Below are 144,179 nucleotides of genomic sequence, written 5' to 3'. Positions count from 1 at the left end.
ACACAATTTATAATTCAATAAGAGTTATACAGGTAAATCCCCTAGTAACTGTTGAACCAAATTGGTACGCACATTACTAGTTGGTATTCGTGACTTCATGTGTAAAATGACACTCACCAACTTAATCAAAACACGAGTCCAAGATCTTCACACTGAATCCAATTATTATAAAGGATCACACGAAGTACGGTTCCTTCGGTGCAGTAGGTAATATATCCCTAAGTTACTAAAAACGCAAAATAAGCGTTAGCCACTTATATCATAAGCGCGACAATACTGCAACATACGATAAATAGCATAACTTACCACACTAACTGGTTTCAAGTGTACATTGAGGACATACGCTGTAAAATGGGAAATAGTTTATGTTTTAATTTCTAATCTTCACCTCAGCTATAAATCAAAAGCCCGCCTGTCTATCTAATAATCCAAAATCTTACCCAGGATATGTATCACTCCGATATTGTCCTCAATCAATTCATCGGTTCACAAATGCGGGATATTGTTCCAAAATGATATTGTAATAAATCTGGAGGGCTATATCATCCAAAAGTCTCTGTAATAGTCAGAAACCAATAATCACTATTATAGTTCTCAAAACAAAGTCCGTAGAAGCATATTATTATCGACTAACTTACCCAATGTCTGTATCATTGAGTCATGACGCTCTTCCACCAAAACTTTCCCCTCCTGTTAAAAAGGAGACGAATATTTGTCTACAAACCATCTATATAACATCGGCAAAACAAAACGGGCCATAAGTAACAGTCGCACAAGCACACCTAAGAATCGGCAGCAAATATCCACTCTGCTCTTTGGCGTTCTGCATGGGCGCCATATTAGAAAGCCTATTTATCACAATCCATATTGGGCGCCATCTTGTAGTGGTGAAAACACAGAAGTACAATGATAAAGCTGATAAGCTAAATCTATTATTGTCTCTAAAGTTCGCAAATACTGAACCATATTACTAATTTAGTTATCGCACTCCCCTATTGTTAATACTAAAAACTAAATTTTATCGTAAAACGTATCAGTGAGTAAATGTTACACATTCCGACCCAGTCAGTAGAATTAAGGTATGCTTGCAGTTTCAAACTGGATATATAAAGACTAGTCAATGTATAATTGTAGACTAAACAAGAGTTTAGTATCTGTTATAAATTACCTATAACCATTGCGGTACTCAAAGACAACATATACCCTCATTATTAAACAATGTATACAGTCCTAATAGTAGCACGCATATCGAAAAGTCAAGTAGTTAGCTGAGGACTAAGCAAGAATTAGGTATCTGTTATAAATTACCTACAACCAATATGGTACTCAAAGACAACATAGACCCTCATTATTACAGTCCTAATAGTAGCGCACATAACAAAAGGTCGAACAGTTAGCTGAGGAGTTCTGTAATAAATTGTGCCTACTCAGTGTTAGTAAGAAGAGTTACAATGAAGTGCAGAAGAAAGAGGTGTGTCTGTGTATGCCATTATAACCTCGGTATACATACAGTACTAACAATCCTATAACAGAACATAAAGGCCTCCTGCATGTAACCGTTTCCGCTGTAATATTAATCATTCCTTACAATACATCGTTGCTTTCAAGTAATTGATATATCGTACAATCAACAATCTTTTCAGGATTAAGAGATAGCATTAAATTTCCATTAGTAACACATAATCCATATATCTTAAATTGTACTCATAAGAATAGCTACATTACGAGAAGGAAATAAAAAGAATTCATTCATCAACCATTGTCATATACATATATCCTAAATATTCCACTCTATTCTTGCTGTAGTTCAACAAGATCATATCATTTGAATAATATAAACATGACCCTTATACATCTTAGTCTTTTGTTTCTTCTTGCTGCAGTATGTTAATGGTATGGAGATGTGGTATGCTTGCAGTCTAGAGGATGGCCTTATGAATACCTCTACTACCACCAATTTGTGACGTTAACCGGTTCTCCCCCGGGTGCGTTACCCGCTCGATTGATTGTTACTGAATATCGCTCGAGGGGTTAGGCACAGTTAGAGGGTGAATAGGGCCATCTTCGCTCCTGTAGTACCTGTGTTTTCAGGTGATTGGGGTCGGAACAGAAACCCTAACCCATGATATTTTATACCACCCGAGCGAAGATGATGTGGACTTGTTCACAGGTACATTGGGGGTGGGTCCTTCGTTGCAGGAATTGGCCCTGGCTCTCACTTGTTTACAGGAGGAGGTGAGGGATTTGCGGCAGGAAAATCAAGGATTACAAGGAGAATTAAATGACTGTAAGGCTAAGGAACGGGTGGGGGTTGGGAAAACACCTGTACAACCCACCACTTTACTTTATGATTGTGCTTCTAGTAGCTCAGGGAGTGTGCTGTTGCAGTCACTGTACCAGTGCCTTTGGCAGTCCCTGAGTGCTTTTCAGGGGATAGCAATAAATATTGCATATTTATGAACCAATGCCATTTGAACTTTATGTGCAGACCAAAGGCCTTTCCTGATGATGCATCAAAGGTTTCCTTTGCGATATCTTATTTGGCTGGGGCGGCTGCATTATAGTCTGTTCCCTTGGTGGATAATGATGATCCCATTCTATATGATTTCAGGTTTTTTAAGGAGCAGATACAGCATTTGTTTGCAAAGCATACTTTTATGCAGGCTAGAGATGCAGAGCTCCTTAAATTGCGGCAGGGTAAACAAGATCTATTGGTGAATATATTACTACTTTTAATCGATTGGTATCCGAGACATATTTGCCCAATGAGCAGAGAACTTCTCTTTTTTTATCAGGGTCTATGTGAGGAGTTAAAAGACATCATATCGCAGATTGTTGATCTCCCTGATGATTGTACTGAGTTCATTGACCTAGTGGTCAAATTGGATCACAGATTATCAGAGAGGAAGGGGGAGAAATATTGTTTGCCTATTTCTAGGTATTATGCTGGTCGTGGTGACGTTAAGACAGAAGTAGGAGAAAAGAATCATCCTGAGCCTATGCAGATAGGGAGTATATAAGGTCCTCTTTCCAAAGAGGAAAAAGAGAGGCGACGAAGGCTTAATCTCTGCTTGTACTGTGGAAGGAACGGGTATTTTGCACCTGATTGTACAGTTAAACACTCTTCAGTGTCAGTACGAAAGTCCATAGCCTTTGTTGAACAGGGATAAATGATTAATGCACAAGAACATGTACATGATTTTAATCCTTATGATGTGGCAGGTATCGTATCTCGAGTACCGCGTAATTTTACCATCACAGTTACCTTAGTGATATCCTGTAACAAAAGAAACACCTTTCCGATTCTCCTTGATTCCGGTGCCACAGGGAATTTTATGGATAGACAGTTGGCTAAATCATGTGACAATCCTTGTGTTTGTGAGACCCACCTAGAACCAGTGAGGGCATTTGATGGCACAGAGTTGTCCTCCGGATTGATCGTAAAGCAGACTGAGCCAATACTTTTGATTTGTGATAACGGTCACTCAGAGTCTTTGAGCCTTGATCCGGCTTTTGGTATTATCTTGGGGTGTCCTGGTTGCAAACTCATAATCCCAAGATAGATTGGGTAAGACGTACGGTTACCCTAGACTCAGGATATTGTTTGCAACACTGCTATCAGGAGGTCTCATATTGGGTGTCCTCTTTGGTATGTGATACTGGATGTTCTATTGGTTCCTGTGGCATATTACTTATCTGCTACTATTTAAATTTAACAGGCTTAATAGCAATTCATTCTTTAGAGAAAGGGTGGCAAAAAAGAAAGAAATGTACTTCCTAACTTGAGTGGACTGGCCACTCACCTCTGCGCATTGTTGCTCTATGTGAGCTATTCACAACAGTTTAAACTGCTAAATTATATTTTTCAAAAAATATTTTGAACTGTATAATGTTAAACATAAAACATATGTTCTACTTGTCAAACATAATTTTTAATTTGATTACAGTCATCAAGAAAATAATTCAGTACATATTTCAATTTGTTTCATACAGTGTATAGACAGTTTTTCATTTCATAATAGCATAACATGATGATGAACCAAAGTGTGAGCAGCTGATGAAGCCCGATGCATTTCGAGTCTCAAGGGACTCTTCCTCAGGGGCCTAAAACTGAATGTATACATAACGTAAATGAACCATCATATTTACAAAATTCTGATAGTAGCAGGCAATACGAAGATATACTTTTGCTTAAGTAAAAAATCTAACAAGAGCGTGCAGTTTCCACCACCTCACCTCACACAGTGAGAAACAATGCAGAATGTACTCACTCTCCGGACGAGAAAATGTATACTCCACCTACAGACAATACCAACAATATCACAACTAAAGTTCTCCTATCTAATGCAAAACATATTGGTACTTAAGCCAGACCATGTCTTACCTCGGTCTTTAGTACGATTTCAGCTATATGCCAATGAATGAACCTGTGTCTTCAAAACGACAAAACTTTCCTTCCTGAAGAACGAAACACACTTAAGTTAGCTACTTATTGTCCTCCAGCCCCTAAGTTTTACCCTACGCTTGTCAATCCACGTTACCTTATGGACGCCAAATCAGTGCTCGATTCTTCTCCGCCTGACTCCCATACTATTCAACATGAAGCTCTCAGGAACGTTCCTCACTATTTCTTAACAGCCTCCATAGCGCGCAAAGTGAGATTACTTCCGCAACCAAAATAGAAAGCGGACTCCACTAGTATCATACGATCCGTAATGCCATCTTAACCAGGGCTGAGACCTGACTTTAAAATCAAACAATCTGTACCTCGGCAAGTCTCGAGTGATCGGAGCTCAAAACGCTACAATCCACATCCTACACATAGTGTGTATGTGAGTTCTATATACAAACAAACAGTGCCAAAAACAACATTGAAGCAAATAATAATAACTGAAAAATTATATAAATAAAAAATGAAAATGAGTGGATGAAAAAATGTACATACCAAAATTAACATTTCACAAAAGTACATTTTGTATACATTATGTGCATTTCAACAGTATTTCAACAGGTTTTTGACGGTCAGTCTGAAACCTACACATGCATTATACCACGGGTGCACCTATTGTTTATAGGAAACATGAATAGTCAATTTTTTCATTGAGCCCTTTTGGCTCCTGGGTCCCTAATCTCTTTATCCAAAATATTTCTCTCTGGAGGAGGGATCTGGTCAGATCCTCTCCTTTACGTGGTTTCATTTTCTCCAGAACTGAGAACTGTATCTGGGAAATGTTGTGTTTGTTTTCGAGCCAATGTTTGGCAAGGTTACTCTTGATGTTGGCATTCCTGATGGTACTCTTGTGTTCTGATATGCGGAGTTTCAATTTTTGCTCCGTCTTCCCCACGTAGAGTGGCGGAACACAAACCCTGTATCAAACAAACGATCAGAGGCAGCGATCGAGCTGGATACTGAAAGCGTACAGGTATAGAGAAGATCGCCATCATAAATAATGACTTTTTTGGCACATTTTATAATCGCATTACCCTACTAAGACAGCGTTTCATACCAAAGGTAATCCCTGAATATTCTGCGCAGTGACGGCATCGACCGCAAAATTCAAATAGGACGCGTTACCAGCTGTTATACACAGTGGTAAGTCGAGCGGTTGAACTAGTCCTAATGCGCCTTGTACAAATTCACATCTCATTGTATGTGGCTAATTTCTTGCCTCACTTTATTTGTTTATTTCTCGACAGAGCCCGGCTGGGTTCACTGTAAGTAAATTTATTTTGCTTTGTCACGCATGGGTTATATTCTGGAACACATCCCATTGCAAGGTAATTCCTCATTTTCTTCCCGTGAATACATATTATTCATGGCGACTACACATAGAATTACAATTTCACATTATTATTTTTTTGTAGACGTCCCTCACTGTCCAGTCCTGACGAGACCCTCATTCTAAGGGTCGAAATGCCGTTGACGCACTAGGAAACGAACCAGACTAATACAGTGCCTATGATTGTATAGCCGCTGTCTAACGATTGGTTTAAATAATTGCCTTGAGTCAAGTTTCCTTCTTTTGTAAATAGTCACAGCTGAAACTTGTATAGCTCACTAAACTGTACACGTTTTTTGTTTCGCTCACAATATCACTTGGGACACATTGCACTTTGTATATTACATGTATGTTGCAGCAAAATTACAGTATTTTTCATTTTTCATTTGAAATACAAAAATGTTTTTAAACTGCTAAAATTGTGTTTCTTTCTTTTTTGCCACCCTTTCTCTAAAGAATGAATTGCTATTAAGCCTGTTAAATTTAAATAGTAGCAGATAAGTAATATGCCACAGGAACCACTGTTTTCTGGATAAACGCATTACCCTGGTTCCGCTGTGAGTAGGGTTTCCCTTGTTCTCTCTTTCGCACTGGATGTTCTATGGCAGGTTCTGGTATTCTATCACAATTCATGCCATTTGCGGATGTCTTTGATACAGTCAAATCTGGTGTTTTACCACCTCACCGTTCTTTTAACTGTAGTATTGACTTGGTTCAGGGGGGAAGTTTGCCTTGCAGCAGGATTTATGCCTTGCCCGAACCGGAAACAAAACATCTCCGGTTATATTTGGACAAAATGTAAGCTGCGGGTTTTATTCGGCATTCTACATCCCCCGTATCTTTACCTCTCTTTTCCGTACCGAAGAAGGGAGGTGAATTACTACCATCCATTGATTTCAGGGCATTAAATAAAGTGACCATCAAAAACAAATACCCACTAACATTGATTTCGGTGTTGTTGGGCCAACTGCGACATGTTACCATCTTTACTACACTGGACCTATGGGGGGCTTACCATCTCATTCGTCTCTGTGAAGAGGACAAATGGAAGACCGCCTTCAGAACAAAGGGGCATATTATCAAGGGGGTTTATCTCCGCTATTTTTGCTTTAAAAGCCAAGAAAGCGGAGATAAAATTATCTCCCTATTACCTAGCTGTCGCTAACACCAGTTAGCAACAGCTAGTAGGAGATAGCGACCATCTTGGGCCCCACTTTGCATGTCAGTGATATTTATCACTAATGACATGCAAAATGGGCGTGCCAAGATGTTAGCGGCTGAAAACAGTCGATAACATCGCTATCTCCTATTACCAACTTTTGGAGATATTCGCGCTAAGCGCGAATATCTCCAAAAGCTAACACCTGCCCTGAGCAGTTCTTAGCGATGTTATCCAATGGGAGGTGGATAACATGGCTAAGAGCATTAGCTCGGTAATGCATGAATATCGCTGACTTTTCAGCGATATTCATGCATTGCGGCGATTTTTATCGCATTTGCGATAAACCTTGGTATTACCAAGGTTTATTTGCGGTAAAAATCGCCGCAGCTCAGCGGTAAATTTTTGTCTCTAACCAAGCAATAGCGATAATTATCGCTATTGCTTGGTAATATGCCCCAAAGTTCGGTCTTTTCGAGTACTGTGTTATGACCTGCGGGCTGTGTACGACGCCGCAGCATTCCGGTTTTTTATCAATGAAGTGTTGAGGCATTTGTTGGATATTTGTGTCATTATGTATATCAATGACATTTTGTTTTTTTCACAGAATTTTGGGGATCATGAGAAACATGTGTCTCAGGGTTTACAACATTTATGTGGTCTTCTATTGTTTGTGAAACTTGAGAAATGCATATTTCTAACATCACAAGTGGAATTTCTTTGGGTTTTATTATTGCCGTTGAGGGCATACCGAAGGATCTCAAAAAGACGGAAATCATTACTACCTGGCCGAGTCCTACAGGTGTTCGGGATGTTCAAGTGTTGTTAGGATTTGCCAATTTTTATTGCCGCTTTATCTCCCATTTTTCGGACATAGTTACACCAATAACATCATTGCTGAGAAAGGGAGTTGTGTTTCAATGGACACCGATGGCTCAAATGGCTTTTCAGACCTTGGTGGAGCGCTTTGCCACGGCCCCCAAGTGACAAGTCGGACGGAACTGCAGCGCCGGGGAGGGAAGCACAGCTCTATCTAATGTCTGACATGCCCAAAGAATGAAGACGGCAACAGCACATCCAGCTGGTGGAGAAGCAGCAAATAAAGAATACTGCCACTATGGAGATCAAGGTCGGGAACCACCTAGCAAAGTTTTTGCTTGACAGCGGAGCCCATGTGCGTGTCTTAATACTTGAAAATGAGAGTCAAGCCAACCTTACTACCGTCTACCGTGGATGTGATCACATGGGGATCAATGAAACCGGTTGAAAACATGGGCAAATTCACCAAGACTTTAACATACCAGGGCAAGGCACGCCAAGAAGAAATACACGTGCTGAAAGGTGACATCCCAGCACCTTGCCTGCTGAGCAATGTAACAGCACAGGTCATGGGGCTACTTGCTATGACTTATCACATGTCGGGAAAGGAGAACATAGTGCAAGAATATCCGGCAATACTAAAAGGACTGGGGAAATTATAAGGCAAGCAGATCACGCTACATATCAATGAAGCAGTCCGGCCGGTGGCCCAGCACCACAGGAGGGTACCGATACATCTGCAACCACAAGTAGAAGAGGAAATAAACAACCTACTAGCGCAAGACATAATTGAGCCCGCGGAAGGACCCACACCGTGAGTATCACCAATAGTGGCGGTTCCGAAGAAGAACACCTCCAAAATACGCATCTGTGTGGACATGAGAATACCAAATACAGCCATCTCGAGAGAACGCCATCCGGGACCACACTTGAACGACATGATCAGCCGTCTAACAGGGGCGTGCAGTTTCTTGAAGCTAGATCTGTATAAAGGGTATCACCTACTAGAACTAGACCCCCAATCAAGATACATATCAACCTTCTCCACGTACCTAGGCCTGTTCAGATACAAAAGACTAAGCTTTGGAATTTCGTTGGCTGCTGAGATATTCCAAGAGACGATCCGGCAGGTAATACAGCCAATACACAACAGTTTCAACTACAGCGACGACATTCCAGTATTTGGGAAGTCCGATGAGGAACATAACAGTGCTCTACGTCAAGTATGCAAGCAGCTAGAACAAGCAGGGTTGACATTGAATGGAGAAAAGTGCGAACTATTAAGAAAAGAACTCGTATTTTTCGAACACATATTCTCCAAAAAAGGGATGAGGCCAGATCCCAGCAAAGTGGAGACGCTGAAGAACACAAAACCCCGATAGATGCAGCAGAAATAAGGTCATTTTTAGGATTGGCCAGCTACTGCGCATGATATATACAAGACTTTGCCACGGTGAGCATCCCGCTAAGAGAACTGACCAAACAGGGCCAAAAGTTCATCTGGTCTCAGCAATGCAACAAGGCGTTCGAGGAGATCAGGAGTGCAGTGATGACTATGGAACATCTTGCCTACTTTGACCCTCTGCTCTGCACTGAGCTGACGGTTGACACAAGCCCGGTAGGACTAGGGGCGGTATTAGCGCAACACCTGCCAGGGAGAGACTCGCCAAGGAAAATTGTTGCCTACGCCAGCAAAATCCTGATGTACATTGAAAAGGCGTACTCACAGCCAGAGAAAGAAAGCTTAGCGATGGTATGGGCGTGTGAGCATTATCACATGTTCATATATGAGAAGCAGTGCACTATCATCACGGACCACCAAGCACTCGTAACAATATATGGCCACCCGTCAGCAAAGATGCCGCCGCGGATTGAGCGATGGGGCATCTGACTACTGGACTATGACTTCACGATTGTCCACAAACCAGGGAAAGAGCACAATCCAGCGGACTACATGTCGAGACACCCATTACCACATGTGGAAGAGAAGGCATCAGTAGCTGAGGACAGTGGCGGTTTTACCGTGGGGGCATTTGGGCACTGCCCCCCCTGTTTTCTCGCCGTGCGAGAAGAAGGCAGAAACAAATGGTAGTTATTTATTTATAACTACCATTTGTTTCTGCCTGCCCTTCTCGCACTGCGAGAAATCAGTCAGCAAACTTCCTTGAGCCTCAGGGCAGGGGGGAGTGGCTTGGGGGAGTGGCTTGCCCACTGTTGTGAATACGGACTGTTTGGACAGCCTGAGAGGCTGTCCAAACAGACAGTATTAGCAACAGTGGGCAAGCCGCTCCCCCAAGCCTCCTCCCACTCTCCATTCTGCAGCATGCAGACTAGGAGACATGACCTATTTAGGCAGCCGGCCGAACCAATCAGCGCCGGCTGCCATGGAGGGGAGGGAGGCTGCCTGCAGCCTTCAGTGACGACTGATGACGAGGGAGGCATTCAAAAAAATCCAGGATGGCGCGCGGGAGTCTGCAGTATCGGCCCTCGGGACAGGACTCGAGTCGAGAGCCAGAGCGGGAAGCCAAGCCAAGGTAAGTTTTTTTACATTTATTTTTATTTGTATTATTATGATGCAGTCAGTCCGATTTTACACCCCGCCTATTTCAAATGTCACCAGCCGCGACTGGCTGAGGAATACCTTAACTTCGTGCTAAACCAAAGCACTCCAGCACCAATAACACTAGCGGAGATAGAAAAAGAAACTGAGGAAGATGCCATGCTACAATTGGCCAAGGACAATGAAACAACAAAGGTGGAGACATGTCAACAACAACTCCACATGGAGAAGGAGAGTGAACAAAGAAGAGATGCTTGCACTGCAGAAGATGAGCGAAGAACTGTCAGAGACACATCAAGGATTAATAATGCGAGGCACCAGGATAGTGGTACCAAATTCACTACGGCGCCAAGTGGTCAACATTGAGCATGAATCACACAGAGGCATTGTTGCAACCAAAAAGTTGCTGAGAGAGAAAGTATAGTTCCCTGGGCTAGATCATCTAGTTGAAGACACTATCGCGACCTGTCTCCTCTGTCAAGTGACAGGACAGCCAGCAAGGCGAGAACCACTGTACATGTCGGAACTGCCAAGAGCGGTATGGACAACACTAGGAGCTGACTTCTTTGGACCGCTGGACACAGGAAACTATCTACTGGTGATCATTGATGAGTACTCCAGATTCCCTATCGTGAGGCCAGTCTCATCAACGTCAGCGACAGCCACACTACCGATTTTGGATAACATATTTGCAGCCGGGGGTTCACCAGAGACTTTGAAAACAGACAATGGTCCTCCGTTCTCGGGGGATGAATTTCACAGATTCATGGCCTAACTCGGAGTACAACACAAGAAAATAACACCGCTGTGGCCACAGGCAAATGGCATGGTTGAACGGTTCATGGGAAATATCAAGAAGGCGGTTCAGAGGGCGAAAATGTCATGGATCTCTCTGGGCCAAGCACTGTGCCTGGTGCTATGAGACTACAGGAACACACCACACGGCTCCACAGGAAAATGCCCGGCAGAGCTAGTATTGGGGAGGACAAGCAGGACAAGACTCCCACAAGGAGAAACAACAACACCGTCAGGGCATGGAAGCATAGCAGAAAAAGATAAGGAGGCCAAAGAGAGAATGAAAGAGTATGCAGACAACAGACGACATGCCACCACGTCACAACTACAAGAAGGAGACACTGTGATAGTGCGACAGCGACAGCACCGGAAGTCTGACAGCATGTTCTCACATGATCCGCTGACGATCACAAAGGTGAAGGGAACAATGATCACGGCAGAGTCAGGATGCCAAAGGATCACGCGAATTAGCTCACACTTCAAAGGACTGAAAGAGGAGGTGAAAGAAGAGCGAACACAAGGTACAGAAGGGACGGCCAAGCTGGAACGAAATGAAAAAGAAACAGAAGATGACAAAGGGCCAACAGGAGGCCAGGACATGGAGACACGACCAAGAAGAGCAACAACAAGACTGAAAATAGTAATAGAAGAAATGTGATACACCTCTCCATGTATCTATCTATTGTTTCTATCACTATATCTCACTAATAACTATACCTCACCAAACTTTCGCATCTCTGATTTCTGACTGTTTGTTTCTCGTCATGTCTTTGTGACAAAGGGGGGAGATGTAATGTCCTGGAGTAGGCACTAGGACCCCGAGCTGGACAAAGGGCAATGAGGTCACCGGACACCACATCCGGTCAGGGGTAAACAGTCAAAATATCGAGTAAATATCGAATGGACATAATATCGAGTTTAAAATATAGAATGGACAAAATATCGAGTGGACAGAATATAGACATCAAAAATATCATTTTTAAGGTAAGTAATGTAATATCGAATGTTAAAAATGTAGAAAGTTAAAATATCAAAGTATATAATATAGTTTAATAAAATTATCTAATTTTTAATAATATCGAATTTTTTATAGTGATTTTTATGTTATTATATGTGTGAAAAGTGTGTATTTATGTTATAATTTATTTAAATTAATACATTTAGTTTTTTTAATTTTTGCGTAATTTAATTCTTTAGCGGGTTGTGGGTTTATAGGGGAATAGGGTGGGAAGTAATTTATTTATAATTAATTAAATATGTAAATGTATTTATTGGTATTAATTTTTAGTTTATTGTTAACCAATTTATATTTGGTAATTAATTAAATTTTAATTGCCAATTAATTTTATTTAATTGATTAATTGCTAATTATGTTAATTTTACTAATGTATTTTCTGTAGCGGGTTGTGGCTTTATAGGGGAATTGGGTGTAGAGTGATTTATTTATAATTAATTAAATATGTAAAATTATTTATTGGTATTTATTTAGAATTAATTGTTAATTCATTTTTTATGGGTAATTAATTAAATTGTAATTGCCACTTAATTTTATTTAATTGATTAATTGCTAATTATGTTAATTTTACTAATTTATTTTCTGTAGCGGGTTGTGGTTTATAGGGGATTAGGGTGGGAAGTAATTTATTTATAATTAATTAAATAATTCAATTTATTTAATTGTATTTAATTTGAATTGATTGTTAATTAATTTTAATTGTTAATTAATTAATTGTTAATTTGCCATTAATTTGCATTAATAGGTAACTAATTGTAATAATTAATATTAATTTGTAATTTTAATTGATTAATTATTATAATATATTAAATTGGTAATTAATTTTAATTATTTTTTTATAGATATTAATTTATCTTTTTTTAAATAATATATGAAGTATTTACTTTCCCTACTGTTGCACTCTCTGGAGTGGGAATAGTAATTTCTACCCCTACGCTATCCAACGCTTTCCCTACTGTTGTACTCTTTGGAGTGGGAAGAGTAATTTTAACCCCTACGCTATCCAATGATTTCCCTACTGTTGCACTCTTTGGAGTGGGAATAGTAATTTTTACCCCTACGCTATCCAACGCTTTCCCTACTGTTGCACCCACTGGAGTGGAAATAGTAATTTTTACCCCTATTCTATCCAACGCTTTCCCTACTGTTGCACCCACTGGAGTGGGAATAGTCATTTTTACCTCTACCCTATCCAACGCTTTCCCTACTGTTGCACTCACTGGAGTGGGAATAGTAATTTTTACCCCTACGCTATCTAACGCTTTCCCTACTGTTGCACCCACTGGAGTGGGAATAGTAATTTTTACCCCTACGCTATCCAACACTTTCCCTCCTGTTGCACTCACTGGAGTGTGAATAGTAATTTTTACCCATACACTATCCAACGCTTTCCCTACTGTTGCACTCTTTTGAGTGGGAATAGTAATTTTTACCCCTACGCTATCCAACGCTTTCCCTACTGTTGCACTCACTGAAGTGGGATTAGTAATTTTTACCCCTACGCTATCCAACGCTTTCTCTACTGTTGCACTCACTGGAGTGGGAATATTAATTTTTATCCCTACGCTATCCAACGCTTTCCCTACTGTTGCACTCACTGGAGTGGGAATAGTAATTTTTACCCCTACATTATCCAACGCTTTCCCTACTGTTGCACTCTTTGGATTGGGAATAGTAATTTTTACCCCTAAGCTATCCAATGCTTTCCCTACTGTTGAACTCTTTGGAGTCGGAATAGTAATTTTTACCGCTACGCTATCCAACGCTTTCCCTACTGTTCCACTCATTGGAGTGAGAATAGTTTTTTTAACACTCTTGCTATGCTACGGTAATATTATTGTATATTTTTTAATAATATTATGTTAATATATATATCTTTTAACAAATACATTTTTTATATAACTTAAATTAATTATTTAATAATTTTATTTTAAGGTTATTTAAGTATTTTTAAGTATATTTTAGTTATTTATTTTTAATATTTTTTAATTTTACATTAACTTTAATAAATTCGATATTTTTACAAAGTACATATATATATATTTTTTTTAATTTTTAAAACCTTTATTTGAAAATGCACACAGCTATTCAGCCTAACATCCCGGAGGCAAGGCAGCATGGTGATTCAGGAGAGCAATAGTGCAAAAACATTTGTTACAGTACAGTGCAGGTTGTTTTTATATTTTATATTGGAAGAAAACGTAGAACAAAGTAGAAACGCCAGCACTCTGCCAGCCTCATCGTCAATCTCCAGGCCATCCCCCACTCACTGATCACACACTCCAAGGAGAAGGTCGGTGCGGACATTGATTAGTTTTTTATACGACAGTGAGATAGCACTATCGGGCATATGGCCATCCAGCACTCTGTCTTCCAAGGGGGAGCTCTCTGGAATCGCCCCCTCCGCCGGTTTGGCAGAGAGCAGCACGTGCCGCTGCTGGGCATAGCGGAAGGACTCCGAGCCGCCCAACTGGTATTCAGCCTGCAGTTGAAGAAAGGTCTTGATCTCACCCTTAGAGATCATGTCGTCCACCCTGGAGATACCTATGAGGTTGTCAAAGCCCTTGGTGTGCCATAACCTGCCCAAAATATCAGAGTCATACAGAGGGGTGAATCTGGTCAGTCTGCGCTGCCAGCCCTGCGCCTTTGTGATCGTCTGCCAGGTGTGGACAACTGTCCTCGTTGGACCCGACATCCGCCTGTCCAAAGACCTCGAGTATAGTGCCCGGTAATAATTGCCACCACCCAGGAGCCACCTATCCATTGCACCTATCCGGCTGTTCACCGGACCGTACAAACCATGGTTAATTGCCGCCAGTTGGGAGGCCCAATAATACCTACGCACGTCCGGCAGTGCAACGCCCCCGTCGTACCACGGAAGCGTGAGCTTCGTGATAGCGACACAGGGACGGCCATTCCTGAGCAAGGCACGTTGAAGGCTCTCAATCTCCCTAAAATAGCTGGCCGGGACTGGATCTTGGGTGTTCTGCAAAGCATAAAGGAATCTGGGAAAAGACATCATCTTGAATAATGCCGCACGGCCCAGCAGGGAGAGCGGCAGCTTGCGCCAACTCTCCACATCGCGCCGGAGACGCAGGAGAGGAGGGAGCAAGTTGTGGTCATATCGCGCTTTCGAACTCCCGGAGATGTAAATCCCCAGGTACTTAAAACCCTGACTGGCCATCTGTATGTTGCAGCCTCTGGGGAGGCGCGGCGTGTCCCCCTTTAAGACGTACAGGGAGGACTTGGCCCAGTTGATAACGAGGCCAGAGTACCGTCCAAAAAGTCTGAGCACATCGCATGCCACGATGAGTGACTTGCAGGGGGAGGTTAAATAGAGCAGAATATCATCGGCATAGAGGGAGACTCTGTCCTCGAATCCGGGGGCCCAGGTAATGCCATGCAGATCAGGGTGTGTGCGCAGCATGGCCGCAAGCGGCTCAAGAGCAAGGGCAAACAACAGAGGCGACAAAGGGCAGCCCTGTCTGGTGCCCCTGTGAAGGGCAAAAGACGCCGATAGACGGCCAATAACAGTCACGTTGGCCAGTGGACCAGCGTAGAGAAGTTTTACCCAACTCACAAACACCGGGTCAAAACCGAGCTTCGTCAACACCGCCCAGAGGTAACTCCACTCAAGAGAATCAAAGGCCATTGTGGCGTCAAGGGAAGCGAGGACTGCCGGTTCCTCAAGAGTATGGGCCCAAGCCAGGGCGCCGTGGAGTCGACGCAAGTTAAGAGCAGTGTTGCGGTGAGGAATAAAGCCCGACTGGTCCGGATGCACTAAGTCACCAATAACTCCAATCAGTCGATTGGCGAGTAGCTTGGCGAGGATCTTAGGCTCAACATTCAGGAGAGAGATGGGACGATAAGAACGACACAGGTCTCTCGGCTTCCCTTCCTTATGGATGACCACAATGGTGGCCAACCTCTGGTCCAGGGGAAGATGGCCGGCGTCTCGCGCTTCCAAAAACATAGTACGCAAGTGCGGGGAAACCACGTCCGGTCGAATCTTGTACAACTCGACCGGGATGCCGTTGGGGCCAGGTGCCTTACCCGACCGCAACGAACGGATCGCAAGAGCGATCTCGTCGGCAGATATGTCTCTGTCCAAATCGTCGCGGTCTTCATCAGAGAGACAGGGAAGGTCAACGGCCGAGAGAAGCGCTGTCGAATCAGCCTCGGAGTGGTCCGAAGTAGAGGTGTAGACACCCCGGAAATAATCAGCAAAAGACTCGGCAATGGCACTGGGGTCAGAGACAACCACACCGTCGTTGCCCATAATCTCGGGCACGACTCGGCTAGCCATCTCCCTCCTGTCCAGCCAGGCCAGCAACTTCCCAGCCTTGTCACCAACGTCATAGATACGACCCTGCAGTTCCTTAGCCAAAGCCAGGGCAGCATTAGTGGCAAGATCGCGGTATTCAGACTGTTTGAGGGAAGGGCGTGTAGGAGAGCAGGGTCGGGTTCGGTCCCCAACTGAGAGTCAAGGCCCATAATCTCTTCCTCGATGTGTACCAAGTCGGCATCTCTGATTCTACGGGCCTCCGCTATAAGAGCGAAGGCCTCGCCCCTCAAGACAGTCTTAAACCCCTCCCACAGGGTCGCGGCCGATCCAACGGAACCCTCATTTTCAGAAAAGTAAAGGTCGATGGCCCTGGCTAGGAGAGCGCGAGTTTTGGGATTGCGGAAATACCAGGGGTTAACCGCCACCGGCCAGTCCGTCAGGACGATGTCAAAGTCAAATGAGACCCATAACGGGGAATGGTCAGAAATACCCCGCGCCAAAAATCGGGCCTCAGACACGGCAGGCGCATGTGCTGCTAGGGTGAGAACATAATCTATACGAGAAAGACTACCATGCGCACCGGAATGGAAGGAGAAGTGGCAGAGCGAAGGGTGTAAAAGCCGCCAGCTATCCACTAATCCCATGGTCTTGAGGAAGGATGGCAACCGCAATTGGGAACCCCGGAGGTCCCTAGGCGGGTGGCGGTCCAAGGAGCTAGAACAAACCGAATTAAAATCACCCCCCACAACCAACAAACCAGCAGGCAAAGTTAAAATGGCGCCACCAAGGTCTTGGAAAGTACTAGATTGTAGGCCTGGGGGAACGTAAACCGAAAGTAACGTCAGGGCACGCCCTTCCCATCTCCCCGCCACTGCGGCGTACCCCCCACTCTCATCAATCAGAGTGACATCTATCTCAAGTGGAAGGGATGTACGTACAAGGACACCCGCCCCCCGAGATCCAGAAGAGAACCCTGAGTGGGCCACCATTTTGTATCCCTAACGATTGAGTGCTTTGCACGTGTTACCAACCAAATGTGTCTCCTGCAGAAGGACAACATCAGGCATGTGGCGTTTAAGCAGTTGAATGACAACCCCTCTCTTGATACGGTCACCCAGCCCATTAACATTCCAACTGAGTACTCGCAACTTCCTACCCCCCATAGTCATGCCACCCGCCCCATCCAATCCCAACAATCCCCAACAGCAAGTGAAACATAACATTGTGCACGACCCATTGCCTAAGAAAGAAAAGAAAGAAAGAGCAAACAAACGAACGAACTTGCCCAACTCCACCCCCCACCCTGCACCCCTGCAGCAGACTAAAAAGCCCCCCCAACCAGCAGTGTGCCTGTCGCCCCATAAACTAGTCTACGAGAAGCCCCCAGAGGAGTAAGGAATCTCCACAAACACCTCCCGCCACCCTCCATGTTAACGACAGGAGAATTGGCAAAGTCAACGCAACATCAGTATCAACAGTCACATACAGCCGGGCCACCAACCGCCAAAATCTGTGAAGTAGAGCCAAGTTCTATTTATCGGATCCACAAGTCGCGCCTCCATCTCGTTCGCCGTGGCCATCTCGGCGTTGTGGCAGAGTGTCCAACCAGTCGCTCACATCTTCGGGAACGTCAAAAAACAGAGCATGACCATCATGTTCAATCCGGAGCTTGGCAGGGAACAGCATCGAATACTTAAAACCCATGTCCCTCAGGCGCCGTTTCACTCCCGCATAGCTCTGGCGCTGCCTCTGTACAGTCCTGGTGAAGTCCGGGTAAAAGTGTACCTCAGAATTCTGGAACTTAAGCGGTCCATGCCTCCTGGATGCCTGTAGGATCGCATCTCGGTCCCGAAAGTTGAGGAGCCATGCAATAATGGGTCTAGGCGCCACGCCCGACTTCGGCGGGCCGCCCCGAACCCGGTGGGCGCGCTCCACTGAGAAGAAATTACTCAGGCCAGAAGGCGCTAGTTGTGTCTGCACCAGTTCCTCCACAAAAAGGTCCACTGCCGCTTTCTCCGAGCCTTCCGGAACACCAATGATACAGACATTCTGCCGCCTGGCACGTCCCTCAAAATCCTCCAGCCTCCTGGAGAAGTGATCAGTGGTCAATCGCAAGTTCCGTACCTCAGTCTGTAGGTCCGAGACATCGTTGGTTAGGCTAGAGGTCTTGATATCAAGCGACTTCACACGGTCATTTGTCTTACCCAAGTCGGCCCTGATAAGAGTGAGATCCACTGCCAAAGTGTCCACCTAGAGGGTCAAGACCTCATGCTGCTTTTGCATTTCGGACCGAATGCCCGCGATGGCCCCCATAGCGTCGCCAAGTGTAGGCTCGGACCCACCGGGCGAGCCCGCCTGAGGAAGGTCTTTAGTGGAGGCCACCGCATTGGGTGGGGTCCGTGGCTGGACATACCGCTCAATCCTATTCAGTTGTGTCTGGGTCTTGCCGCGGACGCCTTTGTTCGACGTCTTGGCGGGGTCTCCTCTGCCCGCCATGACAGGTCTGATGAGAACAAAGGGCCACACCGCCCAAGTTAGAGCCAAGTGTACCAAAAACAGGGCCAAAGTCGATATTCAGGCCAGGCCGATGACAGATGGCACCTCAATCACAAGCACTCCGCCAGATGGGACCTCGAGCAGCCACTTCGCATTCCAGTCGTGCGGAGTGACGGAGATCCAGGAGACAATGGCGCGTCCCTGGCACAAACTTCCACTCGACGTTTCTCAGCGTAGGAACCACCGATTTAGAGGCGGAAAGCGGCTCCCGCGTCAGTGACCATTCACGAAGTAGAATCCACCAACGTGGATCAGGATTTCGAACAGGATATTTGCGGAGGATCGGAGGGTCCGCGGAGCTCCGAGCTTACGCGGCCATCTTGGTTGCCCGCGAAGCTCCTCCCCCAAAGTACATATTTTTAAACGATATTTTTGATTCAATATTTTTGTACTTACCTGTTTCTAGATAGGACTTCGATATTTTGGAGTCAATATTTTAAATGCCTATATTTTTGTAGTCGATATTATGTCAGTGATCCCCGGTCAGGGTGTGGGGAGGGGGCAGAAGGAAGGAAGTGGGCAGCCGGACCAGACGTGCAGACGAATACAGCTAAGCAGAATAAATAATACTTGCACCTTACCTGTGGGGTGGCGTTATTCGTAGCAGCACGACACCAGGACACTACAATGGCAAGCTGCAATTTTCATGCTATTGTTAACAAACTCATATTGGCAATTGTGAAACTAGACTTCCAATAATGCACTGTGCTGTTGGCTAATAAAAGGCGAGGATGAATGAAAGTATCACAAATGACAACGGGCCATTTGACAGTTAGGTAAAGGGCTGATTGGACTTGGTACTTTAAATATATTTTTACCAATTGAAAATGAAGGGTCAATTTTAACCTTCCTCTGAGACAAACGCCCTCAGCAGATGAAAAGCATTAGCCCTGCCAGGACCATATTTTCAGTGCACGGTTAAGGGCAGCACATGCTCTGACCTTTTCATCTTCTGTTTACAGAAACTTTTAGCAGGCTGCAGCTGTCACACGTTTCTACAGCCAAATCTCTGCGAGGTTTAGTAGTGTTTATAAACTCAGAATATCACAAAAATGAGCGGAGTTCAAATTCAGACAAAGTAGTTCACCCGGGCATCTTAGCTTGCATGGACGTGATTTAAATATTGCCTGTGGGGTGGGCCTGCAGGGGCATATATCAGTATGGACTGAACACTCTTGCCCCACACAGAGACCAAAAAAGTCACGCAAACACAAAATGGGAGCTAGGGGCCTCATTTATGAAAAGTGACGCATCGCTGCGTGAAAACAGCTATGCGTCACTTTTCACTGCGCACTCCTTGCGACACCAATGATGCGTCATATTTAATGTATGACGCATCATGTCGCAAGGACTTACACATGCGTCAGTATTTCTGACGTATCTGTAAGCGCAAAAGTGACGCATTGCTGGAGTGTGTCACAAAAGTGACGCAACTCCAGCAATGCGTCCTTTCACATGGGGAAAGCCCCATGTGAAAGCGCTTGCGTCAGTCTTACGCCTGCTGTGAGGCAGGCGCAAGATTTTGACGTAACAGCATCCTAAAAGTGACGCAGTGAAATCTCATAGATTTCACTGCGTCACTATTACGAGGCTTTTTGCGGGGGAACGCCCCATCTGCATACATTATACCTGACGCAGGTATAATGTGGCGCAGGGGTTTAAAAAGTGACGCATCTACCTAGGTGCGTCACTTTTTAAATATGGCGCAACAAGGCGCATATTTTACGCCGCTGGTGCGTCACAAAAAGTGACGCACCGGCGGCGCAAAACTGACGCCAGGCCTCATAAATAAGGGCCTAGGAGCCTCTTCCTGGTCCACGCCTGCGGGGGCATTTTTGAGTAAGAGTCTCAGGGGAAGATTTTCAAAGAAGTCACGCAACTCAATGCAGCACAGCAGCCAAAAAGGATGCTCTGCATGATGGGGAGAGAGCAGGAGAGCGCCATATCTTCTGAGATATGGCTCTCTTCTCCCGTCTTCCTAGCGCCATTGCTTTATTTAGCTGCTGTGCGCCAGGCACACACCATAGGCCAGGGTGCGTGCCTAGTCTACCATAGGTTTTTTACAGGAAGGATACCATTCCTGTACAAAATACTATACCTACACAGTTCAAACACTCTTCCCACTTTGTATGTGTGCCGCACAGTGCAGCCTGCATGCAAAGTAGGAAAAGAAAGAAGAAATGAAAACGTGTCTCCTCTTATCGCCTCTCTTCAGATGTTGTTAACTTTTGGCGCTAAACCCTGTCTACAATTGTTTGCCGATAAGGGTTTACATCAAAAGACATGGGGGCATATTTACAGTAACTGGTGCATCCCTGCAAATCAACAGGGATACGCCAGTTATTGTGCGCCACAGCTCCGCCATCATAGATGCGCCGCATTTACAATGCGGCGCACCATGGTGCAAAAACGGCACAGATACGTGACGCATCTGTGCCGTAAAAGTGAGACATTGCTGGAGTTGCGTCGCAAGCGCGACGCAGCTCCAGCAATGTTTTGGGGGCCCTATATAGTTAATGCTGCGTCAATCCTTACGCCTGCTTCAGGCAGGCGCAGCGTTTTGACGCAGCATGGGCCTAAAAGTGACTGAGTGAAATCTTGTAGATTTCACTCAGCCACTTTTAGGAGGCGTTCCTGCGCCGGAACGCCCCCCCCCCTGCACAGGAACGCCTACATGTGGCGCAGGGCATTACAACGTGACGCATCTCCCAGATGCGTCACGTTGTAAGTACCCCCGCACCATGGAGCAGGATTTGCGCTGCCGCTGCGTCACAAAAGTGACGCAACGGCGGCGTAAATGAGGCGCAAGGGGCTTGTAAATCTGCCCCATGGGACTTTCCAACACAAAACAAGTTTTGCACTCAAAAGTAAATCGGTTAAAAAACATTTTGTGCTGATTAGCATCACTTTTGTGACACTAACCAGTGAAAAATGTTTGAAAATATACCCCTGACAGTGATCTGAAGTGATACTGAGTAGTGTTGAATGAAGGTCTCTTCTGCCACTTGATTCTATTTAGCAGAGCGTGGACGTATAAGCTGTTAGTAGATAGGGCTAAATGAGTGTGCTTTTATTTTCCACATTGGAAGGGTGATTGCTTTTTTATTTGCCAGGTTACCTGGTGTGACTCGGACGGCTATTTAATTATATGGGTTTTAAATGTTCCCTATTGAATAAAGATGTGCCCTTATAATGGTCTGTGATACAAAGAGCTATTTCAGGGACATAAGAAAGTGTGCAGCAAGTCTACTGCAGCCAGGAAATATCATGGAACGAAAATAACCCAAAGCTGATAGTTGCACATGCATGATCACATAGATAACTTCAGGGAGGAAAGTATAATATTTCTAAAATAAGTTTGAGAGCATACAATTGGCCATTTCACATATCTTGTGATGAATGGGTGCTCTGTGGAGTGACACTTACCCAATGGATAAATGGTGGCTCAACAGGCCCTTTAGCGATTAGGAAGATTGGGGCATATTATCAAGGGGGTTTATCTCTGCTTTTTTGGCTTTAAAAGCCAAGAAAGCGGAGATAAAATGATCTCCCTATTACCTAGCTGTCGCTAACACCAGTTAGCGACAGCTAATAGGAGATAGCGACCATCTTGAGCCCCGCTTTGCATGTGAGAGAAATTTATCACTAATGACATGCAAAGTGGGTGTGCCAAGATGTTAGCGAATGGAAACAGTCGCTAACATCGCTATCTCCTATTACCAACTTTTGGAGATATTCGCGCTAAGCACGAATATCTCCAAAAGCTAACGCCTGCCCACGGCAGTTCTTAGCCATGTTATCCAATGGTAGGTGGATAACATGGCTAAGAGTATTAGCTCGGTAATGCATGAATATCGCTGACTTTTCAGCGATATTCATGCATTTCGGCCGATTTTTATCGCTTAGGAGATGAACCTTGATAATAGCAAGGTTCCTAAGCGATAAAAATCGCTGCAGCTCGGCGATAAAAATATTGCCGCTAAGCCAACATAGCGATAATTATCGCTAGTTGTTGGTAATATGCCCCATTATTCTCTGACTTCAGACAAGAGTACAATTTTCACTAGACAACACGAAAATACCCTGCATCCCTTTTGTTTTCAAGAGATGTCTTTGACATTGTTTATATGAACACAGTGGTTAGAAGATTCAAGTTCAGGCCCTAAATCCAAAGTTTCATGGATGAATTCCCATAGGCAGTGTGCTGGATGATTTGGGAAAATGTTGCCAGGATCACTTGTCCATGTTTTTTGTGGTGTTTGAGCACGTTGGGTGACGTAGATGGTATTTGAATGAGCTTCCTTGGCTCAGTGGTCCACAGTCACAATCACATTTTGTTTTTTTAATTGAAAACATAAGACCTGGTGTTATACACATGTGGCAGATAGCAAGTGAGAACATGGCCATTGTTCTGAAGATACATTGGTTTTATGAAGAGGTTACCTTACAAAACAATCAGATCACACAGAAAATATTGGGGCATATTTACAAGCCCCTATCGCCTTATTCACAAGGGAGCTTTAAGCCACTTAACATGGCTTAACTTTGCCTTGTGAATAGGCCCCCTTTCACACTGTGTTTAGCGTGAAAGGGGTGTGCAGTGGGTGTTTTGGTGGGCGTTCCACCGCAACACCCATTGATATTTACACTGCCCCCTATTCACAAGGGCAACGTAAAAAGGAGCTAACACCAAACTTAAGACCAGGAAAACCCTGGTCTTAATTTGGCGATACAAAGAGAAATGCTTTATTTCTTCTTGTTTTTGCATTTTGGAAAATGCAAAAGGCCATGGTTTGTTCATGTACAGGAAGGTGTCCCTTCCTGTACATCAACAAACCTTTTTTTTAAATGCCGTTTTTGTAACTTACATGTGTGCTGCATGAAGCAACACACATGTAAGTTACAAACTGGCATTTAAGTTTGTTTATGTGCAGGAAGGTAATCAAAAGGTAGGGAGGAGGATAGAGGGTCCATTCATTACCCCAGTTACACGTATACAATCATCAAAAAGAATGGACACTAGTTACTACTTAACCTTTGGTTAAGATGGAACACTCTCATAAACGCGGTGTTGTACGTGCGGTATATATCTTTCTTCCGCCCCTCACTCGCGTTAAGGCATTTATCATTGAGTGCTCCAAAGACGTGCTATATGCCAAGCCTCACCCAGAGGCAGCCTCTGGCGCAAGTAGCAGTGTCCAGAGATAAAAAGAGGGGGCACCCAAAAAAGTTGTAAAAAACGAATACTGCACCAGTGGGAAATTTTAATGAAAAGGTGAAGTATTTGTTATTAAAAAAGGGGTTTGCGGTATCACTGGAGGTCGAGTTACTGGATCTCCTTATACCTTAGTATCTACATCGTCAACATGTTTCTGCTCCATATCGCCCAGCCGGGTCTACGGAGCATTCGTCAGGACAGTACAATACAAATAACAAATAACGAAGAAATTACTTGCACAATTTGTGTAGTAATGTTATTCCAAGTGTTGCTTTTTTGGATCATCCAGGGGCAGAGACAGCACAAGTCCTGGGATCTTCCCTCGTGCTGTCTGGGACCAGAGAGTCCTGTTGCCGCCTGTTGAAGTCTAATACGATAACTTCGAGAGAGTATTTCGAAAAAAGCAACACTTGGAATACCATTACTACACAAATTGTGCAAGTAATTTCTTCGTTATTTGTTATTTGTATTATACTGTCCTGACGAATGCTCCGTAGACCCGGCTGGGCGATATGGAGCAGAAACATGTTGACGATGTAGATACTAAGGTATAAGGAGATCCATTAACTCGACCTCCAGTGATACCGCAAACCCCTTTTTTAATAACAAATACTTCACCTTTTCATTAAAATTTCCCACTGGTGCAGTATTCGTTTTTTACAACTTTTTTTGGGTGCCCCCTCTTTTTATCTCTGGACACTGCTACTTGCGCCAGAGGTTGCCTCTGGGTGAGGCTTGGCATATAGCACGTCTTTGGAGCACTCAATGATAAATGCCTTAACGCGAGTGAGGGGCGGAAGAAAGATATCTACCGCACGTACAACACCGCGTTTATGAGAGTGTTCCATCTTAACCAAAGGTTAAGTAGTAACTAGTGTCCATTCTTTTTGATGATTGTATATGTGCAGGAAGGGACATTGGTGCTCAGTTGTGAAACGTATTGCCATTGCAGGGGGAAAAGCAAGGCTGCACCATGTCCTTGTGAATGTGGTGCAGCCTTGCTTTTCCGAAGTGGCGGAGAGAGGCGTTAAGCCAAGAAGGCTAAGCTCTCTCTCCAGCCACTTCCCTGTGAATATCCCACACAGAGTACTGAAAAGCCACAAGTTGGGATTTAGCAGGAAGTCAACATTAATTCAGGCTACATAAAGGTGTTGCTTCATAATGAATATAAAGATGGATTATGCGTGTAGTGAGCAGAAGAATGCTTGGGGGCAGATTTACGTTGCCTGACGCATCTCTGCAAATCGGCAGAGATGCGCCAGGAAAGATATGTCACGCAAATCCATCCTTGCGCCACCCATGATGCGCCGCATTTACAATGCGGTGCACCATGGTGCAAGGAAGGGCAGATGCGTGACACATCTTTTGGCTTACGGGCGGCGCATTGCTGGAGTCGCGTCGCAAGCGCGACGCAACTCCTGCAATGCACAGGGGCCACCCATACATTACATGGTGCGTCACTCCTTACGCTTGCTTCAAGCAGGCGTAAGGAATTGACGTAGCAGCTTTTGGAAAGTGACTCAGGGAAATCTTGTAGATTTCAATGAGTCACTTTCCAGGGGCGTTCCTGCGACGGAACGCCCCCCCTGCACCGGAACGCCTACATGAAACCTGACGCAGGTTTCATGTGGCACAGGGCCTTACACCGTGACGCATCTCCATAGATGCGTCACGTTGTAAATGCCTCGTAGGGATGCACCACGTTTACGCCGCCTTGCGTGAAGCACCAGCGGCGTAAACGTGGCGCAAGGGGCTCGTAAATGTGCCCCTTGGTTTGCCGGCAGAAGGCTCACAGGTTTCCAATTCAGTCCTGGTACGCGCCCAAGGTTTGATATGCTTCAGGAACAGCCAAAGTTACATAGGTAAAGTGAGCTCTGAATTAGTCAAGAGTCTTTACTTTAGCATGGTTCATGCTAACTTTGCCACTTGTGAATTCCTAGGGTAGGATTCCGAATCCAATTCTCAAGTGATAAAGAATGTATGTCTCACTTATAGAGCCTTCAATCAATCAATCAATCAATCAGGGGTTTATAAAGTGTGCTACTCACCCCTGAGGGTCTCAAGTCTTGCACTTCAGTTCCCACCAAGTAAAACACAAACTGAAAGTGTCTAAAAACAGAACCTTAAGAAGTACTAGCTCACTTCTTAAAAATTTACCATCATCAAAAGATGCTCTCTTGCAGTACTGGTTTCAGATAATTTATCTGTGGACCCTTATACCTCTGTGGCTTTATGTACTATCCAGCATCCCTTGTATAAAGCAGGACCCCCACAGATTATGTGGCATATTTTCAAGTTAAGTGGCGAAGTGTGTCATTCAGCCAAGAAGGCTAACACTGCATTCCGTCACTTCAGAAATGCAGGGGTTAACCATATTTACAAGAATTTGGTGCAGACCTGCATTTCCCCCTGCGCTGGCACTAAATGTAACTATCTAGCGCCAACGCAGGCAAACTTGAACCTTAGTGCAAGGGTGTCTGCGTTGCAGGGGAAGATTGTTTATGTGCAGAAAGGTCGCCCTTAATAACCTTTAAATGCTGTTTTGTAACTTCTATGGAAGATACTCAAAAGAACGCATGATAAACATCGCAAATTTAGCTTAACGCAACTTTGCATATCGCAGTCTATCGTGACAAAATAACACCGACTTAACGTTCTATTCCCAACCCGGCGGCACCATGCGATAGGAGCAGGATAACGCGCCAAATGACCGTATAAAAATCATTGCGATGCACAAAAAATGTGAAACACGAACGCCAAAAAAGATGCGATGCCCCAAATCGCGATACGAAAATCAGCGACAACCAGTAACAGGCCTGCAATTCCCAATCGTCATGCGGGAAAATGCACTATAAAAGCAACAAAAAAAAAACACCAACACCAAAACAGACTGCATAGCACCATGGATGCACCCACACCGAGTGCAGAGGACAACCCGAACCCCACAAGCCCCACGGAGGACCAGCCAGGAACCCCGTGTTCGGGGGAGGGCAAGGAGAATAGGAAGACGGGGTTCAGTCTGCAGGAAGACTGGATCATCATCAAGGAGGTGACAGAACACTATCAACAACTGTTTGTCACCTCCACTGCATCATTGGCAACACAAACGGAAATATAGCAGTCCATTGTCAACAACGTTAACGCTGTCGGAGTGTCGAGGAGGTCAATGGAGGAGGTCAAGAGGCACAGGCATGATGTGCAAAGCCAGACCAAACACAAACTCACCGCCAACAGGAAGGCAGCAAAGGCGACTGGAGGTGGGAGTCCTGTGCCACAGGAGGTGCTGGACGAGCTGGAGGAAATGGTGGCCACAGTCATCAGTGTGGAGATGGTGCAAGGAGTTGGGGGTCTGGACACAGTTCGATATGACCTGACCTAACAGTGACAGGGTGAGTAACGACCAGGGACTGGGGGGAATGGGGGGAGATGGGCACTATGGCACACATGCACAATCATGTGTAGCACAATGCACACACGCAATGATAGTGGAACATGTCCCTGATACCGTTGGCACACTACAGCATACATAGAAACACCAAGAAGGGCCCAATCCACAATGTACACAAATGGTCCCCCTCCATGTCACCAATGCCACAACCTACCCATGCACATGTGCAGAATCCAGAAAAGCAGCGGCTCTGTGAGCCACACTGACAATGCAAGTGACACTGCATGACCGATAGCATGGCTGCAGTTAAAATAATTGACATGGTGCACAATTCAGCATTGAGGTGGCCCAGTGTGGATCACTTCCGTAAAGGAGCAGGTTACACTCTGACACATCCATGTGCACCTACAACCCATGAGGACAATAACAGATCAGCAGACAAACAATGCACAAGACCACAAAATCTGTCCAAGAGCACAGATGACCCAAGTTGCAAACATCCCAGCCCCGAAAAACACACAAGTCAAAGGCACACTGCCTCAAAGGGATAAGGGTCCGCTAAATCAGAGCTGCAGGGGCGACTCTCCCACAATGCAGCACACACACAGATAGCAATCACAGCACATCAACATTGACGGCAATGTGGTACAAAGTGTAACACCTACACTGTAGGAAAGAGGATATACAGGCTCCGCTTGTGTGTAGTAACTGGCCACTCACATCTGGCATTGCATGACACTGGGAGATGATAATGTATGAGTACAACCACACATCCGTCATGTAGTTGAAATTTCCACTGTCTGCCATCAAATAGCCAGCTCCACCAAAACAGTTACAATGTACATTGTCATGTAGTCTGTAAGTAAATATCTACAAAGCGCAAACTTACATGGGACACTCTGTTAACCTGCATCTCCCCTTTACATTACAGAGGGACAATCAATACCTACTGCAGACCAGGCCACAAATCTCATCCGAGATGATGAAGAGGACAACCTGCACATAACGCAGACACCCTTCAACGGCTGATGGACAGCCTCCGCACCCCACCCCCAGGAGCAGGGCAGCCCAGCTGCCTCTAGGTAACCCCACCCCCTGCACAGACCACACAGCAGCAAACACACACCAACATGGCAGTCTCTCAGGACTCCCGACCAACACATGGAATTTCAACACCGTGTGTGGGGTTGCCAGGAGGAGATGGCTGATCAGCTGGGGTGGGTTTTGAGCTCGTGGCAGCCAAACTCGATCCCATATGTGGGTGTCTGAGTCCCATCAGGGACCACTTACAGTCCCTAACGGATACCCACTGTCCCCACCATGCTCTCCGACAATCCTTGGCGACATCGCTGGGGCCATTACTCGGATAAAAGAACTGTCTAGTCAGACAGGCACCAGCGATGACAGCACAGAGGTGGCAAAGATATGCAGGACAACGGAGACCATGAAGCTGATGCAGGCTGGAAGTATGGCGGCCACGGCTGAACACCAGCAAGATGTAGCTGGGATCTTCCATGCCTTGCAGTTCCTCATCTTGCATTTGCTGCCACTGAGCCTGTCCCAGATAACTGCAGCGGGAACTTCGACACACACATCTTCGACCCCTGATGTGTCAGTAGCATACAGTGATGCAGCCCTATCACCTTCGCACCCTGATGCATCAGTGGCACACTGTGATGCAGCCAAAAAAACACCACACACATCTGACACATTGGACACAGAAGATGTATCAGAGGTGTAAGATGTCGATAGAAATGACTGTGTGAAGAAGGAGGTAGTAGCATCCATCCCTGCCATATGGCCTGTCCCTGCCTGGTTCTGCCCTATGCATCATGCCCTGGGACAACACCTAACACTGTCCCCCGGAACACTCTGCGACATTCACCTGGACCCCGACATGGACTGCCATATATGCTCTGGTTACCAATGACACAGCAATCCGACTGCGGACTGAACTCTCCCTCTTCCAATTCACTTCTCATTCCCCAAAGGACTCTGGTTGGCCCACCACTTGGCTGCCATGCAATGTGGGCTTGGCATGGCCATGTACAGCTCAAGCTCCGGTATTCACCAGAATGTGAATAAAACATTCAAAATCACACAGATGTCTCATGTCTATGTTCACTCAAGTATGAAAGTATAGATGCATGTAGGGACATTGATTGCACAAGAAGGTACACCCTGGTAAATGACATCAATGCACATGTTTGACCATGAACCACATGGCCAATTAGATGACTGTGAAGGTGTGAACTAGCTGTGGCCTCATTGCACATGAACAACAATCTCGCAACCCTCCAACTTAGGCACATGTCCATGTATTAAATAGGGATGTGTGTAGAAATGACAAAATTGGTAGCAGGCTAGAAGTGGTGTCCTCCATCACATGCGACAACAGAATGTCACTTTGCATACCTACTCACACACATCTGTGTGGACACAGTCTGTTTTGATGTTAACACTGCTCTACATGGCCAGAAGTTGGACACCATACTCGCATTGCTCAAGACACGTGAGTGCACAGGTCTGCCAGCAACTAGCCCAAACACAATGTTTGGCTCACAGAGGCGGAGCTGTCAAAAGGGACCCACCCCCATTGTACCGGCGTCAGTCAGTCCCTCCCTGTGTACGTACAATGCTCATTGAGGCATACGATTTCTCATTCTAATCAACACTCATCACAGCTGAACACTAGTGAAGTTCGCAACACAGACCAATAGGGGAGCGCCTCGATGTGGTCACTGCACACGAGAAGGGGTGCAATCTCCCATGTACAACTGCCAGCACATACGCCAAAGATCAAGGCATCCCATGTACAGGTGTCCCGATGACACTCCTGTTCATGGGCCAACAGGGGGTGCACTGTCAAGTCATAATCCAATTCAGCTACCGTTGCGTTGGATAGGCAGACCTCCAGGGGCCACTCGAATGTGCATGATCGACATTGGAAACAGGGCTGGACGCAGGTGATGTAGGCAAGATGGAAACTCAGACGGAAATTGATTCACAACACTGCCATTGGCAGTGAGCCCAACAGATGCAGCATTCGTGCACAGTACAGTTCCACATGACAGGGGTTGTGCATGTGCCCAGGATTGCCTGCCATTGCGTTTGTTGGTCTCATAGCACCGGCAATCCTCAGACCGGTGGCAGTTTGGTGGACAATACTCCACAGCTCTGGGCAAGGAGTTGAATTTGTGTGCAACGTTTGGATGTATGGGTTGTTTTTAACCAATGCGTCAAGGGCATCCCTTGCAGTTGTAGCTTGAGCAGGGACAAGTGTGTGTGTGGGGTGTGGACACGTTGGTCTTTCATTAGCGCAGTTTGTGGTGTGGGAGTCGTCAGAGGCTGGTATGGTATCTCCCGCAGGGTGTGCCAGCCGCATTGAGGACCAAGGTCAGAGGTTCGGTTGTACTTAATTTTAGTCTGAATACTGCTTGCATTTCTTAAATGTGATGTGGCCTTCGCGCTGACTTTGATGCCAGGCCTTAGATTTGGGGTGCACCAATTGCAAAACACACGCAGCAGTTGGCATGTATGGATGAGCCATGGGTCCGATTGGCCTTGCGCTCCTTGTTCAGTCTCTCTCTCTCTTTCTCTCTCTTTCTTTCTCTCTCTCTCTCTCTCGCTTTGTCTCTCTATCTGTCCTTTGATGGGTGCCTGACACACCTTCTTATCTTGGATATTGTCTTGCAGGCTGTGACTCACAGATTATCCAGGGATGTCCCGCCATGACTCTTCAAAATAGTTGTTTGGAGACAAATTTGAATGTGATATTTTGTTTGGACTGTCAATAGTGAATGAATGAATCAGCATGAAAGGGTGCCCTTTTTAAAAGGCAGCATTAACCCACATTAAGTGTCTTAACGCAGCCTTGTAAATAAGGAAAAGCCCCTATCGCCACCACAACGTCCTGAAAAGTGACCCTGTGGTGGCGCTAAGGGCTTGTAATTATGCCCCTGTCTTCCTTGCTTCCAGTCAAAGTGCTATATGCCACCAAGGCAGATCAAAAAATGAGGGTTGGGGCCTTTGTGCTTCAATGCTGTTGAAAGGCAGAATAGAGCTTCGATAGGGGAGGGTAAGGGGAGTATTGATTCTTCGTCACAATAACACAATTCTCAGTGTTCGTTATGTAGGAGACCAGAGTTAGGGCTAATTATTCATCACAGCATTTAATCCTGTAGTCGTGGTAGGTTTTTTGGAAGAGTACAGGAAGTTCAGTTGGTCAAAATGTTATTTGACTCGTTCTTGGAGATTGATTGAAAACCTGTGTTTGAAGGTATTATTGGACAATCCATAGAAATGTTATGCTATAGGCTGTTTCTACTGCTTTTTATGTCAAGCATCTGATAAACAATAAAGTTGATTTACTTTAGTCTCCAGTATCTGGAGAATTTTCGGGCATTATTGGACTGAATCATCATACAATCTTGAAATGTGTTGATACTTGTTTTTGTTGCCCCTCCATGATTGAAAGTATCGTTTTAGGTCATTGGGTCTTGGGCAACTTATCCGTGTGAGCAGAAAAGGAGAAGAACTATTTGGTTAGATTGGATAAGACCTTCGGGACATATCAACAAGGCGCCGCAATAGAATTATCTCTGCTTAAGCGGCGATAATTTTGTCGCATGATCAGCAAGGTCACGCTATTGCGTGAATCCTTGCCTCAGCGCCTGTTTCCACAACGCCCAGCATCTCACCGCTAATGAGATGCATAGTAGGCGTTCGGCAGTAAAATACCCTTAAGAATGTCGCTAACTTGAGCTACTCTTATCAGCAAGCAGGGCGCAAACACGTGTGGCAACGATAATATTATCGCTAACGGCGCTTTTCGCAGCTTTGTTTACGCCTGCTACAGAAGTGACTTACCCATTACATCCAATGGGAGGTGGATTGTAGGGATGAGTCTGCACTTCACTGTCAACAAGGTCTTGATTTTCGCTGTCATGTTATCGCTGGGTTTCCGGTGATAAGCGCACATTTTTGCTGCTATCATTAGATTTCCTATCACATTGGAGATAGGCGTTGCTGATAGCGCGATATCTCTGCGATAGAATCCAGCGATAGCCGGCGTTAAGTTGTAACGCGCTAAGCGCGGTTAGCGATGTTTATCGCTTCATGTTGATGATATGCCCCTTAATGGGTTATGTAATAAAATAAACAATACCTGGAGAACTAAGGGGCATATCAGCAACATGAAGCTATAACGCCTACTATGCATCTCATTAGCGGTGAGATGCTGGGCGTTGTGGAAACAGGCGCTGAGGCAAGGATTCACACGATAGCGTGACCTTGCTGATCATGCGATAAAATTAACTCAGCTTTTCGCCTGAAAATGGATGCTAAAGTGGCGATAGTTTTATCGCGGCGCCTTGTGATATGCCCCTAAATTTGAATCCCTAACCATCTTAAATATGTTACAGTTTTTACACTCTACATATAACGTTGCTGACCTACTTATGTCTAACCACCCAATTTTGTATATAGTTCATCCTCTACTCTACTTCTGTGCAATGTTTTTTTGACATAAACAACTTTATTATACAGTGATCTGTCATTCTTATCATGTCTAGTAGCGCTAAAGACAGCAGAAACTACAAATGCATGAATAAGGGATGTGGAATTTGTGGTTCATTCTTTGCTACTGAAGTAATGCATGACTTCGGAGGTGGGTTCCCCTACCTTGGTCTATATTAGGAAATATGGTCTAAGTTCAGCTTTGATTAATGGAGAATGAGAGCTGTGAGTCAACTGGCGAAGTCTTGTCTTTGGTAATTAAGAGGTGGATGATGTAGAAGGGGGGATTCTGGTCCACTAATCTATATAAGGTTGTGTGGCTCACTTATAACTCTAAATAACGTGAGCTGTAACTAGGAAGTGGTCCAAAATGACCACTGGTAGTAGATGCTGGAGTTCTACTCTGAAACCATCCTAGTGAAAACCCACTGAAAAATGTTTTATATGGCAATGAAATGACCGGTAGAGGTATTCCCGAAGTCTGACTTGAATCCAACATGTTTTATCTGTATTGCCAAGCGGTGGTGGTACAGCTGGTTTAAGATTGAAAGCTATTCTCATTGTGATGCTTGAATTTACCATAATCTAATGTTGGTGGGAAAAGCCAATTTTGAAAGCCTCTTTGGAATACTAGGCGATCCGTTACTTTCTGATGTGTATGCACCAATGCTCCGTGCTATAATTTACAGACTGTACCAAGACGAAGGAGCATCTGCAATTGTAATTGTTTTATATTGGGTAATTTATTTGATTTATATATTAATCTGATGTTCCATTATAGTATTAAACTTGAAATATATTGTTTGTATATGTATAAAGCGCCAATGCCATTGATGGCCCAGTGAATTGAATTAGGTTCACATAGAAAATGGGAACTGGCAAATGCAATATCAGTTTTGCAGCACAGTTGTGCCTCTGTTTGAGTCTGTGCTGGAGGCAGTTAGGTGCACCAAGATAGAGACTGATGACATGGCCACATTTGGACAGCACAAGCAAAATGTTTGTTAAAACAAAGAGTGTGAACACAAGGAAAAATAAAAATTCTCACCAGAAGGCTCAGTTGTCGGAACACTGGTGTTACTATTGAATCATCATGAGTGCGCTAGTGGGACACTGGATGTGATCTCAGGTGTATTGATTATTAGGAGGTCCATCTTGTTTGCACTTTACTGGATCTTGGCAAGAGTATTGATTCTGCTTCACCCATTATAGGAAATATATATTTATTCAATTCTAAATCTAGTAGTTCCTGGCCAAATAACTGAAAGCCATAAATGTGTGTGTTCCCAAGGCGGTCACTAGTGGCCCGAAGTTGTCCAGATCATCAGCCAGGTCACTCTTAGAATGGTGGCAATCTCTCTGAGGAGTGATCCTTCTTTTTGTCAATCTTAAGTGAAGTATTTTCTGTGCGGAGGAGTCTACCACTCCGGAGAGTGGCAACATCTACTGCAATTTGGGTTATGTAATCTATGATTAGGTTGTAACCTATTGGCACTCTGGTTAGTAGATCAATGAGTGATGCATGGAACCTCGAGAGTAGACTGTTTTTTTTAAGACAAGCAAGAGTTACCTTGCTATCTCACCATCAAGATTGGTAGTCATACTTCTCTAATGTATTAGAAATGTACTTTCCAGTGCACACTCTATGGGATATTGGTTCTTACTGATACGATCACTTCTTACACTATTGCCACAGTGCACAAGGGACCCTCCGCAATGAAGTATCACACTTTGTCCATTTGCTATTTGCATTGTAGCACAGCACATCAAAAAAGAGGGGGCAGGACAACAAAAATATTATGACATATCTGAAAACAACTGATCATTACATGGGCAGCTGACAAGGCTTGCACTATTTTTTATGGTGGGATAGGCCGTACTTGCTTATTAATTGCATGGTGCCACTCGCACCATTGCTGCATCTGCATAGTGGAGCTACCTTCACCATTTCCCACAAAACCAGAAAAACATTTGGAGACTATAGGGCATATTTACAAGCCACTATCACCACATGAACGTCACTTTTAGTGACGTTCTTGTGGCAATATGGGCTTCACCTTATTTACAAGGCAGTGTAAATAAGGCCCCCTTTCATGCTGTACTTAGCGTGAAAGGGGCAGGCAATGGGTGTTGTGGTGTGCGTTTTACCGCAACACACATTGATTTTGGCGCTACCCCTTATTTACAAGGATGGCGTAAATATGGGGCAGCGCCAATATTAAGACAAGGATAAAACAGTTCTTAAACAGGCACAACGAGGAGAAATGTTTCATTTCTCCTTGTTTTTGCTGTTTCCATGTGTGCTACGTTGTGCAGCACACATAGAAACAGCAAATGGCCATTGATTGTTTATGTGCAGGAAGATGCCCTTCCGGGACATAAAAAATCTATTAAAAAAAAGGACAATTTGCAACTTCTATGTGTGCTGCGTTTATGTTCTGCGTTTATGTGCAGGATGTGGCACCTTCCTGCACATTAGCAATCCCTTACAACGCAGGCACCCTTGCACTATGTATCCTTGTAAATACGGTGCAACCTCGCGTTATGGAAGTGGGGGAGCAACCCAAGGTGCCTAACGTTGCGCTCTGCCACATCCTAGTAAATATACCCCAGAGTTTCTAGCATGGCTAGTTGAAAATATCAAATGCCTGTGCTTTGTAGCTAACATGCAAAAACTTCACACAAAGTGCAAATGTGGCAGATTTTATATTTTGAAACAATCATATACAGGCAACATTGAAAAACTCTGCTTTCTCAAAGCATTTTCAGAAATACATTGAATAACAACAAGGTTATCAGCCTGCTTCTTCACGAAAACTGCTGGAGTTCATGCCTGCCAGTTAAATATGTCCATCTGCTTTAAATATACATCATTTCATCAAATAAAATATTGTATCCGAGTGGTTCAGCTCACTGTATCTAGGACAGCTGAAATTAATCGTCTTTATTTTATCGGAATAAAATTAGCACCAAAACCGCTTATGTGCATATTCCAGAGATTCCCTGTTAGATAATGTGAGCACGAACACAGCACCAATAAGAGACGGAATTTGAAAATGATTCAGTGACGTATGTATTTACAAACATATCATGCAAAACAGCATTGCTACGTAGACAAAATTAATCCTTTTATGCTAAACAGTTGTGTAAATTCAGAATATCTACAAAGCTATGGAGAGTTGGATAGTCTTTTTCACAGGACTCCTGGATTTATGGTGACCTAATAAGAAAGCCTGGCAGTCATTTTAGTTTCTGCCTTTCTTCTATCAGCCCTTTCCTGCTGTAATCAACCCATTCAGATCTACAGGTGTTTTATGTAATTCTTAAATAATGTACTTGGTTTTACCCACTTTTATTTTTAAACAGAATGGAATGATATTTAGTCGAGAGAGGCTGGAGGTCCTTGGAGCCACCTTTGGGGCTAGTTCTGTCAGTTTTCCTTGGAGAGAACTGATAGGTTTTGATGACAAGTGAAACTGACATGTTCTTACTGATTAGGCTGTTTTCTCTTTCCATATTATGATCTATCACAACACACCAAAGTGGCAAATGCAAAGTCCATACTGGAAGATGATCCGCGGAATGTATACTATAAAGTGTTGGTCAGCTTGCATGGCTTGAAAGTTGTGCATTTTACTCACTCAGGCCCAGATTCATCAAGGGCTGGCATTGCCCTTTCGTCAATCCAAGCCTTAAGTCAGATTTACTATGCCATGCACAGAGAAACACGGGGGCAGATTTACAAGCCCCTTGCGACACTTTTACGCCGCCGCTACGTCACTTTTGTGACGTAATGGTGGTGTAAACAATGCGCCACTATGCAACATATTTACAACATGGCACATCTAGTGAGATGAGGCACGTTGTAAAGCCCTGCGCTACATTATACCTGCGTCAGGTATAATGTATGCAGGGGGGGCGTTCCGTCGCAAGGAGGCCCCATAAAAGTGACGCTTTGAAATCTACAAGATTTCACTGAGTCACTTTTACGTCCCTGCTGTGTCAAAACCTTGCGCCTGCTTGTAGCAGGCGTAAGGAGTGACTCAGAATAGCAAGTATAGGGCGCCCCGAGCAGTGCTGGAGTTGCTTCGCGCTTGCGACACAACTCCAGCACTGCGTCTCCTTTACGGCATCAGATGCGTCACGCATCTGCCTATTCTTGTACCATGGTGCGCCGCATTGTAGATGTGCGCATCCATAGTGGCTCAAGTGGTTTCTGCCGTGACGCAAAATAACTGGTGCATCCCTGCTGATATGCAGGGAATGCCCCAGTTATTGTAAATCTGCCCCACATTGCGCGGCTGTGCATGGCAAAGTATACCTGGAGTAATGCACTCTGCATGATGAAGGCTTAATTCTTAATGGAAAATGTATCAGCTAAATAGCAAAGGCAAATATTTCGATTATAGTGTATGCAGATCAATGGCACAATGCTTCACTACCGCAGTCAAGCATCAACGTTGTGACCTGGAATTTATGCCAAGGAGGAGTGGTGGATGTCTTATCTTTGGGATTCAGTAAAATCTTGGATGCTGCTCAGTACTGACAATTCTTGGACAAGTTAAATATTCTCTGGGGGATTTAGACCTCACTTAAGAAAAGTGTTGCTTCGCTGCAGTAAAACAGCGATGCAACACATTTCAGTGCACCCTCCTTGCCACAACATAGCAGTGCCGTTTTTACTTTACTGCGCTACATGTTGTAACGACTGACCGATACGCCAGGAATCCTGACATATGTCTTGGCGCAAAAATGGTGCATTCCTGTTGTGTGTCGGGAAACAGATGCAACTCCAGCAATGTGTCATTTCACATGGGCAAGCCCCATGTGAAAAGGCCTGCGTCACCCCTTACGCCTGCTTCAAGCAGGCATAAGTATTTGGAGCAGTGAGGCTGTAGAAGAGATTTCACTGCAACACTTCTACAAGCCTTTTCTGCACTGGAACACCCACCCTGCATGCATTATACCTCACTCAGGTATAATGTAGCGCATGGGTTTACAAAGTGACGCATCTGCCTAGTTGTGTCACTTTGTAAATATGGCACAGTGTCGCACATTTTTTTACACCACCGCAGGGTTACAAAAAGTGACGCTACGGTGGCATAAGGGCCTTGTAAATAAGGCCCTTAGAGTTCTCTTATGCTTGATGTATGAGAAATAACTTCACATGGTATTATTGCTGGTCTATGGCTTACAAAATTAGGATCTCATTTACAAAAAAAATGGCGTGGCGCAGCACAACAAGTCTTTTTGCTGTGCTGCCCTACGCCAATTTGAAAGTGTAGAAATGCACTGTAATGATGAGATGTGGTGCATTCCCATCCTTTCAGCCAGCCCTGGCGCACAATTTGGTGCCTAGCGCCAATGCAGGCACCAGATTGCTCGGCACCATGGTGCAAAGGTGTCTGCACTGTTGGCAGAATCATTTTTTGTGCAGGAAGGGGCACCTTCCTACACAAATACAATCCTGGGAGGTGTTTTCCTCATTCTGTTTGCTGCAGAATGCAGTACACAAGGAAAGAGAAAGAAACGAGGAGAAATTAAAACATTTCTACTGGTTACGCCTGCTCTGAGGAGAGTTAAGGTTTTGGCGTGGCCCTAGGTTTATGTTATTTTGTACATTTGGGGCAGTGTCAATAGCCATGATTGTTGTGTGGGAACACCCACTGCAACAACTATGAAATGCCTCCTTTGCGCTGCCTTGCCTTACTCCATATCTATGAAGCCAGACAAAGCCACTCAGGATGACTTTGCGTCACCTCATAGATGTGATTGAGAGGCCTCTGTCCCCGGAGCGTCAAAAACAGTGGTGCTCTGGCGGCGGAGGCCTCTTGTAAATAAGCCCCTAACTCACATTTCAATTGGTAACTTCAATTACAACCACTGTATGACAGAAATTAAAGGAGAGTTGGTGTTTAGAAGTGAACACAATATTTTCAAGAATGCATTTCGATTTCACAGCCACCTTTCAATTAGTATTGTGAGTTCAGCCAGATACTAGAGATCCTCATTTGGAAAACTGGAAAAAATACAAAAATATATGGTCCATTTAGTTTTTTTCCATTGTTATAATTTTCTGCAATCTCAAATTCCTCACTTTGAAGTACTTTAGGAGATATGCAGGATCTATAGGGAGGATCGCCTTTGTAAATGGCCCTGTATTCTCATTGGTGGTTTAGAAGCACAAACGCATGCATTCCTGTCTTTATTAATTTCAAACTCCTGAAGAGGAGCAGTGTTTGTTGCACAGAAAATGAACAGGCTTTTATGGAGAGCACGAAGCATGCAAAAGCAACACCTTCTAGGGCCTGATCTTCAGGGCTTTCTGGTTGCAACCCCAACAAACATTGTAAGCATTTAATACAAATTTCAGTTTTGAAAGACATTTGACTTGGTTTGAAAAAAATCCGACTCTTTGACATGCAAGAAACTTCGAGTGCCTTGAAAGAGACATTGCCACAGCGATATGTCAACTCTTTCACGGCTTTCCTACACGTTATCCAACTTTTCAACTGTCAACACATGCTGGTTGTCTCTTCGTTCAATAGAAAATCTGTTTTGGTACTTGAAGCACATCAAAGTCTTCCTTGGCATCCCTGTGCGGATTGCAGGCATGGACATGCATAGATGAGAAGGAAGGTCTGCTGGTTCTGTTAAAGAATATTCAGCGTTAAAGAAGAAACAGCCCTGCGACCTGAACTGCGAGGGTGGGATGAGTGAAGAGGAGTGCGGTGCAAAGGGCTTGCCCGCTCACTTGTGGCACTGCGCAGGGCACGGGCTGGTACACATCAGTGGAGTAGACGCCCTCCCATTGGAGGCTGCCATCACAGAATCCAGGCACGTGCAAATGGCGGGTCAAGTGCACTTTTTAGCTTCTCGGAGAGCTGCCTGTGGCTGGCAAGTAACACTGACTTTCCCTTCAGATTACAGGCATTACTGTGAGCTTTGCTGAGGAGATGATCAGAAAAAATGTGTATAGGAAGATCAGGCACTTAATCAAGAACTCTGGCAGAAGAGTGTGGTGCACAGACACTCAGACAGTGGGGTATGCTCCTTCTGCCCTTGGTCGTCACAGTGGAGATAGTTTCAGTTACATCTAATCCCATACCACACCATTGTTTAAAAGTTAACTACCCCATCCACGAGAGCACAACATATTTTAGATTGTTTTAATGTTTCCTTGTGAAATCCTTTTATAAAATGGACACGAAACGGTGTTTTTGTTCAATGTATTAATTACAGTGGAATTAAGTGATGCCTCCTAAAGCGGTGGTGTGGATCCTTCAGATAGCACATGTTCTTTAGCAGAATTCCCTTCCTTGTCCTCCTCTGAGAATGACCCTTCACATTTACTGGCACATGGCCTGTAACCAGTTTTACACTTGACTTTGCCATACCCTTTGGCATCTAGCCTGAGTCCACCCTTACATGCAAGGCATTCCTGCTTACACGTTAGGGTCATCGCGTAATCAGTGTGGGGAATTCATCTTTGCTCATCCCCCCTTTTGAATCCCCACTATTGTATCCTCCTTTATGCGGACTCTATGTGGACTCTACCCACCAGTGTGCCCTCCCAACACCTTCATATGCTGCCCTCTTACCCTCTTTGACCTGCCTTCCTTTGTTCTTAACTCTGTACATGTCTATCTGTCAGCTTTGTGGCTCACAGAGCCACAACTGTTTCTAAGTCAATACCCATGGCCTACTTCCTTATCCCATGTCGAAGTATATATTCCTGCCCTCCACCCATTGCTTCTTTTTCTGTCTGAGGAGTGCCCTTGTTTTCTGTGGCTGGTATGTTGTCCTATCAGTTGCGGTTCTTCTCTCCTTTCTTAAGGGTTTCACCCCTTTTTTCCCTTTTCCCTCATACTTTCTCTTTGCCTCTAGCACTAAAACCTCTGCCTTTTTATCATCTGCTTGTAGTTGGTAGAGCTGTGATTCTAGCATGGGATTCATGTGGTGTAACAAAACTTAAGGGGTCCCTTGCAAAGTACATGGAGGGGGTCCCCCATGATATGGACGCAGTTAGGAGCTCTAAGGCCAGGGGCCCACCGCCCATGCACTGGGCCGTAAGGGGCACCCTGGAGCTTGGGGCCTCCTCGCTCCGCAGGGGCTGTGCAGGGGGGTATTGTTACACTACTGTGATATTCCCCTGTGCGGAATCGCTGTGACATATTGGCCAAATATAAGATTTTAGACCACTAACATGCTGCTTCTGTTGATATGCCAGTGATGATAGGCCTAAGTGGCTGCTCTTACTGAAAAACAGATGTAGACTTCTAGCGCCATATTATCAAGAAACGGCGTTCAAATTATCGTTGCTTTAGCGACAGGAAACTGCCGCTAAAGCGGCATTAATGGGCTTGATTTTATGCCCCTGTGAATTCCCATAGAAGCCCAAATTCTGGTGTGAACCTGAGCTTCTATTGGAATTTTCAAGGGCATATATCAAGCCCATTATCGCCGCTTTAGCTGCAGTTTCCTGCCGCTAAGGCGGCGATAATTTGAACACTGTTTCTTGATAATATGCCCCCTAGAGATTCAAGGGGGGAAATAAACTGCATGCCTCACTTTTTATTTGCATGTTGTACTTTGGTTTTTTATGCGCTGCAGCCTCCCATTCTCATGTGTGCACTTTGAAAATCCCACCTGGGAGAGTCAAGAGACTCAAAGTACATTGAATTGGTTTATTCGACTCAGACTTTGGTGACAGTTGAATAGGCTTAGATAAGGCAAATAGCGTCAGGTCTCCAGAATTAACCCTTAAACTGCAGCTGCAGCATCATTGTCATGCAGACAGGAGATGCTATAAATCTTGGCCAGTGACCCTCCTGGAAAATACGTACTCTCTTGAGCAGACCGTGCGGCATTGCAGGATGTTGCGCAGTCCTTGTCCATGAACAGTTAGAGGTACCCCATCAGCACTGGCAGGGATATTACCAGCACACAAAGCAGGCCAGGTGCAGTCCGCTCTGTGTAACTGCACTTTAAGGAAGAATGCAAGCACTTCAGCGCTCCACCTGAATATTATCAGTGAGTGACCACCAGCCCACCCCACATTTCTTACATGCCCACCCATGATGACATCATCAGTGTGAGACGCTTTGTAGATTCACACTGTCCAACCTTTCTCATCCAAACAATGCAGTCCATTGCATGAATGTTAGTAAATCTAGACTTAATCTAGGCGCACAAACCTCTGTTTGTTTGACTTTGTTAACAGTTCTCACTGTACCTAGGATTAGTAAGATCTGATGGGGCAGCTATCATTAACCTACCTGGTAACCACCCACTGGACCACGTTATCTCTGAAACTCTGGCTCTCAGACAATCATGCAGTCTGTAAAAGACTTCTGAAAACCTATCTTTTTACATTTTCAATCACCAGCCTCTCTCTGAAGTCTAGTGCGAGGGTACCTATTCAGGTAACAGTGCTCCAAATAGGCTCAATATGGAAAAAGGTACACTGTAGAGATTAATTTCGGTCCACTCAGGTCTAGCAGAGGGGGACACAGACACCATAACATTGATTCTGTGAGATAAACTGGAGAGAGCTTTTAGGTTTCAGATATTATATAAGCTTTTTTTTCAGAAATATATCTTGATTTTTGGCTATTGGTTCAAAATTAAAGATGGCTCTACATACACTTAACATTGGATTCCTTCTTTTCCCTAATGGAAATAGCACCCTGGAATGTTATAAAAATGTAACAAAGTATATGTACTAGCAATTCAACACACATTTCCCAACAAAATAAAAAGGCCTTAAAACTCAACCGATTGCAAGAGGTGTCTCAAACCAGACTGCTCAGTCCAAAACAGGATAAGGCACTGTATCCAAAGATGGCCACTAAGAGTGCCGCCATCTTGCCTGCAATATGACCATTGACTCAGCGGCAGTGCTGTTTGAGAGAGCTTCCATGATTTCCTCTAGGCAACATCTGCAGAAAAGTAGGTCCTTTTGGTTAATAAATACTCAATACACTGCCTCATTAATGAAGGTGGAGAGGCACAAACTTGAGTTTGACATATGTGCCATTAGAAACAAGCTCTTGAGAAAGATCAGTGTTTATGAGACCTGAGGTATTATTTTTAAGCTGCTGCACCAAAATGTAGTCCAGAAAATGTGAACTAATTCGCTACTCACCCCCGTGACGAACACAGGGCACAATTTCTTGGCCTGACCTGTGAAGTTGGCCTTACTGGGCAATATCTTATTAACATTTTCAGGGTAATGCTATATTCCAATTTTGCAGCTGTTCAACCACCCGAAGTAAGGTATCTCATATACTTTTTTCACAGATCACAGAGAGAAAAAGCACCATCACATGTTATCTGACAGTTTACAGTGTATGATTGGTGAAATATTCTGCAGTTTCACAGCTTCATACTGCGAGGTGGAACAGACACATGGTGCATCATGCTGCAGAGCCTGAGAAACGCAGACATAGACACTAAAAGCCAAAACAAGTCTCAACGCGATTTTCAAGCAAACATGAGAAATAATGTTTCCTGAACTGAACGGTCTCTGAGTCGTATTCACTTTTGACACAGGTCGCTTTTTGGATGTCAAGTGAATCTGTTGAAAACCCATGTTTCAGGGAGCTTGCAAACAAGAGGGTGCATTTCCATTTTAAAACATCTTTGCAGTATTGCATGGCAGAGGGTCAGCATCCGTCTTAGATCCAAAACTTTGGACTTGACTCTGGATGCGACAATGTTTTGTGTTTGGCTGTAGTCAACCAATAGTGCAATCAGCGTTGTTCCCATGTATCCAGAGGCATATCTGTGCATACTTTAGTGGGGTGATCCTCACTGCCACATTGTAATCCTGCTGCACACCATTCACATCCACCCATTGGTGGCCAGAGTATATGGCCACAATCTTGCGCTTCCATTTCTTCTTGTTGATCGGATCCTTGAGGCGTATGTAGATGCCGGAGCCACTGGAGCCAGGCTCGGCATCGCAGTACTGGTAGAAAAGATCGCTGGATTCATCCGACACACTGCAGAAGCGATAGACCAACTGCCCAGGTCGATCATCATCGAAGCCAGAAAAATGAACTCTGCTCCCAGGCATCTTCTGTATTGGTATACTGATCCCCAAATCCATGTACTTCTTTTTATGAGGACGCTTGAGTTCTAAAACAGCATAGTCATAATCCAAGGCAACATCCTCTGATGTTTCTTTAAACCAGCCTTTAGGAACATGGGTGCTTTTCACCCTAGTCCACTGAAAAGAAGGCTTTCCATCACCACTGCCTTTGTTCCTCTTTGACCCTTTGTTTCTCTTTCCACCTTCTGCAGATCTCTTCTCAATGGTTCTCGCTCTCAGTTTACTGGTATCACCAATGTGTTGCTTATCATCGGATGAGACCTTTGAGTTCCTTTTCCCTCCTCTGCGTTTCTTGCCGCTACCCCCCTTGGATCTCATCTTCAATAACCCCACCCTCAGCTTTTTTCCCATTTTAACGTAATCCTTGCCATCATGAACGCAGTGGGCAGAGGTCAGGACGTGCTTAGGGGATATGAGGATCCCGCTGCAGCCTGACGAGATCTTGACGGCCGTACTGAATGGAAAGTTGGTCATGAATTGCTTGTCTGCGATGTTGAATCTGCTGTCCGAGCCATACACTTGCCTCTTCCTTCTTGATCTGCCTGTGGCTGTGCCCTCCTCAGTTCGACTGTCTGGTAACAAGCCTTGGACGTTCACTTTGGTCATGGTACGAGTGCCATTCTCAAATACAGTTTCGTATGACAAATACTCCTCTAGATCAGACAGGCTGGGTGGTGGCAGCCTCTTCTGGCACTCAATGCCACACGTTCCATTGAGCTCCAGCTTGGTTTCTGCCTCGAACCTTGGACTTTCGAGGTGGACAGTTCTCCCGTTCAAAATTACAGGTAGCTTTCTTAAATGCCAGGTGAAGTCCTGTTCCGCTCCTCTGGTGAGACTTATTGCGAGCAGAGAAACCACAAAGACATGCAGCACATGGGCCATTTTGGTACGTCACTTGTTCTAGAAAAAAAAGGAAAATCATGATTAGACTTGTTTGAAAAGCAACATTGGGTTTTATTCATACCTGATGCCCTATTTTAGGGTGTGGAACTATCACTCATTTTCCCTACAGGGACCACCATGTGAGACATGATAGAAAATTGCACAATATCCACCATGCACATGGTGAAAGCACCCTGAACATCGGGGTCGATGCAAACTTGTTCTGAAGAGCAAACTCCTACTTTAGTACACAGGGGCATATTATCAAGGACTAGTGTTAAAATTATCGCCGTCTTATCGGCAGGAAACTGCCGATAAAACGGCGATAATGGGCTTGATAATACGCCCTTGTTAATTCCCATAGAAGCCCATGTTCTGATGTTAACATGGGCTTCTATGGGAATTAACAAGGGCGTATTATCAAGCCCATTATCACCGTTTTATCGGCAGTTTCCTACCGATAATTTTAACACCGGTCCTAGACAATATGCCCCTCAGTGCCTTCAATACAGCTGCAGCAGATGTGGTTCCACTGAAGACACAGATATCCCGTCAGTTTGCCAGTGTCCCCATACTGCAAGGACCATGACTCTTTTCAAAAGAAGCTTCTTCATAGCTCTGTTAAACATACTGTAATGTCATCAGCTTCATTTATACACAATTGTATCCAAAATCATATTCTGTAAGGATGTACAAATTCAGAGGCCCTCCAGGATCATAAAGAGCATATTTCCGTTTGTTTCCACTTCGCACAAAATTAAACAGAACATGTAACATAACACAACATGCACAGCCTAATAATCACAGCTTAATGTGAAAATAGCAAAAACGAGGAGAAATTAAGCATTTCTCCTCGTTTCGCCACCTTAACACTAGGATTTTTCAAGTGTTAAATTTGGCGCTGCCACCTATTATCGCCAAGCTTGATAATAGGTGACAGCGTCAAAGTGAATGGGTGTTGCGGTGGAACGCCCACCGCAACACCAACTGCACGCCCCCTTTCACGATGAGTTTATCATGAAAGGGGCCCTATAGCCAAGGCACTGTTAAGTCAATTAACGTGGCTTTAAGCCACGTTAATTGAGTTAACACTGCCTTGATAATAGGGAGATGCAAATATCGCCACTCTATCGGCAGAAAAGTTCCTAAAGCGTGGCGATAAGGGGCTTGATATTATGCCCCTGAATTCTCTATTGTTGTATGATGATGACCTTAGAAATACAAACAGTAATAATGTCATTATTCATCTCTTAGTTCATAAATGTTTTAAAGTTATTGAATATTGTACCATAACAGTGCACTATGAGGATAATAAACATCACCGAGCCCTACTTCATGCTTTTTGTTTCTACAGAGCTCAAAGGTACTTATGAGATCCTAGTGATGTATTTGATGGGAGGACATCATTTTATATAGCACCAAAGTAAAGTAAAATGTGTATTTATCCCTGATGCCTGAAGAAATATTTAAGCTTGTCGGAGCTAATCACTTTCAGTCTGTGTAGTGGAGAGCAGGATCTCATTGCCAGTGATTTTAAAGTTATTAATCTTATCTTCTCATTAATTTGAGTTAATAATCTTCATATAAGCATTTAAAATGAATTTAGCTGATTACCAGCAATACACAATACACACATGTATTCAGTGTGCTGGCTGCCGTGATAGAGATGCTCTGGTAGCGAGCATGGTATACTTTCAAGTTTATTTGTTACATTTCAGAATGTATTCTTTGTGCAATAATGTATCTAAACTGCAGCACTGCGGAATAATGAATGGAAACTCTAACTTCTACTATATACAAATCCACTCTGAGCTTTGTAGTGCGGAAATATCAGCTCCTCACTCTTACATATGAGGATCGGTATTTGACTATTTAACGCATTTATTGGGTGTCACTACCCTGGTGGTTTTTTAGGTGTGGGCCTAACAAGAAAAAGAGGGCAGAGAGATCACAGAGTGAGAAATAGCAGATCGAATAACTATGGGGCATATTAGCAAGGGCGTTATCGCCGCTTTAGCGGCACTTTTTGCCAATAAAGCTGCGATTTTTTTATCGCCCAATTACCAAGCTGTCGCTAACAGCAGTTAGCGGCAGCTTCCAGGCAATAGCGGCCGGTTTGGGGCCCGCTTTGCATGTCAGCGATATTTATCGCTATTGACATGCAAAGTGGGCGTACCCAAACTGGTAGCGACTGAAAGCAGTCGATAACACAGCAATTGCCTATTAGCAATAACCGAGACGCGATAAAAAATTGCACGCTAACCGCGATTAGCACCAGGATTTTACACCTGGTAAAAACCTGACTTAGCCATAATAGTCAATGGGAGGTGGATTCCACGGCTAAGTCCCCACCTGCCTATTAGCGAGATTACCCTTAGTGATAGGATTTTTATCGCTGGAAATCTTGCGTTATAGATGAGATTCACCGCTATTGCTGGATTTTTTTATCGCTTTTGAGAAAAACGTTGGTATTACTGCGTTATCTCCGCAATAAAATCCAGCAATGGAAGGCGATAAAAAGCGCGGTTTGCAATAAGTATCACAAGTTGTTGCTAATATGCCCCTAAGATTGTTGTACCTTGTCGAAATATGGTCTAGAACATTCCAGATACAGAAAAAGAAGAGGTTTCACAGTGTGGAATTTAGGACAACAAAAAGTGAAACTGACTCTTCTTGATCTGTGGAGGGCCAAGATGAAGATGAGAACATCAAAGGATGAACAACATTTCCTGATTGGCTGTAGAGTTAAATGAATGGTGGCCCTTGATAATGAAAAGCTCAGTGAAGGATGTACGGGGATTATAACTGAATTTATTTGGCTAATCCTAGGCAGCAACGGTGAAAAGGCAGGTTGTGTTTTTTTGGTCATAAAAGGGATCTGGAAGCTAAAAGTTGTACTACTTGGAGGGTTCGGATCACGAAAGATGGAATTCCAAGACAAATTAATTTACCATAGTAACGTCTGGAAGAGATAAGAGCATTCCCCACAGTTGCTTTGCATGGAAGAGGAAGCAGGGTTGGAGTCATATGAGGGAGAGAAACAGATGCTAACAATGGAGCTGACATGAGGAGTCAGGTAGAGATCGGAAAGTAGACAAATGTCCACCTTTTTGATGATGAGGGGTAGAGTAGACCATGAGCCTAAAGTCAACGGGCAGCTAGAGGAAAACCAATGCTACTGCTAACATTTGTGAGGAGGAGCCACATGTTATCATTGAGTTTCCGCCAAGTACTTTGTCATCAAGAGCTTCTTAGCCTTGAGGGATTGATGAAGGTTGGTCGCAAATTTCATCCACGTAGATCAAAGTTTTCTGGAGTGAAGACAGATGATGAGAGAGATAGACAGAGGGAGAGTATTCTTGTGAGCTGGATAGAATTAGTATCAAAGAGTGGGGTAATAACATAAACTGTGTTAGACCTGGCATCCTTGGCATGGTTTCCCCCTATCTTTTTGCCTCTACCTCCTGTATTTTTGATGCTGTGCTGGATTTAGTTTTTGCTGGTTTAGATGCTTTGAGCACTTTGCCACTGCTGATCAGTGTCATAGTGCAAGTGCTCCCTGTATACATTGTTACTGTAATTGGTTATCCATGATTGTGCCACCCACATGAGTAGCCCTAAAATGGTGTCTCAGCCCTGCCACTGCAGTGCCTGTGTGCCGTCTGTGGACTGCCATGTCCTCCTGGCCAGTGTCCCCACTGACCAGCCATAATCCTTCCCTTTCTGTACACATTGGTCACCCCTATGTCAGGCCCAAGGTACCCCCTTGGGCAGGGTGCAGTGTATGTGAAATGTAGAGCAGGTACTAGTGCAGGTGACATGCTCTGGTAGTGAATTACAGCCATTTTCGTTTTTCACAATTGTAAGGCTATCTTGCCCATAGGCTATCATGGGGAATGCTGGCTACAGTGGCTACCAGCATATCTTCTCATAGGATCAAGATAGGACATAAAAGTCTGGTATCCCTGAACTCAGAATATAATAACACATTTTTTAGGAAAGGTTGTTTTAAATCATGTGTTTGAGAACAGCACTTTTAGAAAGTGGCTGTTCTCTTGTCTGAACTTTCTGTGTGCCTTGGCCTGTTTGTGAATTGGCTGTCTGGTTTGTGAGTGACAAGGGCTGGGTGGCTCCCAGAGGCTGAGTGGGCCATCCCTGGGCTGAATAGCTCCATCTGCATCTAGAGTGGTGGGAGGGGTTAGCACCTGGGCTTGAATAGGGCTGTGCCTGCCTTCCACAATGCTGGCTCCACCTCCTGCTGGGCGGATGACGACCCTGCCCCTCACGCTGAAAGGAAAGGCCAGGAAAGCAAAGTGCTCAAGGAACGCCCAGAACAGGTTCAGACCGGGCTCAGAGCCCTCCTGCACAAAGGGAACAAAGACTTTTAGGGGTATGAGTACAGGACCCCTGACAACAGAAAATTAGATCATCCTGGAATCAAGAAGGAACCTCTGCCAAGGAGAAAGCTGGAAGACTGAAGAAGGAAGACTGTCCTGCTGTTGCTTTGCTGGACTGACCTGCAGTTGCTTTGCTGACAAGGAGAGGGGAAGGTCTTTGTTGTTGCTTTGTCACCTTGCTTGAAGAGATCTCCAAGGCCTGTTGTGAGCTGACCCCCTGTTAAGAAGTCCCAGGAACAAAAGGACTTCACCCCCCAGCTTTCCCTGAACTCTGCTGAGAGAGTTCTGCCCTTCCTGAGTGCTGAATCCGACTGAGGGGCATCTGGAAGTTATGGCCTGCTGTTTGGAAAGCTGGAGAACAAGAAACTATGACTATCTGCAAATTTTCATGCATCGCTCGCTTGCGGAGCGCATCCTGTCATTGCGAGGAAATTCCCGCTGCCGCGAAGATCGAGATCGTCACAGCGCCTGTTGCCGCTGCAAGAACCGACGCATCCTTCGCTTGCGGAACGCATCACTCCGGTGCGGTAAAAGTACCATCGCTGCGAGTATCGTTGCAGAGCCTGTCATCGCTGGGTGAGATCGCTGCACCACTTGCTTGCGGACTGCATCACGTCGCTGCGAGTATCGTCGTAGAGTCAACGCATCGAGGACCCGCGAGAGGAGAAGATCGACATGCATCACCGCCGCACCTGAGATCGTCGCCGTCCCAAAGATCGTCGCATCGTGCCTTTGCGAGACGCTCCCTACGGAACCTACGCACCGGAATCCACACAATGTATCGCCTTCCTCCCCCTACAGACCGGATTAGTCGCAACACGCCCGCTGCCTTCCCAGGGTCTCAGGAGTGATGCATCGCTTATTTTCCACCTCACCAGCTTCTGTTTTGGAACTTTGTCGCATCTAAAGGTACTGTTGGCTAAACGTGACGCAACTGTGAACTATTCTAACGCAACTGTGGATTATTTTGACGCAACAGCTAAGAACTCTTTAAAAAACATATCTTGAGCTGTGTATGTTGGATTTTTGTCGTTTTGGTCTTGTTTAGTTTAGATTAAATACTTCTATTTTTCTAAACTGTTGTGGAGTCCATTTGTGGTGTTTTTACTGTGTTACTGTGAGTGTTGGTACAAATACTTAGCACATTGCCTTTGATAAGCCCGTCTGCTCATGTCAAGCTACCAAGGGGGTGAGCAGGGGTTATCTAAAGAGTGTATCCTTCTTACCCTGACTAGAAGCAAGGGTCCCTATTTGGACAGTGGTACCTACCTCTGCCAACTCGAGTACCCCAGTTCTAACAAACTGTCATTACAATCACTTGTTCATGATATTGGCTGTCTAAGTGACACTATTTTTCTTTCTTTTATGAGCTTAATTGGTGCACTTAACTTTCTGCCAGAGGATTGTTCAATATAGCACACTACGAAATCAAGCTATAAATGTGACGCAGGGAAGAATGGACCTACATAGAAATGACTCAGTTCTCTCTGCGCTGATCTATTAGATATATGAAAACAGATGAAGATCACATGACCTATCCATATTCCACCTGTATTCATAGGGACTAGATCACACCAGTCTTGTGTTTCTAAATCACAGAGGGATGTATTTATGAAAGCCCTCTGTCACATTTGCACCATGCAAATTGGCTCTCATTTCAATTTTTGAAGCCAGGCAAAGCCACTCTGTGTGGCCTCATAAATCATGAGTAAGGCGACGCTGGGCAAATCGATGCATCACCTTACTCTACGCCTGGAGGCATTCCATGGGCATTGCTGTGGGTTTTCCCACACAACATCCATGGAATTTGATGCTGCCCCAGATTTATAAAGTGGTGTAAACCTGGGGGAGTTCCAAATCTGTATACCTCCCGAGGTGAGGCGTAACAAGGAGAAATATGTTTGTCTGCTCGCTTTCTCCTCTTTCCGTGTGTGCTGCATTCAGCAGCACACATAGAAAGAGGTAAACACCTCTTAGGATTGTTTTTGTGCAGGAAGGTGCCCCTTCCTGCACAAAAACAATCCTGCCTGCAGCAAACACACCCATGCAGCATGGTGCAAGGGTGCCTACACTGGCATTAGGCTGCTGAAACTGTACCAGCGCAGGGAGAAAGGTCAGGAATGCACTGTATTGCTTAAATACGGTGCACTCCAGTTCTTTCACTTTGGCATAGCGCAGCACATCAAGGTGCTGTGTTGCTCTGCTCTATGTCAAAATCATATTAATGGGGGCCCGTGTATTTTGTAAACACCACCACCATAGGAAAGATGTTTATGGTTTTCAAATCTTCAATACCGAGGAGTATGGGGAAGGCATTTACATAAGAATACATCAGTGAGAGAGGGAGCAGGAAGCGAGAGGCTCTCCAGACTATTTATCAGTAATGAGCTAATGAGAGAGAGATCATTCAGAGGAGAAAGAGAGGTCAAACAAAGGCACAAACAGCAGGCGAGGAGATGCCTTCTTAATAGTAGCTAAGCACATGGGAACCAAGTTCACCATATTAGTGATGGGGCAGGACCCCATGTTAGATAAACATCTAGATTAGGTGTCCTTTCCTGCACATAAACAATCATTTTTTTTAAATTACGTTGTGCAACTTATATGTATGTCACATTAAGCAGCACACATAGAAGTTACAAAACGTCATAAACAATCTTCCCCTGCAACGCAAACACCCGGGTGCCTACGTTGGTGCTAGGCAGCTAAATTTAGCGCCAGGACAGGGGGAAACGCAGGGCTGCACCATATTGTTGTAAATATGGTGCTGCCCTGCGCTTTAGAAGTGGCGGAGCGCGGCATTAAGCCAAGAAAGTTACTGCTGCGCTTCATCAATTCTATTGTAAATATGCCCCGGAGTCTTTTAATGTGTTAATGGAAATTGGTCTATTTTGCGGTCATAAGTGAGGTTGAACCGTTTTCTATGTACATCTTACTTACATGCATAACTATGAGATATATAATGTGTTTTTTCAAATATACCTATACATTCATGGTTATCCACTTAGTTGCCACTTCTGCGACCTTGTGAAACTGTGACTATTTGAGGCATTATCTGGGCCTACTTTTAAAAAATGAATAGAAGCAGGTAACATATTTAGTCATATCTGCCACACAATTTTAATGCAGTAAAGAGGCCAAACATTACATGGAGAGCAAATCACTTTTATGCAGTTCTATTCATTTTAAATCAGATACATCTTTTCTCCAATTTAAGTGGTGGATAAGCCAACAGATTACTCAAAGTGGCAACAGGGCCTGGTGGGCTCAACTGTAAAGAAGGCCTATGCTGGAGAGTCATGATGTGTGCTGCTTTAATAGGTACACAAAAGTGTATTTCTTGAGTTTGCAAGTGGCGTGATGTGCACATGATCTTTCTCAATGTTGTTGTTTTAGTCAGACTCTGATTAGGGGTACTGGGATAGGCTTAAAATTCACTGCTTAATGGCCCGTTGTAAAGGGGTGTCAACAAGCATTTGGGTTGATTTTTGCGGCGAGGCAAGTATTTGCCACCTCTTTAAATTTAAAGGGGCAGATTTACAAGCCCCTTGGGCCTCTTTTGCACCGCCTTTGCGTCACTTTTGTGACGCAGCGGTGGTGCAAAAGATGCGCCATGGTTCGGGCTATTTACAACGTGACGCATCTGGGAGATGCGTCACGTTGTAAAGCCCTGCGCCTTAAGGAGGCGTTCCGGTGCAGGGGGGGGGGGGCGTTCCGGCGCAGGAACGCCTCCTAAAAGTGGCTGAGTGAAATCTACAAGATTTCACTCAGTCACTTTTAGGCTATTGCTACGTCAAAACCCTGCGCCTGCTTGGAGCAGGCGTAAGGCTTGACGTAGCATTGGTAGAATGGGCCCCCCCAGAGCAATGCTGGAGCTGTGTCGCGCATGCAACGCAACTCCAGCAATGCGACACCTTTACAGCACTGATGCGTGACGCATCTGTGCCATTTTTGCCCCATTGGTGTGCCGCATTGTAAATGCGGCGCATCATGGGTGGCGGAGGCATGGCGCACAATTACTGGCGCATCCCTGCTAATTTGCAGGGATGCGCCAGTAATTGTAAATATGCCCCAAAATGTCTCTAGAAGGAAATGGTGTAACAGGACACAAAGCCACATTCCATTACAGTGCAATTTAAAATGTGTTTCTTTCTATAGGTTTATATCCACACACTGAAACTGTGCAAAGATATCCTTGCTATATTCCTAAAAACCTTTTGCATGCCTCCTGTATATATATACTCTATTAAATTGCATGCACATATTAATTTCTCTTTCTTTCAAACTATTTCCTTGCAACCTAACAGTATCTATTCATTTCATCAACCTTCTCACATAATCCCCTCTAATGATCACACCTGAGTTATTAATGTACAACAAAGAAACTGAAGTAAATTCATGGAATATTTCCTTTGAGAGCACAAGTTTAGTTCCAATAATCAATGGATTGAATACTAACGTTGGGCTCCCCAGTAGCTTTCTACTCACTGTAAAGTGCTTCAATGCCTCATCAGGGGTTATAAGCATTACACAAATGCAAATTCATTTTCAATTCAAAACCATGAAACAAATGGGTTTGTGCTTGGTTGATATATAATAATATATGTTTTCAGTGACTAGAACTAAGTGTCCTAGGGGCATATTTTCAAGCTCCTATTGCCACCAGAGGGTCACTTTTGTTGACACTCCAATGATATAGCGCCATTTCAATATTTAAAAGGTGTCAATAAGCCACTTAGCATGTCTAAACGCCACCTTGTAAATATGCCCCTTTTTGCCGCAGTCTTCTGGGGCAAAGGGACGTGCAATGGGTGTTTCTGTGGGCATTCCAGTGCAACACCCATTGCTTTTTGATGCTGCCCCAGGTTTACAAGGATCTGTAAATCTGAGGAAGCGCCAAAAGCTAACACCATGAAAGAACAGGTGCTAGAATGGCGTAACAGGAGTAATGCTTTTATTTCTCCTCATTTTTGCTTTTTCTATGCTTTCTGCATTCTGAAGCACACATAGAAAGAGCAAAAAGCCATTAATGATTGTTTTTATGCAGGAAGGTGTCCCTTCCTGCGCATAAAAATTCATTAAATAATAACTATTTGCTATGTCTATGTGTGTGGCAGAATACAGCAGACATAGAGGTAACAGCCATTATCATTTCCAGCAACGCAGGCATCCTTGGCTCTGGTGCAAGTGTGCCTGTGTTGGCACTAGGCAGCTAATGATAGCGCCAGAGCTAGGGAAAGCACATGGGTGTGCCATATTAGTAGTAAATATGGTGAATCCCTGCATTTTAAAAATGTCGGAGTGTAGCGCTGCCAAATTTTGCACAGCTGCACGTTCCGACATTATCGAGTAAATATGACCCTAGTGTAAAGTGATATGGGCTTATTTATGAGCCCCTACATCACTTTTGCACCGCAGTTGAATCACTTTCTGTGACACAGTGGTGGCATAAAACATGCCCCCTGTTGTGCCCTATTTACAAAGTGACACATCCAGGCAGATGTGTCACTTTGTAAACCCCTGCGCTACATTATACCTGTGCCAGGTATAATGGGTGCAGGGTGGGCATTCCTCCACATCAAGTCCTCGGAGAAGTGGAGCTTTGAAATCTATAAGATTTCAGTGCATCACTTCTAGGACGTGAAAACCGTACGCCTGCCTCATTGCAGGTGTAAGACTGACACCCCATGTGAAAGGACACATTGCTGGAGTTGTGTCACGCTTCTGACACAACTCCAGCAATGCATCAGTTTTGCGCCGACAGATACGTCAGTAATACTGACATATCTGTCATTCCATGCGGCATGATGCGTCATATAATAAATATGACGCATTAATCATATCTTAAGGAGGGCACAGTTAAAACTGTTGCATCTCTGTTTTCACGTAGCGATGTGACAGTTTCCATAAATGAGGCCCACAGTATTTTGGTGCAAACACACGGGTAAGAGTGAGAGCTAGTTGGCAATTGCAGCCATATGCATGTCCTTGACTCCTCTAGCGGGCGCCAGCTATTCTCCTCGCTCTATTTAAAGATCAAGAAAGCGGTGCACAAGGAGGAAGATGAGGGGATTACTCCTTGGAAATCCCTTAATCCAAGAGAAGGAAGTGCCAAATAGCTTGCTTTAGTATTTGATGACATAGTAATGTGTTATCCAAGTGTTCGAGCTGACTACTTTGTTTGAAGGAAATTCTAGAACGAAGGAATCTTCATGAAAGGAATGAAGACAACGTTCATGCTTTAAAAAAAGAAATCTTCTTGATTTCATTAACAGAACTCTCGTAAAAAAAACTCTCTGTTTATTTTATTAAAAATAAGTGTATGCATAGGAATAGAAGGCAGCCACTAGATGGCAGTCTTTCACTGACCAGCGCACCAGCATGGCAGCAATACTTTGCCAATTGAAACCCACCTATTTTGAGAAACAATTCCACACTGTACGTTGCTGAGAGGCTACTGCCCACACACAAGCATGCTAGACCGACCATGAAATGTACAGATTGGCTTTACTTAAGGGAGAGATCCATATGTCTGTCTATGAACCTAGCAGTGTGCTCCTCATATTATTTTGTGTAAACATGTGCTTGCAGTTTTGCCGTAATTCTATTTTCGTGTCATAGGGGCATATTATCAAGGAACGGCATTAAAATTATTGCTGCTTTATCGGCAGGAAATTGCAGCTAAAACGGCGATAATGGGCTTGATAATATGCCGTAGAGAATTCCAGTAGAAGCCCATGTTAACATCAGAACATGGGCTTCTACTGGAATTCTTAAGGGCATATTATCAAGCCCATTATCGTCGCTTTAGCGGCAGTTTCCTGCCGCTAAAGTGACGATAATTCTAACGCCGTTCCTTGATAATATGCCCCATACTGTTTCTGAAGCATAAAAGGTCAGTGTTTTTTTTGTCTGCTTTTTATAACCCAGCCACCTCACCATGTGGGAAGGGGAGTAATACAGGCATCTATGGTGCAAGGGTGCCTGCATTGGCTCTAGGCACCTAAATTAGTGCCAGCACAGGGGGAAATGCAGGGCAGGACCGTATTCTTGTAAATACGCTGCAGCCCAGCATTTCAGACAGACCCTGCAGGATTTCGCAATTTCGCGGTTTGCCGCAAAATCTGCACTTTTGTAAAAATACTGCGATTTTTACAAAAGTGCCCGCGAAATTGATACATGACAATGACAAAACAAAACACCCCTTTAGTAGTGGTGAATCTTTCTCTTCATGTATGATCATCCATTTTAAATGGAGTCCCTGTTTGTTTAAAAATATAAAAATAGCATCCTGAATCTAATCCACGCAGGCATGAAACAATACAAAATTACCATCAACATTTAAAAAAAAACACAGAATAATTAAAGCAATGAATAAGCTTACCATTTCTGGGGATATGGTCTGTCAGATGCATTCCATTTCCGGAACTTGTTCACTACAAGCAGCTGTTTGAAAGCAGCATGGCCCAAGCAAGGTCTGCCTTCTGCTGGGCGCTGTGTGCACAGCTGGAGTGCTGTTTGACATGTTAGAAGGGGATCATGCCCTCTGCCCTACCACTACTGTTGTAGGCATTGGCAGATATCAGGGCAGTGTCATCTGAAGATACACCATCAGAATGCCATGTTTCACTGTGTCCTTGATGCCCTGGGAAGAAAGGTGCAGTAAGCACTGACACTACTGTTGTAGGCATAGGGTAAACACCAGCATTTCTTAGCAGAGGCCCGCCCTGAGGATACTTTTTCATATGGAATTGGGGCACCCGCAGTTGTTCACTGCTCCCAGTGTTTACTAAATTCTACAAGGGCCGCATTGGCTGCTCCCAGCCGGTCACAGGCCCTCACAACCTTACCCTTCACTCGGGCCCCAAGAGCAGACACAACCTAAGAGACAAGAGAAGGGACGCTGAGGGGCATCATGAGAATAGAGTTAAAGGTTCCAACAAAGGCCCTGGCCTGGGCTGCCTGACCTTGACTTTCCGAGTTGGCTGTAACATGGCACCCCGAATGTGGGGGAGACGGGGGGCTTGACCCGCATCATCCCACACTTTGCAGGCTACCGCGCTGTCTGGAGTGCCTGCTCCAGGCCAGTAATGTGATGGAATTAATCTGGTGCATTTTCATTCCTCTTCATCAAACCCTCCCTTGTGACATTCTCACATATTCAGAACTTTTAAAACAGTTGTACAAGCAGCTCATTTCCTGCCCACAAAAACGACCTTGTTGCGCCATGAAGGGCGGAGGTATCAAAACGGGCGCGAGCCCGTGGGGGTGCAATGATCTCCGAAGACAAACAGTAACAGATCAGCAAACCCTGCAAGCCGGAATCAAATAAAGCAGGGTTATCCCAGGTCCTCCGCAGTCTTGAGCAGCAAGACTGAGTGATTGTGATAGTAACATCGACTTGTTTGTATGTAGTGCTTCATAACACACTCCTGCCATTTCTAAGCACTACAAATAACAGCGTTGGCTAATTTCTCGCCCTGGGATGGATGGATTATATGCAGGGTCTGCCTTGCCTCGTGTGAACTCGTGACCTTCAGAAACTTTCGCTGCCAGCAATGAGAGTAAACTAACGAACACATCTTATGGTTCAAATAGGAAGGGGGATGGTGCACACTGCCTCATACTCCAGCACTCAGTTTGCCCTGATGCATCATAATACATGCAGTGCATGATAACAATTTCTTTGGTGCCAGGCTTTAGTTTTTCACCTTTGTTGGTGCAGCCAGTGCTGTGTATTTCTAGACACTTGTTTGACGATAATTGTCCTTCTTCAGTAGAGCGGTACAAAAGGGGGTGGTGATGGACGGAGCATCTGAACCAATCAATCACTCACACCCAGTCAAAAGATCTGGGTTTGATCCATCACCATTCTTTAGCCCACTCTGCCACCCCAGTTCAGACATGGCTATATGCAAATCAGTCTGACCCTGTGCCTCATGGGAACAGTCCAGCCCAAACTGCCAAGCCATGCCTTCCCTGGACCGGAAACAAGCTTCCGAGGACCGGTTTCTGGCATTCCAGCCGTCTTCAGCCTGGCTTGCTTGAATCCAGAGGCAAAGTGAGCAAGGGACTCACGTCTGAGCATAACCTGCCACACTTATGGCGGCCAAAGCGGTACAAAAGGGGGTGGTGATGGACGGAGCATCTGAACCAATCAAACACTCACACCCAGTCAAAAGATCTGGGTTTGATCCATCAACGTTCTTTAGCCCACTCTGCCACCCCAGTTCAGACATGGCTATATGCAAATCAGTCTGACCCTGTGCCTCATGGGAACAGTCCAGCCCAAACTGCCAAGCCATTCCTTCCCTGGACAGGAAACAAGCTTCGAGGACCGGTTTCTGGCATTCCAGCCGTTTTCAGCCAGGCTTGCTTGAATCCAGCGGCAAAGTGAGCAAGGGACTCACGTCTGAGCAAACTGATTTGCATATAGCCATGTCTGAACTGGGGTGGCAGAGTGGGCTAAAGATTGGTGATGGATCAAACCCAGGTCTTTTGACTGGGTGTGAGTGTTTGATTGGTTCAGATGCTCCGTCCATCACCACCCCCTTTTGTACCGCTTCTTCAGTAGAGAGAAACACTTTTTTGGGGGTGCTGGAGATGCTGCCCAAAGTCTTCTCAGGTCTCAGTGCCACTTGCGGGGCGCAGGTGCATCAACCAGAGCTCGTCAGCTCATTAGCTCAAGGGAGCCTTTTCAAATAGGAGGGGGGTGGGCACATCTTTTGGTTCCATCACAAAGGTCACACTGCAAGGGCAGTCAGGGGGCCTCTCACCACATACCAGGGCCCCTGCTCCCGTCCCTAAGGAGGCACTCACTGTCACTGCCCGGGGTCCTCTCACCGCACAACAGGCCCCTTGCCCCACCACAAAGGGGGCACTGACTCTCACTGCCCAGGGGCCTCTCACCGCACTTCAGAGTGAAACCAGAAAATCGGGGTTAAATCGTGGCTTCCATGCTGAAATTGTGTGATCTTAGGCGAATATTTAATTTCACTAAGGTAGGTTCTGGAATGCCATTTTCTTTGGGATGCTACCAGGCCATCTTTTATGGGCTTCTCAGAACCTATACCATACCAAAGCTTCCCCTGTTCCATATCCCAGGTTGCCTATTTCAAAGTGGAATACTCTGATAAAACAGTTTCCATTGATTTAAGGCTGAGAATGAATGATTATGACTAAAATAAAGTGCCACAAAAATGCTGCTAAATTTCCATATTTGTGCCGTAAAATTTCCATATTTGTGCCGTTAAATTTGCTAATCCATGCCACTATATCCTGTGGGGTCTGTTCAGAAGTGAAGGAATGAGGTGATAAGCTAAGAAGGTTAACACCATGCTCCATCACTTCCTTGTGAATATGCCCCTTAGTGCCTGCATAAGTATGCTTTGGACACAGAGGGTGCCAAAACCTGCAGTCAGACCACTGTGATAGTCACCTGCAAGCCAGAAAGAACATAACCATTCTTCTTACGCTCCATGTTTCCAGACAGTACAGAAGGTATGAACTGCTACAAGACTGATGGAAAGGTGGGTTTACTTATAGGATATGCCTGTGTGGTATTGACTATTTTGGAAATAGGCCATGAGCCGCTAGTGGGCATAATGGAAGTTCACGTGAGCCAATACTTGGCTAAAGGGATTCTGACTTTGATCTCTTGCCAGCATTATTCAACTTCGCTGTGAGATTTGCTGGTCATCCCGGAAACTGTAAATGGTCCATTAGTTGTTATATTCACGACTGCCCTTGATCCATTATTAGGCATATTAATACTGGCCATTGTGGTAGTGACATACATTTAGGTCTGCCTTCTTGTAATATTTTGTCCACTGTGTTTTCTCTGAGTCTCATCTTACAGAGTCCTATCACAACGCTTAAACCGTTTTTTTTCCTCAGCCCGATACTTATTTCCCCTCTTTGCTCCCTTGCCATGCACTGTCTTACTCTCTTTCTTCCAAAGACCTACATTGCCCCTCCACTCCCAAACCTGAACTGGCTTCCCCTTTCTTTTTCCTAGGCCTACAGTGTCTTCAGCACACATTTCCATAGCTCTACATTAGGATCCAAACTCTCTTCCTTAACCTCTGTGCTATTTGTTCTAATGTCTCCTCCAGCCTCCACTCTGACTGTACTTTTTGTGGCACCCTTTTCTTACCCAACTTTCTTCTTTATCCCCTTATACTGACCTGCAGACTTTTTTCCCTAACCCCATACTGGATTCCCGAGTGCCTTCCCTGGACTCAACTATGGATTCCCCTCTTGCTCCTCTAAAACCCTAAACTGGCTTCCTCTCTCAAATCTGACCTTGCACTGGTTTCTCCTATATTTCTATTCAATACGTGTTAATTAGTCTGCATTTTTGTGTAGGCATATCTATATGTCATATACGTGTCATGCAAACTACTTCTTCATGTACCATGTAACCAGGATGGCATTACACACTGCTGCCGTTCTTTTTTTACAGACTAGTTGCCACCACGACTTCCACTTTAGTCCTAAATCCCGAATCTATGGCACAATCATATCCTCACTTAATCCAAATCAGTGTTTTATCTTCGGGATGTGCCATCTATTTTCACTCATTGTATTCACTAGGTAACTCATCTGGTAATGTATTCATGTTAGTATCTGCATATGTAAATAGTGCTGGAAGACAGAGTTACTTTGCATTGGGTGTGAATGACAAGCATCACTTGAATTTAGTCAAAATCCACAAAGAAAATTGTACTTTACAGCAGTGTTTCCCAAACTGTGGATCTCAAGCAGATTTTTTGGTGGACCCTGAAAGTCCAAACATTAAATAAAGATGCCTTCAAATAATTCTGGATTTATGTTGCCACATTTTCTGCCCTCCAAAGACAGAGGTCAAATGTCAGGTTGTCTCTTCTGACAAATTAGTGCTTCATTTTTCAACATGAGTATTGGTGTTTACAAACTCCTCGCAATTGGCAGGCAGAGAAAGAAACGTACAGTAAATTGATACAGTGAATTATGTGTCAATCTTGCTGGGGGACAGAGAGTGTGAAAAGAAAGGATGTCGAGTTTGTTTAAAAAATGTAAATACCTGTAAGTGAACTGTACATTCAGCTCTTAGGAATGCAAAAGTGAAGCACATTTTTTTTGTAATTCTAAAGGGCGATAAAAACAAAGATTTTAATAGGATCAAAACAAATCAAAATACTTTACTTAGTGATGCACATGATAGATATTCAATGAAAACTGATATCCTCACATTATTATTTGTGTGCAATTTAGTTTTAGTATTAAAACTGTATGTCTGTGCTACCTTATTGAACGTTTCAGTGGAAAATATGGTCTGTAAATGACAGTACGCTGCCACACGATGCTTTCATTACATTAAAAAAAATCACCTGCCTCATGTCTATTAAAGCCAGGTCACTCGCGAAAGTTTGTCGTTCTAAAAAGAGGGCAATGGTTCTAAAAAGTTTGGGTAGCACTGCTCTAAAGGCAGTTAACCAAGTGACTCATTCACTTGTGGTTCTGTGACTGCATCCAATGCTTTTACCCCAAAATCCAGAAGATACAGCCTCTGTCCTAGGGTGTCACCGCCTGCAAGCCTTTCACCCTCCAACCTGGGGGCAGTTTCATAGCCCTCACTTGGCTCAAACACTTGGGGGCAGATCTACAAGAAAGTGCCGCAGTGCTACACCGCACGCCCTTTGGCTGCACCACGCTGCTGCACTTTGAGAGCACAGGAATGCGACATATTTACAATGATATGTCGCATTCCTGGGCTCTCCTCTGCACTGGCGACGGCGCCGGCGCAGGCACCCTTGCACCATGGTGCAAGGATGCCTGCGCCATGGGGAGATTGCTTTTATGAAGAAAGGGGCCCCTTCCTGCACAAAAGCAATCACTGCAGGCATTTTCCTCTTTCAATGCGTGCTCTCCTCATTTCGCTTGGCTACGCCACCCCTATGGTGACTCAGCAAAATGACGCATTTCCAGGTTTACGATTTCTCATAAATCTGGAAATACATCAGTGGACATGGGTGTTGCGTGGGAACACCCACAGCAACACCCATGTTCCGCCCCTAACGCGCAAAGTGCTGCTTGAACAGGGGCGATATTTACAAGCACAGGTTAAGTCACGCAGGGTGACTTTACCTGTGCTTGTAAATATACCTTAGCAGGCTGTGCCACCAGTGTGTCAGGCAACGTGATGCACCGGCGGCACATGGGCTTGTAAAGCTGCCCCTTGATGTCCGCCAACCCATGCGTGCCATACATTGGTACATACACTACAGTACGGGCAAAACTAATAGCTTTGACAATAAGTGATTCTTTGACTCTTGCTGAGTGGCCATCAACACAGCTGGCATTAAAATGGGCTACCACCACAGCAGAGATGTTATTGATAGCTGAAAGCTCAATATTGCGCCATCTTACTCAATCTCACACTACAGGATTGTGGTGGGCAGGTTTATGCACTAGATGCTGTGCGCCGGTGTTTTCAATCTACTAAGATTTCAAGTTGTCATGCATTCTGGTACTAATGCTGTTCCCTTCCCTCATTGTAAATACAGGACTACAAGTACCAGAATGCAAAGAAACCGTGACATATCTAGGAAGCAGCACAACAGGACTAGACTCAAATACACTGAGGAGTTCTTCCTTATTAACTCACCAAAATCGAAAACAAACTTTCTCTTGAAATATTCTTTCATACAATGACCCCACCCTGTGCAACTCTGCACAAGTAGGAAAAACATATACCTTTGAGGAAAGCTCTAAAAACGCTGGGGCAGATTTACGAGCCCCGTGCGCCACATTTGCACCACCGTTGTGTCACTTCTGTGATGCAGCGGCGACGTAAACCATGCCCACGTTGTGCACTATTTACAATGTGACGTATCCAGGGAGATACGTCATGTTGTAAAGCCCTGCGGCCACATGAAACCTGCGTCAGGTTTCATGTGGGCATTCCGGCGCAGGGGGAGTGTTCCATCGCAGGAACGCCTCAGAAAAGTGCCCGAGTGAAATCTACAAGATTTCACTCAGTCACTTTTCCGACGCCGCTGCGTCAAAACCTTGCGCCTGCTTGAAGCAGGCGTCAGGTGTGACGTACCATGTTGAGGATATGCAAGGATGAAACAGTGCTGGAGTTGCGTCACGCCCGCAACACAACTCCAGCACTGTGCCAACCTTACGCCGGCAGATGCGACACGCATCTGTTTATCCTTGCGCCATGATGCGCCACATTGTAAATGAGGCGCATCTATAGTGGGGCATGGGTAAACTTGCGTCACGCATCTTTCCTAGCGCATCCCTGCTGATTTGCAGGGATGCACCAGGAAACGTAAATCTGACCCCACTTTTTTCACCTTTATCTCACTTAAACGCCACAAACTGTTGTATGGACCGGAAGAAACAGATACACTAGTAATGAGAGGGAAACCTTCCCATGTGACTGATTATATATTCTTTGCTGCTTCTTCATTCTTATGTTCGCTTAGCTGGGTTTAATTCGATGGTGTATGTGGCTACTCTTGTTCTATGTAAAGCATGGTTATACCACTTGGTGTAGTTGACACTAAATAAAACCGTTCAATAAACAAATTCAGTTTTCCTCATCCTATGGTAACTGGACAGGGTAAACCTCTGATGACAGGGATCTGCGGACTACAGAGTAATCGTAGATATTCAAATAAATGGCTTGTTGTACAGTCAATGTAAGTAGAAGATGACAGGTTTGATAATATATCTTAGTGGGTTATGCACATGCTGCAAAGAGCTGCGTGTAACCTGCAAGTGATATGGTTAAATACCTGCAGAGGTACATCATTCTTTTAGTTATCTGAACTTGATGAAAAAAGACTATCATTTAATATCATTTAATTTGGTAGTAATACTTTGGTAGTAATACTCAGTTTTTACTCAGCACCAAAAAACCATTCAATTTGGATATCATGCTATATGAATGATCATGATTAATATGAACACTTACATTATTCTACATTCAAATAATTAATATTATTGTGTGTGCCTCCTTGCCTACGCTGAACTGAGGAACGTCTGTCCTAGGGAGATTTATTTTGTATCCACTTGTTTATATAAATGTTGCCTTTTCACCGAGCTCGATAATTGAGAACATTCTCATATCTCTGTTTCTCTCATCTGCTTTGTAGCCAACTTGTGAATTCAAAGGCTGCAGATTGCTTTGAGCGTGGGAGCGGTCTTTGGTATGCTTTTGTCTGCAATCAGAAAAAAACAGAGATTTCATGTTCTCTCCTAGAGATCCGGGTCCTTATTACACTAAGGGGCATATTCACAAGCTCCTGTCGCCACCACAACGTCAATGAGTGACGTTGTGGTGGCGATAGGGGCCTCGCCTTATTCACAAGGCAGCGCTAAGCCACTTAACGTGGCTTAACGCTGCCTTGTGAATAGGCCCCCTTCCACACTCTGTTTAGCGTGAAAGGGGCGTGCAGTGGGTGTTGTGGTGGGCGTTACACCACCACCCTTTGATATTTACGCTGCCCCCTATTCACAAGAGCAGTGTGTCTCTTTCTGTACATCAACAAACCTTTTTCTTTTTTTAAATGCAGTTTGGTACTGACATGTGTGCTGCATGAAGCAGCACGCATTTAAGTTTTTAAGTTACAAACTGGCATTTTAGATTTGTTTATGTGCAGGAAGAGACACCTTCCAGTACATAAACAAACCTCCCTGCTTGCAGACAGCCTTGCAATCGGGTGATATTACCAAGCTCCTATCTCCACAGGAACTTCACTTTTTTCCAGCATTTAGCCACTTTAATGCCGCCTTGTGAATAAGGCACCCTTTCACCCTATACCTGTGAAAGGGGTGCACAATGGGTGTTGCGTTGGTGTTCCCCCGCAACGCCTATTGATTTTGACACTGCCCAATATTTGCAAGGGTGGCACAAAAATTTGGCATTGACAAAATTAAGACCAGAGAAAACCTGGTCTAAAACAGGCAAATTGAGGGTAAAAGCTTTATTTGTCTTCGTTACCATACCATGTATGGGTGTTTATGTGCAGGAAGGTGTCCCTTCCTGAACATAAACAATCATTTTTAAAATGATGAGTTGCAACTTCTATGTGTGCTGCACAAACAGCACACATGGAAGTTACAAATCACCATTTATGACTGTTTATGTGCAGGATGGAGCACCTTCCTGCACATAAACAATAATTTCCCACAAAGCAAGCACCCTTGCACTATTCACTATGGTGCGAGAATGGCTGCCTTGGCACTAGGTACCTAGGTTTAGCACCAGCACAGAGAGACACGCAGATCGGCACCGTATTGTTGTAAATACGGTGCAGCCATGCGTTTCTAAAGGTACGGAGAGCGGTGCTAGCCTTCTTGGCTTAATGCTGGGCTCCGCCGCTTTAGTTGTTAATTTGCCCCTAAGTGTCTCAGGGGCACAACGGGCATGTGCACCAGCTTTCTGTGCCCGAGCACTTTAGTATTACAGAAGGAGCCACTGTTGTTTGCTTGGCCCCTTCTGCAGTACAGTTTGCGTTGTTGCACATGTAGAACAGACATGATCTCAGAGAGGCAAACCCTCATTTCCTTTCGACCTTGGCCCCATACAAATGAGGAGAAACTGTGCATGTAGGGCTGCACTGTGTTACAGATGTAGCTCAGAGGCAAATAATCTGAAAGAAGGTGCACTGAAAATGTGCAACAAAGCAGTGGACTGCAGTTATTGCCCTCCCTGAGGGCGACCCGTGAAGAAGACCAGGATACAACATGGACTCTCCAGATATCTCTCTGCAGGCTAGTGCTGTTAGTTGCTGCACCCACCTACTAGAGGATCTCTGCCCTCCCCCATTCAAAAGCAGGGCGGTTTACTCCTACACTTACCGGCTACTTCAAACAGTGAGTCCACCTTTCATTAGTGCACTGCCCCAGGGCAGGTGTGAGCGCGCGGCTGTGCTGGGGCAGTCGATTTACTGCAATGAGGTTTGCTGTCATAGTCTCTGCCCTGTGAATGGATTTAAAGGTGTGATACAGCACAAACAGTGACAGTGTACTTATTTATAATGTAGGTCCAGGAGTCCCCAGGGATGCGCCAGTTATTGTGCGCCGCAGCTCCGCCACCCATGGTGCGCCTCATTTACAATGCGGCGCACCATGGGGCAAAAATGACACAGCTGCGTGACGCATCTGTGCCGTAATGGTGGCGCATTGCTGGAGTTGCGTCGCAAGCGTGACGCAGCTCCAGAAAGGCTCGGGGGTGCCCTATCTGTCCAATGCTGCGTCAAGCCTTACGCCTGCTTCAAGCAGGCGCAGGGTCTTGACGCAGCATTGGCCTAAAAGTGACTGAGTGAAATCTTGTAGATTTCACTCAGCCACTTTTGCCAGGTGCGCCTGCCCGGGAACGCCCACCCTGCGCCGGAACGCCCACATGTGGCGCAGGGCTTTACAACGTGACGCATCTGCCTAGATGCGTCACGTTGTAAATGGGTCGCAGGGATGCGCCACGTTTACGCCGCCGTTGCGTGACGCAAACGTGGCGCAAGTCCAACATAAATCTGCCCCAAAGTGCTCAAAAGTCTAAGAAAAATACAGAGGTTAGGGAGGACAATTTAGCATAACTTCAGAGCTCTGTATTTAGGGCCACTGAAATTAAATGCATAGGATGACCACTTGACAATATGAGTTAACCTGTAAGTTTTCATGGTTTCTGTGTTGATCTTCCTAAGGAGAAAGCAGTGGTACAGTTCTGTTTCCAATAGAGCGAGAAGCCGCAGAGAGAGCTGACTCCTTGCAGATGTTGAGATGCCCGTTTCCACCACCCGCTCCTGCGGCGGCTTGAGTGCCACGGAGCTGCAGAGCCCAGTGGTAGAACTCGACCAGGACCTGGCTTACATCCCCTCGGGCGGGGACCAAGGATTTTCTGGTCTGCCATCACAGCCACTAGGGCGGGTGAGGCGGTAAGTTGCCCTGGCTGCGTCAGCAGCGATAGCAAAGAACCCCTTTAGTGGACGAGCAGCGGTGAGAGCTGGGACCTGCAGAAGGAGTAGAAAGAGAATCCCAGCAAGGGGCGTGGCAGTAAAACAAGCAGAGGAGGGTGTGTGGCACAGGCTCCAGACCACTTGTAGCTTTTATTCTACCAGTGGCACAGAAGTGGCCAGTGTCGAGCCGGTTAGTCATGTGACTCTGGGACATAGTACAAGCCCTTATCGCCACAGGAACGTTACCTTATTTACAAGGCAGCGTTAAGTCACTTAACGTGGCTTAACACTGCCTTGTAAATAAGGCCCCCTTTCACGCAATACTGGGCGTACCACCGCAACACACATTGATTTTGGTGCTGCCCCATATTTACAAGGGCAGCGTAAATATGGGGCAGCGCCAACATTAAAACTAGGGTAAAACCTGCTCTTAAACAGGCGCAACAAGGAGAAATGATTAATTTCTCCCCGTTTTTGCTGCTTCTATGTGTGCTTCGTTGTGCAGCACAAATAGAACCAGCAAAAGGCCTTTGATTGTTTATGTGCAATCCATTTAAAACAATGACTTTTTGCAACTTCTATGTGTGCTGCATTGAGCAAATACATTAAGGTTACAAATGGAATAAAATAATCATTCCAAAGAAAGAGGCTTTTTATTCACAATATTTGAATTATGTGGGAGTATTTAAGGTTTTCCTTTCTTGTTACAGACAGTGCCCTTTCTTCAGTCCATCAATTGCCACCTGAATGCTTTTTTACAGCTGATGAAAAACCAAAACACATTCACTGGTGCATCGTTGCACCCAGTATGCATTAATTTAAATAACGTTTGATTCGTTTGCGGTGAGAGCATATTTATTAAGTCTCTAAATTATTAATTAGATGATGGATTATATGGTGAGTTTGGTAAATCAGATTTATGTGGAAAATGGCAACACCATATAATCGCATTTTTCAGTTTAGCACACCCTAATGTCTTATACCAAGGGTCTATACAAAATGTTACTTATTTGTTAGTGGTTTTATAAAGTATTTTGTGCCGTCCTTGGTCACACAGAGCACTCTACATGTGGGCAGTGCTTTAGAGGTAAGGTTGAGAAAAGTGGAGTCCAGACCATTGTATCTGAGACCCATGTTTCATGTTCTGCAATCTCTATTTTGTGTGAGTTCAGTAGAAGGTGAGCCAGAATAGGTAGGTGTTTTGTGTTTATTGAAGCACATGAAGGGCCAGTTTTACTAACATTTTCGGCTAGGTTTGCGACACTAAAGTGATTCAAACCAGCACAAAATGCTTTTTTAGTAATTTAAGTTCCAGTGTTAAACGTGTTTTGCGCTGGAAAGTAGTCTGAAAGTAAGGCAATCCCGTACGAAGCACTACTTTGCATTACTTATCATCAAGTAAGCGTTTTTCATGGGTGGTACATGGATGTTCTCATGCAACTACCCATGGTTGCTCATGCAACACATTATTTACCAATCATTTGAGACAGGGGTTTGAGTAAAAAATGTACGCATCTTGAAATCAGCATTAAAAGGAGAGATCTTTTAATTTCTCCTTTATTTACCACACATATACAAAGTAGGAAAAGTGTTTAAAGTTGTCCAGGCATAATGTTTTGTACTGGAAGGGAACCCATCCAGTAGAAAACCTACACTAGACTCACGTACAGAGCCTTGCACTGTGACACAAAGGTATGTGTGTGGTACTCGGCAGCAAAATTCTGTGCAGGCTCTAGGGAGCGGGGAGAGGGCCATATCTCTGTAGATTGGCTCTCTTGTGCTCTCTGCCTGTCATGCAGTGCAGCACATTGCGGCATTATTGGCTACTGCGCTGCGTTGGTTGACAATTTGGTAAATTTAGCCCGGAGTGTAGGGGCATATTATCAAGGGGATTTATCTCCGCTTTTTTGGCTTTAAAAGCCAAGAAAGCGGAGATAAAATTATCTCCCTATTACCTAGCTGTCGCTAACACCAGTTAGCGACAGCTAGTAGGAGATAGCGACCACCTTGGGCCCCACTTTGCATGTCAGTGATATTTATCACTAATGACATGCAAAGTGGGCGTGCCAAGGTGTTAGCGACTGGAAACAGTCGCTAACATCGCTATCTCCTATTACCAACTTTTGGAGATATTCGCGCTAAGCGCGAATATCTCCAAAAGCTAACACCTGCCCTGAGCAGTTCTTAGCCATGTTATCCAATGGGAGGTGGATAACATGGCTAAGAGCATTAGCTCGCTAATGCATGAATATCGCTGACTTGTCAGCGATATTCATGCATTGCGGCCGATTTTTATCGCATTTGCGATAAACCTTGGTAATACCAAGGTTTATCTGCGATAAAAATTGCCACAGCTCGGCGATAATTTTTTCACGCTAACCAAGCAATAGCGATAATTATCGCTATTGCTTGGTAATATGCCCCTCAGTTCTTCTGTTCAACCTGGATGCAGTGCACTTTGCAACCACGTGACATGGGCTCCAAAGGATTTCCCTCTGTGTTTCAGTGACTTGAAGGTTCATTTGGTGATCAGATGTCATGTGTTGAAGTCCAGGTTCCAGTTCGGCATATACAGGTTTGCCAATTTATGGAGGTATTCTGGCTGTTTGCTCGAGTGCACCTTGCAAATGGTACAAAAAGCTTTGAACTTGATCACTGCGTCCATCAGAAGTCAGTGCAGTTCTTTGAGGGATAGTTTTATGTGGTTGATTTTCGGAGATGCAGGAATATTTTGTCTGTGTAGGTCTATAGTATTTGAAGGGATTCTCCAGTAACAATCTGAAAAACAGATTTATTTGGATTCAGGGCCAGATTTATCAAGGTTTTGCATTGCGCTTGCACCAAGCAAGGGGGTGCAAGGGTGACAAAAAACCTAAGTGAGATTTATCAAGCATTGCAAGCCCACCGTAAATCACTGCCATGTGTTACTCTGCGGTACAAAAGGGGGTGGTAACGGACGGATCATCTGAACCAATCAAACACTCACACCCAGTCAACAGATCTAGGTTTAATCCATCACCGTTCTTTAGCCCACGTCCATCACCACCCCCTTTTGTATCGCTTTTGGCCGCCATAAGTGTGGCAGGGTATGCTCAGACGTGAGTCCCTTGCTCACTTTGCCACTGGATTCAAGCAAGCCGGGCTGAAGATGGCAGGAATGCCAGAAACCGGTCCTTGGAAGCTTGTTTCCGGTCCAGGGAAGGCATGGCTTGGCTGTTCGGGCTGGACTGTTCCAAGGAGGCACAGGGTCAGACTGATTTGCATATAGCCATGTCTGAACTGGGGTGGCAGAGTGGGCTAAAGAACGGTGATGGATTAAACCCAGATCTTTTGACTGGGTGTGAGTGTTTGATTGATTCAGATGCTCCGTCCATCACCACCCCCTTTTGTACCGCTTGTGTTACTCTGCAGCACGGAGGCATTCCATGCGTGGAGCGTGGGTGTTCCCATGCATCCACCTATGGTTTTGGTGCATTCCCAGATTTACCATTAGTGGTAGACCTGGGAATGTGTCAAAATGCTACTCCTCACCAGGTGAGGCATAGCAAGGAGAAATATCTTTATTTTTCCCAGGTTGTTTCCTCTTTCTGTCCTCTTTCTGCTTGTGTTGCCTTTTGCAACACATACAAAGAGAAAAATGTCTCTCGGGATTATTTTTGTGCTGGAAGGTGTCCCTACCTGCTCAAAAACAATCCTGCCTGCAATGAAGGCTCCCTTGCACCATGACACAAGGGTGCCTGCGTTGGCGCTGGGCAGCCAAAAGTGTGCCAGCTCTGGGAAACGCCAGGAATGTGCCGCATAATGGTAAATACGCTGCATTCCTGCCCTTTCACATAGCGCAGCAAAGTGGCTTGCTTCATGAAAGAATGATAAACCTGCCCGTAGTTTCCTCCAATGTTTCCATATTCTTTTGTCAATAGAAGACACTTGGGATAGGCAGATGAATATCTGTTTACTAATAGGGCTAACCAATGGATGGTCTGGGAATCATCAGCATTGTTTAAACCTCTTAACCCACATTTACTACACAGTTTAGTTAGAAATAGGGTGCATGCAGTAAAGACAAAAGTAATAGAGCAGATGCCACATGATTACTTATGACAAATGCAGTAATGGCTTCTATTTCGATCCTGTTAGTTATAAAACACTTCCATTCATTTAACGACAGACCTGTCTATTCCACTTCACTGACGTGACATCACAGCCCTTATGGTGCTCCCAAGCCATCTTGGTATCCTGTTCAGAGTATAGTTTGTTAGGCGACCTATTATGAGGTCAAGGTCCTCTTCTGGATTAGACTACGACTGTGATGATGTCCCGTGCGAGGTTTTTTGGTGGTGACTGATGTGGTGGGGGTCGGTTAGGGTGGTTGAGGAAAGGTCGATGGGCCCATAAGTAGCTTGGACTTCTCCTCTAGCGTTAGTCACCCTAACTGGGATGTATGACGTTACAACGCATACTTTTACTCCGCATACCATTACAACGCGGTATTCACAACGCATACCATTACAACGCATAGCGCTTTGGGGTGCTGGATAGTGGTAAGTATAATTTACTATTCTAACTCCAGTCCCCGTGGACCCTAGGGAAGGTGTTGGATAGTAAATTAAACTTACCTCTTATCCTAGAGCGCCCCCCAGCGCAATGCGTTGTAATGGTATGCGTTGTAATGCCTGCGTTGTAGTGGTAGTGCGTTGTAAAAAATGCGTTGTAACAGGTGCATACCCCCTAACTGTTATCATCTCAAAGTGATTGCCTTCATGTGTATGATTCCAGCTCCTCCTAGCATGTATGCAGACATGGATGCTTTGCTCTTGGTTTAAGGCTGCCTTAGTTGGGGCCTGGCGCCCAGGCGTTTTAAAGACCCGGATTGCTGCTTCTGCTCAGACCTTGATGTGTTGTCAAGATGGCAAAAAGTGTTCCTGTCCTATGAAGATAATTCTATGGCAAACCCACATACATTAAGGCTCTCCATTTCTTTGTTGGCTGCAGCGAAAATGTCAATTTGCACAAAAAAATCCTTTGAACTTACATTGAATCAAGTTATTTTGCTAGTCATAGCAGTTTATGACCTACAGAATCTTTGATGACAAAACCAACCGGTAGAAAACGAAGTGTAGTCCATAATAAAGGAAGACTCCACACCCTCTGCGTGGAACATGAGACGCGCTATGCCAGTGGAAGCTTGGACAGATGCCTGGACCTTCAAAGCAGCCTGTTCTGGGGCTAATTTGACTTCTGTGGCGTTGGCTTCAGGATGCCAAGTGGAAAGGTGCATAAATAGAAAGTCTGATCCTAACAGAGTGGTCCCAGCTTGAGGTCCAGCCCTGTTAGTATTGGGTTCTGTGATCTACGGTGCTGTGTTTAAATTGACCAACAAATATAGAAAAAACACTATACTGTAATCCTTTTCATGTAAATTCACCTCAGACATATTCATTCTGCCTATTATAAACCTCCTTGGGTTTTACTATTCATTAGCTCAAGTAGAGCAGCCCTAATTACAGTGACTGCCACAGCAGACCACCTGTGGCTTGTTAGCAATCTCCTTCTATGTTCCCTCTGTGCAATATTTGATATTTGATCTACGCGCACCTCCACTTGCCACAGAAAGCCTTTGTAAGGAGACAATGGAATGTATGGCGTCCATGCAGGGTTCCAGTTTATGATCTTTGCTAGGTTATAGGTATCTCCCTAAAACAATGGCTCAGAGTGCATTAAACTATGTTTATTTAGCATTCTTTTATAGCGCACCTCAGGCCACATTACAGGTAGGATGCACTGTCCCATTCTGCGTTGAGGCACACCCATGACTGAGTGCGGCAGACAGAGACAGTGAGCCCTACTACTCTGAAGGTGCTGTTCAGGTCCAGAGTGAAGGTGCAAACTCACGCCAGCGTTATTAACAGCTGATTAGCGAAGGGTGGTCTGGCTTCTTAAGGCCGACAGACCACCATTCACTGTGGCTGGCAACCCAGTCTGCGTATGAAAGTGGGGCAGAGATTCCCCCCACTTCAAGCGGGTGCAGAGACCCACTGCACCTGTCTGCAGGAGGATTTCTAGGTGGGTTCCTCAAATTCATTGGCCCCCTCCCAAAAGGAACATTAACTGTGCACCATCTCAATGTGAGACACGGTCCCTGTACCTCCTGAAGGTATATTTGCCTCTGCACCCATATCTGTCATATGGTACATACTAAAATGCAAAGGTTTACCTCATATGCATGGGACTAGGCCCTCAGGCAAATGAAGGCATAGCACCTTATGATCGCACCAACTCATATTTAACTCTGCATAATCCATGTTGCAGAAAAGGCTGTAAAAACATCTGCAGCCCCTTCTGTAATTCCAAAGTGCCATAGGGGTGCAAAAAGCCCATGCATGCGGTTGCACCACCAGAGGCTCTTTGTCGATTTGGTGTTAAGGTGCTTTACATATAACCAGCCGCGGCCGGCATGACTTGTGGGTGGGAGGCGAGGGTCAGGCGGGGAGGAGGGTCGCACGGGGGGAGGTGTGGGGGGGTAATTTAACAATTAAAAAACATCCACTTACGGTCCCGCTGGCCGAGTCGCGCGTCGTCTCTGCTCCTCTTCTGCTCGCCTGCCTCCGAACAGGAAGCAGGCAGCTAAGCTCCCACCCCTAAGCCAATAACAGCGCTGCAAGCAGCATTGTGATTTGGTCGGGATGCCACTCAACCAGGGGCTAATGGCCCAGCCATGTTCTCCATGTAGACTGCATTGCAGCCTGCATGGAGAAGGGCAGAGTGTGCATGACTGGTTTGGTCAGCTCCAGAGGGCCGACCAAACCAGTCATGCACACTTAGGAGTGGACACACTACTCCTCCCCTGCCCAGCCCCGCTTGCAGAGCAGCCCTGTCCACCCGCCCGCCTGCAACCAAACCCTACTGCTTTCTCGCAGTGCGAGAAGCAGAAACATAAAATGGTCCTTATTACCATTTTATGTTTCTGCTTCTCGCACTGCGAGAAAGCAGTGGGTAGGCGCTCCTCCGCCCTAGTGGAGGACCCAACCCTACATATAACTTTTGTTCACTTTACAATATGCCTTTTAAAAGCATTAAACTATAAGAGTGGTAAGAAGAGATTGCAAGGCACGTTTAACAACAATAAACAGATTTTTAGAAGAATGTCAGTTAAAGTTCGAGCTGGCATTAGTTTAGGAAGTTCGGATTATGTTTTCTGATGGTAAGAAGGGTGGGCTTCTCCATTATATTGAGTAGAAACTTGTGGTCATAGCAGCCCCAGAGAATAATTGCTTTAGAGCAGATGTTGTTCTGAATTTAGATACTTCAGATGAAGGGTATTTCAGCTTCTAAGACCTCTCAGATCACCAGCAATGGAGAACAATTATGCTGGGGAAGGGGGATGGTTGTGGTCAATGGTTTTGAATGCAAGCATTCCTCCTATCACCTTTTGTGTATGTCATGTACCGCTCTAAGTGGCATGGGTATGCCCAGAGGTGGGTCCCATGCTCACTGTGTCACTGGATTCAAGCTAGCCTGGCTGTTGAGAGGTGACACCCCGAAATCAGTCCCAGGATTCTTGGGTCCGGTTAAGAGAGGACCTGGCCTGGCAGTTCGGGCTGGACTGTTCCCATGAAGAGCAGGATCAAGACTAATGTCCATACGGCTGGGTCTAAACTGAGGTGACATGATGAGCAAAACAGCAATGGGTTGGGATGCTACCTCGAGCGATCACCAGTGTTTAGACAAATTTCAAGCATTCCTCCCATCAACTTTTGTGTGTTTTTTGTATGTAAGGCACAACATTTTAAATTAATCAAGCATTAATTCTGGGTAGCCAGTGGGGTTCATGCAAGAGGGCATGACGTGACCCCACTTTTTTGTTAATGAATTCTTTTATATAGCACTTCATGCTAAACTCTCACCATTTCTAAGCTCTGTGGATAATGGGTATTATTGTTCAGTACATGTGTACTCCTTTAGAGACCTCCAAAAAATGGAAGGCTTAATAGTCATGTTGGGATTCAAACTTGTCCCCGCAGTTTAGAGCAAGTCTGCAATTAGTGTATAAGTCACTGAGCCTACGTGGGGACCACACATGCACTTTAATGAACTGTTTACTTTATCAGTCTTCTGTAGTTATTCATATTTTGGTTATGTCTTTGAACTTTTGGAGGTGCGGATCCTTGTCTGCTCCAGCCTTCTTGTATAATCACTTCCTGCTTGTTGGCAGGTTCAGCTCTGACTAGGGGGCATATTTACAAGCCCCTATCACCATTGAAAAGTCACTTTTAGTGATGTTCCTGTGGCAATAGGGGCTTCACCTTTTTCACAAAGCAGCATTAAGCCACTTAGTGGAGCTTAACGCTGCCTTGTAAATAAGGTTCCCTTTTACGCTATGCTTAGCGTGAAAGGGGAGAGGAATAGGTGTTGCAGTGGGCGTTCCACCGCAACACCCACTGATTCTGATGCTGCCCCCTATTTACAAGGGAGGCTTAAATAGGAGGCAGCGCCAGAATTAGGACCATTGAAAATCTGGTCTTACCCTCGCCCAACAAGGAGAAATGTTTCATCTCTCCTCATTTTTGCTGTTTTCATGTGTGCTGCGGATTGTTTATGTACATAAAGGTCACCCTTCCTGTACATAAACAGTCATTTTTTTAAGATACTCTTTTGTGACTTCTATGTGTGATGCATTAAGCAGCACACATAGAAGTTACAAAACGCAATTTCAAGATTGTTGATGTACAGGAAGGAGGACCTTCTTGTACACGTTATATGTTATATTTAATTTATACAGCGCACGGCTACTCAAGAGTGTCCTGGCGCTTGCTCCAGAAAGAGAGATGCACACAAATCAAAAGCTAAAGAGCAACTTTTTTAGTTTTTTCTTGCAGAGCAATGGATCCTGGGTGCCCAGGAGTGCCAAGGGCAGCATATTCCAGACCAGACCAGCTTTCCAAACAAAGGAGCTCCCACCGAGCCTTTGGCGATTGAACTTGGGGGTCTGTATCAGTGACTGAGCAGACAAACGCAACTGCCTCCCAGGTTTATAAAAAGCAAATCTCTTCTGAAGATAAATGGGGCCTAAGCCATAAAGGGCCCAATGCGCGATGGACAGCATTTTGAATTTTAGAGGAGATTCAACTGGGAGCCAGTGCAAGTTACGAAAGTGGGTGCGAACACTATGTCTAGATGACAAGCCCAATAACAGTCTTGCTGCTGAGTTTTGGACTACTTGCAATATCTTTGCAAGAAAACCCGGACTACCAACCAAAAGAGCGTTGGCATAGTCCAAACGGGACAAGATCAGAGCGCGGACCACAGTTTCCTCGGCACTTCCAGGCAGAAGTGGGAGAAACTTCCTCAAGATTTTCAAAGTGTCAAAGCAGGTCGCTGCCAATGTCTTCACTTCTGTTGAGAAGTTCAGATTTTCATCGAACCAGACGCCGAGATTTTTTGCGGTACTCTTTCCCGGAGTGGGCCGGGGGAAGCCAGGTGGCCACAGCCTTTCTTTGAAGTCCGCAGAGAAAGAACCATACACAAGCACCTCAGATTTTCCTTCATTACACTTCATCTCTCCATTCGCAAGCCGGCAAAAAACAAAAGACAGACAGTGTTGCGCACCCACAACAGAGTCGTCCCCCTTCCTCCAGGAAAACAGAAGCTGAGTATCATCCGTGTAGGCCATCACTTTAGCCCCTTGTGACTCTGCGAGATAAATCAGCGGAGTCACATAGATGTTGAAAATAAAGGGGCTTTACATAGTTGGTTAGCTGAGACGTAACCACCTTCAAGCAGACCTTAGCCAAACTTGGCAGGAGCAAGAGAGGGTGGTAGTTCTCAGGTAACAGAGGGTCAAGTGACGGCTTTTTGAGGAGGGGAAGACTCAGCGCCTGCTTCCACGACATTGGAACAGATGCCTCGCAGAGCGACTTCTTGACCATTAGTTTTCCTCTGGATTGATGGTATCTGCCACTTCGGACAGAAGCCTAGCCGCACATGGGTCATTAGGGGATCCCGACTTTAGTGCCTTGAGAATTCTGAGAGAGCTAGGCAGATCAACAGGTCTAAATGTGGAAAAGATGGAGGCAAACAAGCTTCCCTCCGATGCAGACACCCTTAAGGGTGCCTGCATTGGCGCTAGGCTGCTAAGTGTCACTCCAGCGCAGTGCAGCCCTGCGTTTCTGAAGTGGCGACGTGAGGTGTTAAACCAGGAAGGTTAACGCCTCACTTTGCCACTTCCCTTGTAAATATGCCAGTAGGTTTACTCCTGTTAGCGGTCACTGTCCTCGGGTCCTGGACTTACTCCCACCACAGAGTCTGTCTGCTACCATTGCGACCAGGGCCTAGCCAGTGTGTCATGGGCCCTAGTGCAAGGAAGGACATGAGCACCTAGCACCTTCTAGTTGTCTGAACCGCAAAATACATGAATATTCGAAGTTCAGGGGGGTCCTCAATGTTCGATGTCCCGGTGCCACTGCACCTACTGCACCACTTGAAGCTACGCCCAGGATTACGAATTCACCTCTCGTAGCTGACGTAAACCCTGTGCCCCACCACCGAGTGATGCGTTGCCATGGTAACGCCGTCTCTTGCTCTGCACGGGACCCTTGAGGACGGTCTCATGTCTCACCTGTGAAGAGTGAGACTCACGTCTGAGAGGGGATCTCTCAGGCCAGATTGCACAAAGTACATTAGTGCTAAGGCCATTTTCGAACGACTATTATACAATGGATGGACTGAACTGATCTTGATGCAATTATACTGTTATACACCGACATGTTGATTAACTAGTGCAAAATGTATTCACACTGCTCGGGTGCCAAGGATATCATGTTTTGCACTTGCTCAGTTGCATACATTTAAGTGCAAATGTGCACCAGTGCCCATTTGAAATGAATATAATGAGGACGTGTTGGTGCCTAACTGCAGCAGTGCTGTCTCCCAGCCCAGGGGCGGCTCTAGGCTCATGGGCTGGGAGTGTAGGTAGGGGGCCCCGGAAGAGGGGGTCCAGGCGGGGCGGAGCGCGGAGGCTAGTGAAGAGGGGGGGGGGGGGTGTCAGGGTGTTTGGAAGAGGAACAGAGGCCGCCAAATCCCTGCCAGGGGCCGCCACGCAAATATGTATCCATCCTCAGAGGATTATTATATTAAGAATATATATTGGCGTGGTGGCACCTGGGGTTTGGTGGCCCTGTGCAGGTGCACAGCTTGCACATGCCTAAGGCCGCCTCTGCCCAGGCTCTGTCGTGTGTCTTACCTAGGAGCATCTAAGCACAGCACCGGGTCTGTGACCCTCTCTACTACTTTCACCCAGAGAGGCTTTCTTTCCAGGGAATGATGTGCTCAGTTTCTCCTTCCACAGAGGGCGATGTGTTTTGTGGTAAGCTCTGTTTTTTAAATCAGCATTAATATCGCTTTCTTTCTCACTAAGGAGAAATGGGAAGGCTGTCAAAATATTTCTGGCAGAATGAGACAAATATGCAGGGAGAGAGCAAAAGAGGAGGAGGCGGGTGGAGAGATAATGGGGTTCAAACAGGGTGGGAGAGAGGAGGGGGAGGGCGAGAGAGACGGGGTGAGGTGTGGCACAGAGGGATCAGATATTCGAAGAAAATGAGAGAAGTGCCAAATAAACTAGCGCATGACGGGAGACAGGCAGAGAGAAAGCAGGAACGAGCCAAAGGGGACAGAGGCGGTTGCGTGAGTAAAGGAGAAGAAAGAAAGAGCCATAAAAAGAAGAAATGGCAGAACGAAGGAGGGCTTGTTAAAGTGGGTGGGAGAAGACTGGGATGGAGGGAGGAGGCAGGGCAGGGCAGGGAACGGACTGCACAAAAGAGGACGTGGCAGAGGTTATTGAGAGAATAAAGAAAGAGTGGTGTGGGCTGGAGTGCGATGCAAAGGGAGGGTTTATTGGGGGCAGATTATAGTAGACAGGGGCGGGACGAGATACAACAGCAGGTGAGACAAGCGGTGAAGTGAGAAGAGAGGTCCGTTCTCTAGAGTACGGGGAGCAAGACTGCACTCGAGTGAGATCCAGTCCCATGGGCGTTAGCGGGAGATGTGTGTGTGGAAAGGTCTGGCCTCATTTTCCATCAATCTCACGAAACAGTGGTGGGCGCAGCTGGACCTGTCCCAGGTGGCACCGTCCGCTGGCTCCCGGCTCCCTGCAACCATACCCTCCCAGGCTCCCACTCCTTAAAGGGGGCGGCTGGTCTATGGCTCCCTCCCTCTATCGCCCTTCCCTTGCAGCTTGTGACCAGAGCGCTGAGCACCGGGGCTGCGGACAGAGACCCCCCCCCCCCCCCCCCCCCCCCGGCCAGGCCTGTCATTTGTGGGTAAATAAACAGGTGCCAAGCAGCTCCCTCCCACGGGCAGGGACTGAAAGCACCCGAAGAGCGAGCGATGCATGCATTAAAAAGAATGACTATCTGGAAACCACGAATGGGGATAAATACACAGGTCGAATTGGGAGGGAACTAAGAACTACGACGTTCCCCTACGTTTTTAAAGGGATACTTTCTTTAGTTGAATCCCGTTCCAGAATAGTCAGATGCCCAGTAAAAGTGTGTTATCACATACCTTCTCATCCAATCAGAACAGGGCAGACACTTGTGACAGTTCATTGATACCACGCGGGATGCGCGCTCCAATGACAAGATCTTTCGGACAGATACATCGTATTTTTAAGCACATTTAAAATCCTTCAGCAAGACATGATTAAAACGCGACCACAAAAATAGCAACAGGAGCGTGTCGTTGGGTTAAGTAGGGGTTTCATGTGTTTGTAATTGTAATTAATATAGTACTACCTCTGACGAGGCGTGGGAGCACCTTTTGACGAGTATCGAGTGGCGGATAACAGCACATTGGAGGAAGAGGGGAGCAGGGTACCACTGGCGCTATAAACACTGCGAAGAGTGGATACACTGTCTTGTGGTGCAAGGGGTGGCATTCTGCCTGTGCTGTGGAGGAGATAATAACCCCTGTCCAAATGCTGGTGAGAGGGTGCTGTGCGTGGGTGAAACTGTGTGCGCGTGCTGGGCGGGGCTCTGCAGCGCACGCCCTCCCGGTCACCCGGGCCCTCACAGTCCCCAATAACCTCTCACCCACACCTGGGCTGCATCACCCTGTCCTTTCCCAGCTCAACAGAACTTCTTTCATGTCAGCCGCAGTGCCCTGGACAGGCCGCCCGCCCCCTCCCTGTCACCGCAGGCTGCCTCCTCGGTCATTAAAATCAGTGTTTTCTGCGATATACAAAGAAGGACCTTCTGCAGCGGATGGTAATTGCAGGCTGCGCTTCCCAGCCTCTCTCATTTGTGAGCGGTTTTTCGGCAGGCCGGTTCTTAGCGCCGCTCCAACATGTGTTTTTCTGCTCTCGTCTGAGACGGCGTTACTAAACTTAAAGCTGGCCGCGAGGTAGCCTCGGGGCTCCGAGTGACTCCGGCCCGTCCACAGCGGCAGCAGAGCTCACCCTGTGGCTAGGTGTCGCATACGTACATCACGCCTGTACATACTTCACGCCAGCTGAAAGCTTCCCTCAGCATCCCGTCAGAGCAGCGCGGGGCATCAGGTGCAGCGCCCGGGCAGTGAGCCCAGCACACCTCCACTCACACCAGACACACCTCAGGGGGCGGCCGCACATCACTCCGGCCACCAGACGGGACCCCCCCCCCCCACACACACTTAAGGAGGGACAGTCTCCATTATGGACAAGTATGTTAATAATATCTTTCAACTATTGAAACGAAGTTTCTTTCCCAAAACATTCTTCGTTCGAAAGCAATTCGGCTGTGCAAATGCAAAGCACCCTCTTGTCTCGCAAGCCCCCGTGCTTAGTTGAGCCTATCCACAGGTTGTCATGCAGGCGCTATGGCCAGCACCCTTCTTACCTGCGGCTAGTGCAGGAGGTGCGGGCGTCCGTCAGCCCTGCAGGAATGTGGCTTCAGGAGGGATGCACCCCCTCGGGATGAAATGCTGCTATCCAGGGCAGCGCCCCCCTTCGAGGCTTTTGTTGAGGTCCTTAAAAGCGAGGGAGCCCCGGACACCTCCCCACCAGCACAGCAGCCCGGAGCACTGACCGAGGGAGCGGCTCCTCCTGCAGGACACCGAGCAGTGCCCCCTCCTTCAATGGCTTCATGGAAACCGGGCTTTAGGAGGGGAGCGTGTGGGATGGGGGGTATAGGAGGAGGTACTTTACGAATATAGCAATCAGGCGGATAGAGAGAAGGGGGAGGGGCGGAGAGGAGACGAACAGGGAGGAACAGCATACCGCACACGGTAGATTGTTGGGCGGGGGTGCACCGCCTTCGGGCTGTGCCTGTGGCACAGTGTGAGAGAAGGGCAGGGACCAGTTTGCCTCTTTTATTAACGCACAGCTCTCCAAGGAGAACAGGGGTCGTTCCGGCAACACAAGGCTAGAAGAGGCATCCTTGAGTTAAACAAACAGAAGGGACAGGTGTGCATTTAAGGACAGTGACATTTGAGAAAAAACGAACCCCCAAGAGTCAAGGTTGGTGACTGATGGGTATTTAATCAAGTACAGCATAGTATCTTGTCGTGTAATCACAAAGATAGGGTCGCAGATGCCACTGAAGTTGCGCAGACAAGCACCACAGAGCTCGACAAGCACCACCTTAATGTCTGACGGTGGGGGCCGTTGTGAAGCCCGGCGGAAACTCCCGCAAACTGAGAGCCGAAAGGACTCCCAGACTGCCAGGCGTGGAGAGGCTGCGAGTCTCCGGGCTGAGGGCCTGGAGGCCAAGGGTGGAGGGAGGTGAGAGGGCGGATTCATGACGGCATCCGCGAGACAGGCTGGATGGCAAAGAGGACTGGCCTGCAAATAGAACGCTAGAAGGACCTCCGCAGAGAGGTCAGAGGGCACACTGTGAATGCTGCAAAGGTCCGAGTATGCGCACTGGAGAGAGGGAGGCTGAGAGATATCCATACTCCAGCCTCCAGGTGTGTGCGTGGTGGGTGATGTGTTCAGTTTGTCAATAAATAAAGGAGTCCCATAGGAATCATTCAATGTATTCTCCACCAAGGTATAACTGCCAGGATGTTTGTTTCCGGTCCAGGGAAGGCATGTCTTGGCAGTTCGGGCAGGACTGTTCCCATAAGGCACAGGGTCAGACTGATTTGCATATGGCCATGTCTGAACTGGGGTGGCAGAGTGAGCTAAAGAACAGTGATGGATTAAACCCAGATCTGTTGACTGGGTGTGAGTGTTTGATTGGTTCAGATGCTCCGTCCATCACCACCCCCTTTTGTACCGCTTTGTTCGTAAAAAGTTGGCAGGGTATGCTCAGACGTGAGTCCCTTGCTCACTTTGCCACTGGATTCAAGCAAGCCTGGCTGAAGACGGCTGTAATGCCAGAAACCGGTCCTAGGAAGCTTGAGTCCGGTCCAGGGAAGGCATGGCTTGGCAGTTCGGGCTGGACTGTTCCTATGAGGCACAGGGTCAGACTGATTTGCATATGGCCATGTCTGAACTGGGGTGGCAGAGTGGGCTAAAGAACAGTGATGGAATAAACCCAGATCTGTTGACTGGGGGTGAGTGCTTGCAACGTTCAACACTCCGTCCATCATCCCCTTTGGTTTTGCTCAGTGCGCTGTGTGTCCGTGGTTAAAGAATGGTAATGAAGCCCTGGAGTACATTTATGATCGCCTATATATGTTTTAATTTAGTTTGGGTGAAAACATATACCTAGGGCGTGATTTAGATCTTGGTGGACGGGTTACTCCATCACAACGGTGACGGATATCCTGTCCAACAAACTGTAAATCCCATTATATCCTATGGGATTTAGGTTTCGGAGGGAGGGATATCCGTCACCGTTGTGAGGGAATAACACGTCCGCCAAGATTTAAATAAGGGAGAGGATGTAGACTTGCGGCTAGAGCGGTCAACCTTGGACTTGGGGAACAATGTTCGAGTCTCGGCAACCACGCTCAACATTCTGTGATTCTGAGCAAATCACTTAATCTCCCTGTGCCTAACAGAAAATTATCATGTTCATCTGTAACAAAACTGGTGCTCATGTAAAGCCTCTGATACCCGATGTCTTCTTGCGTCTAGTACAGGTTTATAAAACTCTAAAAAAAAAAAAACCTTAGTCACATAAAATATATCATTATAAATTGGCACAAAGAGATGTGAAACCCGTTGAGACCCTTGGAGATTGAGGGCTGAGACTGTGGCCGCTGCCATTGCCGGTGTGCAGTCTCCCGGTTGAGGCAGTACATGTCCTTGAGGCGCTCAAGGCCGGAGTGCGGTGGGTGGCGTGTGCAGCAGGCTGTGGGCAGCTCGCCGGCGGCCCGAAGCAGATTTATTAATTTTCCACGTGAGTTCTGTCCACGTCTTCATTTTGACCGGGGACCAGAGCGCTGACCGCTGACCCTCAACCGCCAAAGCCGTACAGAGCCGAGTGAAGAGAACGAGGCCCAAGGCGGGGCACGGGGGAGCTGTGAGCGGTGCGTGAGACGCACTGAGAGTCGCTGCAGTGTGAGGAGAAACGCAGGCAAGGCAGCCGGCGTATGAGCCTCAGCTTTCAGCTGCAGCCATCAACCCATCGAATCGTCGAGCCCACAGCATCACTGCTAAAACTGCCAAAACTGGTGACTCCGTGAGAGCGAACGAGGCGAGGTGGAGAGGTGAGGCGTGGGGTGTGTGTTACGGGCGAGCTGCAGGGGACCAACATGTGAATCGTAAGAAACCCACAGAGAGTTGAGCTGAGCTGCGGGTGACCCCCCCCTCAATTCACAGTCTGCGGCAGGGGGCAGAGGCAGGAGCTGCAGGGCAATTGAAGAACACAAACCTGGGCGGAGAGGTGGTGGCAGAGGGTAAGCACAGCGGCTCCAGAGTGCTTTTTCCAGCTGGTCCTGAAGTTCTTTAGCGAGTCTCTCAGCTTTTCTGCCTCTCACAAACAGCTTTTGCCGCTCACCTGTGGATCGCACTCTGCACTTTTGCTTGCCACTAGAGGAACAGCACGCCTCCCCATTCAGACTGCTTCCACTGGAGTGAGCGTGTTCTGCAATCGGCAGAACCGGTCAACGCTCCCAGCTGGAAGCCGTGTGGGTCGAGGGCAGCGGGGGCTCACAGGATAAGGCTACCGACCGGGGGACTGCGAGGACCAGCATTCCTCAGCTAGCGCAGCTGGTGCCTCTTCCCCCGGCGGCCACGCCCACCGCCTACACGTACATAATTGACGTGATCCCTACCACAACGCGGGACGAAGACCGGGTAAAAAGCCGGCCGTTTGAGGCCGTTCGAGTACGGCAGAGTCCGGTCCGGGCTATCCCCCTTGGCCCCCTTTATTCTGCTGTTGGAAACACCCTTGTCACCGGCGCATGGTGAGGATACGGCATAATGTCTACACAAGAGTATAAAAGCAGGGCAGCAAAGGGGAAACTGAAAAATGGAACACTCGACAATTTTCTCACCAGAACAAACACTGCTATAGATCTGGAGATCAGTAAGATGCAGCATAGGGTCTCCATCGAACTCGATGCAGCAAGAAGACTATCCCAGGAGCTGGCTACTGCCAAGAAATCCTCGTTGGGGAATTTTGCCCACGCTAAAACACCGGATCGCACAATGGGACCAGCATCGATTCTAACGCAGGCAGTGATCCATTGCCCACCAGCCTCACCTCCTCCAGCCCCAGTAGCGAATGCTGGGTCTCCACGCCCAGCACCCTCCAACCCGAAATTTATCACTGGGCAGGGTGGGAGGGGAAGATGGGCCCCCCTTAACGACAATACCAACTGTCAATCCTAAAGTCATGAGTGCGAGGATTTCCCCTAATCCCACTAAGGGCTCTAATCAGAAACGGAAGCGTGAGACCGCCACTGCCTATTCTAGGAAAAAGGCTAAGGTAGCGAAGACACAGTTTCCCTCTCAAGTATTAGCCCAGCCATCCCACCCACTCCTTCCCGTGGGAAATAGTTGCCCTTCAGTACAGTATCTAGTCCAGTAAAGCCAATGGGGGAGCATGAGAATCTGATAATTGAAAGTGAGAAGGGTGGGGTACCACTTTGTATGATTCAAGGAAAGGATGTGGAATTTTTAACAATTGTGTGGGAAACGTAAAAAAAACTCCTTACCCCGTTGGAAGTCAGATTGTCTTGAATAGAAACCCAGCTTCTCGAGACTGAAAAAAGTATTCTAAATCTGGCCACCCTGACCCTATCTGGTAATAAACCAACTAGCCCACCAGCTGCAACCCACATTTCAACAGTAGCTGCTGTTACCTTACCATCCTCTCCGGCGATCAAACCTGTCCCAAAACCCCGGCAAAAGGTCCCTGCAAGTATCTCCACCAATAAAGTAGCGGGAAGTGCAAACCAGCTGACGGCCCCTTCTGTACCAGCTCCGAAAGTCCAGGCAGCCCCGAGGCCTAAAAATCGCGACACTTACCACGCCATCCCACAGAGAGATAAATTTACTAAAAATCATTATAGGGGTTATGTTGATCTTCCCCCAGACGTAAGACCTTATGTAGTAGTCCTCACGGGGGTGCCAGAAATCCCATACCAGCAGCAGGAGGACTTTGGGTCACTAAAAAATAAGGTCATCCACTGGCTTAATGTGAACAGGCCACTGCCCAACCACCTCAGAAGTAAAATTCTTATGGTGCGACGGGTCCCCTGGATAGGGACCTCGCACAAATCCATCTCAGGTGATTGTGTAATTGTCTCATTCGAAGATCCTAACACTGCACACTTTATTTACTCATGGAGCGGTCATGGTGCTAAGTCACCCATAGCAACTAGATCATTAACCTATTTCTATCCCCCACATCCTCATTCCCACATGGGGGAAAACTGGAATTGGAATACAATTCCGGAACGAAACTTTGTGCAGGGTGGGTCATCTAACCACTGGCAAGACAAATATGGAGGGTGGAATGGGGCTCCCACCCACAACAGATTCGGATGCCTTGAGGACGTGGATTGACTTCACCATTGGGCTTTCGATACCTCCTCTTTGACAGATTCGCACTGCTCTCCGTCTTACCCCCCACCCTGTTTTGTTTCACCAATATCTCACAGGGTTAATGAAACACTGGTACCATCTTCATATCTCCCTGGAGACTGCAACCAAACCACGGGTGAGACTAAGCACATAGAGAAGCAGGCTGTTGACTATCTCACTGAGGGTACATCTACTGACCACACAAAAGAAGAAGATGAGCTTACCATCCCATGCCCAGCTGATATGCCATATGCAACTTGTTCACTGGCATCAGAGGGTTTGTCCTCCTCTAACTACTGCCAGGGCAGGACAAGCAGGCGTCCACTGGTCTCTAACAAGGAGGGCGGGGCACCAAGTACACTTTCGATACTGTCTTGGAATGTGGCCGGGTTGGCTAATAAATTTGATTCCCCAGAGTGGGTGGAATTCGTTGAGGAATATGACATATGTCTGTTCCAAGAAACGTGGGCTAGAGAACAACATTCCCGCACAGGGTTCGCAACCTTTGAGATTGAGGCAAAATGGGGTGGGAGGGGACGACCGTCCGGTGGTTTGTCAATCTGGGTAGGTTCCCACCTTGGATGCAGGGCGAGAAACATTACAACCAACTCACCGGACTTCCAGTGTGTTGTCCTAGGTGGGCATCCGGTGTTAGAGTAGCATTAATAAATGTATACTCTAGACCGGTTGGCATTACGGGCACTTCAGGAACAATAGAGGAGTTGGCTGTGTTCCTCGACTGTGTCACCCTCTGCCCATCACTTATAATTGGGGGGGACTTCAACATCCAGTATGAGCCCCTCCCGGATCATCTGGATGGTGTAATTAATGAAGAGGATGATCTTTGGGAGATACCCACCTTGTCGGGCCCACCGGTAAAATAATGGTCACCCCTAGCCACCCAAATAATGTCCCTCACTCTATCCCACTCTTTGAGGGCTTGCAATGGTCAGATCAAGGGAGACATCCCACCCCAGCCCACCTTCAATAGACCAGGGCACGAATCACGGATAGACTACCTCCTGGTTCGGACAAAGGATTGGAATAAAGTGAGGGATTTTACTATACTTAGAAGGTCCGACAGTGGCCATAATGTACTGTCATTGAGGTTCGCTGTTCAGGGTATGCCAACGGCAAACACAGACAAAAACTTTTCATTTCTGGAAGGTCTAGTTGCATCTAGCAACAGACGCAGAATTAGATGGGCAACACTAGTGCAGAACCCCAAAAACACTCAGAGGCTATACGAGGCAGTGGTCCCTGCCCTTGAAAAAGTTAAGGATCTCTTCCTTCAGTCACCCACTCCCGATAATTTCAGAGTGCTTGGGAATATCCACTCCGAGCTTTGCACTAACCTGGCAGAAGTAATGAACCCGGTGGCCAGGACGAAAAAGGGAAAGGAGAAGAGAGCCACATGGTTCAATGCTTCCTGTAGAAGTGCAAAGGCTGCTCTCCTGGAGTCCCTTAAAAACCGGGATACCCCTAGTATGATCAGGGATAAGAGGATGGCCTACAAGCTCACCACCCGTAATGCCAAAATAGAATGGGACAAGCACAATTGGTCGGAAATGACGGCTGCCCTAGCATTTCATGATGCTCGTAAATTCTGGCAGATCGTCAAGCACGGTTCAGCTGAATCTATAGCGGCAGTAGATGCAAATATTGCTGCCACTGTGTGAGAAGACCACTTTAAATCCTTGTATAGTGTGCCGGATTCGGGCCAACCAGGGAACCTACTTGATTCACCAATGGTTCAATCTTTAGAAAGCGTAGTCAAGATGGATGGGTTTATCCTGGGAGAATTTAATAGGGCAATCTTGGACCTTGCGGCCGAAAAGGCGCCTGGCCTGGACAAGCTTCCAGGTGACCTTTATAGGCAGGAGGTCAAGATCTGGGCCCCTTACCTGAGGGTGCTGTTCAATGCAATCTTGAACGGCATGACGATCCCCCCGACTTGGCTGGGGGCAGAGATAGTCCCTATATTTAAGAAGGGTTTCGCCTCTGCTCCCAGCCAACTACAGGCCAATAAGCCTGGTAGATGTTTCTCAGCAACTCTTCACTAGGCTACTACTGGATCGTTTATCGGAATGGATGTCAGATCATGATATTCTGAGTCCATTCCAGGCGGGATTTAGAAGGAAGATCTCAACCATAGACCAGGTCTTTCGGCTCGCCCTCATTTTCTGGAAAACGGTACAGCTGGAGGGTGGCAGCCTCTACACTGTATTCGTGGACCTGAGGGCGGCCTTCGACCTGGTCCCCCGCAGAAAACACAGGGAGGTGCTGGCCAAACTGGGGGTCCCCGGGGGCTTGCTGGAATTGATCATCCATCTCCATACTGCCAACTTTGCCCAGGTGAAGTGTGGCAAGGAGGGGGCGCTGTCAAACCGATTCCCCGTCGACAGGGGGGTATGGCAGGGTTGCGTGCTTGCACCAACCCTGTTTTGCCTCTACGTCAACGGGGTAATCGCCCACCTCAATGGGGTTGCCAACTCTGACGCTCCTAAGCTGGCAGGCAGCAGGGTGCCGGCGATAATGTTCGCCGACGACACCCTGTTGCTCTTAAAGTCCCCAATGGGGATACAGCGTGTCCTAAATGGCTTTGTGGAGTTTTGTGGGGAACATGGCCTAGAAATTAACACCTTAAAGACCAAATTTATGGTCTTTAATCCCCCACAAAGGCTACGAACCGCCCCTACCATCGGCCAGACCAGACTTGAAAGGGTGTGTACCTTTGAGTATCTTGGGCTCTTGTTAAATGAGAATATGACCTGGTGCACACACCAACAGAAAGCACTACTTAAATTGGCCCAGTACTCGGGAGGGGTTATGAGGCTCATGGGAAACAATAGGTCACCTATCAAACCCGTCGGCCCACTACTCCAGATTTATAAGGCACAGGCAAGGGGGGCCGCCATGTATGGTTGCGAGCTATGGGGCCACGTAACGTCTCCAGAACTGGTGAAAAAGGAGAATAAGTTCATTAGGCAGGTGGTACGACTTCCGCCTAGCACGCCCCTTGTTCCACTGAGATTAGATTTAGGGCTGCGACCTCTAAGCGAATAACTGGCACTGCGTCCCCTGGCTTACTGGCGCAGGCTGTGGGCAGTTCCAGAACTGAGCAGTTATAGGCAGGGTCTACAGGGACTTTTAGCCATGCCTAACGCTGGGAAAATTAAATGGCTTAAATTTTTCAGAACCGAGTTGGAGGGTCTAGGCCTATCGTCACTCTGGTCTGATCCTCTATCTTCTTGCCCACTGATTTCCAAAAAGAGCTTGGCAAAGGCATACTACGACAACAAATTAGCGGCACTCTGTCGTCAGCAAACCTTGGGGACATTCACAGAGTCATTTTTATCTATTAAGGACAATTACAGATTCGAACCAGCCTTGGACAAAATATATCCTCCTCTTCTTAGGAAACTATATTTACAATGGAGGCATGGGACTCTCCCCATCAGAGCTCTAACTAGTAAGTGGAGTAAATCAGCAATTAGCTTATGCCCGGCTTGCAGAGTGGACAATGAATCAGAACTCCACATAGTCTTTTTCTGTCCGGCCTACCACGCCTCCTGCAAGAAATTGATTATCCCCATATGTAGGAGCTTGGGGTTCGCGGAGTGCCTGGCCGCGTTTAGAGTACTGAAATCAGATCTGACTGATCACATTGTCTTTGCTGTGGCTAAATATTTAGGTGCAATGTGGTACTTGAGAAGTCAGTACCTTAAGGCTGGACACTGATTATTGACTGACTGTAGAATAAAACCAGAAAATCTGTACATAGGAAAACTTTTATGTACCCGGATGGATTGTGATGTTTTAATGTTTTATTGTTTTTAATACTTATGAAATGAATTATGCATATCTTTTATGGTGATATAATTACCGAAAAAAAGATTTATGAAATGAATGAAACATGGATTTTAGACACAAACACATTAGGAGGTCATAGCAAAAAATACTAAGCAAGCAATATTCATATTCACAAGTTCACAATGCGTCATAACCATGATCACAAGATTGTTCAATGGAAGAGAAAAGTAGGTTATTGTCTTACTAGAAGATCATCACATTTCAGAATGCTGATGTTTTGGCTCCATAGTCTGAATATTGCACGGTGGCCTTCTTCAGGATAAGGGGGAACATATGGTTAGTTTTTTTTTATCTCTTAACCTTAGAACTTGTGACAAATACACTCATTTGCTATAAGCATTATATCCCCATATATGCTCTGGAAAATTTTGGGGCATATTTACAAGTGATGTGATGGCGTAGGGGCCTTGCCTTATTTACAAGGCAGCGTTAAGCCACTTAAAAATTAGGCACCCTTTCACGCTGTATTTAGCATGAAAGGGGAGGGCAATGGGTGTTGCTGTGGGCGTTCCACCGCAACACCCATTGATTTTGACGCTGCCCCTTATTTACAAGGACAGCATAAATAGGATTAAGGATAGGGAAAACCTGGTCTTAAATAGGTGAAACGAAGAGAAATGCATTATTTCTCCTTGTTTTTACTGTTTCCTTGTGTGCTGCCTTGGGCAGCACACAAAGATACAACAATGTGCCCATGATTGTTTATAAGCAGGAAGGTCTCCCTTCCTACACATAAACAATCATTAAAAAAAATGCTGTTTTCCAACTTCTATGTGTGCTGCATTAAGCAGCACACATAGAAGTTATAAAACAGCATTTAAAGATTGTTTATGTGCAGGAAGGGAGACCTTCCTGCACATAAACAATCTTTCCCCCAACGCAGACACTCTTGCACTATGGTGCAAGGGTGCCTGCGTTGGCGATAGGCAGCTGAACTCAGCGACATTGCTAGGGGAAACGCAAGGGTGCCCGTACTCCTGTGAATACGGCAAATCCCTGCGTTTTCAGAATGGAGAAGCGTGGCGTTAGCAATGTTTGCTTAACGCCATGCGTCTCCATTCTGTTGTAATATGCCCCTTAGTATCCTAGAAACAGCTCTAATCAAACATGGATACCTCTCAACTGGACAAACCTCCCCCTTCCACACTTGATTCTCAGTGGCAGCTGCGGCTGAGCAGTCAAGGCTCCCTCAGGGGGGATGTAGATACACGTCAGTGAACACAACTCATAACTCAAAATGCAAATAGTACAAACAATAACACTATCTCCAGTAAAATTCTTGCTTTTATAAGAAAAAATTGCATTTTATTTCTAATTGAACATATGGAAAGTGATACAATATTCAAAAGCAACAGCAAAATCCCTCTTGAGGTCGCGGCTCTACCAGTTGTCAGGCAAATTCCTTTGTCACCCTCTTTCGTGTAAAATGTCCAGGGTTATTCCCCTTCACAGGTGGCCACATCTGGGAACAAAACTATTAGGCCGTACTCAAGAGTTCTCCAGTCTGACATTAGAGGAACAATCAAAAGTGACTAAGGTGCTGCAACACCATTACTAGCAAGTCCTTCAGAGCCCAAATGGTCCGCTCAGCGTCTTACTCACTCTGGCGGTATGGCAGTTTTCAGCGGTGTAGTAAGTGTCCTCTCCTCAAGCACTCCCTAATCTAGATCTTCAACGGTGTTCAGACCACTCGCGATGGATGTGGCAGCACCTGGTGACGCATGCTCTTCCTGTTGACCAGTGCTGCTGGTCGGCTTCCAGTGATTGGAGCTGCTCCCGCTTGGCAGACACAAAAGATAAGTTGCTCCTCCCCATAACAGAATGGGTGGTTACTGGTGTGATCCTCCGGCTCCTGACTGGAACTCCAAGGAGAGTGCAACATCCTCACCAGCGTCTCAGTGAACCTCAGGGTCCTCATCAGGTGTAGATCATGCCAAGTGGCCCCAACCTGCTGGTCACAGCAGTTCTTCAGCCTAAACTCTAGGCCAAAGTGGGACCGATAGCCCCTCCTGGCATACAGGGTTGCCGCGGTGCTCACAAATAAGGCACAGACTCTCCTTAGGTGGCCACCCTCACTACGGCTGCCCCTCTTGGTATACAGGTTCACCAATCTCGGCAGTCGCAAGTCCTACACACTTGCCCAAACTCAGTTTACCGGTGACCCCCTTTGGCATACAGGGTCACAGTTGCAAGGTGATGTGGTGTGTTGCTTCCCGCCAAGCACTTCTGATATGGCTCCGAAGAACGCAGCCCTCTCCTGGAATATGAGGATCACAGAGTCGATACTGCACGTGGGCAATGGCCTGATTGGTGCACAGTCTCACACCTCACTCAGAGAATCTTTGTGCAGGGCTTCCCACTGGACCATGCTTCCTCCAATGCTCTCCTCTCCCCCACAGGGCACACTGGTCTTGGCAAGCAGACAGGCAATGGTGCTGCAGACTCCAAGGCAGGTGATCTTGGTGTCCTGGGCGATGTCCCTCACCCAGCAGAGTGACTAGCAGGCCATTGCCCCCAGTGATGGTCACAGACAGAATTCTTGCAGAGCTTTCCATTCTCACACAGCCCATCTGGCTGCTTGGCAGATGACCAATTTTTGGAGATTCAACCTCCCCAACTTATAGTCCTTTTCCAGACACCAAATGTAATTTAGGGTATGAGTCTTTGACGTTTTATGTTGGGGTTCTGCTTCTTTTGAAGTGGGCACTTCTTTTCATCTTCCTTCATGAAAGAGGTCTGTCACAGCAGGCAAGACCCCAAAGCTGATTGTCCACAACATGATTCACAGGAGTGACAAGAGTTCACACCTGGATGTAAGCCACAGTGATATGTGGATCAAAAGGCTGATCCAAGCCCCAGAACTGCTCTTTATGATTTCTTTAATCGGACCTCTTCTCCCTTCCTGAGATAGGTCCAGGCCCCTTCCCTGTGATGTATCACTGAATCAAAGAGCAGTCTTTTGAGGTGAAAAGGGACTTTCTTCCTTCCCTTTAGTGTGTGTTCCCTCCCAACTCATTGGAATGCATCAATCCACAAATCTGTCTCTTGGGTGATTCCTCTCCTCCTCATGTCTTCACCAAGCAGGCCCAGGGTTATCAAAACGGACCCCTGAGTCATCCTTACCAAGCACATTCACTCAGTGTACACTCTCAGCACACTTAGAGGTACTATTTTCTAAGATTTTGAGCTGTGTTTGTGTCACAAAATTGACACAAATCAGCACAAAATCTTTTTTAACCACTGTACGTTTAATGCAAAACTTGTTTTGCACGGTAAAATCACTTGGAAGTAATGCAAAGCAACACATAGCGCAGCTTTCCATAACTTAGCGCCAAGGGGTGTTTCATGGGTGGTGCATGGTGTATTCCCATTCAACCACCCAAGGTTTTTAACGCAAAACCATGGGCCTTATATATGAGGCCTCTTGCGCCGCCGGAACGTCACTTCTTGTGAGGCTCCGTGGCACAAGAGCCTGCTCAATATTTACAAGGCAGCACTAAGTGGCTTTTTTGGCTTAATGCTGCCTTGTAAATATTGTTCCCTTTAATACAGTGTTCTGCGTTAAACAAATGTGCAAAGGGTGTTGTTGGGTGCATTCCCAGCAACAGCCATGGCTTTGTGACAATGCCCCAGATTTATGAGATATCATAAATCTAAGGAAGTGCTTAAAACGTACGCCTCCCCAGAGGAGGCGTATGGGAGTCACAACGAGGAGAAATAACTTTATTTCTCCTAATTTTTCCTTTTTCAATGTGTGCTGCACTCTGCATATTTGGCTGCTGCGCTGTGCTGCATGACATTCAGTAAAACATCTGGGCGTTATTGTTCAGCACTGATACCTCTATGCATTGTACCCTTACATGTACCCATACCTCCAGCATTCTCACTCAGTCTATGCATGCTGTCCAGTACAGAAGCTTTCCTATCTTTAACTAGGGTGTGTTATTTCAGCACACGCCCTGCCAGCACACACACTCACTATGTGCGCACTACACAACTCTTCAGCTTTCATGTATTGTACTTCACACAAGCACAGATACACGCAGCACATGACTTATCCACACAGGCAGTGCATCGCACTACATCTCTGATATAATGTATTCCTCTCAAGCATACATACACCGAGCGCATGTACTAACCATACATGCCCTGCACAGTACTGCTCCATCCTTGTAGGGTACCCTTTCCAGGCATACACAAAATCAACTCAGAGTCACTATTGCTGAGCAGCACTCCACATCGACCTAATTTAGACCAAGGATGAGTTAAGCACAGATCAGCAGAACATTTAAAAACGCCTCTCTCCAGTGACTTAGGGTAAAAAGGGTTCTGTTCACTATTACTAATCACTGTTTGGTATGCTGCTACTACCGTGCAAGTGCTGGATAACTCTTGGTGAAGGCAGTAGTATTCCTCTACTATGAGGGTAGCAGTAGAACTTTGGGGTTTCCTCCCGGTCCAACAAGACTACAATCCGTGAGACAGGCCTATGTCATGGTACACACACATGATTCATGTTCGCCTTTGACAAAAAATCAGCATTACGGGTCGAGACAGCCACTGCCTTAACTTCATCCAACCTTTCAGACTCCAGTGCTCTGCCTCCCTCTCCATCGTGCACACCCCCAGCATCTGCCAAAGGAACAGTGCAGGACGCTGCTTCTCCTACCTCGCAGAAAAATCCTGGGATGATCTCTCCCTTCACCTCTGGGCCTCCCCCTCCCTTTTGGAATTCAGTAAAGGACTTAAGACCTGGCTGTTCAACTGATCTGAACAGCTACACTCTCAGTGCCTGGATACCCTTGTGGGTGATTAGGCGCGCTTTAAAAATTTGGTCTGATTAAGACAACAGTACGGTTGGGCACTCAGAGTGCCCAACCGTACTGTTGTCTTAATCAGACCAAATTTTTAAAGCGGTAAACGTCTCTTACCATGCAGAGAACTTTTTGATCCCATACTTTTCGATCCCATTACAAATGAGCATATCTCACATCAAATTTGTATCCAAGACCTAGCCCATTACTTACCTAACACTTTCACATCTCAGTCCTTGAAATATGAGGTGTGTTCATCTCTTACTAGGCAGTATATGGCCTAGCTAAACTCACAAAAGACTTCTTTTTTGTCTTCCTCGCTATCTGATTTCTCCAATTCTCTTTTGTCCTTTGCTCAGCTCTGGGTTTGTACAAGTGGTGACTGGGCCTTTTCTTATGTGGCCTGTAGGCTCTGGTCTACCTTTCAGGCCTATTGCAATCTGGCTCTGGTTTTTGGTGATCAGGTTTGGCACTATGTTGCTGTTTTGTTTATCTGCTTCCATTGTTCGGATTCTTCTAGACTCCTGTTTCCTGCTTCAGGGATTGGCCAATTTGTTTCTGTTCTTTCTGGCTTGTTGACCCTGTTCTCTGCCCTTCCATTCCTTGGGGAATAGAGGGGCCCCAGTGGACCTGTTAACCTTCTTCTGCTCTTTTCCACTAACTTTGGTTTGGCCTCATAAGAGCTCTGGGGTGTTTGCCCTGTTGTTTCATTTGCCTATGTTCATCCGGGCTTCACTCCTAAGGTGATACCATGTTCTTTTCTACAAGGCGCTTGTAGTGCTTCAAGGGTTTGTGTAACGGTTGGGATTGGGTAGAGTGTAAACTACCTTGGTATATCCTTATATTGTAAGGACTGAGATAAGAGAGGGTGAAGGAGGTAATGTGCTGACTACTTGTCAGTGATTTTCATTATGCTGATCACCTTTCTCAGTATGTACCTTCTTTCCTCACTTACCATTGTCATGCCCTTGATCCTCATTACTTGGGTATGTCCCGATTTATTTTGGGCTGCCTCCGCCTTTACGGTCTTTCATAATGTGGAGGCGTGTGAGGATGAGGATTGGGGAGGACGATAGAAAAGATCTTTTAGAGTTTCACTGGGTCACGGGGTACATGGAGGGAGGTGGAAACACCTCATGCCATAATTACTGGGATGTGGAAGGGTAACTAGAGTAATGTATGTCCATTGTAGGCAATCAGCACATTCTTGGCCTCATTTATGAAAAGTATTGAAACGGTGCGTGAAGGCAGCGATGCAACACTTTTCAGTGCACCCTTCTTGCGTCATGATGGATGTGCCATATTTATTGTATGGTTCACCATGTCGCAAGGAATGACAGATATGTCAGGAATCCTGACATATCTGTCAACACAAAGCCCATGCATTGCTGGAGTTATGTCATAAGTATGATGCAACTCGAGCAATGCACAGGAGAGGACTATTCCCCATGCACTGCATAAACCTTATGCCTTCAGTGGGTCAGGAGTAAGGTTAAGATGCAGTAGCATTATAGAAGTGGCGCAGTGAAATATGATAGATTTCACTGCACCTCTTCTACAAGGCTTTTTCACGTGGGAACACCCACCCTGCATACATTATACCTGACACCATAACAATGAAGCAACGCAGCTCAGCAACTAAAGTGACAGCACTGCATTGCGCTGGAATGGAGAATATCCTAGTGCAATATTTACTAAGATAATGTCCTGCTGCTCTTTGCCTCTGTGCAGTTGCGCAAACAGGGTGCCTAGTGTCACATACAAACCTTTGCAAAATAGTATGCGTAATGTCTCACATAGGCTTTGTACTGGAAGGACACCCTTCCAATAGAAAATACTATGCTTTAACTAACTTCAGACCTTTTCACACATTGAGGGCCAGTTTTACCAAGGACTTGCAATGTCCTTGTATGACGGAAATCATCACAAAGTAATGCAAGTCCTCAAATGGAATTAACAATCCCATGCTGACTTTGTAAAGAAATGTAACGCAGCGCAACTCCCATGCATTCCCCCAAGGATTTTAATGCATGCAATTCCAGATCTACTAAAGGCAATAAACATGAGCTTGTGCCAAAACAATGTGCTTACCAAAGAGAGAAGTAACAAGGAGAAATGCCTTTATTTCTTCACCTTATTTCCTTTTTAATGTGTGCTGCATCTTGCAGCATACATGGAAAGAGGAATAAACCTCAAGAGTTATGCAAGAAGGCATACTTACTTCACAGACAACAATCTTGGCCGTAAAGCAGGCATCTTTGTGCCATGGCGTAAAGGTGCCTGCATTGGCAAAAGGCAGCCACTAGTGCCAGCAATAGGAAAGATGGAACAGCACCATATCTGTATAAAAATGTTGCAGTTCAGCTTTCTTCCTTTCACGCAACACAGCGCTGCAGCTTCCATGGCTGCGTTGTGTGAAATGTTAGTAAATATGCCCCTGAATATTTGCTGTACAGTTTCACACACATGCAATTTGAAAACATTGCTACATTTCTCCTTGCTAATGCCTGCCTCAAAATGTGTTATTATTTGACACAAAGCCCTGTCTGCTAATTTTAGTAGAAAGGTTATGCATAAAAAAACAATGGTTGGTTCCCCATGGGATGCCCTTTTGATGCAAAGTAATGCAAGGCAGGGCAGATCACTATTTGTGCTACTTTTAGTGCACCTTTACAGTGCAAAAAAAGGTTTGCACTGGATAGCAAATATTTGGGGCACATTTACTAATATGTCATGCAACATAGTGCAACAACCAAATTTGCTGAACTGTGTTGCATGTGAGTGGGAGAGCAAACCAGCCTCATATCTAAGAGCCATTGCATTGGTTGTCTATGTCGCTACACTGGCTCTCTTTGAGTCTGCCTTGGTTCTCACATGCACACTTGCAACATAGTGCAAGGGTCTATGTTATGTCTAGCAGAGGTTTTGTACTGGAAGTATACCCTTCCTGTACAAAATCCTAAGCTTAGACTAACTCTAAACCTTTCCCACACTGGATATGTACCATACAATGTGGGAAGCATTAGTAGAAATACATTCATTTCTTCTTTTTAATGCAAGTCCTATCTACGATTTTCAGAAGATAAGGCTTTGTGTCAGCACCCATGGGTCGTTGAACGGAAATGCACATGTGCCACCCATGGAATGCTTCCTTGAAACAAAGTAATCAAAAGAATAGCAAAGCACTATTTGCATCATGTTTTTTATCACTTTCCAGATCAAAACAAGTTTTGCACTGAAAAGTCAAAAGTTTACCAAGAGTTTGCATCAGTTTGCATCACTTTTTTAAAATTTTACACTGGCCCAATGCCTTGAAAAATCTGCCCCTTTATCAAGACTTTGATCTGGTTCACAATACTTTGCACCAGCACAAAGTCTTTATAAATCTGCAGCAAAGTTTCAAGCTCCTGTTGAACCTACGCCTAGATATGTGCGGTGTCAAATAGAATCTTTTCTCTATGAGATACCCTTCTAACCAAAAGGGACAAGGTCATATACAAATTAAAACAAGAAAGAATCCCTTTTGTGTCACACACTCTCAGGGCCTCATTTATGGATAGTGTTGCATCGCTGGGCAAAAACAGCAATGCAACACTTTTCATACCACCATTCTTTGCGACACCATTGATGCGCCTTATGTACATTATGGCGCACCGTCTTGCAAGGATTGGTCAGATACGTCAGGGATACTGATGTATCTAGTAGCACAGTAATGACGCATTGCTGTAGTGTGTCGGTAACGTGACGCAACTACTGCAATGTGTCATTACACATTGGGCGATTCCCATGTAAAAGGCCTTGCAACATTCCTCACGCTTTCTTGAAGCAGGCATAAGTATTGTGACAGGGTCAAGTCGTAGGAGTGGTGCAGTGAAATCTCATAGCCACTTCTAAAAGGCTTTTTTACGTGGGAACGCCCACCCTGCATACATTATACCTGAAGCAGTTATAATGAAGCGTAGGGCTTTACAAGGTGATTAATATGCCTAGATGCGTCACTTTGTAAATAGGGCACCGTGTGGTGCATTGTTTACGCTGCCACAGCATCACAAAAAAGTGACTCAATGGCATCCCAGGCCCTCATAAATAAGTGCCTCCCTGTCAACAACTTATGCCAATATATGCCTTATATTGTTAAAGGGAAATCCACCCTTCTCTTTCACGCACTACACTATCTTAACACTGAACACTGTTTATGTAAAGATGTCTAATTTATTCAATGTAATCTAATCTTTATATATCCAAAAGTACTATCATAATTAAACCATAATGTATACAATATTTCATTAATATAAATCAATATTATGTCTATTCTAAAAATGCAAAACATTAGTCACACTGTGTACAAAATATCATCAGAAAAATCTCTCTATTATGTTTTAAAAAGGTTTATTCTAAAAATCTTTTTTAACCTTTTCGATCACAGAGGTGACAATGATTATTTTAAATATCATAATGTATGTTTCAGGCATTTGACCGAGAGTTTCTATATGGCACGTCTTTCAGATACTTTAGACCGTTACCCGATGGCTCTTGTTGACTGCCAGTAGTACTTGGTGCATTATACTGCCTAGCAGAAAGGATGCAACACTAGTTAGAATTCTGGCAGTGTCTACAACCATATAGTGCTTGACATTATTTGTTCATTGACCGTGCATCAGACTTATGTACGGTTGGGTAGATTGTTTACTCACTTTCTCTGCCCCATATTTGACCAACGTTATGTAGCCTATGTTATACATTTTAACGATACTCGCTTTCCAGTTTGACATTTTTCGGTTTTTGCACTTGTCATTACAGTGAGGGAGTACCTGCCGTTACACCATTCTGAACATTGGCACATTTTGCTTTGTTCAGGCACAGCATCTCCTACTTTCTGTGCACTTCATTGGACTAACCCATCGATTGAGGCTAAGTCTGTAATATCCTCTCTATTTTCACGGTGCTGTTTTTCAATGCTTGTGATTTCACTTCTTCATAAGGCACTTGCTGCTATCATCTATGGCATGTTCTCTATCTCACAATTCGTTTTTACTGAATACTACTACTTGGTACTAGGATCTATTTTTATACAGTTTTCTCTACATCTCACACCTTTGGTCTGTATAGTTAATATTCTGCTATCTGATTTATAATGTGCACTATTCGCGCCTGGGTTTCCATTGGTCGTTTTCACGGATTTACTGAGATTCGTTCACAATCTTTCTGGTAACCAAACAGCTAAGTATTTTATCACCATGTCATTGTAACAACAATGTAAGATTGTGTATGTATCCTTTTGCAGTCTTGAAAAAGTCTCTGTGACAAAACACGTGTTGGCTGCTTGTCTGTATTGGATATTACGGGGCAGATTTACAAGCCCCTTGCGCCAACTTTACGCCACCGTTGCACCACTTCTGTGACGCAGCGTCGTCGTAAACAATGCACCACATTGCGACATATTCACAACGTGACGCATCTAGGGAGATGCATCACGTTGTAAAGCCCTGCGCTACATTATACCTGTGTCAGGTATAATGTATGCAGGGTGGGCTTTCCGACGTAAGGAAGCCTCGTAAAAGAGACGCAGTGAAATCTACAAGATTTCACTGAGTCACTTTTACGATGCCACTGGGTCTAAACCATACACCTGCTTCAAGCAGGCGTAAGGAGTGACGCAGCAAAATACAAATAGGCATTCCGAAGTATTGCTGGAGTTACGTTGTGCTTGCGACACGACTCCAGCAATGCGTTGCCTTTACGCCAATAGATGCGTCACGCATCTATCAATCCTTGCGCCACGGTGCGCCGCATTGTAAATACGACACATTCATGGTGGCACAAGGTTTTTTTTGCATGACGCAAATTAGCTGGCGCATCTCTGCTGATATGCAGAGATGCTCCAGTTCTTGTAAATCTACCCCTACGTGTTTGATGCAGGAAATGTGAATAACACTGAGAAGAATAAATACGACCAACACAACTTTGAACTTTATATTACTTTAATACTGGCCCTACACCATAAATATTGGACTTCTCTGTGTGCTTCAGGACTTTTGTCTTCATTAGTTTGCCAACCTAGGGGTCTTTCCAGTTCTGGCTATCTCACTCTAGGTGACAGGGTGTTTGTACCAACAGAGCACCAACCTCATTAATTTGTTGTGGTTCCATGTAACTATTTCCCTAATTGTTGTATGGCTTGGGATGTGCGAATATTGTGGCATAGCCGCTACAACATTGTGTAATGAATATAAAACCTGGAGGGAATGGTGGCCAACCTATTAAGATGGTAGGTTATTTCAGTACACATATTGAGTTTAGAAATAAACACATAGGGGCACTTTACAAGCCCTCTGCTCCATCAGTACGCGATTTTATGTGACGTACTGGTGGCGCATTTTACTGCTCCATATTTACAAGGACAGGAAAAGCCACCCTGCATGACTTTTCCTGTCCTTGTAAATATGGCCCCTTTACACGCAGCATTTTGCGTAGAGGGGGCGTTCCATGGGTGTTGCTGTGGGTGTTCCCATGCAACACCCATGAAACCAGACACATTTCAGATTTACGAGGAATCGTCAATCTGGAAATGCGTGTGAATGCTATGCCTCCCCAAGGGAGGCGTAGGGAGGTGCAACGAGGAGAAATGTTTTCATTTTTCCTTGTTTTTTCCTCTTTCAATGCGTGCTGCATTCTACAGCATGCATTGAAAGAAGAAAATGCCTGTAGTGAATGTTTTTGTGCTGGAAGGGGCCCCTTGCTGCACAAAAACGATCTCCCCACGACGCAGGCACCCTTGCACATGGTGCAAGGGTGCCTGCGCGGGCGCATGGCTGCAGTAGGGCGCCAGCACAGGGGGAAGCACAGAGATGCAACATATTGTTGTAAATATGTCACATCCCTGTGCTTTGAAAGTGACTCAGTGCAGCACAGCCAAATGGCTTGCGGAATGTCTTTCATTTTAAATCTGCCCCATAGTAGGTAAGCCTTATGTTTCTGTTCTAGTAGATGATCTAATTGCTTTGCCGCACCAGAAGCTTTTGATTGTAACTATCAACCCGAAGGCCAATCCACACGTAGAGATTCATGAAATTGACCCTGGATTGACAGATTTAGGGGCTGAGTATTAATTGAAATGGGATTTCGGGTTGGCTACGGTTTGCACCGAAGTCAGGCCGGAACCACCACTCTAGTCAGGATAAGGGAGTTACACTCCTAAAATAACCCCTGCTCACCTCCTTGGAACTTGGCACGAGCAGTCAGGTGTATCTTAGAGGCAGTGTGTAAAGAATTTGCACATAACCAACAGTAACACAGTGTAAGCACTACAAAGACACCGCACAAGTTTAGAAAAATATCCAATATTTCTATATACTCAAACAAGACCAATTACAATAAGAATCCACAATACCGTACTTTTAAAAATAGTTGCGTTGCGAGATGTGTCGAAAACACAGTTCTTTGATGTCGATAGCTCTGTCCGGGCTATCACGGTGTCGTGAACAAGCAAGTCCATACAGTTCTGGCTGGCCGCAGCATCGCGGGTGAGCTGCGGTGTCGGGAAGATCCGCCAACAGTACCTTTCAGAGATGCCGGTGGTCAATTACCTCTCATTGTCACGCCCGTTACAGATTGATCTCTTCTCTGATGCAATCAGGAGCGCTGGCGTTGGCAGGCGTCGGGTGCTGCAGTGCAAAGTGCAGCGGTACAGCGTGCGGTGCCCTCAGGTCGCGGTGCGAGCAGCAGCTCGGTGGCGGAGTCAGATGGCGTCGTCGGTGAGACCAAGGTCGTGGTGTGAGATGAGGCGGTGCTCGTCACGGTGCTGGCAGCTCACGGTGCAGCAGCGGCGTCGCTGTTGATGAAGCGCTGTCGTCGGATGACAACTGGAGTCGATGATACCGACGTCGGTAGGCCAAGGCTGCAGTGCGGAATGAGGGCGATGCATCGTATAACTTTACGAGCGGTGCTCCCGAACCATGGTGCAAGCAGCGGCGTCGAGTCTGGCATGCAGCGGCATCGTCGGGATACCAAGGAATCATCGTGAAGTGAGGCGGTGCGGAGTGCGGTGCCCACAGCTCGCTGTGCGAGCAGCGGCTCAGTGGTGGCTTCAGCAGGCGTCTTCGGTGAGAACAGGGTTGTGGTGCCGCGTTGCGACGGTGCCCTCTGCGGTGCCTTCAAGACACGGTGTCGGCAGCGGCATCGTAGACGGCGTCGGGTTTGAAGTCTTTGATGTTCCTGAGACTTTGTGAACAGGGGGCAAGCTCTACCTCAAGCCCTTGGACATACTCAGCACAAGTAGAGAAAGTTCAGTCCAGTCCTTTCTCTGCCCAAGGCAGAAGCAGCAACTGCAGGCCAACCCAACAAAGCAACAGCTCCACAAAAGGGGCAGTACTCCTCCTGGCAGCTCTTTCAGCTCTTCATCTTGTCAGGTTCCTTGATTCAAGCGAATTCTAAAGTCTTGGGGTCTGGGCCCCAATATTTATAACAGCAATTCCTTTGTCCTCTGAAGGGAGAGGGGCCTGGACCTAGTTTATACCAGTTCAGTGTGCATTCTGCCAGAGTGCACCTTCTTTCTTTGTCTGTGTGGGCCAGGGTCCTCAGACACACCACAGGAGGTGGAGCCAGCATTGTGGAAGGTGAGCTCAGCCCTATTCAGACCTAGGCGCTACTCCTTCCACCCATCTAGGTGTAGATGTGCCTATTCAGCCCGGTTGAACCACCCTGTCTCCCCCAGCTCCTGTCACTCACAAACCAGACAGACAATACACACGCTAGCAGAGGCAGGCTGGATGGTTAGACCAGAAAATATCTACTTTCTAAAAGTGTTTTTTTCAAACACAGAATGTTAAAACCAACTTCACTAAAAGATGCATTTTATCATTCTGAGTTCAGGCATACTAAACTCGAATTTCTATCATGTTCTCTGAGTCAGGATCATAGGATGTAATGACCGAACTGCCCATTCTGGCCTATGGCGAACAGATAGCCTTGCAATAGTGAAAAACAAAGTAGGCTGTAATTCACTATCAGGACATGCCACTCACACCAGGGCATGTCCTTCCTTCTACATACAATGCACCCTGTCCTTGGGGGTACCTTGAGCCTACCTTAGGGGCGAGGCACATGTAGCAAAGGGAAGATTTAGGGACTTGCGAGTGTGTGCACTCGCCAAGTCGGCACGGCAGCCCCGGGCTACGCTCAGGCTCTGCGATGGCAGGCCAGAGTTATACTATACGGGCTGTTTTCGTTGGTGGCACAATCCAGGGCTGCAGCCCACCAACAGCATTTGATTTATAGGCCCCGGCACACGCAGCGCACTTTACTGGGGACTGACACATAAATCAAATATACCAATAATGGAAATACCAATCCATAAGGCATTTTATACAGGAACACTTGCACTTTACCACTGGACCGCAGTGAGGAAAGTGCGCAGAATCATTACACCACAAAAACAGAGTCAAAACCGGGAGGTCAGAAAGCAAAAAGTCAGGGGAAACACACCAAAAGATGCCAAGTCTAACAAGTATCAGCTATGATTCTCTGTTTACAAGCTTTTGTACCTTGTATAGAAAGTTGGGTTGTGACTGATGCCAGTTCACAAGGTCTGGGGGCTGTCCTTATGCAGAGACGTAATGGTGCCAAAAGTCTGATTGCCTGTTCATGTCACATGGCTCTGAAATCAATGACTCTGTAATCGAGAGAGAGGGTTTGCCCATTGTTGGACAGGCCACGCGAAGGGCCGCTCCCCCTCTGCCCGACCAGGCCCGAGCCCGGTCCCTCAAGTGTCACACACCACCACTTCACGTTTTCCGTCCCCTCCGAGACACTTGCCTCTGAACATACCGACCTCGTGGGCCCGATCCACTACCGGCCCGCGCGCCCAGCCTGGGCGCCATCTTGGACACTCCACCACGAGGCCGCGTGGCCCCCGATCGACCCCAACCCTGGGCCTGGCCAGGCCTCAGACATCCCGGCACCACCATCCACCCAGGAGGTGAGCGGACTACTTGGCAGGTCAATGGGAGAAAGAGGTGTCGATGGCTCTCCCCCACCAGGTGCCGCTCGCCCACAACCTCCCCGGGCGCTGGCTCCACCCCCCTGCTGGGTGTCTGGACTCCTTCATCCCGGACCCCCCGACCTCCAAGTGCGAGGGTCCGGACATCAAAGGGCACCAGCCCTATAACTGGGGCAGCTCCAGAGCAGGAAGGCAGTTGTATCCTGGAGTCGAGAGACGCAGAGAAGAACTCATCCTTGACGGGCTACTGGCGCTGCCGTAGCTCTGCCTTGCGAACCATCGTCCTGCCTGCTGGCGCTGCCGCAACCTTCGTAACCTTCATCGTCGTCGGGACCTGCTGGCGTGGCCGCGGACCGTTTGTAACTACCATCTCCATCGGGACCTGCTGGCTCCGCCGCGGACCGTCGCTTCCTTCATCCATCTCGGGACCTGCTGGCTCCGCCGCGGCCCGATCATCTAGAACGCCGAGCTCGAGGATTGAGAGCTATTTTCATCTATTGGTAACAAGACTGTCCCGCTACCCTTTTCCCAACCCAGAGACCAGAATCGAGGGGACCCCTGAGTCCAGACCTCCTTGTATCATTTTACCGTACTTAAAGATTTGCTTATAAAGTCTCGTTAAACCTTATCCTGGTGTGGTGTCCGTCTGTGGGGGGGAAGTTACTTGTCTGTACGATCGCTGGAGACGGCTCTCCCCGGAGACCTCTCCCCTTATCCTCGGCCGACCCTCCCGGTCCGTCTAACATTGGTGGCCAGCGGCGCGATCCGAATCACCGCATAATCGTACAGAAAGTAGCTCACCCCACGACGAAATCACGATGACAACCAAAGAAAGCGGATCCACCGAGAAATTTCAGATGGAGAAATTGGACGAGTACAGCCATCGTGAATTAAAACAATTCTGCATTGAACTAGGTATCGCTACCACCGGTCTAAGTACCAAAGACGATTTCAAGCATGCCCTAGAGTCCTGGGCAGAAACCGGGGCCGTCGGAACCACCGACCAAAACATCGTAGCAGTAGAAAAAAACACCACGGCCCCCGAGGAGCGAAGAACGGGTCTCTCGCAAGACGAGATCCGGGAACGAGAAAAAACACGACTACATGAATTAGAAATGGCCCGGCTCAAAATGGATGTTGAACTTAAGTTGGCCGAACAGAAACTGAGCTTAGAGCACCTGCGTCTCCGAGAAGAAAGGGAGGAAAAACAGAGACAAAGGGAGCTCGAGGAAAAAAGACTGGCATATGAACACGAGCGCAAACTAGCTGAGATAGACTTACGCAAGCAGAACAAAGAATTAGGGGTGCCCGAGCAACCCCGCACCCAAGGGACAACAGATAAGAAGGTACACATCCCCAAGGATGTCGTTCGAGAATACTTCCGAGAGGACGACATCCAGCAATGGTTCAAGGCCTACGAAATCGCTATGACCGCCCACCGGATCGATCGAAGCGACTGGGGAGCCGGTCTATGGGGGAGATTCCTCAATGAGGGCCGCGATGCCCTGCTACAGCTCCCGGACCATCAGATGACCTCCTATGACCACATGAAAGCTGCCCTCCTCACCCGCTATGGGCTCACACCCGAGATGTACCGTCAGAGGTTCCGAGACTGCACCCGCATCCCGGGTACAACTTGGGTGGACTACGTGAACTATTTTAGCCGAGCCTTCGAGGGCTGGATCAAAGGAAGCAATGTCACAACTTACGAACAACTCTTCAATCTCATGGTGTGGGAGCATCTATCAAACAATTGCTTCATTGAGCTCCGGCAGCACCTCCTCGACAGCAAATTGACTGATCCACGGCAGCTCGCAGCCGAGGCTGACCGGTGGGAAATCACCAGAGTGGGCCGAAATGGATCCTATGAACAGAACCGGAACAACAACGGTCAGCACCGTCCCCGAGGAGGAGGAGGGGGCCAAGGACGAGGAAGAGACAACGCTCCGGTCGCCCCCGCTACCAGCACCACCCCCCCGGCCAACCGGGGCAGCACCCCGGCACGACCGGGATACAGAGCCAATGTCACGTGTCACCGATGCCAACGAGTCGGCCACTATGCAAACGACCCAAATTGCCCACAGTACCAGAGCCCAAGACCCCGCCAAGTGGCCGCTGCTGCCCTGGGGGAAGAGCAGATCTCCGAGGAGCAGGAAGAATATGAGCAAGAGCATCAAGAATGGGAGCCAGCCGCCATGGCTCTAGCATGCTTAGGGGGGAAAGACATGGTCCCGCGGGTCCCCCTACCCGCTAACACCCGGAAGTACAGCCAATGGGTGAGCATCAATGGACGCCAGGCCGAAGCCCTCCGTGACACCGGGGCCAGTGTAACAGCCGTCCGCTGTCACCTGGTGACCCCAGAACAGTTCCTACCAAACATTCTCTGCCCTGTCCGTTCAGCCGATAACTCGGAAAGTCTGTGTCGGATGGCCTGCGTCCCTTTCGAATGGGGAGGGGTCTCCGGCATGTTGAAAGTGACGGTCCGAGATGATGCCCCCGTAGACTGCCTCCTGGGAAATGACCTTGAAAGCTCCCCGTGGGCGGCCGTAGAACGAAGAGAACACCTGGGGATGTTAGGCATCCCGGACTGGGCGTGCGTCACCACCCGGTCCATGGCCACCCGTGCCAATCCCCGACCAGAGGAACCCGAATGGCCGGCGCCTCCTCCCCCGGTCGCCCCAGTCGAAGACACCGACCGTGCCGTCCCCCCAGAACCAGCTCAACCTCCGGACCTCGCTGGCCTTGACCAGTGGCATCAAGAGGGGGGACCCACACAGGAGCAGTTTCGCCAAGAGCAGAAGACCTGTCCCTCCCTCGAGGGACTCCGCCAACAAGCCCTCGCCCAGAGCGCAGGGGATACCTCCGGAACACATTGGATCTACTGGGACAATGATCTGCTATACAGTGAACAAAGGATCGCGGAGTTGGGGGCCAGCCGAGTGCTAGTGGTGCCCCTCCGTTTTAGAGACTTCTTGCTAAACCTGGCCCACGATGTCCCCCTGGCTGGACACCTGGGTCAGGATAAAACCTACAGCCGCCTAGGGACCCACTTCTTCTGGCCCAAAATGAGGAATGATGTACTCCAGCATTGCCGATCTTGCCCCACGTGCCAAGCCAGTGGAAAGAGTGGCCGCAAACTAAAAGCCCCCCTGCAACTATTTCCCGTGGTCACCACCCCGTTCGAGAGGGTCGGGATAGACATTGTGGGGCCCCTGGACCCCCGTACAAAACAAGGACATCGGTTCATCCTGGTACTGGTGGACCACGCCACCCGCTACCCTGAGGCTGTTCCCCTGCGAACTGTAACAGCCCCGGTAGTCGGCCGGGCCCTGATGGGGATCTTCTCCCGTGTGGGCTTCCCCCGAGAAGTCGTCAGCGACAGAGGCACGAACTTTATTTCCAAATATATGAAGTCCCTCTGGCAACAGTGTGGGGTCACCTACCGATTCACGACCCCCTATCACCCTCAAGGAAACGGACTCGTTGAGCGGTTCAACCGCACGCTCAAAGGGATGATTGGGGGGTTGGAAGAGCCCCTCCGTCGCCAGTGGGATGTGCTGCTGCCGTGCCTCCTCTTCGCATATCGAGAGGTCCCCCAGAAGTCCCTCGGCTTCAGCCCGTTTGAATTATTGTATGGACATCCCGTACGGGGGCCTCTCAGTCTAGTCAAGGAAGGCTGGGAAATGCCCCCTCTAAAGAACCCTCCAGATGTCTTCAAATACCTCCTAACCCTCCGCAACCAGACCCAACGGTTCAGAGAGCTGGCAAAAGCCAACCTGGAGGCCAGTCAAGAGGACATGAAAAAGTGGTATGACCAAAATGCCTCCTCCATCGAATTTGAACCCGGACAACAGGTATGGGTGATGTCCCCCACCGAACCCTGCGCCCTGCAAGACAAGTGGACGGGGCCCTTCAAAGTAGTCGAGCGCAAGGGTCCTGTCACCTATCTAATCGACATGGAATCTTCACGGAACCCCCTTCGAGTCCTCCACGCTAATAGACTGAAACCCCACTTTGTACGTTCAGAACTCAGCCTCCTGATGGCCACAGACAATGGAGCCGAAGAAGACTCCGAACCCCTCCCTGACCTCCTACGGACTCGGGAGAAAGATGGCTCCGTGGAGGGGGTCCGACTCTCGGAGGCCCTCACCCTGGAACAACGCCAAGAATGTCGAGAACTTCTGTTGCAGTTCGCCGGCCTGTTTTCCCTCACCCCAGGTGTCACTTCCTGGTGTGTGCACGACGTGGACACGGGGGACAGCCCCCCTATCCGCCACCGGGCCTACCGCGTACCGGATCGGGTACGGGCCTGCATCCAGGAAGAAGTAACCAAAATGCTCACGCTCGGGGTCATTGAGCCCTCAGACAGCCCCTGGGCCAGCCCAGTAGTACTGGTCCCCAAAGCAGCCACTCCCGGCACCACACCAGAACTCCGGTTCTGCGTCGACTACCGGGGCTTGAATGCGGTCACCAGAACAGACGCACACCCCATCCCCCGAGCAGACGAGCTAATCGACCGCATGGGAGCTGCCCGCTACCTCAGTATTTTCGACCTGACGGCGGGCTACTGGCAGATCGGCCTCACACCCCGAGCCCAAGAACGATCTGCATTTTCCACTCCTGATGGCCATTATCATTTCAAGGTCATGCCCTTCGGCATGAAGAATGCTCCCGCAACATTTCAGCGGCTCGTCAATCAGGTCTTGGCCGGGCTCGAAGGATTCAGCGCCGCCTACCTAGACGACATCGCTGTGTACAGCCACCATTGGTCCGACCACCTCCACCACCTCCGAGCGGTGCTACAGGCCCTTCAGCGAGCTGGCCTCACGATCAAGGCCAGCAAATGCCAAATTGGTCAAGGGTCCGTAACCTACCTCGGACACCAGGTGGGAAGCGGCCTGGTGGCCCCTCTGCAGCTCAAGATTGCCGCCATCCAGTCCTGGCAGCCCCCCATCACCCAGACCGAGGTACGCGCCTTTCTGGGACTCACGGGCTATTACAGACGGTTCGTGAAAGACTATGGTACCATAGTGGGGCCCCTCACAGAACTCACGTCCAAAAATCAACCCAAAAAGGTCAACTGGACCCCAGATTGTCAAACAGCCTTCGAACAACTGAAGGCCGCCATGTGCTCCGCCCCTGTGCTCCAGGCCCCCGACTACAGCCGGGAATTCGTCGTCCAGACGGATGCCTCCGACCACGGCATTGGGGCGGTCCTGTCTCAATTGAACACCGAAGGCCTTGATCAGCCAGTGGCCTTCTTCAGCAGGCGACTCCTACCTCGAGAACAACGCTGGAGCACCATCGAGAGGGAGGCCTTCGCCGTGGTATGGGCCCTCAAAAAGCTCCGGCCCTACCTCTTTGGCACACACTTCCGGGTGCAGACCGACCATCGACCCCTGCAGTGGCTGATGCAGATGCGGGGGGAGAACCCAAAACTACTACGTTGGTCCATCTCCCTACAAGGGATGGACTTCACTGTTGAACACCGGCCTGGGCCAGATCACGCCAACGCGGATGGCCTGTCCCGCTTTTTCCGCCTCGACGAGGAGAGTCCCCAAGAGGATGGGTGACTCTCCCCGCCTTCAGCTGGGGGGGACGCATGTTGGACAGGCCACGCAAAGGGCCGCTCCCCCTCTGCCCGACCAGGCCCGAGCCCGGTCCCTCAAGTGTCACACACCACCACTTCACGTTTTCCGTCCCCTCCGAGACACTTGCCTCTGAACATACCGACCTCGTGGGCCCGATCCACTACCGGCCCGCGCGCCCAGCCTGGGCGCCATCTTGGACACTCCACCACGAGGCCGCGTAGCCCCCGATCGACCCCAACCCTGGGCCTGGCCAGGCCTCAGACATCCCGGCACCACCATCCACCCAGGAGGTGAGCGGACTACTTGGCAGGTCAATGGGAGAAAGAGGTGTCGATGGCTCTCCCCCACCAGGTGCCGCTCGCCCACAACCTCCCCGGGCGCTGGCTCCACCCCCCTGCTGGGTGTCTGGACTCCTTCATCCCGGACCCCCCGACCTCCAAGTGCGAGGGTCCGGACATCAAAGGGCACCAGCCCTATAACTGGGGCAGCTCCAGAGCAGGAAGGCAGTTGTATCCTGGAGTCGAGAGACGCAGAGAAGAACTCATCCTTGACGGGCTACTGGCGCTGCCGTAGCTCTGCCTTGCGAACCATCGTCCTGCCTGCTGGCGCTGCCGCAACCTTCGTAACCTTCATCGTCATCGGGACCTGCTGGCGTGGCCGCGGACCGTTTGTAACTACCATCTCCATCGGGACCTGCTGGCTCCGCCGCGGACCGTCGCTTCCTTCATCCATCTCGGGACCTGCTGGCTCCGCCGCGGCCCGATCATCTAGAACGCCGAGCTCGAGGATTGAGAGCTATTTTCATCTATTGGTAACAAGACTGTCCCGCTACCCTTTTCCCAACCCAGAGACCAGAATCGAGGGGACCCCTGAGTCCAGACCTCCTTGTATCATTTTACCGTACTTAAAGATTTGCTTATAAAGTCTCGTTAAACCTTATCCTGGTGTGGTGTCCGTCTGTGGGGGGGAAGTTACTTGTCTGTACGATCGCTGGAGACGGCTCTCCCCGGAGACCTCTCCCCTTATCCTCGGCCGACCCTCCCGGTCCGTCTAACACGCATTCTTTAGGAACTTGATAAGCTCAAATATTTGGTTTGGGGAACCTCATTTAAGGTATGTTCTGATCACAAGCCATTGAAGGAGGTGTTCATGAAAATAGGTTTCGATTCATTTTGATCAAGAATAAGAAGATGGGTTATTGCTCTTCAAGAATACAGTTTACAATTCGTATGCAAACCAGGTGTTAGAAATGTATTGGCTGATTATTTATCTAGATTAGGTGACATGTTAAAGACGATTTGGTTGAAGAAGATATAAATGTATTTGAAGTCACATCTGGAGCAATTACAAAGGATTTGTGGAAAGATGATTTGGGAAATGATCCTGTGTTGATGGAGGTGATGAGAGACTTTCAACAAGGTATGCATGGAGTGCTAAATAAACCTTCGCCCATGCTTAAAGATGAGTTATCTATTGTATGAGGCATTTTGTGGGGGGAACTAAGCTTATTCCTCTGGTTCGGCTATGGAAGAAGTTGGTTTCTCAAGCTCATTTAGGTCACTTGGGCATTGTAAAGACCAAGGAGAGACTACATGCTAATGTTTGATGGACATGGAAGTCGAGAGGTCTGTCATGGACTATTTGGAATGCATGAGCAGTGACTAAATTCTAGCACCTAGGCTGGTACCCATGGCTTGTAGAGATCCTAATCATCCTTGGGGGGAGATTGCCCTGGATATAGTTGGGCCTCTTAGACGAGAACATCAGACACCTTATCTAATTGTGTTGATTAATTTGAATTCAATATGGGTAGAAATTTCATGCATGCATGATGTAATCAAACTGTTGGAAAAAGTATTGAAAAGAGAATATTTTCCCAAAACGATGTTGACGGATAATGGTACTCAATTTTGCTCTAACAAGATGGAAATGTATTTCAGGTCTTGTTGCATTTTTCTTTGTGTGTAAGTAGAGCATTGAAAGGACCTGCCTACATCAACCACAAACTGACCTTCCACCAGCCTACCAGACAACTCTGCTGTGTCCATCTAGCCCTTGCACATGTCTCATGCACCCGTCGGGCCAGCGGAGAGGGCCATTTCTGCGGCTACCTCTCTGCCAATTCCTGGAAAGACCTGCCCCTTCACCTCTCGACCTCCACCACACTCATAGATTTCAGAAGAGCATTCAAGACCTGTCTGATCAAGTGACCTGCCCGTCAACAGCACCTGGATACCCCCGGGGTGATAAGCTGTGCTTTACAAATCCAATTTGAATTGAATTTGAAAGATCGTATTCAATTAGCTATACTTGATACTCTAGATTGGAAAAAAAAGAATTACAACAGAGAATTACTGCCTATTACATGACAGCCCATACCACAACTGTGAAAACTCCTGTTTAACTGTTTAAATACTGTGCTGTGTCCAGCGTGAAGGAATTGAGGAATAGTGGCAGCCGGCATGGATTGGGGGTGGGGGCGCTGAAGAGAGGTGATGGGGAAGCAGATGTTAAAAAAAAAGAAAGCACTTACCTTTTTGCCACTTCCTTGCTGTGTCTCTCCTCCATTGTCCTTTGCGCCAGGCTGGACAGGAAGCACACCCAGGCTCCCCATAGTCTATCAGGGTGCTGCAATGCAGGGTTGTAATTGGTCTGAGCGCCGTGGTAGGGTGCTCAGACAGGCAGTGGGAGCCTGGGCATGTTCTCCACCCAGGCTGCAATACAGTCTGGGTGGAGAACATGCAAAGTACGCATGAATGTTTGGCCGGCCCAAGATGGCCGGACAAACATTCATGTACACTTACAAAGTGAGCTCACCACTCCCCTTGCTCTTGTCGTCAAAGCAGCCCCACTCTGGCAGGACAAAAAATAAAATTATAATAACGTTGATTTATTATCATTTTATTTTTCCTTTATTTCAAAGGGAAAAAGCAGTGGGCAACACTCCTCCGACTTAGCGGAGGAGCCACCACCATGGTGAATTGGTGTAAAATTTAATGGTGTCAATGATTGGAGAAATGATGACTTATTTTTACCGGAAAAGAGGGAAAGATATTTTGATTTAGCTAAGAAAGCTGGTGATGTACAAGTTTCTGTGGATGATATAATAAAGATAAAGGCTTCGGTTGGGTGTGCTTAATGGTCTAAATTCACCAATGTAAAAAAAAAATGGTAAAGATATTTACGAATTCTACAAAATCATATGATGGAAGGATTCGGAATAAGTTGTGTTGTGCTTAAGTCTGTGGTGACTAGTAGGCAATTGTGTGATTATTTAAAGTGACTTTTGATACACCAATTATGAATACGTAAGTATGACCCAGAGTGGTCAGGCCTGACTGAAGAAGTACGAGATTAGGTAGAAGACCTCCTTACCTTGATGAATGAATATATCACTTATGTGTTCTTTTACATTATATGCTTTATTTTACATTTATTCATGTTGTAATATTCTTTATGTTTTGTTTTAATGCTTTTAAGGCTTGTGTATTGTTTATACTATAAATGGGGGGGTGGTTTTTTGCTTATGTGTTCTTTTACATTATATGCTTTCTTTTGCATTTGTTCATGTTGTAATATTCTTTTTGTTTTGTTTTAATGTTTAATGAGGGATTAGTGTAGTGTCTTTGTCTCTATGATGCAGTGATCCTTGCATCATCAGGTACCAGTTTGGAACCCTTGGTTAAGTGCTTAATTTGTACAACAATTAGTGCCAAGGCTCTCGTCAGGAGGCCACTGCAGCTTGCACCACACATTGCCCATGCCATGCTGCCAATGAAAGTAAGAATACAACTACTAACCATCCCACTCCTACAAGTGAGGCAATTCGGACTATTCCAGGTCCCCAAAGCAATAAGAATGAACGGCGGCAAGTAATAGTCATTATTAATATATATTCAGTTAATAATTAACTGTTGCTGTAGTCATCTCACAATTAGCCAGACAGTGCCACCTCGTGGCAGAGTGTCATAAGCACCAGTGTTGGCCATTAAGTGCTGGTGCGGAGCACCAGAAACCACCAGCTCAAATTAAGCACTACCTTGGTACAATGTTGCAAAGGGTGGATGGTGGGAGTGTAGGCCGTTGCTTCGATGGTTATGGCTTAGGTGTTGAATAAAGAGGAGCTTGTTGTGAATCTGCTAACTGTCTACTTGTAGTTATTGCCACTTCACAGAGGGCATAGGCACACCCATAGAGAGGCTTTAGTAGATCTATTCCTCTACAACTTTCTTTTACAAGGCTTCAGCATATATTAAGAAAAATGCAATACAATGGAATCCATGTCTCAGGGTCATACACAACACATACCTGCATACATAGAAAACATATCCTAACTTCATCTGCCCAAGATCCCCCCTATTAATCATATACTTGTCCATAAGAGTATCAAACAGAATAAATCTGTAGTTATTAGCAATCAAACCTGCCCAAAATTCAGCAGATCACTTCTTCCTACGAGAGGTCAAGCACTAGAATAACCATAATCTGGGAGGATGAATTACTTCCCTACAATAATTTGTATTTGTACTATGAGAATGTGGATTATTATTTGGTGTGGTTGTGCAGCCTGCCATTAAACATGTCACAATTCAATATCAGGTCCAGTTAGGTTGGTTTGTATAACCCTAGCACAGTCCTGGGTAGCTGTGGCACAGACCAGTCAGGCTTTATCAAAGGAACAAGTGTAAAGCATTAAGAAGTAAAAAAAATGGTTGATAACAAGAAAACATGACATAATAAAAATTAAACGCCAGTTTATAAAAATTGACACTAGGACAACACAAATCTACCAGAGGGTTTGAGAGATATGATATTTAAAAGAAACAATGCAGCACTGCTTTTTCACTCAATGCAATATATCATTTTTAGGTTTCGCCTGGCGATCCGCTGCGCAGCAGCGTTCGCGCAGGCGAAATCTAATGTTACAACAGTACTGGCTTTGTCCCTCCTCTCTCTTCCATTGGCTAGCTCCATAAATGGAGGCTAGCCATTGGAAGAGAGATCTGTCCGTCATTCACGGAGCAGATTTGTGGGCGTTCCGGCGATTTATTTGCTCTCCGCCCCTTTGCGATCGTCATTGCGGCGGTGGGCAGTGTTTTTTTTTTTAAGGTTTGTTCTGGTCATTTGTCCGAAGATGGCGGCCGGGCAGTAGCTTACTTGAGAAGCTCCACCATGCCGTCTTGTTCTGGACTTCCAGTCAAAAGCTGACATGGCGAGATACATATACATATATAGAGTTTATTTGCACCTGATAGCAGCGTGTGATGTAACCAGTGAAAGCAGGCCATCGCCGGGTGACCTCATGGGGAGGCCCGGAACAGAGGAATTGCCTTCAGTGGACTATTCGTGTCACTCAGTTCTGTGGCCGCTCGAGGGAGAACGGCAGCTAGTGCTACCCAGAGACACTTTGAAGACAAGGGCGAGTGCTACAGGACACTTCAGCAATGGCCCGATGAGAGTTCTGGCTCGAGGAGACGTGCAGCACTCTGAGGTCACCGATGGGAGTGATATGCGGTGGGAGCCTGTCCGAGACACCTGAGTAAGAGCAGTCGGAAGGGCATATCTCTCTGTCTGGGTTTCCCAGAGGGCCCGAATTCTCTTAACTCTGGAACAGGAGGAGGGTTCGTGTTTTTAACCCAGTGTATATGAAATCCTCACAACAAGGATTTTGGGAGAGGTTTTTTTTTTGATCTGGGAACTTTTTTTCTCTCCATTTCTATTGCATTGAGAATCCAGGCCTGCCTTTCCTTTATTCTATCGGGCATTTCTCAGGTCGGCCGGTGGAGATTCTTGGGGCAGAAACTGCCGCTGGCGTCTCTGGCACTTAACAGGTAATTTACAGCAGGCACCAAGGGTGCTTTAGAAGAGAGAGGCGGAAGGGAGCGGGACTGGAGTGAATAATTTTGCCCTTTTTTGCAGTTTTATGTAGCGCTTACTCGACCCGAAGGCATTAGGGCGCTTTACACGCGCAACAGTTTCCCATAGGTCATAGGCCATCATGAACTGTTTCCGATCTACTTTCTGTACTGTACTCTGGAGGGGAGGGGGGCGAAGGAAGCAAATTAATGAAACGTCGTATTCTCAAGTTAAAAACCCTCCACGCTAACCTGAGATTCACCCCAGGCCTGCGACCGTAGGCTACCGGCATCTGTGAAATAAGTTTTCACAGAAGCAGCCAGGTACTAAACTTATCGGATAACGAGGCACGTGTTTCTTTCTATTTTGTCTCTTGTGACTTCCGTTGACATTTGGCACGTAATTTGTGGCTTTACTCTGAATATATCTGCGGTAAGAAAGGTGTAACTTCCCCAAGCTTATTCCTGGAAATAGCTTTAGAAATACACTGTTTTTCTAAAAGCGAGTGTCCAACGTTGTCACGTCGTTGACTAACAGCTAAGGCTAAACAATTTTTCAATACCCACGATACAGTCATGCTTCATGGGTGCTTGCAGGGCGCTTCAAAGCACTACAGGGGATTCCAAAATCAACGGAGAGATCAAGGTAGAGACGGGAGAAGCTCTGAGGGGTTGATATTGAAAGTTGGATTTTCTTTTCTCTCGCTCGATACATCGAGTCTGCTGAGCTGACCTTTCACCCGAGAACCACTGGGGCACATTGTGGTGAAGGAGGGGGCACCCTCGGACTACCTCGAGGAGTAAATTTCTCTTCTGTTTGTTTATGTCACTGGAGCACAGCGGTGCTAGGCGAATTGGCCCACCATCGCCATCCATAATAGAAGACGGACAGACTATGGATGCAATGGGCTCCTAACACCTCTGGGCCCCGGTGCCACAATACCTGATGCACTAGGGATAGCTTCGTCCCTGACTGGGCAGGACTGGACGTTCAGGGGTTTAAGTGGGATGAAAAAACTGGGTGGTCGCTCAAAAGGGCGTGATCGATGTAATTAAGGGCGTGGCTTAAAACATTTCAGCGAAAAATCTGTGTTTAGCATAGTGTGCCGCCCGACTGGTATATTGCCTCTTCTGTCATTGTATCCAGATATGTAATACAACATGTACCATTGCACTTACAAGAAGCAGGACTATTGGCTTTGCCAACGGTTGTTAGGTGCATAAGACAAATAAGCAACAACAATGGCTTCGTTGTATAGAATATTCAAAATGCTTAAGTTCTGAAGTGATGAGATTGTGCAAGAACTAGAACAAGCCACTTTGAAGTTACATCAGAGGCAGTGAAGGGTGGCACTGCTGCAGAGTTACGATTTTTTTACCACGCTGATGGAGGAGGCAAAATGGAGAGCCCGCTAGAGACCCATCTTGGCACCTGCTTTTTAGAACTGCCAGTGCTGGTGCCCGTGCCTGTAGGACCCGGCCCACTTAAAGCCCCATGGACCTTGTTGTATTAGAGCGAGCGACAGGACGTCACGTAGGAGCGCAGTGCTTAGAAAAAGGGAATCAAGGCACCCAGTGTAATTTCCCTGATCCAGTGTATACCATGCTTGCTAAAGTGAAGTGACAATGAAACATTGTGTAGGGACACCTGGGCATGCGTGCGCCTAAAGTGAACTATGTACTTCAGAGGTTATTTTATCCATTGGTAAACTGCTGCATTTTGATGCATACACTGACATTTTAGCTCAGTGCACCGTGCAATGGCCAAGTGTGCTTGTTTGCTTTTAAATGTAATACATTGAGATTGATGTTTTAAACAATATAGGGGCATATTACCAACAACTAGCGATCATTTTTGTCTCTAACTTGTTTAGAGACAAAAATTATCGCCGCACATCGGCGATTTTTATCGCAGATAAACCTTGCTATTAGCAAGGTTTATCGCAAATGCGATAAAAAACGGCCGCAATGCATGAATATCGCTGAAAAGTGAGCGATATTCATGCATTATCGAGCAAATGCTCTTAGCCATGTTATCCACCTCCCATTGGATAACATGGCTAAGAACTGCTCAGGGCAGGTGTTAGCTTTTGGAGATATTCGCGCTTAGCGCGAATATCTCCAAAAGTTGGTAATAGGAGATAGCGATGTTAGGGACTGTTTCCAGTCGCTAACATCTTGGCACGCCCACTTTGCATGTCATTAGTGATAAATATCACTGACATGCAAAGCGGGGCCCAAGATGGTCGCTATCTCCTTTTAGCTGTCACTAACTGGTGTTAGCGACAGCTTGGTAATAGGGAGATAATTTTATCTCTGCTTTCTTGGCTTTTAAAGCCAAAAAAGCGGAGATAAACCCCCTTGATAATATGCCCCATAGTTTGAGTGGAATTTTAGGAGATGTTTATGAAATCGGAATGACCAACAGTTCTGCTGCCGAAGTCAACATGCTCCAAATCTGCTTTCTCCATCACTTGTAATGGCCATACAATATTGCACATTTTTTGTAGGCTATGTAACTGAGAATGTACAAAGGGTCTTTTGAGAACGCTGCTGGTGGCTGCTTGCTTTACATTAGCATCCTGGTATTCTGAAAACCACACACTACTTTGAGATGTGGTCTCTAGTGATGACCTATTTGTAACATAATTTATAGGTGCCTCACCCTCACACCCCGCACCCTCACACCACCTCACCCTCACACACCCTCACCCTACCCTCACATACCCTCACACACCCTCACCCACTCACCCTCACACACCCTCACCCCTCCCCGTACACCCTCACCCCCTCACACAACCTCACACACCCTCCACCCCCTCACCCACCCTCACCCTCACTCTCACAGACCCTCACCCTCACACACCCTCACAAAGTCTCACCGTCACAAAGCCTCACCCTCACACACCCTCACCCTCACCCTCACACCCCTTCACAGCCTCACCCTTACACCCCTTCCCACCCCTTCACACCCCCTCACCCCTCACCCTCATACCCCCTCACCTCCCCCTAACACACACTCACCCTCACACCACCTCACCCTCAGACCCCCTCACCCTCAAAACCCCTCACCCTCAGACCCCCTCACACACTCACACCCCCTCACCCTCACAACCCCTCACTATCACACACCCCCTCACCTTCACATAACCCCTCACCCTCACTCGCCCTCACACACCCTCACTCGCACTCACTCACCCTCACTCGCCCTCACACACCCTCTCACCCTCACTCACCCTCTCACCCTCACACCCCCTCACCCACCCTCACACCCCCTCACCCTCACACACCCCTCACCCTCAAACACCCTCACATCCCCTCACCCACACACCCCTCACCCTCACACCCCTCACCCTCCCTCACCCACCCTCACACTTACACCCTTACACCCCCTCACCCTCACACCCCCTTGCTCTCACACCCCCTCACCTTCAAACACACCCTCACCCTCACACACACCCTCACCCTCACACACCCCCTCACACCCTCACACACCCTCCCTCACCTTCTAACCCTCACACACCCTCCCTCACCCTCTCACCCACTCACACCCTCACTCACCCACACCCTCACTCACCCTCACACACTCACACTCACCCTCAATCACCCTCACACCCCCTCACCCTCACACCTGGCGCTGTGTGTGTGTGTGTGTGTGTGTGTGTCGCTGTTTGTGTGTGTGTCGCTGTGTGTGTGTGGTGCTGTGTGTGTTTGGCGCTTTGTGTGTGTGTGTGGCACTGTGTGTGTGTGTGTGGCACTGTGTGTGTGTGTGTGGCGCTGTGCATGTGTGTGTGTGGCGCTCTCTGTGTGTTTGTTTGTGGCTCTGTGTGTGTGGCTCTGTGTGTGTGGCTCTGTGAGTGTGTGTGTGTGGCTCTGTGTGGGTGTGGGGGTGCAAATGCAATAGGTCTCACATTTGCGAGAGATTAAGCTATTGGCATTGTAAATGACAGTGCCATTTATTTATCTGTTTTCAAAACAAACACATAAATAACAATTTTGTCATTTACAATGCCAATAGCTCTAACTTTTGCAAAGGCGAGACCGTTGCATTGTAAATGCTTGTTATCGACTGAAATAGAGGTTTAGTGTTAGCCACAGCAAGCAAGTTGAAAACAGCCATCTAGGCAATCTTGGGCAGGCCATCCCTGATAGGGGACCAGTCAGAAATACCAAACAGGTCACAAGGGACAGTTACCTATAACTTTTAGCAGTCTCCAGTCCAGTTCCGAATCCTTAGGCAGGACTGCTATGGAAATCAATTGAGGTGATCCTGATGTAAGGGATACATGATGCTGAAGGATGCTGAAGATGCGAAGGATGCTGAGTTGGTGCAGTGGACTTTTCTGTGGCTGCCCCATGATCCTCGTGCTCTTTAGCCTTAGGGGTTGATCCCAGATAGGGTACGGGTGAAGTCCAGCACAGACCAGATTGCCACTGGTCAACTGGTTTCCAGTTACAGCAAACCAAGCAGTTTCATTTAACTGACAATAGTTTTCTTGCAAGGCGACAAGTGGACACTCTGGTGGCCTTCATGGGTACAGAAAACCTGGGGCCACCTAGTGAGGGTCAGGACTCGGTCTCCCAAACTGCCCCTTGGTGTTTAGCAGTGGTCAGGATTTTTAGAGGTGGGCTCACAAAGGTGCAGGCTTTTCAGCTTTTATAGCTCTGTGGCTGTATGAGGAAGTCAACCGACTGACTCTTGGGGGCATATTTACGACAAAGTGGCACAGCACGGCGTTAGCCTCCTTGGCTTAATGCCGCACTCTGCCACTTCAGAAATGCAGGGCTGCACCATATGTACAACAATATGGTGCAGCCCTGCGTTTCCCCCTGCGCTGGTGATAAACTTAGCAGCCTAGTGCCAATGCAGGCACCCTTGCACAATAGTGCAAGGTTGTCTGCGTTGAGGGGAATATTGTTTATGTGCAGGAATATCTACCTTCCTGCACATACACAATCTTTAAATGGCATTTTGTAACTTTTATGTGTGCTGCATAAAGCAGCAACATAGAAGTTGCAAAACATAATTTTTCTTTTGATTGTGTATGTGCAGGAAGGGTCACATTCCTACACGTAAACAAACAATGACAATTTGCTGTTTCTATGTGTGCTGTACAACCCAGCACACATGGAATTTGCTGTTTCTATGTGTGCTGTAGCACCCAGCACACATGGAAACAGCAAAAACGAGGAGAAATAAAGCATTTCTCCTTGTTTCGCCTGTTTAAGACTAGGGGGCAGATTTACAATAACTGGCGCATCCCTGCATATTAGCAGGGATGTGCCAGTTATTTTGCGTGACGTAAAAAAACCCTTGCGCCACCATGGATGCGCCACATTCACAATGCGGTGCACAGTGGCGTAAGGATAGACAGATGCATGACGCATCTGTCGGCGCAAAGGTGTGGCAGTGCTGGAGTCGTGTCGCAAGCGCGACCCAACTCCAGCAATGCTCAGGGGCGGCCTATACATGCTGTGCTGCGTCACCCTTACACCTGCTATAAGCAGGCATAAGATTTTGTTGCAGCGGGTCATAAAAGTGACTCAGTGAAATCTTGTGGATTTCACTGCGTCTCTTTTATGAGGCTTCCTTGCAATGGAACGCCCACCCTGCATACATTATACCTGATGCAGGTGTAATGTAGCGCAGGGATTTACAACTTGATACATCTCCCTACATGCGTCACCTTGTAAATATGTCGCATAGTGGCGCATTGTTTACGACACTGCTGCGTCACAGAAGTGATGCAATGGTGCCGTAAAGATGTCACAAGGGGCTTGTAAATCTGCCCCTAGGTTTTCCCTAGTTTTAATTTTGGTGCAACCTCCTATCAATGCCACTCATATAAATGGGGGGCAGCATCAAAGTCAATGGGTGTTGCGGTGAAACACCCACGCAACACCCATTGCCCTCCCCTTTCACGCTAAGTACAGCGTGAAAGGGTGCCTTATTTACAAGGCAGCGTGTAACGCCTAACGCTGCCTTATTGATAAAGCGAAGCCCCTATCTCAACCAGAACATCACTGAAAGTGACGTTGTGGTGGCGATAGGGGCTTGAATATATGCCCCTGGAGTCTCTTCTTCTGTCTGGCACACATGGGCAGGTTTTCCGCAAGTGAGGCACCACAGTCACAGTCCTATATTTGTGTGTCCTCAGGTACAGCTGGCTCAGTCCAGTATTTGGTGCAGCCTCTCTTTTCTGGGTCCAAGGAGCAGCCGACCATCCCTTCTTTAGTGATCTAAAGGGGGTGGTGGTGACTAACTAGCCAATGGATTACCAAGACCTGGTAAACTATTGACTAGTTCGCCAATGGGCAGCATCTAGGGGCATATTACCAACGTTTAGCGATATTTACCGCTAACGATGCTTAGCAACGAATTTTTTAACGCTAAGCATCGCCGGAAATTATCGCAGAGATAACTTGCTATTAGCAAGGTTTATCTCAGTAGTGATAAAAATCCTCGCTCTAACTGCCAATTGAGAGATTATCGCTGGAAAACCAACGATAATCTCTCGAAGTTTGGAGTTAGCTTGATAATAGGGGCCCACAAATTTAGCCATGATATCCACCTTCCATAGGATATCATGGCTAAGTCAGGAAAATACCAGGTGTAAAAAAAGCAGTGCTAACCGCGGTTAGCGCTGCTTTTTTTTATTACTAACAGGGTTAGCGAAATCCTTGATAATAGGAGAAATGTCGCTTAACAACATTTCTCCTATTATTTTTCTCTGGAACGCCCCCTTTGCATCTCATTAGAGATGCAAGGGAAAGTGTAGAGAAAAAGGGTGCTAACATGCAAATTTGCGTGTTAGCACCCTGTTGCTGATAGGGAGATCATTTTATCTCCACTTTCTTGGCTTTTAAAGCCAAAAAAGCAGAGATAAATCCCTTGATAATATGCCCCCTAGTTACCCCAGAGTGCACTATTCTGTCTACTCCAAAAACAGCAAGACCCTTCTCTTGGTATGTGACACTCTCTAGACTACCCCATAGGTGTGGCTACTATGGGGCTATGCTCCACAAAAAATCAATTTGACTACAGGTTTTCTGTCTCTGCCTGAAATGCCAGCGTGTCTGCTTAAACGAAATAGCAGCTCTTTCTGGTTGATTAGCTTTTACCCTTGAAAGACAACTTCCTCTTTCAAGCTCACCGGCTGGGCTCACATATATCTCTGGCCATCCTGCCAGGAGGAGGTCACACCTCTTCCCTCAGCAGGTCCTTTAATCTTCTTCCTGAGAGTCATTCTCACCATTCCTCAGGAGGGCAGCAGGCTTTCTCGAGGACAGCAGTTTTTGCAACAGAAACCAGCTACTGGAAAACATGGGCAATAAAGTAGCACATTTCAAGAGTTGCCACTTATAAAGTAGTTACATTACATACGACTAATAATCTTTTTGTACCTTGAAGTATCAGATTCTTTACACCATGGTGGAAGGGTGTCTGCATTGCAGGGAATCATCCCTGCATCACAGGATCCCTTATAGTGCAAGGGTGTCTGTTTTGCAGAGATGATTGTTCATATTCAGGAAGGAACGCCTTCCTGCACATAAACAAACTTTAAATGTGATTTGCACTTTCTATGTGTGCTGCAGAATGAAACATACATAGAAAGAACATAAACAAAGAGAAATAAAAGTATTTCTCCTTATTGTGCCAATCTAACATCTGCTATTCAGTGGCGTTAGTTTTTGGCGCTTCCTCAGATTTACAGATCCTCTTAAATCTGGGACAGTGTCAAAAGCAATGGGTGTTGTGGTAGAACACCCACAGCAACACCCATTGCACGCCCCTTTCAAGCAGATACCAGTGTGAAAGGGGATGATATTTACAAAGCTGCATTCAGCTTTGTAGAAATTGAGCAGGGAATTGCACCACATGAACGTAAAAAAAAGTGATGTTCCAGTGACGCAATGCCCCTGTAAATATGCCCCATTGTCGCCACGGCAAGAAGAGCTCAACTGCAACCTCAACTTCTACATGGTATCAACCCTTTTATCCCTGAACTAGACTTAAACTAGTTATTCAAACCCTTGTCCTTTCCAAATATGATTATAACAATATCCCCCTCACAGGATTTCCCAAAATGCACCAATTTTCCTTTCAGGCATTCTACATGCTGATGACAGGCTGGCCACATAAGCAAAGAAGATTAACCACATCTCAACTATTCTGACCTGTATGTAGTGTCTCTCTATAAAAGCAAGAAATATCTACAAACTGGCCACCATTGCACATAAAGCTGAGTTTCTGCAGCCCTCGGCTACCTTGCACAAAAATTGATCATCTCAGGTGAACAAGCCCTGTCTGAAGCCAGGGCAATCTCTTCTCATAGGTTTCATGATCCATGAAAGAAAAGACACTGAAACAATTCTTCTCTGGAAGAACTCAGTGGTTGTGGAACTCTACCTTCTCTCACCAGCTATCAGAACAATTGTTTCTCATGACGTTTTCAAGAAAGCGTTAAAGAACCTGTGGCCAGATGTACTAATCATTTTAATGCTATAAAACATGCTGATTTGGTGTTTGCGACTAAAAAATGCTTTGTAGAATTGTAGAATGTACTAAAGGTATTTTAGGAACTGGTAAACTGTTGACAATTTCCAAAATGACATTGCTAATGGAGGTTGATTCGCAATTTTTAAGGGGCATGTTGTAGGCGTCCCTTCCAATAGAAATACCCTACCTTTGAATACTTAGGAGCTCAACTCTTCCCTAAGGGCACGAACCCTATTAAACTTCACGTCATCTACCAGACTTCAGGTAACAACCCACAATTTATTGAAGAATTAACTGACCTAATATTGTAAAGCTCCCTTAAAGGTAGCACAGATATTATACTAGGAACCCTAAATCTGCACTTCCTGCAGCGCTAGCCCTATCCACTCTCATGGAAGCTAACAATCTTACCCAACACTACAATAAACAAATGCATATCAAGCATTCGACCCTTGATACAATCATCTAAAAACATAACATCCTATGCCTCCACTCTATCCTACCATCCGACTGGACTGATCATCATCTAACCCTCTTTAGACTCAACATCACCCAACCAAAGGCACACCCCCAACCAGCCCAATCAGTGGGTGAGGAGCATACACCATATCCCCTAGGCTGAGTTAGCAAGCATTAGTCAGTTTCCAAATCATACCTCCACCTGATCTCTCCTTTTCCGATGACCTTACCAACCCAACACAAAATAGCAGAACTCGTTGATTATGTTGCCCCTCGGAAACTCAAGAAATCAAGATTCTGATTCAATAAATAACTTAACAATGAGATGAGACAACTATGACTGGCTGAAAGAAATTGGAGTCAGCAGCATTCTTTAACCATTCTCTCAATCCTCCGGGCTGAACGAATTAAATACAAAAAACACATCTTCAGTGAAAAAGCCTCCTTTTTCCGAGAACAACTGAACCGGTCTAGGACCAGACCCAAAGACCTCTTCAACATCATTAAGCAGCAAACCTACTCTTCCCCCATCAATCAATCAATTACTCTACGAAGTGCTGCAAACAATATGCAGCATTTTTGTCAGAAAAAATAACTAACATTTAACTCTCTCTTAAACCATCCACCTCCACACCCTGCACCAAGGATGCCCCATTGTGCAAAAAGAGTCCTCACAAAGCCCTTCCCCGAATGATGGATTTTCCCCACTGTCAGTAACACAGTACTCCATCCTCAACCCTTCTGCAACCCTCAAAATGCTGCAACCTGGATGAAATGTAACCATATCCCTGTAGAAGAAGTCCTCAAATTACTTGCTAGCATGAAGCCAACTTTGCACATCTATGAACCCTTCCTTGCTGCGCAGGTAAATAATTCTGTCACATCAACTCTCCAGTATGGACCAAAATCATCAGCTCCTTCCTATCAACAGAGGCTGCAATGCTGAGCATCTTAGACAACCTACTTAGGTCTATGGATGATGGCCAGGCCGACATCCTAGTCCTCCTCAAAATCTTGGCTGCCTTTGACACGGTCACCCACGACATCCTCCTAAACAGCCTCTCACAGTGTGAAGGCATAAACTGAACTGCCCGTCAATGATTTGCATCCTTCCTGAAATAATGCTCACAGCTAATCAAACTAAACAACTCAACCTTAAAAGTAGTGCCAATCTCACAAGGAGTCCCTCAAGGGTCAATCCTGTCTCTTGCCCTTTTCATTCTCTATACAGAACCCCTTGTAATGATCCTAAAACAAGCCGGAATTGCCTACCACCTCTATGCAGATGATATCCAACTTTACATTAAAATCTCATCAGTTACCGATACCCAGCACTTAAATAGCACTCTCTCCACAGTTCAGTCCTGGCTGTCCCCACAACCATCTTAAGCTCCACCAAAACAGCACTGAACTTCTTTGTACCCAACCCAATAGAAAAACCTTCCCCATAGACATCTGGCTTGACAAACTCACAGCTTTAAAATGTAATGTATCCATCTCCAACTCTGTTAAATCTCTGGGGATTACACTCAACAGTCACTGTGACATGAAAGAGTATATATGTGCCAATGCTAAAAGTGCCTGCAACACAATGAAACACCTTAAAAACTCAAACCCTTCATCCCCATCGAAGACCTAAAGACTGTGGTGCAATCCTTAATCCTTCCCAAGTAAGACTAAAGTAATGAAATGATTATGGGTACCATAAAAACACACCTTGCCCCTTTGAAAGCCACAATTCACAAAGCGGCTAGACTACTTTCATGAGAGCCATTTCGACCACATATCTCCCACACTCAAGAAACCAAACTGGCTTACAATCAAGGCGATTGCTATACTCCAAACCGCTTACATAACCAACAATGCTATCTACACTGGAAAACTAGTCTACCTCACAAATATTTTTTTTAAAGCATGTCAAATGAGGCCTCTCCGAAGTTCTCAAAGCCTTCTCTTGATTCCACAAAAATTTAAGAAAGAAAAATCTCGCATCAGCTCCTTCTCCAGTTTCCAACCAGAATCTGGAACTCTCTGCCTCAGGATTTACTTATCAATCATTTATTCCTACAATTCAAGAAGAAACTGACACTTCTTCTCTTCAACAAATATTTAAACCCTCCACCCTAAACCATCCGACTGGTCTGTTTGCTCCTACCCCACACCCTATGATTAACTTTGAAGATCAATTCCATGGGGAAAACTGTGCCTATACTCTCTGCACCGACACAACACCCTTTTTAGCTACCTCTGAAAGTATATCGTTCATAAATTTCACTGTATGTTCCAAATTTCCTTTATATATTGTTTTTATGTTTTTATTCACCCCACATGTAGCTCATGCACCTACTGATGTGCTAACTTTGTAAAGTGCTATAAATATTCAGAGCCTCATTTACAGGAAAGTGCCACAGCATGGCACCGCAAGCCCTTTGGCTGTGCCACGCTGCAGCACTTTCAAAGCACAGGAATGCATCATATCTACAAGGATAAGACGGATCCCTGTGTTCTCCCCTACGCTGGTACACAATATGCTGCCATGCGCCAACCCAGGCACCCTTGCACCATGGGACAAGGATGCCTGCATCACAGGGTATGTTTGTTTATGTGCAGGAAGGGACACCCACAACAACACCCATGGAACGCCCCTTTCATGCAAAGTGCAGCATGTAAATGGGCCGTATTTACAAGGACAGAAAAATCCACATAAGGTGGCTTTTCCTGTCATTGTAAATATGGTGCAGCAAAATGCAATGCCGGTGCATCACAAAAAAGGGATGCACTGGCGGCACAAGAGGTTTGTAAATAAGCCCCTCAGACTGCAACTACCACAAATGCCGTCTTATTTATATATACCATTTCTACCTCAATTATAGTCTACATATATACTATTATATCACATCTGTTTCTTTTCATTATATATTATTGTATTTACTCCACATGTAATCTGCGCACCTGCTGCTGTAAAGCACTTTACACATATATGCTTTACATACCTCAAACCTGTATTACCAACATATCCAGATGTCTGTCATATACTTAGTTTATACACTATCACTTTGTATTTATATTTACTATAAATGTAACTCACATATTTGCTGCTATGCCAACTCTGTAACAAGCTCTGATACCTTTGGGTCAGGTTTGTGCTATACAAAACTCGAAAAATAAACAAAATAAAAAAAATAATCATTTTGTGATGTATTAATATGTTGTGACAATTAAATATTATCAACTCAAGAGTTGGTTTTTAGTGCATTCACAAAAAAAGGGGTCCCCATGGGACTCCTTTGCCTTTTTTATCTTAAAAATACAAACATGGGGGCATATGTGCAAGCCCCTATCGCGACGGGAACATCACTTTTTGCGACGTTTTTGTGGTGATGGGGGCTTCGCCTTATTTACAAGGCAGCATTAAGCCACTTAACGTGGCTTAATGCTCTCTTGTAAATAAGGCCCCCTTTCATGCTGTGCTTAGCGTGAAAGGGGAGGGCAATGGGTGTTGCTGTAGGCGTTCCACCACAACACCCATTGGTGCTTACGCTGCCTCCTAAGGGAGGCGTAAATAGGAGGCAGCACCAAAATTAAGACCAGGAAAACCTGAACTTAACCTGGTGAAGCGAGGAGGAATGTTTAATTTCTCCTTGCTTTTGATGTTTTTATGTGTGCTGCGTTGTGCAGCACACATGAAAACATCATTTTGGTGTGCTGTTTACAATTTAAAACTGATAACTAGAATGCAATTTCCAACTTATATATGAATTGCCTCCTTTTTTCATGCTTTTAATACACTCTTGGGCTTTTGTACAAGCCCTAGCACAATCAGAGTGTCACTTTTTTTGATGCTCCGCTGGCGCTGTGTGCTGGCCCATATTTACAAGGCCATGCAAAGCCACAGCCTTGTAAATATGGCCCTCTCTCATGTAGTACTCTGTATCAAAGGGGCGTGTCATGGGGGTTGCTGTGGGTGTTCATATGCAAAACCCATGGCTTTTTGACACTGCCCCAGAATCACAGGATTCGTAAATCGTAGGCAGCACCTAAAACTGATGCCTTTCCGGAGGGGGAGGGGGGGGGTGGTGCAAAGTGGAGAAACACTTTTGTTTCTCCTTGTTTTTTGCTCTTTCTATGTATGCAGCACATATAGAAGTAGCAAAACGACATTAGTGATTGTTTTTTTGCAGGAAGATGCCCATTCCTGCACAAACAGAATCATCACTGCAAAGCAGGCCCTCTTGCAGCTGCTGTTTGTGCACCGGCGCAGGGGAAACAAAGCACAGGGGTGTGGCATATTCTTGTAAATATGGCGCATACCTGCTTTTTTTTAAATGATGCAGCTCGGCATAGCAAAATAGCTTGCAGCACTGCGCTGCGCTATTTCATTGTAAAAATGCTCCCCAGTATCGTAAGAAACAAGTGGGCATATTTACAAACCCCTAGTGCCAACGGAGCATCACTTTTTTATGCTCCCATTGCGCTGTGTGTTGGCCCTTATTTACAAGGCCACACAAAGCCACTTTCCAAGGCTTTACACAGCCCTCTTTCACGCAGCATCATTTTATTGTGAATATGTCTCAAAGATTTACATATTTCCTTAGAATCATAAGAGGCATATGATCATATATTCCTAAAGAATGGCGCTCCCTCATAATTGATATATGGGGTCAGTTAGGGATTCATAAAGAGTAACTTAAAGGCATCAAAAAGAGAAATTCCGATGTAGGGAAAGAATTTTAATAAAGGCCCATAGTTGATAGAGGGATAACCCACTAGCATTAATAGGCATGTTTGCGTCACCCTTGCTCCAAGCAATGGAGTGCAGGAGCAAAGTGACTCTTAAGTTGGATTTATCGAAGCCACACATGGCCACCTTGCGTGGCTGTCATTTCTTGATATATCTAGAGCAACGCAATACAGCACAAATTGCTGTGCTGTGTTACTTTGCACCACAGAGGAGTTCCATGGGTGGAGCATAGGTGTTCCCAGTCATCAACTCATGGATTGTGGTGCATTCTCAGATTTACCATTACTGGTATACCTTGGAATGTGTTAGAATATTACGCCTCCCCAGAAAGGGTAAAAGGCCTTTCAGCATTGTTTTTGTGCATGAAAGTAGCCCTTCCTGCACAAAAGCAATCCCATTTACAGCGCAGCTCCTTTGATCTCTTGGGTCAACTTGCTGCTTCGGTCTCTGGTATTTGGGACTGCCAAAGACCCATTACTTGTAAACCACTTTAACTGTATTGTTTCTGTAACTGACTTGCATTGTTTTGCTTTTTATGCTGCTGCTGTACTTCATTTATTCTGTTGATTTTTCCTCGCTGATCCTTGCGTTTATTTTCCTGCTCTGTGCCCTCCCGCCTCCTGCTACTACCTGCCAGTACAACTTATGGAGACCACAGCGCAGTTGTGTCAGTGACACTCTGAAGACGTGCCAATAGCAAGCCCATCTGTGCTCATCTGCACCTGGACCGCACCCAGTGCCAGGAACCCTGGCTTTTCCAACCCCTCCGCACAGCTTCACTGCCGCAGACCTTTGAGCGCTGGATCTTGGGCATATCGACAACAGCAACTGCTGGTGCACATCTCCATGCAACACAAGAGGACATTCTCCTGCCAGCACTGCTGCTTCACCTGCAGCACCGAAGCAATCAACAACACTCACCAAGACCACCACGGCACAACTCCAGTGCATTCTACTCATTACACGATCACTCTGTAAACATGCCACGGAGATCTGAGACACAATCTAATTCCTCACCCCGGACTTCATCTTCCTCACAGAGACCTGGCTGAACCCCTCTTCCATGCCGGACATAGCCATCGCCACTCCTAAAGGTTATAAGATGACACACCGGGACCGAAGAAACAAACTTGGAGGTAGAATTGCCATGATCTACCAGGATACCATCCTCTGCACAACCTCCCGTATGACTTGACCCTGATAATGGAGCATCTCAACTTCCAAATTCACACAGACAGAAAAAGCACCATCAGAGACACACTCAAATACAGACCACCAGGACCACGCTCCAACTTCTGCAATAACATCCCTGACCTCATCGTTCTGATCGCCATTGACTCCGAGCACTACATTTTTCTAAGGGATCTTCCACCTTGACGACCCCAATGACACCAACACAATTGATTTCCTGGAAAGCATGACCAATGTAGTCTTCAGGCAACTTTTCACTGGCCCTACCCACATCACAGGAAACACGCTCAACCCCATTTTCCCATCCAGCAACATGGTCAAGTACAACCACATATCACAGCTCACCTGGACCGACCACAACAGCAACCATTTCACCACTGCAGGACCTACCAACACTGGCATTACACCCTCCATCTCCACGCACAGAAACTGGAAAAAGATATCTCTAGTCCAGTGGAACAATGCTCTCAACTCCGACCTGCCAGACACAACATCCATCTCAGAACAGACTGTGAAGAACTTCTCCTAGTGGATCACAGAATGCACTGACACAATCACCGCCGCCAAGCCAGCCAAATCCAAAGGACATGCCAGCTGGTGCACAGTGAAGGTGAAATCCACCAAACACAACTACTGGCAACTAGAAAGGAAGTGGAGACCAGCAAAAATACAGGAGACCATACCACTTTCAAGACGCACTACCGCTGAGAACTAAACACCACCTCCCAAAAACTGTGTGGCACCCTTGTGGACTTCCTCCATGACAAAATCTCAGTCATCTACGAAAACTTCAATCCTCAACTACCCCACCACCGACAGTATCAGCCTGCTCAGCACTGTCTCTCATAACATTTTTATCAAGAGACTCCACCACATTAGAATCCAGGGTGATGCTCTCAAATGGTTTGCCTCATACCTCACCAGAAGATCCTTGAAAATCTGTCTCCCACCGTTCAACTTGGAACCCTAGAAGATCATCTGCGGCATCCCCCAAGGATCGTCCCGCTTCAACATGTACATGATCCCACTGGCCAACACCGTCAGAGCACACAGACTCAATATCATCTCCTATGCTGACGATACTCAGCTCATCCTCTCATTTTCAGAAGATCCTCCACCACAAGACCCAGCTTCCACAGATGTATGATGAACCTCACCAACTGGATGAAGGACAACTGTCTCAAGCTCAACATGAACAAAATGGAAACTCTCATCTTTGGGAACACACCTCTACATGGAAAGACGCATGGTGGTCTGCTGAGCTCGGCCCATCCCCAGGTCTGACAGACCACCCGTGCAACCTCTGCATCATCTTGGACAGTAAGCTATCTATGAAGAAACAGGTGAATTCAGTTTCTTCCGCCTGCTTTAACACCCTACGCATGTGGCACAATATCTTCAGGTGGCTCCCAGTGAACACCAGAAGGACCGTCAGGCTGCAGGCTGGACTACGGGAACCCACTTTACGTAGGAATCACTGCACACCTCCTGAAGAGACTACATACAATACAAAACTCAAATGCAAGACTCATTCTCGACCTCCCCAGACAGACCCACATCACACAGCACCTCAAGAAGCTACACTGGCTCCCGATCCAGAGGAAATGCCAGTTCACAGTGTTGACCCACCTATACAAAGCCCTACATAATGGAGGACCAGCATACATCAACAAACAATTGACATTCCACCAACCGACCAGGCACCTATGATCTGCCTCCCTCTGCCTTGCAGACACCTCCCAGATCCGCTGAGGCAGCAGTGGAGCGCGCTCCTTCTCAAACCTGGTGGTCAAACCCTGGAACGAGCTTTCCCTGCACCTTTGGACTGCCTCATCACTCCGGGAATTCAGGAAAGGATTCAAGACCTGGCTGTTCAAATGAAAAGATCACCACGAAGCATCTAGCAACACCAGTTCCTTGAGGCCCTCGTGGGTCTTTTGCCGCGCTTTCTAAATCCTGATTTATTGATTGAACACAGTCACCCTTTCATTGTGGTGCAAGGGTGCCTGTGTTGGCACTAGGTAGCACATGCACCAGCATAGGGAAGAGACAGGAATGTGCCATATAAAGTTAAGTATGGCACATTCCTGCCCTTTACCTATTGTGTAGCGCAGCAAGGATTCAAGGTCATGATCGAGTTCAGACAGACTAAAGAAGATAAGACAAACAAACATTTCATGTCAGAGGTTAAGTGGGTTATTGTCTAATGACCAGCTCAAGCAGAGAATATTCACCTCTTTGTTATAGGGAAATTATTTGTATCAATCAGACTTTAAGACTGTTCACTAAGGAGCAAATTTACAAGGGATTGGGGTAGGGCAGTGCCACAAGATATTTGGCTGCGCTGCTGTTAGATTTGGGGGTATCTAGTTAGAAGAGGTAGGTACCATTGTCCAAATAAGGACCCTTGCGTCTAGTCAGGGTAAGGGGCTACACTCCTAAAAGAACCCCTGCTTACCCCCGTGGTAGCTTGGCACGAGCAGGCAGGCTTATTACAGAGGCAGTGTGTAAAGCATTTGTGAACACATACAGTAACCCAGTGACAACACTACAGATGGACACCACACAAGTTGTAGTATAAAAATAAGTATTTTTACATAGATTTAACACAAGACCACAAATGACAAGAAATCCACAATACTGTACTTTAAAAATGGTAGAAATAACTTAGTTCTCTTTAGATGTAAAATGCGACACTTTGAGTTCAATGTACCTTTGGATGTGTAACGCTATACAACGAAAGTGTTACAGGGAAGGTGATGCTTTGGTTCCTTACACACAAGAACTGTGATGCATTGGTTCCTTACTGATGCATACGGGATGCTTCAGTTCTTCTCGGTGTGGGGAGGTGATGCGTCGGTTTCTTACTGCGCTTCCGTGGCAACAGTTGCCCTACGTCAATTCAAAAGGTCAGGAATGTACTGTATTTACAAGATATGGTGCATTCCTGTCCTTTCAGCCAGTGCACAATTAGCAGCCGTGGTGCAAGGGTGTCTGTGTTGTTGGCAAATTTGATTTTGTGCAGGAAGTTTCCTGCACAAAAACAATAATTGGAGGCATTTTCCGCGTTCCATGTGTGCTGCAGAATGCTGCACATGAAAGAGAAAATAAAAACGAGAAATGTAAACATTTCTCCTCGTTATGCCTGCTCTGGGAAGGCGCAAGGTTTTGCGGCTGCCCCAGGTTTATGAGATATTGTAAATCTGGGGCAGCGTCAACGTCCATGTGTGTTATGTGGGAACACCCACTGCAACACCCATGGAACTCAACTTTGCTGCAGAGTAAGGCAAGGCTGCAAGTTGCTCTGCTTTGCTTAGCTCCATATCTACAAGGCAAAAGAAAAGTCATGCAGGATGGCTTTACGCGGCCTTGTAGATATGGGTAAGCCCTGTGCGCCACAGGAACATGACAAAAAGAGATGTTCTAGCAGTGCAGAGGGCTTGTAAATATATCCGTAAGTTCGAACCAGGAGTGACAGAGTGCTGGCTCAGGGCATGCACTGTTTAGGGGTAGGATGAGTTCTCTAGAAGGTCCGACCATGTGCTTCTGGGATGAGAGAGGAGTAGGTGACAGCATTCACTGTAACACTTTGTCCAAAGATGTTAAATGCAGTAAGAAATAAACTAAGATTGAATTTATCAGATATTAGAGAGTACTAAGCTATGTTTCTTTAGTGAGTGGTCCCAGACAGTTTTTTGAAAACATAGGAACCATGTAGACCAAACCATAATGGGCAGGTCACTCTTTGATATTATCTGGTTCTCCACAAGATCCCTAGCACAATACTGTATTGTAGGCAGATCACTAGCACTAGGATGCCTAGATATCTGGAGCAAGCTGGCGCCTTTCTAGTGTACTGACAACCTATTTTGACAAATGTAGGTTAGATATAAGGATGGATTCTAACTTGTGATCAGTTGACTTTAATGTTCTGGGTAGGCAGTAGGGAGTTATTATTCTCTCAGGTGTAGAGGACACTGTCCAAGAAGTATTTGTATACCAGGCGCCTATTTTGAAGGAAATGTACAGGCTGTTGGAATTCAATCCAAAGATGCTTTATCTCGGTCAAAGACCGTAAAAGTAGCAAGTCAAAACATTACATTATTCATTGGATTTATAAAACAGTAGCATAGTCAAAGAGATTGCAACCATCTAAAAACACTGTTATAAAATTAATGGAATAAAATCAATAGTAAAATACAATAAAACCAAAATAAGAACAAATTATGGGCCATATTATCAAGAAAGGGCAATACATTATCGCCGCTTTTATTGGCAGGAAACTGCCGCTAAAGCGGCGATTATGGGCTTGATAATATGCCCTTGTGAATTCCCATAGAAGCCCAGGGTAACACCAGAACCTGGGCTTCTATGGGCATTGTGTAAAGAAGAAGAGAGGGGCTCTTAATCACCCAGAGGGAAATGGAGCGCCAATGTACTGTAAAGTAAAACAAAAGAGTTTTCCCACTGGGGAATATTGTAACCTGTTCCTAGATCAGGATTCAAACTCACAAACATAAATCACACCATTCATTTTGTGGAACTAAAAAACACTTGCCAAGAAGGAACATATATAAACAAGTTATAAAAAGGGTACAATTTATTAAAAATATTTCGGTTACAAAATTTATCAACAAATCATCAATTAAAAACATATATTGCACTAAGATACACAGAAATATAAAAACACAAAAACACAATTGGGGCCACCTAACGTGGACGTGGAGAAATTTTTCTAGAGAGACACTACTATCTGTCTTTGTCATTTCATTTCGGACATCTAGTTTGTCAACAATGGAAGGAGTGTTATTCCATTGAACCAGAATTGTTGTTGACAACGCCGAATATGAGTTAAGATTTAGCGTCGACGCGTTTCGGAAGCTTCAACTTGATAAAGGCTTCCTTCCTCAGGACAATTTATATTTCTATTCTCCACAACGTGAATGAGTTAAACCTAATGCACAAAAAATACAATACAATGCAACTGTTATACTGACATGTAGTGTTTTGTGAATCACATACAGATCTTTTCGCTGTTAATTTACCCCCTACGTTTTTCTATTCCCCTTACTCAGGTTTACTCAAGGATATTCATACTAATGCAAACCACTCTGGTGGGTATTGGTCCTATCATTAATAAATATTTCTTAGTTAGTGTTATAAGGCAACGCCCTCAGCCTTTTTTTTTATAACACACTCATTTATTCTTTTTGGATGACCATAGGTGTTTCAACATTTTTTACCACTAACTCATTAGGAGAAGCTTCTAGTAAACTAATAAACACTAGCACAACCATGTTTTGTCAATAGGTCTCTCTCCTTTTTTTTAAAACACTAACAGTGCACATTTTTCAACACAAAACTAACAATATCTAAAAGCCCTATGTACTGCAAAGATGTCTTAGATTACCTTTAACATTGCTAAAATGCATTGTACTCAAATGTAACCTTCTGGTTAGTGTTGTCCACATGCTCTTGTCCCATACACAACCACACACGAATATCTTTCATACCAATTAATTTATGAGCACTAACCCAAGTGGTTATATTGCTCGTGGGATACTACCAGGAGTGTAGCTCCTTGTCGCCTGTGAAGTCATCAAGCTTTTATCCTCCAATCTGTAATTTGGAGGAGTATAATGTTAAGTAAGGCATGCCAAAGTATTGATGTTTTTTTATATATAATTAGGCATCTAGTGCGCGCTTTTTTATTACCTTACATTTGTTTTCAGGTGCTTGTATTGTGCAGCTTGTCTGTTCGGAGAATAATCCAAAAACAGAACTGGCACAAACCTGCATAAATTACAGGGATTAAATTGATACGTTTTCCCATTATAATGTTGCTGCGTTAGTGGTAAATTGCAGCGGAAGTCTACTAGATAGGTAGATAGGTATTGTCAAATCTACTAGAAGTAGATTTGACAATACCTCTAGTAGACTTGGCATTCACAAGGGTAATGTATCGCCCTTTCTTGATAATATGGCCCCTATATTTTGGCTTGTGCCTGAATAGTGGAGACATAATAAGAAGAACATACAGTAATGTCACAAAGGATATTAAAAGCATACAGGTAAAATATTCAAACGAAATAGATTCCAAATATAGGCATCAATAAGCACCATGTTCTGAAGCATAAATCATTTTCTAACATACAAGATGAAAAATACATTTGCTAGAACATAGGAGCTACTATAGATCGCGGGTGGCCGGTTATAAACATGCAACTATTGGAATTCAGTGAAGTGAAAATCATTCTTCAGAAATGTGGTTATGACTCTTAAGACAACACTGAACTACCCCAGACATTCTGGCCAACTTGATAACGTGGAATTCTTTCTTTGAAAATAAATAGCCTTAACCATAACTGGTGCCTTGGGTCGAACATCGTTTCTGACCCTATGAGGATGCCAAACCTTTTGACTTTCGGGGGGCGTGGCCAGGCTACCTACCAAGATGGCCGTGTAGCTCTGCAGCTCCCTCCGATCAGCCTGACAGCCTGGCTCTAAAGCCTGAAATAAGTAAGCCATACTGCCCACTGGACACTGCTGTTTGCCCCTAAATACTATTCCAGTTGCACGGGCGATCTGGTTTCCAAGCCACGCTGAGGAAAGACCGCAACTGCGACCGAGGTGGCTGTAGTATTCAGGAGCGCGTGGTAGCGGTCTAGCATAGCCGGAGTGCGCCCGAGCTGACGTGTGATGTCAGACGCTGGCGGATATAAAATGAAGAGGCGGGGCTACCAGATGGCAGTCGGTGCCGGATGTATGATGGTACCACGCGTACGTTTACAACCTGCGTGGTAAAAGTAGCGTGCTAACGGTACCGCGTTGTAAAAAATGAGTGGTAACCGTTGTATACCGTCGGAGCCACGTGTAAACTCCAAGACCTGCTCCTGTGTTTATTAGCGCCGCAGAGCCGTTAGATATAGCGCAAGCTCCCAGAAACGCTACACTAGAGACGAGGGTCTATCAGAACCCACCTTGCTGCATGCACGAGCCCCGCTACTCGGAAAGTGATCAGTCACACAGGTCGACGGTGGTCGGGCCGGAGAACAGTCCTCGAGGCCCTGCTGTGGGGAAGTGACCCGGTGGTGAAATGAAGCTACGCTCACTGGACTGCAGCGCTCACCCAAGGTAGAAGGGGAGTACGAACTGCGCAGAACGTAGTCACACTACACCAAGGGGTAGCTCGGACCCCGAAAGTACGTCGAGCCATCCTGATTCCCAGGCGTGGGGCCTGATTAGCATTTAGTGCTCAGGAGAAGACGGGAAGACGGGCAACATAAAGGAAGGCCACTACCGTCTCACAAAAGCAGAGACTGTCGAAAAGCCCGCGCGGCACTCTGCACACGTGCCAAGATGGCGTCAATTCCCGCCCTTGAACCGTTCGTCGTCGATGGAACCCCATCGTCCCTGGCTCCACGCTGGAAGGACTGGGCCGACCGACTCCAGATATATTTTGAGGGTACAGGAATATCCAGAGTGAGGTGTAGAGCCCTACTGCTCCACCTCGGGGTTAAGGACATCCACAGCATCTGCAAGACACTAGTGGAAGCAACGCCAAAGACATATCACACACTGAATGCACACTTTGAGCCAATGGCGAGCAAAGACTATGAGCGGTTCATTTTCCGCCAAGCGAAGCAGGAAGCCGAAAAGTCTTTAGATGCATTCCATGGCAGGTTGAAGGAACTGGCCAGCTCATGTAGATTCCGAGATGAACAAGAGGAAATCCGAGGACAGATCATACCAGGCTGTTTCTCATCCAAACTCCGAGTCGCCATCCTCCAAGAAGATGACAAACCCCTCGCGGACATACTCAAACTAGGCCGCTCCAAGGAACTATCTCAAGCAAGAGCCTCCTACATGGAAGCAGCCCTACACTGCCCCATCAAGACGGAACAAGTCAACACGGCGGAGATGGTGAATGTAGTAAGGCCCAAAGCGAGGCCAAGTGGAGGAAAAAGGCAGCCAGACAAGAAGAAGTAGTGTGGATATTGCGGAGGCCAACCGCACCGCATGCAGGATTGTCCGGCGAAAGGAAGGAAATGCAGCGCATGTGGGTGGATGGACAGCGAGGACATGGACGACGACACAGAAGATTACCCAGTACACTATGTGTTCACCATTGACCAGCCACAAAGAAAGAAACGCCGCCTCCCGAAATGCCGCATCAAGATTCACCAACAAGAGGTGAGAGCCACTATTGACACAGGTGTGTCCATTGAGCTGATGGCCGCAAACGTGTACAGCCAACTGCGTGAAAGACCTCCCCTACGCGAAGCAAATATCTGGTAGGGTGTTTCAAGACAGAGCTGCAACATCAAGAGTCCACAGTACCCACCACCATCTACGTCACGAAAGAAGGCAGCGGAATGCTATTGAGCGGACAGTCAGCCGAAGAGCTGAAGCTCATCTCGTTTGCCATGGCAGTGTTGGAGGAGAAACTAGACACCATCATGGAGGAATTTGGCAAATTATTCAATGGCATTGGATGCCTGAAAGGGAAAGAAGTATCCCTCCACATCGACCCGTCGGTCCAACCCGTTGCGCTGGGGCACTGGCGCATTGCATTCCACTTGAGGAAGAAAGTCGAGGAGGAATTGGACAAACTGGAGAGACAAGGCATCATAGAGAAGGTCAGAGGACCCACACCCTGGGTATCCCCGATCGTAGTCGCCCGTAAACCAAAACAGCCGGGACAGGTCCGCATCTGTGTGGACATGCGGCTCCCAAATGCGGCGGTAAAGAAAGAGCGACACATAACCCCCACAATAGACGATATCATAGGGGAACTCAATGGAGCACAATGGTTCTCCAAGGTGGATCTTCGTTCTCGCTATCATCAGCTACCGCTCCACCCCGACTCGAGGTACATAACCACCTTCTCCACACATGTAGGCCTCAGACGATATCGGCGCCTCAACTTTGGAATATCGAGTGCCGCAGAGGTATTTCAAAATACAATCCATGAGGTCCCCAGTGGACTTCCAGGGGTACTAAACGTGAGCGATGATCTGCTAATTTACGCCTCGTCAATTGAAGAACACCACCAGAGGCTGAGAGGAGTCCTCCAAAGGATCAAAGAATCCGGCCTAACTCTCCACCGAGAGAAGTGTCAATTCCTGCAGAACCGGATCAGCTTCTTCGGGTATACATTCTCGAGCCAAGGGGTGGCACCTGATCCAGACAAGGTGAAGGATGTCCAGGAAGCCCTGGCTTCAACGAATGTCTCGAAGGCGAGAAGCTTCTTGGGTATGGTGAACTTCTGTGGACGCTTCATCCCTGACCTCTCCAGCCTCACAAAACCCCTCAGGGAGCTGACAAAATCTGCCACTGCATGGCAATGGGGCCCGGAACAAGAGAAAGCATTCCGAGACACAAAGGCTGCTCTGTCAGCGGACACCACCCTATCCTACTTCGACCCATCCAAGCTCACCAATGTGGTCGTGGATGCCAGCCCATACGGCTTAGGACCGGTACTAGCTCAACGTCAGAGCAACGGAGAATGGGCGCCCATCGCCTATGCTAGCCGGTCCTTGACCAACACGGAGCAGAGGTACTCCCAAATAGAGAGAGAGGCCATCGCCATCCATTGGGCCTGCCGACATTTTCATGTTTATGGGTACGGCCATCCCTTTACGGTATCTACGGACCATAATCCCCTCATACCCTTGTTCCAGGGCTCGGTGTCCAAGCCGCCACCCAGAATTGAGAAGTGGATACTCCAATTGCAAGGGTACAATTACCGAGTAGAATACAAGCCGGGGTCAACAAATCCGGAGGACTACCTGTCGAGGCACCCCCGAGAAGCCACAACAAAAGAGAGAGAGGAGGCTGAGGACACAGAGCAATACGTCCGGCTAGTGACTGAAAGATCACGACCCCTACCCATCAGTTTGGCCGCCATCATTGAAGCCTCCCAGGGCGATGAGTGCCTTCAACTAGCTGCCGAAGCAGTCCGGTCAGGCAACTGGCGCCACATTCAAGACTCTCTAAGCAGACGGACTCCGCAAGCCAGAGCGACCCTGGAGTCCATCCTGTGAACAAAGGAAGAACTGTCCCTCGACAGCCAAGGATGTTTGCTACGTGGCCCCCGACTCATCATGCCAGCCAGCCTAACACACCAGGCCGTGGAACTAGCGCACCGAGGACACCAGGGCATGGTGAAAACCAAGAGCAGGTTGAGAGCCAAGGTTTGGTTCACTGGGATGGACGCAATGGTCGAACAAACCGTCAAAACCTGCAACTGGTGCCAAGCGGCGGGGCAGCCAGATCGTCCCCACCCCATCGCGACTGAAGACAACCCTCAGAGTCCATGGGAATGCGTGATTGCCGATTTCGGGCATCTCCCTGATGGACGCTACGCTTTGGTGATCACTGACGATTTCACAAAGTATCCAGAATTAGAGATCGTAGGGAGCCAGACAGCCACGTGAGTGATTGCCAAATTCGAAAAGACTATCGCCACCCATGGCATCTTCGAAGTTGTCAAGACAGACAACGGGCCCCTGTTTCAGGGGCAAGAGTTCGCAGAATACCTGAAGAGCTGAGGAATCCACCATCGTAAATAACACCCCCCTGGCTCCAAGCAAACAGGGAAGTGGAAAGGTTCATGCGCACCCTCAACAAGACCATCCGGATAGCGGTGGCAGACGGGACACCACTGGAACGAGCGATCTACAGCTTCCTGAGAGAGTACAGGATGACCCCACATGCACGACTGAGGCAGCGCCAGGAACCGCAACCATGGGCAGGATAGTGAATGACACAATTCCAAACCACCCAACGTGGAAACCGGCACAGGCAAATGGAGAGAGGACCCTAGCGAACCGAGCTCGCTCTAACAACCAAGCCAGAAAACGGCGAGGAGCCCGAGAGTCCAACATACAACCCAGCGACCAGGTGTACGTCAGAGATCTTTACCCAGGGAGCAAGTTCCAACTCCTGTTCGAACACCAACCGTGGACGGGCCAGAACGATGGTGTCCGCCCAGAGAGGAGCTGAAACCGTCACCAAAGATGTGTCGTTCTTTAAGAAAGCACACCACCTCATCTCCGGCGAGACCCCGAGTGGGCCAGCCCCAATCGGGTGAGCGATGAAGAAGAGACAACCCAGTATCCCTCGGAAGGCGAGAACCAGATAGATCAAGACACTCAATCCCTGCCTGCCACCCCGAGAGGGGGGTCAGCCAATCTCTCCCCTACCAGTGGCGGGAGGCAACACCCCAACCCGAATGACGCCCAAGGTGGGTCCATCACGAGGAGGACAGACCAGGTATGGGTTGCGAAGAAACCCTGCACCCTCCTCCCAGCTGGCAGACTATCTGGTGTGATAACCTCGAGAGTGGACACTGGCAGACTGGTAACAGGTCCATCGTTGTTCCATTTATTGTGTCTCTGATATTTTTCTGTTTAATAAAGGTTAGAAGGAATGTAGTATTCAGGAGCGCGTGGTAGCGGTCTAGCATACCCGCGCTGCCGGAGTGCGCCTGCGCTGACGCGTGACGTCAGATGCTGGCGGATATAAAATAAAGAGGCGGGGCTACCAGACGGCAGTCAGAGCCACGTGTAAACTCCAAGACGAGGCTCCTTTGTTTATTAGCGCCGCGGAGCCATTAGATATAGCGCAAGCTCCCAGAAACGCTATAGTGGCGTAATGGGAAGTGGCTGAGTCACATTGCGCACACCCAGCATTGTTCTTCACCCGAGAGGCTTTTCTCTGTGCTGCCTGATGCGCTCACACGCACCTTGATTTGAGGAGGATTTGGAACTCTTCTCCGATTACTGCCTTTGAGCCGTGGATCCCACGGCGGGACTTCCAATACAGCAAGCTTCGCCAGTTGAACCCTGCCGCATACGGGCCGAGCTGACCGCAGGCTTCCCGCGCCTCACTGCATTCCGGCTGCAGCCAGCGCACTTTACCCCCGGAGGCCCTGCGGCAATGGGGGCCGTGGGTGAGCCCGGGGGCAGGCCTCCCGGCTAGGCGATTTGGCAGCTTGTGTGCGCGGGGAGGCTGGCGGGCTATTAAGGCCCGAATGTGCGGCGAGTGGAACCGCCCTTGTGAATGGCTTCGGCGCTGTGATTGTAGCACACCTAACACCAGTGGTTATCTTTGGCCTGCAGAGTGTGTTGGCATTTTAGCAGTCCACACACAGTATTACAAGGAGCATGGATACCTCTGTTTGACTGCAGTGAGCTAAAGGCAAGACTTCTGTATTCCACAGCACCCATTAGCTGCTACAGACTTCCTGGCACCGCTTGGCACGCTCTGGTCCCTGTGTGAGGCAGGGCCTTCCAAATAACTACTTGGGGTGCGGGCCGGTCATATTTGAGGTGATGGTGAAGAAAAACCCCAAGCAGAAATTACTGCAGTTTGCCAAGCACAGTGTTCCAGCGGCGTTAGCGGAAACCAACATGGTGGAGAGTGGCGACAAGAAGACACGCTCCGCGGATGCAACCCCTGCTCAGATGATATTATGGCGGAACTGTGGGCGGGCTTCTGTTCCCTAGACAGTCGTTTCAACTCCCTAGAGAAGAGACTAGACACTATGGGAGCCCTTCTGGATATGCACGATTGGTGTCTAGACACATTGGAGGGAAAAGTCTCTGACCTCGATGACGGAGCCCTGCAGTCAACGTAATAATCTGCGAATTCGTGGAATTGCGGAGTCAACCAACACTGACAGAATGGACCACTTCGTAAAAACATTGCTTACGGACTTGTTTGGTAAGAAAGCGGTCACACCCATGTTTCTGATTGTTAGAG

General features: G+C 46.5%; 1 protein-coding gene across 1 annotated transcript; it reads right to left on the bottom strand.

The window, feature by feature from the left end:
* Window positions 1–41,700: 41,700 nt before the first annotated feature.
* PRSS35 (serine protease 35) lies at window positions 41,701–81,546 on the bottom strand. Its single transcript, XM_086926557.1, has 2 exons — window positions 81,307–81,546; window positions 41,701–45,108 (listed from the first exon to the last, which is right to left on the bottom strand). The coding sequence occupies exon 2, from the start codon at window positions 45,088–45,090 to the stop codon at window positions 43,831–43,833; it is 1,260 nt and encodes a 419-aa protein (XP_086782683.1). The 5' UTR covers window positions 45,091–45,108; window positions 81,307–81,546; the 3' UTR covers window positions 41,701–43,830.
* Window positions 81,547–144,179: the final 62,633 nt, after the last annotated feature.

Source organism: Lissotriton vulgaris, chromosome 6 (genome assembly GCF_964263255.1).
Source record: "Lissotriton vulgaris chromosome 6, aLisVul1.2, whole genome shotgun sequence".
Taxonomy (NCBI): domain Eukaryota; kingdom Metazoa; phylum Chordata; class Amphibia; order Caudata; family Salamandridae; genus Lissotriton; species Lissotriton vulgaris.
Note: the sequence above shows the minus strand (reverse complement) of the source record. Positions and strands in the feature narration are given on the sequence as shown.

What these genes read in the sequence shown, in the direction of transcription:
- PRSS35 (XM_086926557.1), bottom strand. Translation starts at nt 45,090, where the DNA reads ATGGCCCATGTGCTGCATGTCTTTGTGGTTTCTCTGCTCGCAATAAGT.